The 126,049-nt window shown below is 26.0% G+C and overlaps 2 protein-coding genes across 2 annotated transcripts; both read left to right on the top strand.

Moving 5' to 3' along the window:
* The first annotated feature begins 10,720 nt into the window (after positions 1 to 10,720).
* Positions 10,721 to 74,076, top strand: LOC129618812 (uncharacterized). The gene is made up of 4 exons (XM_055533825.1): positions 10,721 to 10,845; positions 66,080 to 66,211; positions 70,453 to 72,116; positions 72,197 to 74,076. The coding sequence occupies exons 2-4, from the start codon at positions 66,127 to 66,129 to the stop codon at positions 73,184 to 73,186; spliced, it is 2,739 nt and encodes a 912-aa protein (XP_055389800.1). The 5' UTR covers positions 10,721 to 10,845; positions 66,080 to 66,126; the 3' UTR covers positions 73,187 to 74,076.
* A 24,256-nt stretch (positions 74,077 to 98,332) lies between these two features.
* Positions 98,333 to 108,430, top strand: LOC129618961 (uncharacterized). Its single transcript, XM_055534000.1, has 6 exons — positions 98,333 to 98,644; positions 99,763 to 99,860; positions 100,812 to 101,361; positions 105,175 to 105,486; positions 106,942 to 107,045; positions 107,240 to 108,430. The coding sequence occupies exons 1-6, from the start codon at positions 98,401 to 98,403 to the stop codon at positions 107,843 to 107,845; spliced, it is 1,914 nt and encodes a 637-aa protein (XP_055389975.1). The 5' UTR covers positions 98,333 to 98,400; the 3' UTR covers positions 107,846 to 108,430.
* The last annotated feature ends 17,619 nt before the right edge of the window (positions 108,431 to 126,049 follow it).

The following is a 126,049-nucleotide window of genomic DNA, read 5'->3' as shown; positions in this document are numbered from 1 at the left end:
GCCTATTGTAACCAGTTGCTTTTTGAAAATTTCTCATTTCTTTTAAATTTCGTTTATGTGGTTTCGTTTGTGTTTAATTTACAGGAGAAAAAAAAAGGATTTAATTATGCGGCTTTTAAGGTTTTTTTGTTTTGTACTTTTTTTTTTGCTGATAAATAAATAACTTAAAAAATTTCTAATAAACAAACGAAACAGATTTTGGGATTTTGTGTTATGTACAAAATTTTCATATCCTTTTTTTGATTTTTTTTTTTTAATTTTTACAATCACTTAGAGCTTATTAAGTGCTGAGCTTCATAATAGAATGTTATTGTGGTTGTTTAAAATTAGAATATTTATGAAATGGACAAAATATACAAAAAATAGACTAATTTGTATAAATACAATTGAATTAATTTATTTTCAAAATATTAAACTTCACTATGTATAAATCTTTTAATTCCTTTTTCATTTTTATAGTAAATGTGGCTCTTTTTTTCAGAAAATTGGTACTAATTAGAATATTTTGTTGACAAAATTAGAACAATATCATAAGAATATTTTGTTTGTAACATAAAAATATTTTAGTAAATTTTGTGGTTTCACCTGACTTAATAAGGTTTTACTTTACATCTTTTTCAACTGAAGAACAAAGTGTTTAGTTTAGAAAACTCTTATAAGATAACCACTTTTTCTTTCCTGTTTCATGAAGTAATATTGTTTAGAGGTTTCGTATAAGTTAATGTTGCACATTATTTCAAGCGTTAGTCTTATCATCTTTCACATAAAAAAAAAAAAAAAATATTTAATAAATTGCGAAATTGTTAGCACAGCCGATTTTCGGTATGAACTACTAGTTTCAATAAAAATTTAATGAATGATCACGTTGTACCTATGGCAATTATGCTGATAATGTAAGCGATCGCGAAATAAATTGCAATTTTATAAAATTATGAGTCATTAGTATTTTGTATTTAGAAGAGAAAACTAATAAAAATTTGTTAAATAAAATTTTAAATAGTGTTTGGTATTAAAATAAAGAAGAATTTCAATTTCAATTATTAAGATAAAGGATAAAAACCCTGGTGAACGCCGTGGAATATTAATTTATATATAAGCCAAAAGGGAGGCAGTTGGGTTTAAATAAAATTAATATGTATATTATTTTCTATTATATCTATTAAACTATTAAAAATCAATTCTCAACAAGTTGTAATTTTCATAGAATAATTTTCTACTTTCCTATTTCTTTTGCCTATACAGGATACTGCAACATGCAATTGAGAGCCATGATTGAAATTTCACATACGCCGTACGAATATTTAAAATTCCTGTAAATTAAAAAATTAAACAAAATACGCTATATTTACTACAGCAAATTTACTGTATAAAAAATTAGTTCTACGATCCCTCAAAGCAATGTTGGTAGAATATAGAAATCTAGTCAAACAAACTACGCCGAAATCTGTTTACCTAAAATAAATTTTCTAAAAAATATACCAAATTAAAAACTTTTACGATTTTACTCAAAATGTTTTTTATTTGAATTAAATATTAGATTATATGCCAATATGAGATGCAGGATACAACGTAATGATGTAAATTAACAGATATATGTACATATATCAAAATTATTGCATAAAATTTTTTTTTATAGCATCTTACAACACATTTGAATGCATACGTTTAATTTATGCTGGGATTTTATGATCGATAATAGATTAAGATTTATGAAACGTAATTGAAATTTTTCTTTACTCCTTGCCATCCTTTTTTTTAATTTTAAGTTTAATGTTTTTATTCTACTTCCTTCTTCCTTAATTCACATAAAATAAAATGAATTTCATATCCTCAAAAAAAAAAAAAATAATAACAAAATTTATTCATTTAAACACAATGAAACTTTTCATATTCAAAAAGAAAATATCCTTTCTGATTTTTCAATTTTTTTTTTTTTTTCGAAATTTTATATTCCATCTCACGTTTCCATCTAAGTCTAAAAGAATATCTAGACATTCATGATAAATTCATATAATTTTTTTGCACATTTCATTGGATTTTAAAAAATGAATTCCATTTTTCTCTTATAAAGAAAAATGAAAAAAAAAAGGATATTCATTCGTGTACATGTATGTATGTAATATTATTCGTACATTATGTAAAGAAGGATAAGAAAAACTATCAAAATTCAAGACATACAAAATCATTCACAAAATCACGCATATAAATTGAGGAATTTCAAATATATCGAATTACAGGAATGAAAAAAAAAAATGTAATACAATTTCGAAAAAGTCTTAAAAAATTTTTTAAATTATTTAAAATATTTTTGGAGCATTGAAACACTCATTCATATTTTCTTAATTTTCTTTTTATAACTTTTATTGGTTTTTTGGAGTTAAAAAATGAATTTGAGCAGAACAAATATCACAAATGACAAAACTCAAGTTTAAATAATATTGAAAAAGTTTTCTTAAAACGGTAACTTTCTTCCACTACTTTTAGAAAATAATCGTCTAAGTCTAATCAGCTTTCATTTCTATATTAGAAAATTGTAGCTTCTCACAAGAAACACAGTAAAGGAACATAGTATGAGCTTTATCACATGAGTATGTGTATCATAAAGACTATTAATACTCAAATTATCCAATTGTTGTTAAGGAAATAAAAAATAATTTAGTTGAAAATGTATTGAGAAATCATGTCGATAGAACAATGCGCTCCGAAGCGTAAAGGGAATAATAAAGCGAGTTGTTGTTAGTTTTTCAGTTCTGTAGCAGAGTTTACACATGAATTGAATAAAATTTAACTTATAAAAATCGAAAAAAACTTGTGTGAATTAAGATTAGTTAGGTTAGTCAGTCAGATATTTTTATCGACATTAACTCAGAGTTGGAACTTGTCCAAAAATTTTAGTAACGGAATTCTTTGTGACTCCATATCCATCACAAACTCTATTTGAACTTTTCAACAAGTTTCAAACATGATTAAAAATCATATTTTTCAAAAAACAAAAGCAAGAACTTAGAACTGGAACAGCCCCTATGTTATGGCAATAAAAATTTTTATAACTTTCATAGAGAAAAAACTTTAAATAACTACAACAGTCTTTTGTTAATTTAATTCATTTGTTCATTTTTAAAGTTTTTTATTGGAAACTTCATTGTGAAAAGTAAGTATGTATAAAGTTTTCCAAAAGATTAACTAAAACAAATAATATTCAATTACAACACTCCGATTAATATATTTTATGTGCTTACTTAATCAATTAATATTTTCATTATGTTTTATAGAAAGAAAGGGCTAGGTATGTTGATTGCATTGTTAAAAACAAAATATCTAGATAAGTGAAATTAACACACACGGCTTAAATACACATTTCTCTAAGTACAATGCTCGTATGCTAAATGAAGTAAAATGTTCACGTAAATCAAATGAATTTATGAATTTATGGAAAAAATTGTAAAATAAATTTAAAAAAAAAAAAAAAACTTTCTCTTTTTCATTCGTAATTCTGTTTTTTTTTCCTTTCTTTTTGTTTTTAACACAAAGGATATTATATAGGGGGAAAAAAAATCATTTTCATGCTAGAATTATTTCATCAATTTCCTACATTTTTACATGATTTCTTCGCGGTTCAATAAACATTTAAAATTTTTCGATGATTCGACTATCCTACAAAATAAAAATTGTTTTTACTTTTGAAAAGTAGCTTTATTTTGTAGGTACTTAAGTATGTGTAGGTACTTATATTTATAGATTTGATGTAGGTGCATTGTAAATATAAAATTTGTTAAATAATTTTGAAATACAGAGTGTAGTAAGACAAACAGACCATTGATTTTTTATAATATTAATTAATTAAATATAAAATTTGTTGATATTTTTTAAAGTTTTTGAGAGCGAAAGGAAAATAATATGCATAGTTTTGAAAATTCATAGATTGAAAAGGAAATCTGACAATGAAAGAAATCTTCTGAATAGAGAAATTATTTGATGAAGGCATAAATATTTTTCTCTTTTTCCTTAACGTATACACACAAATTCGAACAACTGCGTACACACAACTGAACAACTGAAGCTAAAACTCGATCATTTTGCAACATTCTTGTTTTTGAAATTTTTTTTACTTATTTCTTTAGCACGAGAATTACAGTCACTTAAGCACATTTTGCACAAATTAAATTATTAATATCTTCAAAAGTGCTCTTGTACCGACAAAACAATGCGATTGCGTACGTCTTATAGAACTTAGGGATATTTAACGAAAATGCAAATTTGAACAGCAAATTAAACTTTTAGTATAGACACAAGAATTTTGTTTTGAAAATATTTTCATTTCTCCATTGATTTCTAATGAATGATCCATACTTCAATTGGTTTTGAACTTGCAACTTTAATTAACTAACTTTAGGTAAAATAATATTCACTGACTATGGTTGTGAACAGATCAGCACACCATTCCTCTAAACTAAGCAGAAAATAAGTTTTTAACTTACCTTTACCAAGTTAATTTTCTCTTAATCTTTTGCTTTTTAACGCTCCAAAAAATCCATCAATAATTTTGGAATCCAGATACCAAAATAATCCGAGAAACCTTTGAATAAAACACCCTTTGCAATTTTATTGTGCAAAATTTTTAAAAACTAGAAAATGACTGAATCCATTTTTAATATGAATGAAAAATAAAAATCACAAAAATTGAATGGAATTAAAATTAAAGGATTATAAAGTAGTAGTGATATCAGTTAAAATACCTGAATTTTTATGGGAAAAATTCAATTGAATTCAGAGATTCACATGCAACATCATTCCCATGAAGTTGTCTACATTTCACATATTATCATTACAATATCTGAAAACCTCATGTTTCATTTTCAATAACTCAATTTAAAAGAATATAAAATCAACTTTAGAATTTAAAAAAAAATGCATGAAAATCTTGAGTACATTTTTATTTCATAAATTCCTTCTCCATTTCCAAAAATGAATTTATTACCAAAAGACAAAATAGAAAAAATTGATTTGGCTCCATACCACTTGTCGCAATTGCAGAGAACAAAAAAATTTTCAATTTTTCTTTTTATTTTTTTGTCATTTCTATAAAAATTTTATTGTCTGATGAAGAGTGTGGTACAAAAGGGAGATCGATGGTACTAATATTTTATAACAACAACAAGTTTGTGGAAAATCTAAATTTTTTAAGTAAGAATATTTTTCAGGGTTGGAATTGAGAAGAAAAATCCTGATTTGTATTTCTGACAGTTGCAAAAATTTAAAAAAAAAATTCTGTAACTTCCTACGAATTTTGCTTGCCATGATTTTGAATAATTAAAATCTCCAAGAAATAAAGAAAATGCCATATGAATAAACTGTCGAATATTTAAAATTTAAGATTTCTCGAAAAAACCATATGGAAAATGGAGTAACCAACTTTTCTTATAATTTCCACAGATTAGATCAAATTGATGAGAAGCTAACTTTAAATTTTATTACTTTTCTTCATTTTAGTTAGTTTTGGGAAAATTAACTGCGTACAAAATGTCGCATAGTTCGGATTTCATAAGCATATACATATACACCTAGTCAAATAAGGTAAAAATAAGTTTCACATCCGTGTTACATTCGAATAAAAAATTATATTTCGTCAATACCTTCATTTCATAAAGGTGCAATCAATTTTGTAAAAATTTCCTGCCTTTTATAAGAACATAGAAAACGGATATGTGAATCGAAATTTAAAAAAACTAAATCATAAAATTGCAGTCTATAATTTTAAATTTAAAACAAAACTTTTGAATTGTGTTCACAGAAATTATCCTATAAGCTTTCAAAATTAAATAGATTGCATGAATTAGAAACTATAACGGCGATGCTTCACTAATTATTTTCCAAAGTGAAAAACATGATTACTTAAGCCAGTAAAAGACAGACAGACCCACAGGCGTGTGGCAAACAAACTAACATCTATCTAAAAACAGTCTCTTACCGTGAAGAAGTGATTTCCCACTATATTAAACAAAACTTTTAGCCTATATTAAGCAAAACAGAAATTTAACTCAAACATTCGATCTCTTAGTTATCTTTGTTATTTCAACTCATAAATTTCGACTTTAAAAAAGTAAATTACATTCTTCATTCAACATGACCTTTTTCAACATACTGTCAGGATGATTGTATTTATGCATAATTTATCCTGGCAGCTGTGGTTGCTGGATATTGTTTAATTTCTGTTTTACTACAATAAAATTAAAATACGAGTACATAATTTGTAATTTTAAAATATTGTGAAACTTAATAAAAACTAATTATTCCTTCGTCGTACTACGCTTCTCAATATGTAAGAGTTCCAAAACACGCGTTATGCATTAAAAATTTCTCTACACCAACACAAATTGCAAATCCAGTGACATTGCAAATAGCCGTATTATTGTTAAGTAACCAAACGTATTGAAAATATTTGTAATATAATTACTACATAGGATAATCGAATTTCTTTAAAAATTCAAAATTAAGAACGAATCCTGAAACTGAAAAGAAGTGTTTCAACTATTTTTGAATTCTTTAATACTTGTATACATACATTATACATATGTATAATATTTTTAATGTATAAAACCTTTCTTCACAACGTTATATTGAAAATTCTTGACTTCTCAAATATAAAACAAAAAAAAAAGTCGATATTTTACAGACAAATAAAAAATAAAATTCTTAAATTTACAATTAAAAGTTAAAGCGTTTTATCAAACCTAGATAACGTGTAGTGGATTTTATTATACTAATTAAAATTCCTTAACGTTGTCTGATCACGTATCCTTTTAACTAATGATATTATAAAAATTAATGATATACAAAATAAAACAGTGGTTCTTGTTCTTTTACAGTTAAATAATATTATATTTAATTACGTTCGAGACATCGTTAATATTTATAGCCAAATATGGCCATTTAAAAGCAGATAATAATTAATATTAAGCATGCTTCTGTTCGGAAGGCAAACTTAAGAATTTAATTTTGTTCTAGTAAAAATTTTAGTTTATGTTTAACATTTTTTAAATTGCTAGATAAGAATAATAGCAATATACTTATTTATAATTTTTTCATTGACACCACAATATAACATAGAACGTACCTAATATAACATACATATAACATATAATAATTAGAAATTTTATTAAGCATGAGCAATTTTACTTAGTTTTCTCTCACAAATATAAGGTATTTAAAAATTAGCATTTATTTTGCTCTGAAAATTATTAAGAACCTTTTAACAAGTATTTTGGTTTAAAATTGAAAAACATTCCATTTCGCAAATTTTTTCAACAATAGTAAGTATGTAATTTAGAATTCTAACAATATTATTGAACAGGAATAAAAATAAGGTCCTTAGCATTGTACTTTTTTGTATTACATTCAATTATTTAACAAGGATTATAGAAAAATAATTTGATGTGAGAAAATTATTGCAAAATTTGCAGTCAAACAGAGCAAATACAATATCAAAAAATTTTAGATTATTATTCTTCAGTTCCTACTCTAACTTTACAGGGCAATTTAATTTTATTGGTTTGCTAAACCCCTAAGAATTAAACATGTAAGCAGCGGTCTTCAATTCTCTATTTGTAGGGAAAACACGATCAAATATCAAATTTTATTTATATAATCAATTTTGATTTATTTGACCGTGTTACAAACATGATGTAACAGGTAAAACCATAAAAAAATTGCCTTTGGACCGTATGATTCAGACAGAATGTAAAGACCCAGTAAAGCTTGATGACACATTGTCAGACATCAAAGCTTATAAAGTTTCAGTATTTAACTTTCAGTAAAACTGTCACAATTCAGTATTTTTATTTCAGTATTTGAAAAGCAATCAATCCGTGACATAACTAAAATAAATTAGGATATAACTTTTAATGAAAATCGGTTTAACCGAAGCTGAAATACACGAGTGTACACACAGACGGACCAACAGCTGACATCCCTCTAAAAGTGGTGCATTCAAGCTTCCTACCATGGAGCACATTTCCGCCGAAAACATGCGGTCGGTTATTGAAAATAAAGTATTTTTATTTTTCAATACCAAGGGACTTCCTTTTTTCATTCCAAATACTTAAACTAAAAATTATTTTATTTTCAATAGATAAATTGTTTTTGTAAAAATTGTAGAAATAAAAAAATAAAATTTATTAAGAAAAGTAGAAAGAAATTAGGAGGAACGTTAAAATTATTAAGCAAATTTATAAAAAGAAAAAAATTAAAAAGAACACGTGCCTACTTTTTATCTTCCGCGAATTTAAAGCAAAAGCCTCATATTTATTTATAATTTTTGCCAAACAGAAAATAATAGATAATAGATTTACCATTTTTAGTATTCTATACGCAGTACCGTTTCGTTTAGAGGAGAAATTTTTGATTTACTTCGATTTATTCTTTTTCTATTTAACACTCGCATTGCATATAAGGGAGGATCCGTGATGGCATCAAATTTCACATGTCGAATTTTCTGCAGAAGTTCGTTTTTAGCACTTTTCCAAAAAATTTTTGAAAAAAAAGTGCTTATTAGTTTCACTCTGTCCGTCCGTCCGTCCGTCCGTCCGTCCGTCCGTCCGTGTGTCTGTTTACAAAACTTCTACACCCTTGAAGATAGAAAGCTGAAATTTTGTACGTACATAGATTTTTACTAGAAACTTATTTTCATGGAACAAAATTTTTACCTATCTCCCCCCCTTTAGAAGTTATACCCCCCCAAAACCCTAAAAATGCCATTCTTTAACTATTTAGTGCAATGAAACCATAAGGATTTTTCAAATTTTGCAAACGCAGAAAGGCAGTGGCTTACTTCCCCTAGCGGGGTATACTAAAGGTTAACTTTAGAAAAACAAAATGGCCGCTCAAATTTACCGTTATCTAAAGTCCGTTTTTTCCAAATTTTTGATGTCGTTTATTTTCTAGACCCCAGCCTGTAGAAGCTTGAAATTATGGGCTTTTAGACATTAACAAATAGTTCATTTGGTTGGAAGAAATTTTTTTTCCATCTCCTTCCCCTCTCAAGTTATGGCCTCTTGAAATTTGTAAAATTTGAATTTTTGACACCTTATATTTCCGAAACCGCAAGCTTTTTCAAATTTCTATAAACATAAAAAGCTAACGGTAAATTCCATGAAATTAAAAAATATAATTATTTTTCTTAACTCACATAATTAAACCTTAAAATCGAGCATTATGTTAACCCCTTTTTATATTAATTTTTGCTTTATTTCAAACACTGCATATATGCGTCATCCTAAATATATGCAATTCTAGAAATAGTTTTGTATATGAATGAAAATAATTTTAATAGTTTGATAGGTATACATAGACTGTATTTAAAAGCAGAATTTTCACTTGCTGAAGGGAAAAGTGCTACAATACAAACCATTGGTTTGACCCAACTTTATTCTTACTAAAATTCTACTTAACCGATTTTCACGAAAATTTATACTTGAATTTACTTTGTGGGATGATTCCCCGTTTAGTCAACTTTAAGGGTATGTCAGGTCTCTAAAACTAGATCTTAACCACGGGCCGATTTTACATTTTTGACTATGGATTTCAGATAACATCAGAATTTACTAAAAAATTTATGTTTTCTAAAGAATAAAGGAAACCAAATTATTTTGTAGGAGACTTAGTTAGTATAGTGTTGGTTTGTAGAAACTTGTATCTAATGAAAAAATGGGAAATAATTTCGAGCTGAAATTCTCATTATATCCGTACGAACGTATGTTCGAAGAGTATACTAAATTTGTCTTACCGTTTGTAACGCTCATGACGCAAGTATTGTTTTTGATTAGCGTCGAATTTTGAGTCGATTTAGCTTTGTCTGCCCGTATGTCCGTCCGTCCATCCGTCCTAATGATAACTCAAAAACTAATTCATCAAAATTTCACAAACGATTTATTCTCGTAAATGCCAGAATCCTATTTAAATTTGATATAATCGTTTGATACAAACGAATATATTATTAGGGCCATTGTGTTTAATAGAAGTCATTGAAATTACTTGGCGCTTTTGGTAGCTGCCATACAACTCTAAAAGTTATTTGGCATTATCTCAGAAGTTATTGAAACTATAATATAGAAATCTCGTGTAGAAATTAGGGATGTTATGTGTGATAAAAATCGTTGACATGGTCACCTCTATTTTTTTCGTTTTTATTTAAATTTCTAAGTTTTTTCAGTAGCAACATAATCAAGTATTAATTTGAATCTTTTAAACTACAAGTGTATTCAATTAAAATGAATATTCCAAGCACTGTGTTGTCCAACAAATTTGTTTCAATCCTAGCATAGTTAGATAGTATAAAATTTTTTATATTATAGTTTCGGGACAATAAGTATACTTAATTATAAGTTTTTGATAAAATGCGTATTTAAAAATATTCTGTTTGTTTTGCCTTAATTTTTCCATTTGTTTCATTGAAGGTACTCGTACCCTATTTAAGGATTTAAATCTACAATATTCGTATATCAAGTTCTTTAATTTTTAATTATTAAAAATTTGCCGCTTTAATATTGACAACTCTTTAGCATTATTATGTTGACCTTACATAATTTTATATAACTATTCTAAATAAGTAAGTGTGTTGTGGATTTTAAAATCATTTTTTTTTTCCAGGTAACTTTCAATAGTGTCGACTGTGCAGCTCATCAGTAATTTGCTGAAATTATTTCTAGAAAAGTTTTAAAGTGAACCTGCTTCGACTTCATAAATAATTTTAGCAATTTGTGTATTGTAAAAGAAATTCCGGTCAAATAAATTTGGATCGCATGGGTCAAATTGATTCTAATTTTAAAAAGATCGTACAATAGAATAAAGGTAATTAATCATTATGACTAAATCAATATAGAATCGACTTGTAAACTCTTCAATTTTTCTTCATCAGTAAGTTCTTACTCGGTGTTGTGCTACTTTAGATATGTTTGTATTTCAATCCGTTAGAATATTTGATTATTAAAATGTAAAGTTTTGTTAAGTAATAAATAATAGTCAACTGCATTATATTACGTTTCTCTTTTCACATTTGATTACATTTTGATCTTTGGTTCCCAACTACACGAATTTTCATTTATATTGATTGTGTTTGAAAATAATTTCCGGAAATTCTATAAGATTTTGTAAAGCTCGATATTTCTTAATATTCGAATATAAAAATTTTATTATCCATAAAACTGCTGACGTTAATTTTTTAATTATTCTCACTGAAGTTTTGAGATTTAATTTCCAACTCTACGTCAAATCAATTCGAATACACCCATGGACCAATTTATGTATATACACATTTGTTTTTAATATAATAAATAATTTTATTGATAATTAAATTATAAAGATTGAATCACATTGAAAATCCAAGAGGAAAAGAATTATTGTGTCCCACATATTTATACAATTTTTAGTATTTCTAATTACTATTTTGTTTTTGTCATAGTTGTTATTGCATGTGAAATGTTATTAAACTTTATATAACCCAGTGGAATAATTCATTTGCACTCAAAATGTATTAAAAATATTTTAAATCCTTTAAGGATTATTTTTTTACTATTTCATCACTTTTAATTATGTTTCATCACTTAGGAATAACTAATGAATTAAAAAGTTATAAAAAAACTATTTTTTTATTTTTCAATAAAATATTATATAATTTTATCTGCCACCATAATCCTACTTACATAAATATTTAACGTGTTTACTACAAATATTATAAGGGCATTGAAATATTATGAAATCGTGTACAGAGTTGATACTCTATACAAGAAATTAAAAACAGAAAAAATTTAAAACAAAATTGTTCATTTTCATTATTAAAATGTTCGCAGTAAGAAGAACAGCATATTATGAAGGAGCAACTTAGCACTTCATGAAAAAAAAATAACTTTAACTTTTATAAAATAAAATTTAGAAAAAAAATCTTCTGTTAACCTATATATTATGAGATCCTGTGGAAAATGAATGTGTACTATGTGCAATATGGAATTAAATAAAAAAAAATACGTACATATTATGTATTATGTACATGTACATTAAATTCATCATGGAGCATAAACTTTACAAATGAATTCACATGTATTACATCAACATACATTTTTATACGAGTATAGCGCAACGAATTTTAATGTGATTACTGCGGTTTGGTCCTATAATAATTTTAATTTATTACATATTTTTCAATATAATCTTGTATACAGCGAAATGTTGAAGCATTGCACAAATTAAATTTAAGTTTTTGTTAAAGCGACGCCTTTTTGATATTTCATAATAAATTTCGTGCTGAAAGTAATAAAATTTCTAAATCATGTTATAGATTTCGAAAGATATTTTGACAGGTTTGAATGTTAACCTTTAAAAGCACTCGTAAAACACTCTGCTAGCGCACATTTAAATAAACTTTTTTCCGTTACATGTCATTAACTTTTTATTTCAAACTTCGTACTTTTACAATATTTTTCGTGTTATTAACACTTTTCCAAAAAATTTTTGAAAAATTGTGCTTATTAGTTTCGCATTGTGCGTACGTTCGTCCGCGGACATGTTTATAAAACTTCTACATCCTTCAAGATAGAAAGCTGAAATTTTATGTGCATATAGATCTTTACTAGAAACTTATTTCTGCAGAATGAAATTTTTACCTATCTCCCCCTCTCTAAGAGTTATACCACCACAAAAACCCTAAAAATGCCATTCTTTAACTATTTATTACAGTGAAATTATAAGCATTTTTCAAATTTTGCAAACTAAGAAGAGCAGTAACGTGCTTCTTAAAAATTCTGAAATTACACACAAACAAGTAGTTCATTTCGTTTGAAGGAAATTTTTTTCCACTCCCTCTCAGGTTATCGCCTCTCAAAATTTGTAAAATTTGAATTTTTGACACCTTATATTTCCGAAACTGTAAGCTTTTTCAAATTTCTATAAACGCAGAAAGGTAACGGTAAATTCCATGTCATTAAAAATATAATTATTTCTCTTAACTCACACTATGAACCCTTAAAATCGAGTATTATGTTAACCCCTCGTTAAATTAAATTTTGCTTTATTTCGAAGACTGCAATCCTGAATGTATGCAATCCTCAATGAAATAGTTTCGGATATGAATGTAAATGATTTTAATAGTATAGTAGACTGTTTTTAAAAGCAGTATTTTTACTTGTTGAAGAGAACAGTGCTACAATACAAACCATTCGTTTGACCCAACTTTATTTATCTTTCATGTTAAAAAATTTTTGAATATGTAATTGTTAAGCACTAATTTATCATGTTCTCTAAAAGCTCAAATTTCTATTTACAATATTATGTTCTTGCTGCAAGACTCTCAAAACTTAAAAGTGTTTTTAATTAAAAAGAAAATTCCCTTTGAATATTATTTAAATCAAATCTTTTTATTTTCTAAATTGATGTAAATTGAACGAGAAAATTATTTAAATAGCATAAAATAAAATCAGCACATATAAAATAATGTGAACAATTTCTTAACTCTTATTTGTGTACCTACTACTTCTTAGCAATAATATTGTACAAAGAATATGCTTACATATTATTATTAATACATTAAATAACTAGAAAACCTATTCCAGATGTATATTCTATTTTTCAAATTGTTATTCTTATTATAATGTCATTTAAATTAGCATAATAGAAAATTAGGTTAGCATTACAAAGTTGTGTGCACACATGTCAACGTCCACTTCAATTCAAATAAATAAATAAATAAATAAATCGTGATATCCTTATTTTTGTCATCACAATATTTAGGTTATTACAGTTTACTGAACAAAGATTTTATAATATTGCATAATAAAACATTTAGTACTCGTATAAATCATTAGCATAAATGCATATAGGTGCATTAAAATATTATTTTACATGAAATGTCAATTACAAATCTTCAAGGATTAAAAATTAAATTTAATATGTTTACTGAGGAATATCAAATAAATTTCAATTAAATTTCCTTTGAAGTATTTAACTCTAAATAATATGAGGTTAATTTCTATGTGGTTGATTTTTAGTGCTACGAAGTCTACAACAAAAGAACAATCTATTTTCAATTCTGACTTACATATTGGTTTCCTAATAGCGGAAAGTTTTTAAGGCCATTTATGATTCCGACAAATCTCAAATTTTATTGTGTTATTTAAACATTAAGAATGCAATAGACCCAACTAAATCAAAACTAAGATTTAAAGCAATTTTTGGAAAAAATTTGAAAAACTCTCAGTAGAAGAAAGTTTTTACAAACCAATTCAATATTTTTAATAAAGAATTTCATTTCTTTTGTCAATTTTTCTTTAAATTTGCATAGATTTTCAATATTAAATTATTTTCTTTTCCGCATCTTAATTTACCCCAACCAAAATGATTGGTTTCGACATGACAATCTTTATACCAAAGCTTTTATCGAAATTATTTGAATATTTAAATTTGAAGGAAGACATCCATTTAAACTTGCATGTGTTACTTACAGGCACTTCTTAAATATTTCAATTCTTACAAATCTTACGCTCATTTTGTGAAAAAATTCGATGCTTCTAACAAAATATAAGTTTCTAAAATTGCTACAATAGCTTTTATTAAATTTTAAGATTTAAGGCAAAACAACTTTAAAATTTCAAAAAATTTACATAAAATATAAGTTTTACTTATGAATATCGTTTGAATATTTTGACTGTAACGATATCATGTAACACCTACATACTCGTAAATAGGTACAAACATACCTTCATTTGAGTATATGAATACATACATAATATGGGTATACCTAAATAATTTCGTGAATATTACGCTATGTGCTGTAAGATATTTCTTTAGACAATAAAAAGAATTTATTGAATTCAGATGTACATATACATACATATGCAAATGCATAATATACAATATAAAAATAACATTATGTACTCTACATATATACTCACTTGAATGTGTTAAAAAAATAAACAGGAAGAAAAACAAGGCGTGAGAAAAATAAAGGAGAAAAATTATGATAATCGTCATTATACGCCAAAGGGATATTATTTTCTTTTCCATCTCCAACAATTTATAAGACTAAAGAAAGCCCTATAAGGAAAGCAATTTTGTTTATGGGTATACATACGTATACTTTACTTTCTCATTGATTTTAATATTCTGAAATGAAATGTATTGTAATCCTGTACAAAGCAAATTGAATTATAAAATCTTTATTGAAAACAAAGCTTTATAAAATAAATTTGATATTTGTGAGAGCCACTTGTCAACGTTCGAGTAGCTGATGAGCAAACATGATTCCTTTTCGGAAATTCGCTACTAAAAGATCAGAATTATAGATCAGAGCACTGCAGAAACTGTCAAATGGAGACCAATAAATTTTTGTGCTAATATGACCAGTAACAGCAAATATCAATCTTATCGAACCTTTACGTAGTGGATGAGAATTATTACAAATCACATCATCAAATCAAAGGATACCTGAGTAGGATAGATGTAAAACATAAGGGCATTTGAAAGCTTCAAAGGAGACTGAAGTTTGAATATGTAGAATATTCAAACGAGTGCTTATCACAAGTACTATAATTAATATCCCAGGTGGTTTGTGAGAAAATTTACAAGATTGGTTTCGCAGGGCGAAGTATGTAACCCCAACGATCTACTCAATCTATTATCAACGCACCTTAAAATATGTTCTTATCATTACTGGAATAGCTACAGATTTTTTTACTCCCTCCTTGTTTTTTGTTGTCTATACGAAATATATTACATAAAAACAATTTCCTTATGAAGATATAAAAAAAAATTGAATTTAATGCTAACGCAATTTTATAAATAACGGTAACTTCTTTTCCCTTTTTTTTTTTTGAATTTCAATTTGTTTTTAGTTTGCATAAAATATAATCAAAATCTTTATATTTACATTTAGGTCTGTCCCTGTTTTTTTTCATTTATGAGATGTGAGTGAAAACAATTTAAAATCAGAGCTTTATTTTTCCTTATTAAAAATTAAAATGTAAATTTTAAGACCCAAACGATCATTGACAATCACTCGTCAGATTCAAAAATACCTTAATTGAAATACTCGTAGGTATGAATTTATTGCTAAAAATTTGAAAAATTTCTTTCTACATCATTTAATTTGATTTTGTTCAATCAATTGTGCCCAGTATACAGAGCTCATTTTTTATAGAATTTTCCAAAATAAATGAAATAAAATAATTTGGATGCATTCCTGCATATACTTGGATTTTTCTTTTCTTTCTTTTAAGAAATATTTGGAATACAGAAAATATTACTCTAAGAATATAAGCCCTTTGCCCCCAAATTATTAATCTTAAATTTTATTATTATAACTAAAAGGAAGAATTACCGTTTCTGCTAAAATTTACTTTTCCAAATTTTAGTAAAAATTTGAATAGTGTAATTTCCGCTCAAATACAAATGAGGAATTATCGTGATAGTTCTAAACTATACGAAAACCTTATTAATTAACAATTAACTATGCTTTATTAGTCAACATTGAAATGATTTTAAGGAAGTTCTGCAAAAAATTCTAACTATATTTTAGCTAAAAGCGCTTTACTTTAATAACACCCACTGATATTAACTTGGCGGCGTTTGTTTCGTCTCAAAAAATGTAAAACAAAAAATAATTTTTTTTTATAACAGTGAAACTTTCTACATAAATTTTGGTGTATCAAACATACGCATAAGAAGATTTTATAAGCAATTTAGAATGAGTTGAAATATTTATTATGGATTATGTATAGATTTAGCTGTCGGATGATAATTATTTTCTATGTATGTAAGAAAATTCCTTGTACATAATTTGAAATTTATACAATGATCCTTTTTTTTGTCTCTATATATGAAAGAATGGTTTAATGTGACAAAAGAACTGAAAAAAATTTATGTAACAAAACTCATTTTCATATTTTATAAAAACAAATATTTTAATTTAAAACTTTATGGATAAGGAATTTTTTTTAAGTTAGCCAGATTGTGTAAATTTCTGCTAGCATTGGTCTAAAAGTTTAAAAAATTAACAATACCTGTCAATTTCTGAAAGAAATACTGGAAAATAAATTATCTATTCGCTCTAATTTTCTAAAATTTATAAAGTAGTTCCTAATATATAGAAGAAAATAATGTAGAAGATTTTTAAAGGAGTAATAATGGTACATTTTTTGACGCAGTAATAATGTTGATCACGGCTTTAAAAATCTTATTTATTCGAAAAACATATCCTCAATAATTGGAAAGAATGTTAAATTAAATTCTTTTGAAGGAGGGCTAAATCGGTGTGAAAAGAAAACTTCCTTTTATTCGGAATAAAATACTTTTATTTTTCGCTAATATATTTCGTGCGCTACATACGCACTTTATCAAAGCTGATTTTCTTCACTTTATCAAAGCTGATTTCGTGCGTATGTAGCGCACGAAATATATTAGCGAAAAATAAAAGTATTTTATTCCGAATAAAAGGAAGTTTTCTTTTCACACCAATAAAAAAAAAAAAAAAAAAAAAAAAATTATATTTCGGAAAAATTATCAACCATTGAAAAAAAAAAAAATTTTTGAGGGCTAAATCGCTTTAACATTAATTTTAAATTGAATTTCATCTTGAACAAACTAATAACGTCACCTAATATTTCGAAAAATTTTTGCCATTCCCTATCTTCATCTCATTTTATCGTAATTACGTATAAATTTCAAGATACCGTTATTCACAAACACTATAAGAAAACAAATACAAGCATGAAGGTGTATAAAAATTTACAGATAAATTCTTGTTCCTTTATATCTTCTTCAAATATGAATTACAATTAAAAGCAACAAATATTTTTCAAAAAAGGTGAAAATGTTTAATAATTGCATATATCTAGGGGCATGTGACAAAAATTCAAATAGTTACATTTATTTCGCTTTGTTCTTAGATTTTATGAATCAGTTCATATAAAACAAATTTAAACAAAAAATGTATATATTGAAAAATAATATGCCCTGGTAAATATGTGCAGCACGCATCTGTCAATATGCATAGAATCAATGCAATTAAAGTTTAGTTAAAAACGAGAGGTAGAATTGATCGAATTGTTTTAAGTACTGCCCGTTGATTACCGCATTGCTTTTTGAGTACTTCTGGTATTTTATTCGTTTATGCAAAATTCCAGAATATTATTATAAGAAATATATCAAAAAGCTTTTTGAAATTTTTTAGAGACATAAAACACTTTTTTCATAATCAAAAAATCTCAAGAAATAAAATCAACTACAGAAACATTTTCTCATTTCCCATTACCCCATTTCTATTTAACCTACCATTGCAGTTTTTTCTTCATTTGATTGAGATATAATTGGCATCTCGAATACTAAATGGAAATTTTGTTTGTTGTCTTGGAGACTAACTTGATCACAAATCTTCCCAAAATTTTTAGCTTTTTGAAAATTTATTAGAAACATTTAAAATAAAAAAATAGAACGAATTTATGAAGACGAACTTTAAGTAAAGTAAGACTAAAGCAAGCCCTTAAATCTACATTATAACTTTTAACATATTGTTATACACCATTTACGGAATAAAACAATCTATAACAATGTGCAATATTGTTTGTTGTTCATGTTTTTTTCTAAATTTTTATTTACACAGATTTATAAAAAAAAGTAAATATATGTATGTGCATATGCACATCAAAACCTTAACATGACAGAGGTGATACAATCTAAATAGAATACCTTTGTTAATTCCGAAATTGTGCAAATATTTAATTTTATATGTAGAATTTACATGGAATCTAGCTTTGTAACATAATACAAAATTTAATACACTTGTAAACATTGCGGCTATTTAAATTTCTATATTTTCTTCATATTATGTAAATTTTATTACAAAATTTTTTCTATTCATGTTTTATTTACCCTTATAATCTGACCTTTAAAAGTAAATTTTAATATATTAAATTTTCTGCATGTAGGTAAACACATCCAATTTTCATATTACATAAAATGTAAACCTATATAATTTGTTTGTAGTTAAAAATTTGTTCTTGTACAATTTCTCGGTTTTGCTTTCATAGATGCATCTTTCTTTTAACTAAAGAAGAAATTTAATTACATTTAATTCAATTTTTATAATGTAAATCGAATATAAAAAAATATGAATTGGGAACAGTAGAGAATACAATAACCAAAGGAACACAAAAGATCAAGTTATAGGATATTAAAAAGGATACACAAGGTAGAACAACATTTTGAAATATTTTAAAATATTATAATGAATTTTTGATTTTTCTATACAATCAGTTTCTCTAACCTCTTAAATTGAATAATATCTTTATCTTTGCTAATAGAATTTTTATTCCTTTCAAAAATTTATTTCGACAAATCAGATTGTTTTTTTTTTTTTTAATTTTTTGACCCGAAATAAATTAGGTTTTTTTTATAAGTACACAATTATGCTTGTGTATATGCTTGGAATCTATATAATGTTTGTTGACCTACAAAAACCAGACAATTTATTATCTTACATAATTTAAATGAATTATGAACTAGCAATCTGAAGAAGCACTGTAAAGAATATGTTAAGAATAGGACCGAAAAAGTTTCTCAGTAGCAAATCTAGATTGTTCTTATAATTTACCAGCTTTTTGTTACCGCTTAGTCCCATATTTATTGCAATAATTCATATTACCGCTTAGTCTCATATTTATTGCAATAATGATATTATTAAAATAATCAAAGAAAAATTTTTTAAATAGTATCGAAAAAAATTATAAATACAAAATTTTTAAAACACATTGTGATTAAAAATGGTTGCTAAGAAATGAACATGAAAGAAATGCAAAATGGAGAATTATTTTTGAAATATAAGAAAATTAAGTTGTAATTTTACTACTTTAAATGACAAAAAAGGAAATTTTTTTTGAGGTTTTTATTTACGACAATTTTACTGCCATGGTTTCCTTTTATTTGTTCTCTATGTTTACGATAATTCTGTCCTTAAGCATTACTGTCGTTAATTTCATACTAGCTATGTATATTCAAAATACATAAATTTTCTTCAATACATTCATAATTGTTAAAATTGTAAAAGAAAGCATTACAAGTCTTGTAAATATTTTTAAATAAGTAAAAGTTATCTAAAGGTAAAATTTAAAAATATTGGGCTATTTCTCTATTTTTATTGCAAATTGTAATTAATTGTTAATACAAAAAAGTCAGGATAACACAAGAGCGTACGATTTTTTTAACTTTTTTAGGTCTTCTATCTTCGTCTTCTGTTATTTGTAGTCTCCTTTCAAAATGAACCCAAAATTAATTTATATGTTTAAGTTTGATAAAAGTAAGCGATTAATAGCCACAGATCATGACAAATATAAGCCTACATTTTTTGTGTAAAAAAAAATTAAAGAAAATAATTTTGTTTTTGTTTCGTCAACGCAAATTTTTTGAAGACTTAAAATAACTTACATCGTGTCCTATAGAACATAATTAAACATTTAGGAAATTATGTTTTTCTAATTCATTGATGAAAAGATTGCATTTAAATTTTTGAAAATTTATCAGTAAGAACGCATGTTTCCCAAATCTCAATCTCTTTACCAAAAATTTCTTATAAAACGTTGCCATCTTTGCTAAAGAAAACATTAAAAAATACTTTTGTTCCACGCATCATATTACAACAACAACATGTTATTGAGAATACTAAAGTGATAAAATAAAAGAGAAAGACATAAATAAATTTGCAATATTTTTCTTTGTGCAGAGAAAACCAGTTTAAGGGATAAAAATTCAGTGTTACACAAAAGTTCCTTTCCTAAAAATATTTCAACTGATTGAAGAGAATAATGTACAAAGTAAAAGATCAAATAGAAAATATGGGCAAATTTGATGAACATCTGATGACTCAGCATTGTACGAACATCACTATGCAACTTGTCAGCATAAGCCTTTTACAGAGAAAACAGTAGCTCAGTTAGAATTATTTAATTTTAATGTTATTAATATATAAGTGGTACAAATATTTGGTTTTAATCTTATCAATTAAAAGATCAATATTAACGTATACTAGTAGGTAGAGTCAAACCACAAAATTATTATCATAGTGTTATTTTCATTTAACCCAACATGTTCGAATACTTTATGTTAATAATAAGTAATGGCTCGGACTAATTTTCTACAAGGCCTCTATATTCTGTAGTTTCATGACAAGATGTGTACATAATAATTCCAAATTCACTCTATTAAAAATAATTTGCTCTATTAAAAATAATTTGCTAATAAAACACAGCTGAAAAAATTGATCAATAGCGACATATTAAATATACGCATTTACACAGGCGTCGACCTCTTTCGAAAAGGTCTGGCATATAAATCACCTTTAAATTTCTTTATGCAAATTTTAAAGAAAAATAATACGATATTATTTCTGAATTAGAACTACTTCCAAAAAAATTATTTAAAAAGGTAGTCAAAACTGACTTCGATTAGTTAAAAATTTGTATAACGTCAAATTGACACAAGTAAATAGCACAAGTTTGACGGGTAATCGATTAAACAATGAATAATGTTTAAGAGATCTAATGGATAAAAATTCTACCTAACTCTTTATTCGACAATTTTCGATTTTACATAAATTAAAACAAAATATTGTACATTATGGATACTAGCATTGTTAAATATTTAAAACAGCTTGGTTTTCAACAAGGTTGTGACGACAATGTTTTTGATTTTGACCAAGTACCGAACAAGATATTTGAAGCACAAAACAGTGATGATTGATTCAAATTCTTCAAATCAAACACTTAAAATTGATTAACACCGCACTACAGTTATTGCATATAGCTAGATACTTGGTCATATTTTCCTGAAAATAAAATTTCTTAGAATCAAAGCAAAAGAAATTTGAGCAAAGAAATTGGAAAACAAAATCACGTAAAAATTCTTTATTGAAATGATAAATAGAAAATATTCAAAGTAGAAAGAGAACTAATAACAACGTTAAATTAAGAAAAAGGAAAACGGAACAAAAACGAAATTAAATAAAAAAGGAAATTTTTTTTTATTTTGTTCATTTTTTATCGCTTTAAAATTTCCTCGACTACTTGAAAAATTTTTTATCTATTGCTATAAACAATAATAAACAAATTTCGCTTTTTAATTTGTATGCTATGCATGTAACAGTCTGATATACATCCATACATATATTGCGTATATTAGGAAACACATAAAAAAATAAAATTCAATAAATTTTTATCAAAAATATTACGAAGTTTTATAGTTCGAACGCGCTTTCATCTCTTGAACGAAATAGAATAATAACACTCAATTCCGGGTTCTCTAACGACATGAAAATGAATTTGATAATTTTCTATCAACATCTAATTTATTACACATCCTTGTATATCACACCAAATTATAAAATTATTATTACTAATACAAAAGAAATATAACAGGGCTTTTTTATGACCGGCAACAATATTGGTAATATTGTATGTCCACATACAGAAGGTTCTATACTGTACAGATCATTTGGCTTTGTTTAGTACATAATCTTATTATGAAATTGTTTATAATGTGATGGAATTTCGAAGTACAGTTAACACGTTTTCGAACAATAAAATAACACGCCACAGAACAATCTTTGAATTATAGCATATTTTTACGGTAATATTTAGGCTATTTAACACAATGTTTATAAGTTGATACGCTTACATTTTACAGATATTTTCGTTGGAAACTAAGAAAATAATCAGGGAAGAGGTGGTCGGAATGCTGGAGAAGTCTTCCGGGGCTGCGGTAAGCAGATTATAGGAGTGGGCAAGAATCAGGTGTGAATTCTTACTAGAGTCTTGTCGGGTCACGATAAACTTTAGGGGGAGACTCCAGTACACCTTCTGCGAGAGTATATTCGCAATAGAGCCTTATGTAGTTGCGGTCCGCTGTTACTCCGGCAAATCTACAATCTGCAACCTACAGATATTTTTAATGTACACGATTTGAAAGTTTCAAAATGTTTTGAAATGGATTTCGAAACTTGTTTTAAAGACGATACTATCCAGATAATATAAAAATGAGTTATTGTAATTGTTGCCGATGTATAATTGATTGATCAATGCTATTAGCAGGTCCGAACCAATCATTTGTAAAGCATTACACTTCCTTTGCACAAGTGAAGGGTCTTGTTCAAAAAACAAGTAAAAAAAAACTTTCTATCAACATTAATTACATTATGTGATAACAATTTTATTACATACGTATATGTACATATATGTGTATACTAATTGTAATACTTTGCGGCAGAAAAAATATTTAAAGAAACTAGAAACATTAACTTAACACTCAAAGATAAATGGTATTTTCTGAACTTTGAGGGGCATAACCCTTAGAGGGAATGAGAAAGGTAAAACATTTCCTTTAAAAAAAACATGTTTACTGAAAATAAAATTCAGAATAAAGTAAATTTTACATGGTTAGTTTTGAAATTTAAATAATTAATTATTAGATATTTGGTAGATATTATAATTTAAGAATCCACATTAAAATAACCGCAATTCATATTAATATATTTTTTTAACATCGTAACAACGTAAGTACTTATATTATATTTTCAATTTAAATAGTTTTATTGAAATTCTACTAATACAAGTATTAAGGATTTAATTTCGGCGAATATCTTTTTCATCCATAATAATTATCTCCGCAGGGAATATTCTAATATTTTATGTTCCCTATAATATTTATGTTGCTCTGGAACATTAACATAAGCCATTTACATATTTCATATGTATACCTACATACGAATAATATTCTATATATAAAGGTATATTGTATATACCAGTATAGATAATATTGCGGAATTGAAAATATTATTAAAATAATTCTAATGCAATGTACGCGTGTATACCACTATATTTAATACATTATGTATTATGAATCAGTTAACAAATCATACATATAGGAAATTAGTAATAAATATATTCTTTTACATAAAACATAATATAAATCTGGAATAAGTTAAAAATTAAATTATTATAGCACAAAAGCTTATCCTTGACTTCTAACAAAACTTTATATTATAAATATTTCATGAATTTGATATTTATTTAAGGTGAATTACATAAATAAATTTCATACCAGCTTCATATATTTGTCCGCATTCGAAAAATCAATTAATACGCATATGAACAACACTTGAGTGTATGTCATATCATACATATAAGTACGTACGAAATTTCTACGAACAACATCCATGGTTCTGTTGTTTGAGTTAGAATTCTCAAAATATAATATTACAATATTAAAATAATTATGTTAAGAAACTAATGGCCGAATAATGAAAAATTAAGATTTGTTTGAAATTTTTATTTTGCAATTTTCATAATTTTTTTTTAAGTTTGCATTGACTTCAATTTTGCGAGAATAAGAAAAATACAGTCGTTTTTGGCAGCATACCAAATTATGAAAAGCCATAGCACATAAGTATGTAGTTAAACTAGGTAAATTCAAGTTTCAGACTTCAACCTTTGACCTAGCAAAACCGCATCAAAAATTAAGTTATTGGCATTTATTTTCTTTTGTTTCATTAGTTATGACATGGGTTTTAAATCGCCACATAAAACCATAAAACATTACGTTTTCATGCACTATTTTACCGCTCATTATTAGCTTTCATAAATGTGATTAAAGTGCCTAAGTCATTTGCTTCTAGAGAAATACGTTTCTCGCAAAGACATTTCTGTATAAAATTTTGACTTTCAGTTTAGAAACTGTAAAAGCTTTTCAAACAGACGAATAGGCACTATTTTACTGCCTTTCACAAGTGTACAGATTCATTAAAATAATGAAGATGCTATTGTTGATTAAAAAAATTTTGTATTCGAGAAGTTGCAATTTTTATCGAAAATGTATAGAACTTAGGAAACATGCATTATGAACAAGTTTCAGAAAATATAATTTTAGTTTAATTTGGTTATTATACTTTTTCCTGTAGTCATAATAATAATCTAATTTTGCCGTGTTAAATAAAACTTTCTAGATCTAAAAAGTCGAAAGTAATTTTCATCCGCACACAGTTTTTATAAAAATATTTTATTCCCTTTTATAAACTTTGATTGTTCGAACTGTGTACAGAATAACTTTGTCTGACATTGTAGAATAACTTTGGTGGTAACGCGAATTTTGCACTTTAGTCTGCTTTATTTAGGGGTAATAGAAATACTTTTACAATAACATGTGCTCAATCCAACAAATCAAAGTAGTAAAATAATTCTTCTATGCTACTCAAAATTGCATTAAGACAGAAACTTTATTCATTTCCAGTTACTGCAAGTCTCATACATATTTTCTAATTTGTAAAATTATTGATTCGAAATTGTATTTTTGTTTTTAGTAATATTCTAATTTCAAAATATGTCACTTCTTGATTATCATCGTAAAAACACTAATAAAATTGGAGCTCAAGAATTTCAGAACATATATTTAGGGTGCATGACTATGTGGTATAGGTGCGAAAATAATTGAAGTTATTAAAAATCATAAAAATTTCAACTTTAAATGCCACTCATAAAAAATAAATCAAATAAAAAATATTTATGTATCTTACATTGCTTTAAAAGACTTTTTTTCTTTCGCATACGTAAAAATATTGCTAAAGGGAAAAATATTATGAATTACAACGCTTTCATAAATTTTACTCCCACATTCCCTAGATATGATATTTTTTTTTTACTTCCTTTAAAGTTCCATAAAAAAGTGAAAATAATCACTCATGGATGTGTTATGTAACATGAAAATTTTCGTAGGTGTAAACCATCATAACCATTATTTCCTATTCGATAGGACCATGAAGTAAAAAAAAAAATTATCAAATAAATAAAAAAGAAACGCTGTATTTTATGAGAATGTTAAAAATATTTTCAAAAACAATTTATTTTTTGAATTGATTCAATACCTACGCATTTGACATTATTATGGGCATTTCGTATAGGTAAATGAATTATTTTCATTGTATTCGTATAAGATCCACAAGTTTTAATATGCGGAATCGCTATTTTAAGCGATTTGAAATAAATTAAGTACTTCAATAGAAAACTTATAGTATAATCGGATTTGATACCATTTTCAATAACAACTAATTTTGGCATCTCACAGACATTTGCAACACTGTATTCAATTTTATTTCTGAGAAGGTTAATAATTTTTGTACTCTTAATAAAATTGTTAGAAATAAATATGTATGTATATTTTTAGAAATGTATATATACATATATGGATATATATATTGACATATTATACTGTAGGTATATTTTCTACGTACTTTTTCGAAAATGTGTGCCAAATGATTGCGGCGGTTTAGTTATAATTTCCTTCATAGGCTACTTCTTTATTAATATGGTAATTTAATACGCGCTAGTATTATCCTTGATATCCTTGTGAATATGAATATATACTGAAATTTAAACTACATAACAACAGTCAATCACAGTATACTTCTAAGTTTTCGTTAAACCTTAACTTAATTAAAATGAATACACTTTCTCCAATCCGTTTTAAATAAATTTAAAAAAAATTACCAATTGGAAATTTCTTGCGAGACACTCTCTAAAATTTCATTTTGATCAATTTATTGCCAAGATTTATTAGGCGTGAAAATGGCAACATATTTTAATTAAATAAACATGTCGAAGTATTAAACGTCACAATTATTTTAAATGACACTACATAAAAAATTTACAATATCATATTTCGCTTAATTTAAACTACAGTTAATTAAATTTTCAAAAATTTCTAGATTAATTCTCAATTTCAATAACAGCGAGGGCTCCTCTTATAAAATTAGAAAACGGATACTTGAACTCAAAGTTTTAATGAAATAAAAACTAGACAAATTACTGTCTGATGAGATTATATTCTTGTATTTTTTTTTTTCTTTTTTGGATTAATTTTAAAAACAATCAATCTTTTAAGGATGTTTTTGGATAGTACTCTGAAAATCAAATATATCAATCTCTTTTTCTCTACAATTATAATAATATAGGTTAAATGATAAATATTTCTTTACAGAATAAATACTATATTCGTAGTAAAAAACAAAAACCTACCATGTCATCATTTGAAAATAATTTCGCAAAAGATCTCGGTACTTCTTTTCCTTGCCGAAATTCTAACGAAAAAAAGAAGATAAAATTTTTTTTCAATATACCAAAAAAAAGAATCAACTAAAGAAAAACAGAAAAAAAGAAAAAACAATTTTTCTTATTTTGTTTCCAAAAGATTTGTCAGGTTTTCGTAAATAAATATAAAGAGTAAATTTTGTTGCCTAAACACGTTCCCAGTCCATAATGTCAATAAAAATCACTGTCTTCCTTTATTTTATATTGCAATTTCATGTCTCTCATGGGAGAGAAGAAAATCAAAAAAAAATTTTTTTCTCTTTATTTTTATCAGTCATTTAAATCTGTTTTATTTGACACATCTTGAATTCTGCAGTCTACAAAAAAAAAAACAACAAAAATTTTTTTTATATGATCTCTTTTTCTAAATTAAGAGAATACTTTTTTTTTGCAGATTTCTTTATTTAGATATTTTTTTATTACTATGAAAAAATTTATATTAGGTTATTCAAAAGTGAAATGTTAAAAAGTTGCGGCAACTATAAGGTCATGTAATTATTACACATAATTCAAAAATTATTAAAACAGTAAATTGGATCTGCATTTAAGCTCTTGTAATTGAAATTTATTTCATAGAATAATTATGAAAGATTGAAACACATTTAATTGGCAACGTATTGCAATCCATAATTTGTAGTCATTGAAAACTCTCTCAAATGAATAATATCCCATTCCACGGAAACCCATAAAATGAATTTGTTATATTGGATATGGTTTTTGCCTTTCTTAAAAAAACCCTAAGAAGTTGAGCACAAAATGAGGCTTGAACTGTTTAATTATTGTATTCTTTTCGGTTTTTGATATAATATCCATTGTTACGTACCCCACAATTTTCCCTTTATGCAACACCCTATTATAATAAGAAATGCTCTTTTTTCTTACTAAATATAATTGAAAACATAATTTTATGTGAACAATTTTATAATATTCTCTAAAACCTAGGAAGTGAATTATACAATGTACATATAAAAACGTAAATTTGGTTCCTAATAGACTTTCCTTATTAGCAATCAGATTTACTTGTAAAATTTTTTACATTTCCACAGTACCTATAATAAATAAATACAAATTTAAGAATATTAATATTAATTAATTTGTCTTTCAAAAACTATACAAAACTAAATTAAAAACATATAGATTCTTGCGGTTCTATCAATCACTTACTTAATTATAATTTAAAGTTACATATGTCAATCTAATATGCTATTAATTGCAATTACATATATCAAATTAAAAATAAAATATTGTACAAAAGATATTAAATTTAATATGAAAAACAATCCAACATTGCAGTTTAAGACCTCCTAAGCTCTTACAATTAAATTCAGAAATTATTAAAACAAACTTGTCTGCCTTAAATCTAAATTTTTTTTTTTAATTTTCGACTATATAAATGTATGTATGTGTGTACATTTATGTTTTCATATACATAAATATTTTATGAATTTAATTTTCCACATAAACAAAATTTAAGAATCGTAACCTTCCTTAAATTATGCATGTTTATTAGCAAAAATAAAAATTTTAATATTTTATACAAAAAGGAATATTAGAAAAAAAAATAGACAAAAATAATATTAAACCATTTTTAAGGATATTAAATTATAAATTAATATAAAAAGGTTACTTTTAACCATTACTTACTTTAAAGTAAATATAAAATTTTATTTTAAAAGTATACATGAAGGAGACGAATAAATATCCTAAAATATATTTTAAAGGACTTTAAATTTTAAAACATACATACATTTAAAATACATAATAGAAAAAAAATGAAAAAAAATTCATAAGACATTCAAAGGGTACGATTATTAAATTTTGAAGAAAATTAAAAATTATAAGCATATTATCTACTCTGTTACCCGAAAAATTTATTTAATCTTACAAGAAATTAAAATTTATTATTAAATTAAAATATTTTATATTATTTTTAACAGAAATTGACTTCAAATCTGGAAACGTGCTGCAAAATACAAAATATTTTTTCCAAATTATTAAATTCATAAAAAATAATTCAAAATTCTCATCCAAAAAATTTCCCCCTCTTAACAAAAATTTTTCAAATTCAATAAAAATGTTATTAAATGTCTGATTTCTTAATTTAAAACAAAAATCCTAAATTCATAATTAGAAAAATTTTATTCTTTGAATTTTCAAAATTTTGTGAGTTTTATTCGGGGTTTGAAGGAAATTTTGAATTTAGAACAATTATTTTCAACTTTGCTATTGCATTTCATTTTTTGTAAAACTGTTCATTCCATGCATTTTGTTACAAGAATTATTTTAGTATAGATTAAAATAAAAGCATTGCAGGTTTATATTGTGACATTTCTAAATTTTTTAACTGTTTGAATGCTTTCTGATGTATCAGTAAAGTCCAAACATCACTAAAAGTTAAAAATTGGCATTGAGCTTGGTTCTCTGTTAAAGCACTTCGTTTTAAAATGATTAGGCACACTAAATTTTAACGCGATTTTTTTTATCACAGACAGTTTTTTTATAAAAAGTTAAATGTAAATGATCTCACATGTAAAACATGTGCTAATTGCAAAATTTGAAATCCGGGTTGAAAGAGTTAAATTAATAAAATCTTTAAGATCGAAAATAATTTTGTTGAATAACTATGTTAATATTGTTAATGCATTTGCAATCAAAAATTTGAACCAGATATTTATTTTAGAACAAAAATTAATTTAACAAATTTGTTGGTCTATACTCAAAAAATTTTGCTTTTATTTTACTCTTTTGCATTCTTTTTCAAAAAATTCTACGAAAAATTAATTAATTACTCTACATTTCCCGTACATATAAAAATTATATGATGTTTTCTTTAAGGAAAACATTCATTCAATATTTTGAATGTAAAATTTTATTTAAATAAGTATTTGTTTTTATATCATAAATGGGTAAATATGGGTACCCATATAAAGCCTAAAAGACCTAGTCTAAAACTCTGTTAAATTACGAAATAAATTATATAATACGTAAATACTAAATATATTATAAACTTACCACTATATAAACTATGTACATACTAATAATACAAATACTCTCTATATTATAATAATTCTTATATACACATATAATATTTACTCTAGTGTATAATACATATAAAAATAATGATAACAGATTAGAACCGGAAAGGGTTGAAATGTAATGTATAAATGGTTGGTTTTTTTCCTGTGTTGACTGAAGGAAACCTCATAAAAATTCAAAAAACACATGCATAAATAAAAAAATATATAGAAACAGAACAAAAAAGGAAACAAAAGAAAAGATTTCAAATTTTAGGAAATTCTAAGTTTTAATAGGCTTTATATAATTTTATAAGACAGGAAATTTTTTTTACTATACATAATAAAAATAAAATATGTGAAAAAAAAAAGGTTATAAATGGCTGTAAAAAAATTCTTTTATGGCATTTTTTTCTAAAAACTTATCCGCCTAGGCAATATGGATAATTTTTTGAATCGTAAAAGTATAAAAAAAGAAAAAAGGAATTGTTTCTTTTTCCTAGCTTTCCATCTGAGATTTTGCCTTTTCCAGAAAATGAAGCCAAAACCAAAAATATGCCAACTCTGTCAAAAAATAAAAACAAAAAACAAAATCATAAAGAAAATCAAAATTTTTGCCTTGATGTTTAATTAAAATAATTTTCATATAATTGTACAAATATTTTGAGGATCCATAAGTTCCTTTTAGAATAGCAAACGGTTAATGAACTTAAATCTTTTACATTTTATGAGTTTTTGTTTTTTCTCTATCTTCTATTTTTGTATTCTTTTGCGTTTTTTGCGTATGTTTTATGTTTTTCTTTAAATTTTTTGTTGTTTTTTTTTTGCAAAATAAATTTTTATATAATTTAACTAATTTACTAAACACAAAGCTGTTTTCCTTTTATTTTTTTGAGTATATAAAAGTTAATAACACGTTAAAAAATTCTTAGAAGATTATTACAGAATATTTTATGAAGCGCTATGAAATAAAACAGAATGACTGATATTAGTAATTTTTTTTTAGTATACCGTTAGTATTGCGAATATTATGTAGGTTATAAATATAAAAGAAAAACAAAAATGGGTTTATAAAACTAAATAATAAAATTTATTATTTCCGGTTAATATTTTTAGTATGGTTTATACTCTTCAATTTGTCGTATACGCATAAAATTTATGAGAATTTAAAATTTTAGCATCATAAACAAAAGTATAAATTCTACATCCTAAAAATATGCAAAGCTTTTTGAATTTCAAAATTAGAAAATTGAAAGTAAATTTATGAAATACAAATGAGAAAATACCTATATTAAATTTGAAAATATTAAAAAAAATATTTTGAGAGAAATTGAATTTTCAAACTTTTTGGAGGAGGGTAGTGTTAAAATTTCTCTTTTCATTATATTTCACGTTTTTAAAAATTATTTAATAGTACTTTTATAATAAGCAAAGAATGTGTATGTTAGAAATAATTGATTTTAACAAAAATATTCTTTATCTCTGTTTCTTTAGAAACTTGTCTAATTTAAGACGTAATTATAATTATAAGGCAAAAACTCATAAATAGACACAAAAAATTATCAAATACAAAAAATATTTTTATACTATGGATCAAAGCTCAAAATATGGGTAAGATTTTTAATACTTAATTTAAAATCGCAACCTTTTGTCTTAAAAAACAATGGTTTTAATAATTTATTTAATAAAATAATTTATTAATAATAGTAAATTTAATTTAATAAATATCTTTTATTCTTACTCCTTAAAATTCTGATAAAGCGTTAAGTCTACTTTCAAAAGGCTATGTTGCGTATTTACTGGAAAATTATAATTAAGACTTCATGGCTTTATTCCTTTCTGTGAGAATTACGTAACAGATGATTGTAAATAAATAAAAAAATATTTGGCCAAGACATCAAAAAAAGATAAGAAATCGGAAAGAGGAAAATTTAGATTTGTACAAAATCTGATTGGAATTAGAATTGAAACGCATTTTTTTTTTAGAAAATATAAGACAAAAAAAAATTAATTTTAATGCAGAATAAGCGGAAACTACTGGCTTTTAGCACGATTTTTAATTTATCAGTCTTCCGAACTCTCTGTTTGTGCACTCTTATATCTTAATTTCAAATTTTAAGTTTTCTTAATTTTAATTTTTGCAATTCTCTTTTTAATCGTTTTTGTTGGAGTTAATCGTAGTTTATCGTATTTGATTTGAAAGTTTTACTTTCGGAAGTTGACACTCGAAAAACATACAAATTCTGGACACGTATATAAATATTAAAACTCATTTTTATTTATTTCAAATGTATCAATCTAAAATTATTTTTCACAAAATCATTATTTTGAATAAAATTTCTCTCAATTTTAAACTTTCACAACTTTTAATTTTTAAATCAACTCTGTTCGCCCGTAACTTTTATTGTTGTTCTTTATGTTGCTTTTTCCTAAAAGTTTTCAAAATATTTCAAACTTAAATTAGTTTTTACTTGTGTATTTTCTTTTGCTATTATTTAAGAAAAATACTGTCTAGAGTCATTTAAAAAAAATATATAAAATGAATTTGACATGTAGACGTGTACATACATACACATATACATGTATTATATATGGGTTATGTAAACGTATTATGTACTAATCTGTTTATATATGGGTCAATAGAAAATAATTTATAAAATAAGCAATCAATAACAGGAAATTCTTTGAATTGACACATGTCATAACACATACTTGCAAACATGTACGTTAATAATATAACACTGAATAGTAAACATGATGGTATAAAGAATCAGTAATTTAATAATACAGAAATATAAAAGTGGAAGTTGTTTTTTTCAAGTTTGTTGTGCCATTGGAACTTTTCTTTATTGCATGTGGTACAAATATGTACAGACATAATATGTATTTAATAAAAATTGTTTGTATGAAATTGTATTAAGGAAACTTCAAATTTGAAAAAAGAAAATTATTTCAAAGTTTGTGTTGCACATAATTTCAGTCCCCAGACAAGATTGTTTTGAAAATACAAAATTTTTATTCAATTAAACTTCCGCAAAAAGTGAGAACTTACTTGTACAAACACAATATAAAATGCGTTTACTACTTAACATAAGTGGCGAATTAAGAAAACTAGATAACCTACATGGCAGTCATAAATAAATTAATTACTTTATTAATTTTTCGCACATTAATAATTAGTCATGTTCAATTAACCTTACAATTTTCCAATAATATTCTTAAGTTAATGCGCATATTGCATTATTTTTGTTAATGTTTAAATAATGTTATATAACGAAGAAAACAAGCAAACTAACAATTAAAAAGAAAATTTTTCACGGGGACTATGAATTCTTCGACCACGTCCTTCACATTTCTACCCAGAAGCACTAGCAACATTGCTCTCAGCAAATAATTTAATCCCTAATATTGATTACAAGTTCTTTTGACTTGATATCTTAGACTACGACTGAGCAAATTGAATTTTATTACCCACTGGAACAATATTTTTAATTTTCTCATTTTCTTAATGATTTTTTACATTCAATACCTTTGCCATTTATATGTACATGTATATATATTATTAAAAACAATGTATTACAATGATTTTCACACATCATGCAAGTATTTTGAATTTCCTTTAAGTCCTACATCTTAAACATAGTGGCTTGAATGAAATATTTTGATCCTTCAGTAAAAACAACCAAAAGAACTGAAATAAAAATTTTCGTTAAACTTTATTAGAATTAATATTACCGTATTCAACGATTTTTAACTTACAAGATTTTCATTTCAAATTTCATATTATGTAATTATATTATACTATTGTACTACAGATTTTTTTTTATATCTTAAAACTTAAATGATTATGGGTACTACGACACGTGTATTCAAAGGAATATTAAAATATAATTGTTATATTTCGATATAAATGAATTTATATTAGAAAATTGATTTTTTTTAAAAGTAATTTTGAACTTGAATTTTATTAATGATATTTTAGGAAAAATTGATGAAACAAGGGCCATAGTTGCGTAGGGTTATACAATTATTTTAAAGTCAATAAGTACTCATAATATTATAACTAATATATAATTGCTTTTAAAAGTTAACGCAGTAAAATATTTAAGAGAATTTAGATAATACGAGTTTCGAGTCGTTTTTTACGTCAAATGAAAAAAATTGCAATAGTTTGTTTGATTACACTTGATCTTTTGAAACTGCAATTGTGTATAAACCAGTTATAAAGTTAGTTAAATTATCTACTCTAAAAAAAAACTTTTAAAAGTTTGAGAAATTGCTCCAGGTTTCTAAATTTGAGCTTCATGTGTTTCAATAATATTTGGTATTGTTCTAATTCCTGTATTTGTTGCAATAAAATAAATAAATATAAATAAGGTTGCTATAAATAACCAATTAACTACTTTCTCTATAAGAATATTTTAAAAACTTATATTCTATGCAATCATAAATACTTAAATTACATTCATATTTTATCAAATAAATTAATATTAATAAAACACAATCTTAATATACGTAAAAGAATCAATAATATTAAGTAACAGCCAACCAAAATTTAATTTAATGAAAAATATTTTTAATAATTTAACATTCATATTATTTATACTTACATTTTTAATAACAAATGTAATAAAGCAATAAGAATAGAAGACCCCATTTATACACCAAAAAATGTAAACAAACAAAATAGTTAAATATTTCTATCAAAAATTATTGTAGTGGAAATTAACCCTGAAAACATTTTATTATTCTACTTCAACATTAGTAGTTTTCCTAATATATTCAAAGCCACTGTAATATTGAAAATTTTGTTGGCACAAGAATGTGTTTACAAGTTTTCTTCTACCGCAAATATTATTTTAAGGATATTTAACAACATCTATGTATGTTCACTTGAAAATGATATTTAGGTTATGTATTTACATTGAAAATAATTTTTTATTTGTTAAATTAAAACTTCCATTTTCATTTTCTTCTTGTTGTTTTTAGTGTTATTTTTAGTAGTTCAATAAAAATACCATACATTCATTATGCCATTGTCGTAAATATTGTAATAACGTATATGACTATCCATTTTAAGCATATTTTCGAAAGCTAAATATGAGACAAAAGTGATTTTCAAGTTAACTTTGTTATGCTATTCGTTTTCGCATATGTAAGTGTATACCAACATGTTTCAAGACAAAAAACACGATAACATACGCGAAAAGCACCTTCATAAGGTAAATCTCTCAAAAAATAAAATGCAAAATAATGGTTACTTCTTCATAAATAGTCATAGACATAATAAAACATATTTGATCAACTACAAGTTCAACTGTTTGTGTAAGTTTTCTATATGCCCTTTTAAGCTAAAATGGAAGATTAATAATATAAGCATAAATATTTTTCCAAACTTGAAGATATTTCGAAATTTCCAAATCTGCAACTTAGTAAAAATTCAATCAAAAACATCTTGTTATAATATACGTAGGCATTATTCAGGTATTTCTCAGTTCAATTTATTGATGACCATTATTTTAAAAAAACATCATAGTTAACATTGAAAATTTTAATAATTCCCTATGTCCTATAACATTCATGTATTCTATAACAACCATGTGTCCTATAACAACCCGTTTATTTGAAGCAAACTTATAAGGGCAGTTTGAAATTATAACGCAATATACAAAATTCTAATATTGTTCCATTTCAATTAAATACATATTTGACAGATTATGTATTTGTTGTGATTTTGATCTTCTTATCTCATTCAATAATACTGCACCCTCCCTAATTTTGTTCTATTCTTAAAAAATATAATAGGGCTTTGTCACAGTTTTTGTATACATATTCGGTTATTGCATACAAGCAAAGCATTCAATTCAAAAACAATAAATTTTAAAACACATTACAGAGTAAAGCCCTACTTTGCTAGAATGCAAACATAATATAATTCTCGTTTTCCAATCTCCAATTTTCATTATTTTATAAATTTACGATAATTTTTCATTAATCGTGTATTATACTGTAATTTTTATATATTCATCCTTCAAATACAACATTTGCTTTCAAATCTATAGCAAGTATATTATAAAAAATGTTACAAAATTGGTCTAACTTAGAAAATTATTAAAAACCCATTGAAATTAAATTAAAGAAAAACCTTATGTTCACTAGATATTGCTATAATTCATCTTTTTAATTTTTTTAAGTATATAGAAATATGCTATCGAAAAATTTGTAAAGTGGCTTAATAAATTGATAATAACATGATTAATTTAAAAAATAATTATTTATGAAAACAATTTTTCTCTTGAAAATAATAACGAAAATTACATGACAAAAAAACGTGTAATTACTTCGATCATTAATTCCATTCCCAAAACAGTATAAAAAGATATGCAAAATAATCACAATTTCCATAAGATGAACAAAAAAATTCTTAATTATACTTAAAGAGAAGCGAAAATTTTATTTTTTATTAAAAATATTTTAAAGCGATTATTAATCGAATTAATTGATTAGAAGCCATGAAAATTTCTTTAGAATTTTTTTTTACAATCTCTACTCCAAAAATTATTATGAAAAGTTTTCAATATTTTTTTTTAAGAATTTATTATTTTTATTAAAATAAAAATTAATTTAAATTTTTTCAAAAGGTTTCTTTCGAAAAAGCAAAAACAGAAAACAATGAAGACATAAAAAATGCCAGTCGTAGTACAATAAAATCACAAGATTATTGAAACCGATATCCAAGGTTATTAGCAGACTGTTAAAAAACATTGAACTTTACTAAATAACTGCGAAAATTTGTTTAAAGACTTATTAGTATAACTCCCACACAAACGATTAAAAAGAGAATAAATTTTGTCATTATTATGAATAAATTGCAAAGTTATACAAGACGATTTTATATATGAACAAAGATTTGTAAAGTGCTCTTATTGAAGTTGAATAAGTTTATGGAATTATCCAAAAAAAAAAATTAAAAATAAGGTCGATCCACCTAATATCAAAAATAATATAAACAAGAAGATAAATACTACTGTAAAAACTCCTATAAGAACTCCATAGATTTTTGTAGTAAGAAATAATTTTAAAAAAATTCTCATGAGCATAAAAATCGAATCAGACCACATTTAAACTGGTAAACTGTTTGATAAATCATTTATTTTCTTACTTTTTAAAACCCCAACGAAATGAAACTCAGTCCGAAACTTAATCAAATAAAATATACAAGACCGACTATACATTATCATAGCACGACTATAGATTATCGAGTAAGAAAACTTGAGACCAAAACTTTCCACTGTTTTCCAAAATGTTTATTGAGACGAACATTTTTAAGAGCAATTTTGACACCATTACATTAGCTTATTATTACTTAAGATGGAAGTGAAAATACTTCCCGTTTTTCCTTTTGTTAAATTAAAAAGTTTCCAAAGATTTCAACACAATAAACTATAAGAAACGGTTGAGTTATCAAAGAAGTTCAAATGTGCGTACTTTGATGTGGTCTAACTCGAACAGAAGAAGGAAGAGGTAGAAATTTTTGAAAGAAAAAGAAAATGTTCTAAAGAAACAGACGAAAAAACAAACTTGAACCCACTGCATTTTTCTCTTAATGCACAAATAAAATTTGAAGAGGAATCCTTCTAATCAAAACTGACTTATAATGTCAATAGTTTAAATATGAAAAACAATTTTAGCTTTAATTTTTCTATAAAAATAATTTAGCATTAAAAATTTCAATAAGAATCTTATGATATTAGAAATAAATTTACACCAAAATTAATTATTTCAATATTTTAAAGGTCATTTATTTATCGAACTAAAGCAGAATTTGAAAGAAAGTGGAGGCAATAATCTAAACAAATTCATTTGTAAAGAATGTACAGACTTTCGATTTTACAGTGTGAAAATAATAAGCACTTTATTTCAAAATTTTTTTGGCAAAGTGCTAAAAGGACATTTAACCTTAAACAACTACGTTAACTACATTTGGCATGGGATATATACATATATATATGTATATACATATTTTTAAAAATTAAAAAGAAATAGCCTAAGTGTATGCCATAAGTTACATTTATTATAACAATGATAAAAGGAAAAGAATTCGAAATTTAACAAAATTTCATTCATAATAATTTTTCATAATAATTTAAGAAAAACTTTAAAACTGCAAAAGCCCAACATAGCGCCCCAATGGAAAATAATATTAAATAATATATTTTGTAGAATAATGGACTGCGCTCATGCGAAAAATATGTCGTGTGGCAAGACTTAGCGAATTTTTGTTCTTCTTAAATTTGCCTTCTTCAATTTTAATTACTTAAAGCGATGACATATTATTGACTTTGTAAAAACAAAATTTATTGTGTTTGTATAATAAGAAAAAACTTTAATATTCTAAATAATTCTAGAATGAGAGAATCATAAAATTTTAAATTTCTACAAAGCCCATATTCTAATTTTAAGAATAAAACTATTTTTTCTTTCTTATTCCATTGAGAATTTTGTCCAATTTTCATGTTATTTTTTTTATCATTTTCATTCTGAATAAACTTTTATAAAAAGGTCTCATTTCTTTTCTTATTTGTCGTAATATTAAAAAATAAAAGTTTTGAGTTATTACAAACATACAAGTTGTTGTAGTTAAAATCAAATCAAGATAGAAAAGAAAATCTTTCGTTAAAATTTTTAAATAAAACTTGAATTTCTTTAAATTAAGAGCCTCAAATACGAAAAATAAGAATTTCTTATTCATCATCCACATTCTTTTTATTTTCCATTACGAAATTTATCTCCTTACAAGTCCTCTAGACTACTTAGATATTTTATTTTGGATTTTCTGCGAAGCCCAGTTTCTCTTGGTTAGCCATCACAATCCATTAAACCTCGTTTTTTTTGCCCATTCCAGGGATATTGTCATGTCAGGTAGTACTTTACGACTGTTTTCTTTCATTTTGTACTCTACTTGAAAAAATTTATACGATATAAATACGTTCAATATTTTACTTACCCTGGTGGCTGAAACTGCGTTCAAGACACTTTTCTTATTCGAATATGGGCACGAAAATATCCACCGTCTGGAAAAAAAATTATCTTATTCTATGCCTGCATCTTTTTTACATTCGTCTCAAATTTTAAAGCCGATTATAGCTCCTACGGTACTTCAACATCTCATCGTGAATAGGTTCACCTCACTTGTATATGTTGAATTTGCAATGAATGCTGCTATAATCTATAAATTTAAAATAAAGTCAAGATTAATATTATTGAATCATCTATTAGAAAAATGCTTATGTTTTTTTTAATTATTTTGTTATTCAATATATTAATGCATGGGTTGCTATAAGCCTTAGCAAGAACGCCAGAATCATAAGAAAACACTCATTTTGTTTAACATTCAATGTGTTTAATCATAAATACTCCAGTCAACATTTCATCATAAAATTACATCACGTTGAACAATAAATGCAGACATTTTACTTGAAGCTAGTTAACAGCCTAAGGTTCTTAAGGACTGAATTTACACCTCCGAGCACTTTCTCGTAGTATAAGAATCAAAAAACAGTGTTACAAGTTCATATTTACTTCAAAAACATTTTTCTTAAATAAAATAATTTATAAAGTTTCAGTATTTGTCCAAAATTATTTTGAACTAGAAATTTAAAAAATGGGACAATTGTTATTTTTGGGCTCACACTAATATATTTTAATATATATTTATACATATATATATATATCTTTGCGTATTGGGTAATAATTTTACATTTTAAGATTTGTACACATTTTTTAACAAAGGGAATTTATGTATATAAAAAATTTCTGCTTAGAAATTATAATTCTATATATGTATAATATTCACAAATAAAAGAGAAGAATTACTAGAATACCGAAATTTCTTGTCCTTCTATCTATAAGGGATATATCCTTAAGACATACAATTATATGAATTTATGCATAAAAATAGTATTAACCACATCAACAACAACAACAATATATGTATAATATAATTTTTTTTTGTCATGTAATTATCTTATAAATATATTCTATCTAGTATCTTAGCATAGGAATTATACTATTAAATAGTGAAACTTTTCTATAAACATAGAAAAAAATTGAATACACAAAATTACAAACATAGAAATTCTTTAAATGTCATCACAATATAACACACATATTATAATATTAATATTATATGTGTGTATGTTTATTATAAAATATATACACACTTGTAAAAGCATACTACATATAATAATATATGAAACAAAAATTAAAGTTAATATTTAAAAGGAAACTAGAAAATGGTAAAATGTTAAACTTTACAATACTTAAGGGACGATTTATTATTGCATCCTAAATCTTTATGATTCGATATTAAAAATAAAACCAAAACGAGCATTTTTATTCTTAAATAAATATACTAATATACACATACATATAATATAATATCTGTATATTTATACAACTGTATAAATATACATATGTGTATATTAAATTATCATATTATGTAAATCGGTTAAAATGTTCTGTTTTTATAAAATAAAATAAGAATAGACGCATACTTTTATAATAAACGATGTATTTTATAATTATGCATTATATGAATATAAACATATATTTAAATATATATGTATATAAACGTGAAGGCTTTGTTTATTTTAAACAATTTTGCTTTTGAATATAAATAAAATACGACTATACAGTCCAGTATAGTTTATCGAACTAATATTCTTACTGATCAAAGATATTGTTTAAAAAAAAAATATCCTTTTCTTTTTTCAAGGAAACATTCAAACTTATGAAACACGCAAGTTTGCGATATATTTTCTTGTGAAACTGACCAACATAGACACGACAGTAAAAATTTCCTATTTCGTTCAGTTGTTTTGAATTTCTAACATTAAAATAAATGACGAAAATGCAGTGGACTTTGCCTATAAATGGCAATTCGAAAGTGTTGCCTCTTATATATCGTAGCTTACACGATTTTAGCAGATGAATGAGATGATCCGATATGTATATGTTTATTACCTGGTAAAAAATTTGAATTTTAAACATTTGCTGATTTTTGTAGATACAAACATTTTTTTTTATTGTACTGCAATATTAGGCCTCATCATATGTTATAGGGGAATTTAGGTACGAATGCAAAAATATTCTTCAATATAATATCGTAATAACAACCATTAAACATCAAATATTGCTTCAGCATTTTTCGAATATTTACTTTAATATTTGAATATTATACACTTTGATTTCGGTATATTTACGACAAATACTCGTACGTAAAAAATACAGAAATTAATATTAGCATAAAAAAAACTCGGATTTAGAAAAATTGTTACTGTTTTACGAAATGCTAAACGAACTGCTGAACGCGCTTTTCTACTTAAATAAAAATTGACACGTTTGTTTTGATTGAACTTATTTATTTTTCAGTATTAGTACTTCAAACACACCTCACAATGCTTTCATTTTAAATACCTCCTTATGTAGCATTTATCCAGAGTATGTAAAAAAAATTTATTATGAAAATCAAAGGTTTGTGCTCATAAAAAACCATAAATTTAGCTGAATCTTTTTATATGTATAACAGCTATTAAATTACCTTAAAGCAAATATTTTAGTCACATGCCTAAGAAAGTAAATAGGAACGAAATTTTATTTAACAAAATTTCATTTCAATTATAACACCAATTTTACTATTACATTTAAAAATTTTAAACAAAATTTCTTCAAAAACTTGATTGTGTGTCATATCGAATAAGTTCGACTGTATACTCGTATCATATTAGAATACGTGCATACATACAAAAAAACTAAATAAATAAATTTAAAAAATAATATAAACAAAAAATAATTTTATGTCATATAAAAAAAATTGTGTATTTTTAAATACATATGTACATAGAATTTTAAGCAAAACTATTACTTAATTCCCAATCCTTTTAACATCTCTAGGTTTTTCTTAACCATATTATATGCTGGTTTATTAAACATAATTTTTAATAAAGTTGGGTCAAACCAATGGTTTGTATTGTAGCACTTTTCCCTTCAACAAATGAAAATTTTGCTTTTAAATACAGTCTATGTAGTCTATGTACCTATCACACTATTAAAATTATTTTCATTCATATACAAAACTATTTCTAGGGTTGCATATATTTAGGATGAATGATTAATGCAGTCTTTGAAATAAAGCAAAAATTAATATAAAGTGGGGTTAACATAATGCTCGATTTTAAGGTTTAATTTTGTGAGTTAAGAAAAATAATTATATTTTTTAATTTCATGGAATATACCGTTAACTTTTTGCGTTAATAGAAATTTGAAAAAGCTTGCGGTTTCGGAAATATAAGGTGTCAAAAATTCAAATTTTACAAATTTCAAGAGGCGATAACTTGAGAGGGGGTGGAGATGGAAAAAAATTTTCTTCTAGCGAAATGAACTATTTGATAATGTCTAAAAGCTCCTAAAATTTCAAGCTTCTACAGGCTGTAGTTTGGAAAAAAAACGACATCAAAAATTTGTAAAAAAAGGACTTTAGATAACGGTAAATTTGAACGGCCATTTTGTTTTTCTAAAGTTCAAATATAGTATGCCGCGCTAGGGGAAGCAAGCCACTGCTTTTCTGCGTTTGCAAAATTTCAAAAATGCTTATGGTTTCATTGCAACAAATAGTTAAAAAAGGCCATTTTTAGGGTTTTGGGGGGGTATAACTTCTAGAGGGGAGGAGATAGGTAAAAATTTTGTTCTACAGAAATAAGTTTCTAGTAAAGATCTATGTACATATAAAATTTCAGCTTTCTATTTTCAAGGGTGTAGAAGTTTTGTAAACAGACACACGGAGAGACGGACGGACGGACGGACGGACGGACGGACAGACGGACGGACGGACGGACGGACGGACGGACGGACGGACGGACGGACGGACGGACAGAGTGAAACTAATAAGCACTTTTTTTCAAAAAATTTTTGGAAAAGTGCTAAAAAGAGCCCATAATAGTACAAAATAGCCGTACAAAAATATGTGCAAATGTATGTATGTATGTTTTCATGCTCGTATAGGGTAACTTGGAATTACTTACCCCAAATTTTTTTAAATCAATTTTTTTAAGAAAAATATAAAAAGCGTTCCTGTTATTATTTTTATATGGATATAATTTTACTTAGTTAATTAAAGTTTGACATTTTTTTTATTAGATGTTTCACAACTAAAACTAGTGCAGAAAATTTAAGGATTACATATTTTGAAAAGCTTCATATTTTATGCATTGCAATTGAAATAATTATCTACAGTTTCCCGGGATCGTCTACAGAGTATACATTTTATAGAAAGTTTGCGAAATATAGTTTTAGAATACATAATTTTTTGTTTAAATAATTCTTTTAGACAGACTCACCAACACATTAGAATTAGACAATCGGGAAATATGTGAAGATAGAGTATTTAAAGTGCCAAATTATATTTCGTTTTACAGCTGCCTCTCATGAGTTGCAGTTATTAAAAATACAAAATCTCACAGTATTTGTATATGTAAAGAGCAATCCAAAATTGGTTGAAGACAGGGTTTTTAACAAAAATTCCCAAACTATACCAGAATAAATTTGTGCTTACCCCATGTATAAATTTGTAAATAACTAGACTCATCCCTAAATATTTACAAATAGAAACTCCCAAAAATTTTATAGAATTTTTATAATATTAGTTACAAATAGATCTAATTTTGTAATGTTTTGCGTATCTTAAATATTGTGCTTTTATTTGTATAGTTTTGTTTATATTTTAAAAATAAAATATTTTATGACAAAATTTTTAATGAAAGTTTCTAACGAATTTTCTTGTAATTTAAGAAAATTTATATTTGTTATAGTAATTTAGAAATGCATTATTATAAATTTTAAGAAGAACGTCTTTCAATAATTTAAGATTTCCATAATTTTAATTTGAAACCATCTGGAATTCACCAAAAAAAATCTTTCTGTAAGCTTATTCCTGAAATACTCCAGATATGTATATGTAGCTCTTTTCTTAACTTCAAAATTTTGGCACATTATTGTTTAAATGAAAAATATTTACATATTTATTTTCAATTTACATACATATTTATTTTCAAATATTTGTTGAGTTTAGAATATTTTAGAATAATTTCGAAAAAAGTGCATATTAGTTTCACTTATGATATTTCGCTCTAGAAATTTCATACCTACATAGATCTTTACCAGAAATTTATTTCAATAGAAAAAATGTTTATCTATTTTCTCTCCTCTAAAAGCTGTGGCCTCCCAAAAACTTAAAAAATGCCACTTTTCAACTAATTATTGCAGCGATACCATTAGCATTTTTCAAATTTTGCAAACGCAGAATAGTAGTGCTTGCCTTCACCTACCGCAACAATTATTTTACCTCGAAATTTGCAAAAGACCACATGACATACACGTATGATTTCCTAGGGTGCTGTCCCCTGCCGACTAAGAATCATTGTGCTAAAAAAAAGGACTAAAGTAAAAAAATTAAAAGTGAAAAAAAGGATAACAAATACGAATTTGATAATAAACTACATGTTGTGGCAATGTCCCGAAAATTAAACTGTGAAATTATTGAGAATTAATTTTCAATTGATGTATAGAGTTGTTGTGCTTCAGAAACTGTTTTTCATTTTATCAAAATCCATAATGGTATTTGAAAAATGGTGCAAAAAAACAAAATAGAAATATACGAGAGTAGCGATTGGGAGAATTGGTAAAATTTCCCTTAGTTTTCCAGGGCAAAATTTCACCATGTCATTTAAATTTCTGATCAAAAATAATTGGGTTATTTAAAATTTTTTTTAAATTAAGTATTTTGTTATTTTTGATCGTCCAATAAACAAAAAGGCAATTACCGTACTTTAATCTGCTGTATCTATGGATTTTCAGTATGATAGTTTGGACCCGTTTGAAATATTGCAACTATTTTATTTTAAAAAATTTAATTTCAAATTCAAATGAATTGAACAACCAAAATATTCCTACTCTTGATTTTTTGTATTGCCAAATTCAAAAACCGTAATAAAATTTGTTTTTAAAGTAGTCAAAAATTTTGTATAACACTAAATTATTTATAATGATTTGCCTTCAATGCATATTTTATTTTCTAACCCTTTTTTTAATATCTCCAAAACTTTTTTAGACAATGTTTCATGTTGTAGCTAATCTCAATAAATAGATCCATAGTATTATGTATATGTTCAGTAATAGGCATCGGTTTACAATAAGATGGAACGAAAATCCTTTAATCTTATGTATTTTTACTGCTGGGAACAATAACGAGTTTCTTATACTAAAGTACAAAATTAATTAGACATATTTATGAAAAGAAACAAAGGAACACAATACATAGTGTAATGAGGAATTGAGAAAAAGGACTTTAAAAACAAAACACTCTTAAACCGATACATCTACGCAGTAATTTTTAAAAAACATGCTTTCAAGAACCACTTTTTCCACTATAGTAAAACTTCCCTTAATGAGTAAAGGAAAAATTATGTAACCTTGATATTTTCACGATCATAGTATAAAAAATTAAAATTGTTAATATGAAAAATATAAAAACGCGTACTAAACAAGAACTCTCAAAAAAGAGGAAAAATTCGACTCCCTTTTTGTGGTTCACTTCTCACAATCTTACACCCCCATAAGTCTTTTTATTAAGAATATTATTGATAGTCATTTTTCGTTATTAATTATACTTATTTTTACATAATGAGCAATGACTTAATGATTTTGATTTAAAAGCGAATTAATGAACTTTAAATGTTGCGCAATTAATGCTCTACGGTAGATTAAAAAGAATAAAAGAAAAAAGGTTAACAGATGATTAAATATGATAGCCATTTTATTTTAAGCAAAATTTGCTAAGAATAAATTAATGGCATAGCTATTTAAATTCTAAATTTAAAATTAAGTATACATTGAGATAATCTTAAATTTAGGAAAGAAAAAAAATTAAATCAACGCATTAATAAAAAAGCAAAAGAAATTTAAAATTTGCTGATAAGGCACTAATTAAAAGAGACTCACGATACTTTTGTCATTCGTGTTGTCAACAAAATGATGATTATGAAAATATTGTAACGCAAAATTATTAATTTTAGAAATTATGAATATGAATGAACAGCTTCCAGCAAATTTTCTTAAATAAATAAAAAAACAATGTATAAAATTAAAAATAGAAAAACAAGAAAATTTTATGGGATTTTGAGAGGATTATATTTTTTAGGTTCATCATTACATGGATAAATATGTACATAAGTACATACATAAGTGTACAATATATTGCAATGTGTTTTTGAATTTAATTATTTATAAAATTCTTTAAATGAGTTTCATGATTTTAGGGATTTAAGAGAAGAAAATTTCAAAATTTTAAAAGTTAAAGAAATTTAAAATTAATAAAAAAAATTTGAAAATCGTAGAAAAATCTAAGAAAAATGGCAACCTAGTTAAACTAAATAAAATTACGTTTTCGTTGACTAAAATTCCAAAATAAAAAAAAGAAAGCCAAAATTCTCACTTTGACGAGTTGTTTCTCAAAGTTTGTTCTTAAAACCATAACCTAATTTAATTAGGAGAATAAAGCGGGGGGTCATCAATTACATTTACATGTAAACTAAAATGCTCGTCACACAACAATTAAGCGGAAGCTTAAAATATAGTTCTTTAATAAGCTTATTAATTTTTAATACGAGTAATCATCAAGAATGGTTACAGAATCAAAAAAATACAAAACATTCTTAAAAGCATTAAGGACAACTTCAGAAACTTTACGTTTTCAATTAATTACTGCATTCAATAGAACTCATCAAAAACGTTAGATTATGCCCTCTTTTTATTTTGATTCACTCGCATATCATGATTAAAAACATTCTTAAAGCTTTTTATTAAAAGAAACAATGTAACGACCTATACGTATTCGTATTATATAACAAACACAATAAACCTATACAAGAATGATAAATGGAGAATATAAAAGAAGGTAAATTATATTCCAATATAGAATAATTTATACCACTTATCGCAGAGGTATGGTTACAGTTCCCATATTTGGAAAAATAAATTTCTTTAAAATTAATACGGTTTTACATAAAAAAACCATGACATTTTGCAAACGTATACACAGGAGTACACACGTATAAAATCTTATACCGTAGAAATTTTGTGTACAAATGCCATCAAATTCTGCAATATAAAAACATCCTTGAAAAATGTTCTTTACATACCTTCGGAACTCTGTTCTCTGTGCTCTTACCTCAATGTATGTATAAAATTCTCTATACACAAAGCATACCAAATTCGTTGTTTTTCTTACTCTTTACAATTTTTTTGCTTATTGTGACGATTTTCCTAAGTCGAATAACAAAAACGAAAAAGAAAACTCCAACAAAATGAAAATTCTTAATCCGCTTAGCACTAAAATAAAAAAATTTCACGTTAAGCTTTATTTGACAACTAAAAAATGAAAGAGGCAAAAGTAAATTTTAAAGAAAAAAAAATAATGAAATAAAAACGCTGCAAAAGCAGTTTTCTTCAATACCGTCATTTATTGCAGAAAGAATTTTTAAAATTTTCTAATCATATCGCACCTGAAGAAGAACACTGGCGGCACTCATCATCGAGAAAAATCGAAAAGAAATCTGTGTTATCAATTGCATTATTTTCAGTAAGCCGGGATGATTTTAGAGCAATATTACAGATTTTATTCAAGAACAGTCCAACTGCATGATTCGAAAAGAATTGATTTTAAATTATTGCTGTCTTACCTAATACATTTAATAAATAAACGTTTTCAAAAATGCTTTTTAACAATTTCTAAGGTCGTATAAACATAATAGTAAGTTTTGAACTTACAAAGTTCATAAGGTTTATTTTTAATACGTGTATATTAATATCATAATATTACTCCACATGTGCACAATCAAACATAAATATTCACGCCATTCTCACATACAATTCAAATTATATACTAAAACAAATGTTGCTTTGAAAATTAGGATATTGTCCCACACTGTAAGAAAATGGCAAATTTTAAGTCTAACAATTGACTTAGCTAGAGTATTGGCTTTGCTTCTAACCTGCGTACAATAATTGCAGTATAAAATTTTTATCACAAAAAGAACTTGTCTTTGGTGAAATTCGGAAAATGTTGAATGGTCTGCGCCTACAATGATATTAGAGGCCCACACAATATTCAATACAATGTAAAATAACTAAATTATAGTTGATATTGTAACTCATATAAAGAAAGAATTTCAAATATTTGATTGGACATTAATATGTTAAATTTTCACTACGGTAGTACCTACGGTGCTTGATTCTTTTATTTTAAATATTCGAATCAAGACTGTGAAAAAATAATTTCTTTTAAATGCTTTTGCACATATATACTGATGAGTGCCCATAAGTAACTAGTAGTTGACTCTTCACTAACAATATTCGTTTTCAAACAAACTCCTTGCGAATATTTCCGCAAACATTATACTAAATACTTACTCTATGAATACCAACTAATCAAAACCAGATAAAAGAAAGCCATGCTTGGCTAGTTGATCATGATAAAGAACGTTGGATCTGTAAACCTTATCCATGAAAATTTATTGAAACCTGTTGATTCGAAATCTATACGAACAATCAACAGCAGCCAACTGAACTTTGTAAAAACTAAAATTTATAAAATTTATCATAAACCTACAATACCAAATTAACTGTGGTACTTTTAATGAAGTTTTGTCACGCTAGCCGAATATTACAATACTGAAATTAAGAAATTTATGACTTTTTACTTGACAGTGTTGCAACTTCAGTACCACGATTACTTTGAAGTATAAAAGTATATGGTGCAACCTATTTAAGGAAAATTTTATTGCTTCGTATCAGACCCGAAAATAAACTAATTACATTTTTACAACAAAGTTTTTACCTTGATCTTCCATTCTACTAGTAAGAACTTACAAAGTGGTTTGAGTCGTCAATTTTACAACAAAAAGAAAAGAACAAAATGTGAAAAAAATTCTTCTTACAACCATTTATAAGATTTAAAAAAAATATTTTCAACCAATCGTTCTAGTACTTAATAATTAATAACCTTACAGGAACATACTTTCATAACAACTATTTGACCAACAGCTTTTTAGAATAAAATAAATCTGGTAGCAACAGCGTACTTTTGTGAAAAATAACACTGATAACAAATTTTAAACACTCATTTTCCTACAAATAATCCTTTACTCTGTATAATTCATATGACATTGTGGAACTTTACGTTCCTCCAACTATTACCTTAAGTAGATGGCAAGACAGAGGTATTTTTGTAATTTTTTAGTTATTTATAGCTTCACTTTTTTATCCTTTTTCCTTAAACAAAAAAAAAGCAAACTCAGAATAATTGATTTATATTTTTTAACCGGATTAGATTATAATTTGTCATCATGTATACCAAGTACCCGATTGTAAGTCAAAATAATAATAGTATTGTGGGAGGAAAAAGGAAAATTTAAATGTAAGTCTTTTATTATTTGTAAGGAATAAAAGAGAATAATTAACTTTTGTAGATGTAATCTGTACTGATAACCAACTTATATAATATAAAAATTAAACAAAGTGAATGGAACAACATAAATTTCAGCTAATTGTAAACACTTTTATTTACATTTATTTCAAAATATGCATAATTTATTAACATCCATTGAATATTCTCTTTTATTTACAATTTATTTTATTACCTTGCTTGGCATAATAGTAAAGGTAAATGGATTTTTCTTTAAAGATAAACAAGTTTTCTTTATAGAAATTGAGGTAAAGAGAGAAATAATTTTTGAGCTTTAATTAAAGCGAAAACAGAATACGCGCCTAATATCTAAGTGCTATAAGAGAAAAACTAAATTTTTTAGTAATTTCCTTCATCCATTCTATTAACAAAATGTATAATAATATTTTAGCTTCTGTTTTTTTCATAAGCAATCTTAAATTTTAGTAAAATGTTGATGGTACCGAACAAAATAAAGTAAGCAGACCAGCAATAAAAAAATTCACGTAGTTATAACATTCATTGATATTGAGAAATTTTAAAAGTCTTACCCAGAATACAATTGCTGTAACAATTTAAAAAGTTTTTTATATAATTAAAATTGATTTTATTGAAAAATTTTCTTCACTCTCTGAAAATCTCTGTTTTAACAAAAACAAGAGTTTCATTAGGGTACATCGATTGTAAACTAAACTATGTACATTTAATCAACCAATAAGCGAATTAAAAATTTTTGAACCATTTGCCTGCGTCGAACTGCAATCAGGGCTTATTGTTAAAATTATTCTGTATTTGCGAGAAACTCATGCCTATTACTGTTTTTCTTGCATTTCATTAATTATTATTTTATTTTAAAATAATAATTTATTTCAAATCAATTTGCAAGCACTAACAGAATCACGCACACGCAATTACGCTTTTAAATCTTCACGAAATAAAACACTGAATAAAACTTGCAAATCAAAAGGTCATATAATTTGCTTTTGTACAGATTTTAGATTTCACACATATGCACCAGCCAATTAAGTTATTGGAACCCTCAAATTCTGTATCTTATCTTAAATTCTTCGCCGATTTAAAATATTTTGAACATTTTTAAAAGCTTTTGCAACTTCGAAATTATTTTTATTAGCTTTGTACTCCCGCAATTATGTCTGATATTTTAATTTTCCTCCATAAAGAAGATTCTAATTTATTGAATTTTATTGTCTATATTTGAGGATATGAGCATTCTAGATATAGGGTTGTCATAACTTTGTAACAGTCTTTCAAAAGTTCTAGTAAATCCAATATTAACCATTCTTTCTTAAAGTCTTTTTATTAGACCTAGCATCTTCTTAACGGTCTTTCTATCTTTCATTAACCTAAGTACAAAGGTAATCATCAAAAAAATGAATTGTCACCAGAGAAACGTTTAATATCCTAATTGAAAAAGTGGAACAATATTATTAACTTTACAAAGAGGAAAACATGTACTTCTTTTGAAATTCTTTTTAGCAAGATTCAACTGTCGGATATTAATATTATGTAACTATCAAACCCTATACTTATTAATGTATTATATATATTCATTTCAAAATATATAGGCATCTATCGATATATTATTTTATGTATAATTATGTTTTCGTTTTATCATTAACAATTTCAATTCAATAACCTTCATTTGAAAATAAATAACTATTTCCAAATACAAATTCCAAGAACGTAATTTTTACGATTACCTCGTTCGATATAAAGCATAACAACTCCACTTAAAGTATTTTTCCAACCTCACAGAAAATATTAATCAAAAGAGTCTTAAATATAATTTTAATGTAGAATGCAAATGTTACCCAACTTACCTTAAATAATCGTTCAACTGGTAATAAAAGTTCCCATTAAACCGAAAATTTTTATGAAAATTAAATAAGACAAGAATGATTCCAATTTTTGCTCACAAAAAAGAAAAATAAAACTAAAATAATTGAGAAATTAAATTTGAAAATTTTATTTCAAAATCTTTAATGAATTTGAATTCAAATTGGGAAAATTGTAGCGTAAGAACTAAAATAAAAAAAAACAATTCAATGTGGCCAGTACATAAGCGACCATACGTAGTATATTTCCAGAATAATATTTACTAGTACAAGTACTAATAAATAAAATGTTCGCAAACTTATTTTAAATTTTGAAATTAATAAAATGTTCGTGAAGGTATGCATGAAGCGACCTTTGTTAGAAATATTTATGTAATTTTTCCAAAAAATAAATTGAAATATAAAGCAAATTAATTGTAATAGAAATAATCAAAAATAAATAAAATGAGTCTTTAATGAAGGTGACATTTCTGTGTCTCAGCCAACCCACAACTGAAATTAATGAGTTCACAGAGAGACAAGCATTTTGCTGAAAATAGTTTCTTTACGATTCTCTAAAGCTTTTCTTCTTAAAAATTTGACATGTTACATTTGATTTGGTGACAATACCGCGCTTTTCGCATATAATACGCTAGATAATTATCCTTGAAATCCAAATTAACTACACTTTAAAAAGAAGAAGTAAATTTTTACTTTGATTTACAAATTTTTAATGTAAAACAAAAATTTCAAAAAATTCAGTAAATTTTTTACAGTCGGTAATAAATTTATTTATTTGTTAAGTTTCAAATTTATTTTGAAAACATTTTATTCCATGAAAATTCAATCAATCAATTAAACTGAAACATTTGAGATCTAAAGTTCTAAAGAATGGTGTTTTCCATTTGATTCAAGGATAATCAAAATTAAAGCTTATGTTTCTTCTTATATTTAAACTTATCTCTTTCAGCTTTTCGTGGCGTTTCTGTTTTTTTTTCCTGAAACATATACAAATGTTCTGGCAATTGCTTTACAAGCAAAGTACATACATACATATATACGTACATATATAAATACTTCCAAGAGATTAAATATTAGTGAAATATTCAAAATCATAAAATTGAAAACATATTACACAAATAGCATTCGTGTAACGTGTGTAACATTGAGCCATTCATGATTTGTTTATAACAAAATACTCTACATATGTACATTATATAATACGAGTATGTATATTGAAAACGAATTACATGGGTTTATACCATTTTTATTAAAAAATATCTTTGAGCCAAAAAGTTTTTATCTCAAATATGATATACTCAGTTCAGTGTAACTAAAAATGTTTGATTGTAAATCAAGTTGACCGAATCTTGGAAAACTACGTGCTTACTCCGGCTAAACTGCGGTCTGCGGGCCTGTTACCTCATTTATGCAATCTACAATCTACAGTCTTAAATTGACCGATTGAAGTTTCGCATGCAAGCGCTTTCTTCCACAAAAATTCAAGAATAGCATTTATGAAAAATTTTTTGGAAATTACTAACTCACAATCATCTCGGCGATATAGTTAAAGTACCTAAATTAGCAACCATTCCCAGACATATTGTCAGTATGCTAGATTGCTTTTATATTATTGGTTATAAATTTTATGTTAATTGTGCAAAACCAGACAGACGCTTTTGTTCAGTAAATTATTACTCTAAAACGAACACCTTTTTTTTTTAGTTTTTTATAGGATACTATTTTGCAAGTATAAAATATTTTTCTTCTAATAAAATACAAAAAACATTTATGCAACAAAATTTTCTTAATTTTTCATGCTAAATCAAAAGATTTTGTTCAATTTTAAACAAATGATTTTTTATTCCACGAAATGGTTTGGATACGTGAAATTAATTGTGTTACTTAAAAGCTTGTGTTTCAAAATTTTACAAAAATTTTATTCAAGCTCACTCAAAAATTCATTAAATAGTATAAAGGTCATCAAATACATACAGGGCAAGTGAAGCTAAGTTTTATGTGATTTCAAAAACTTGCTTTTGGTCTCATGAAATTTGTACAATTCTGGTAACTGAGTGAAAGGACAAAATTAATTTTTCAAAAAATATTTTATCTCTACCTTACATTTTATCTTATCCCATGAAATTCTCGCGTACAGCTTTATCTATAAAATATTAAATTGCTTGAGTTTAGTTTACACCAGAGGCAATGTTACACGATACCTTTTAAGTGTAATAAAATCTTTATTTCTCAACTCTTAAATTTCAAACAATAATTAAATTTTAATAGCAACAATTAAACTTAACTATTATTATCATAAAATGAACCCTTTACTTCAATATTAAGATAAATATTTTTAAAAGTGTTTTTTTTTTAAACATTAAGCCATTAAAAAAAGTGCTATTCCGTGATATTTTGTTATTCGAAAGGAATTACGTACTAAAATTTTTATTTTTAATATGGTTCCGTAGTACATGCCATACATATGTTACTATGCTTACTATACACAGTTACTATGCTAATTATTATCGCGAACGTTGGTTTAAATTAGGTTTATGGGGATGCTATATAGCATTTTGCAAGTTCCTACATAATAGAAAAAGTTTTATTATTTGTCAATTTTAATATCTATTTAAAAATTGTTAAACATATGAAACTGCAATTCAAACGAGTTTCAAAAACGTTTTTGGTCGCATACAACCAAATATTTCTAAATGTACATATAAGCTAATGCTTCAAAAGTTAACAATCTGAGCATAATTCAAGGATATATTCTTTTGAACTTTTCTTCTCGTTAAAGCACGGTATTCTTTATAATTCTTTCAATGCACGCTATTTTATTGTTCGCTTTATTATTCTTCTAGAAGACTGCCCTTACATTCCAAGTGAAAAAAGTTTTATTTGAAAACAAACTTGTCAAACTTAGTTAAAGTATCACATTATATCTAAAATTTGGAAACTTACAAAAATAACAAAGCAGCGCTACGTTGAAAATTTAATTGTATCCTGGAGAAGCTTTTATGCAAATTTTAGATAATTTTTTGAGTGCAGATACCGTTAATAATACAAAATTTCCAGTTCTATTTCAAATTTTATGTTGTTAAATAATTTCGAATTTTTTAGTAAGTATTTATTTAACTCAAGCATTATGTACAGGTAAAATAAATTTTTTAAAAGCAGCTTTTCAAAAATGTGTTGTAATTTTTTTTTAGTAATATCTAAGTTTTTATATTTGACCATTTTCGCTCATCGATAAATTGTAGCCTCATCAATGTATTTTTCAAATCCTCTAATACATTTTTCATTATAATTATTCTTTTTGTGAGTTGTAATCCTTTTGAACTGAAACTTTCCACACGGAATTCTAACATTTTATAAAATTGAACTTACAGCTATTCACTTTCCTAGTTTCACGAAAATATTGTCATCTGTACCATATTACTCCAATTTCGAAAAACAATGGGCTGCACTTCAAGTTTTAAAGTCTTTCTTTTGCAATCATATTACAAACTACTGCAAACTTATGTCTCACTTGTATAATTTTGAAAACAAATTATACAAGTGAGGCACAGCGACTCAAGTTTCATGTTATAATTTTTTTAAAACAAATCTTTCCAAACAAAATCTTTAAAACAAAGCTTTCCTTCACAACAAATTTTCACTAACATTGAATTGATTTGAGTTTATTAAAGTCTACAGTTCCTGTAGCCAAATAATCTTTTCGGAAAATCTAGTATCTACTATTTGGGTATACGAAAAATTAATACTTAAATAACTTAAAAAATCATTAAAAGGATTTTATTTATTAAAAAGAATTGCACGTTTTTGAACTTTTTCTGTCAAAAATGTGAAAAACTTACTTATACTTCAATATGTGTAGGTATTTATTTTCCATTTTGTTTTTTGCGATCTGCAACGGAAAATTCACACCAGAAGAAATTATGATACATCGAACAACATAAACCTACACAAGATGATGACAAAAATTTTCCAGCGAGTGTGGGAGTCAATTTTATAGTTCGTCAATAATAACAGTTGTTTTTTGTATTCTCTTATCCCGCCGCTATACAAATAATATTCAAAGAATGTTTGAAATTCTTTGTTAGATTTTTTTTATTTTGATTACAAATTGCAATAATATATCCATGTATTGAAATACTATTAATACACAAACGAATACATATACATATAAAGCATCTTATTTATATAAATTTATGCGATTTTTTGCACAAAATACTTAATGTACATTATTATAACCTTTTTTTTCATTTAAATGTAAACACAAGCACCTAGAGATACTGATGTGAATTCTTAAATTATCAGCCAACAAGAAAATTTTGCCGTAGAAAATTTTTTTGAGCATAAATTACCTTATTTGTTATACTCGAAACTACCCGTGAAATTTTTAAAACGCTTCAGCATTTCAAATTTGTTCATCATTTCAAAAGTCATTTTCATTTATTCGCTTAAAAATAGTATTTGAAATTTTCTATTCAAACTTGTAAATTTTTTCAATTGTTAAAAAATAGTTTTAAAATTGCTTCAAATAATCATTGAAAACCATACCATTTAAACCAATTCGAATACCAAATATTCGATATAGACACTATAGCCCCATTATAAAGGTGTTCATATTAAAAAAAAAAATAAAAACACGGAAATTAGTACCCTCGAAATTTGTAACTAAGTGTAATTGACATAAAATATAACTGAGATTTAGAACTTAAGGATATCATTCAAGAATATTGAAATTTTTTAATTTATTTTAGTGGGCTAAGATTTTTGTCTTTCTTACAGCATTTTGACTACCACACAGTTCAGCAGAAATCTGTATCACACTCTAGTAGCAAGGTGAATTTTTCAATTCAGCAAAGTACCTTGTATTACCTTGTAGTAATGTTTAAAACGTGCAGGCAAATTCTGTATATCACTTAAAAATAAAACTAATTTTCAATGAATTTCTTTGAAATAAAATAAAAATAAAATATTATAGAGCATTTACCTATCCTTTCTTTAATGGCTTCATTCAAATCCAATATATTTTTACATTTTCCTGAAAAATTCATACTCTTATAACTTTCCCAATTCAATTCTGTTTTCTATTTTTTTTTATTTTTTTTAAATTCCAAATAATAGAATTTTAACAATGAAAATGTATGCATTTTAGCAAAATAAAAAAAGAATACGTACGGCTTTGTGATTTCAAAAAAAAAAAACAAAATAAATGTGGGCAAGCGCGAAGAAGAGTGAATGCCTCAAATATAAAGAAAAAAAAAATAAATTATGCAAATTATACACCCTATGAAATAGAAAATATAAGAGTACAACAATGGTATATAAAATAAAAAAAGAGAGAGGTATAAAAATTTACACATTATCAAATATTTATCTGAAAAAATATGCTTCTCATTTTGTTACCAAAAATATAAACTTTATATACAGACACACACATTTTCTCACCTAACTAACTCTACATTGCTCCTGCTCCTATTTTAGTATACATACCTACATTAAATCTACATTTGATTATTATGTATACTTAATATCATATAAGCTTACATGTATATGTTTTTTATATAGGTTCAATATTGATACACAGTATGAGTAAACTGAATCTCTAGATAATAATAATCATGAAATCAACTTGTTGAAAGCGCCCCATAAAATTTCGCATAATAATATGACTTTATTGCGTATATATGAAGCAGCACAGCATAGCACACAGCACCATTCCAAAATCCCCAATATAAACACCCATTCCATTAACACAAAAATATTTTATAAATAAAAATGCGAAACAAAACGAAATTCAAATTGAAATGAACAAATAAACAAAAAAAAATTTATTTTTTGTCTCATTTTCTTGCTCTGTCCAAGTTAATTTCTTTTTTCTTCTATTCATTCTTTATTTGATTTTCTTTTTTTTTAAATATTTTTCTCAGAGCCTAGCCACATTACATTTTGGTTCTCAAATATATCCTTGCACAGAGAAAAGCACTGGGAATTTGTTTAAAAAACAATGAATAAAATGAAAGGGATGAACAACATTTTTTTCTAAGTCTGCAGTTGAAAATATTAAAAATATTTTTACCTTTCTGGGATGTTATACTTTTTTGTTATCATTCATACAGGGGTTGATATTCTTACTTAAAACACTTCTTAAACATCAACTGCAGCAGCAACTATGGTCGTCAAACTACTTTATATATTCGTGGCCTGTGAGGCCAGCTATAAATTTTTATTGATCTAAGGAGCAAATAATTAACTTTGAAAAATAATAAACACATTTTACCTAAAGTAGATATCATAAGTTCTTTCTAAACAGCGATTGGCAAGAACCTGTGGAAATTTTTCAAGCTCATTTATGAAATGCTATTATTAATTTTAATCTATGTATATACGATTAATATTAAAAAGTTTTTAAATTTCAATACTTTTTCTACGAAATATTTTTACCCAATACTCGTATCAACACATTGTGAAAGACCAAAGGACTTCTTTACAAATCATTCCTTTTTCTTAGAATTCAATCGTTTTCTTTTTTGTTATTTTTTTCCTATTCGCAATCTTTCCTTTTCGGCCTTGGGTTTGCAATATTTTTTTCCATTTTTTCTTAACATTTATTTCAGCACACTGCTTTCCCACAAAATTGTGGGCCAATTTTTACAATTTCGTATTTTCATTAAAATGAACTGTTAATAAATTTAATAAAATTTCAATATTCTAGTTATGTTGTATAGTCCCGCTTATATTTGTGATATACTGAAGTTTGTAGGTTTAGAAGAAACATTTACACAACAGTAGAACAAGACAATATAAATTTATACTAAAGATAACGATGCTCTAAACTTGACATAACTGTTAAGAGAAGTCATGAAAATCACCGAATTCAATTTAATATCAAAATCTACTGACACAATCTCAAAATTTATTAAGATATTTTCACTTTTAATTTAAAGACTTTTTGTTAGAGTAAAAAGATCTAACAGAGTTTGATTAGTTTATAGTATTATTTTCCTATTATCAATAATATTTTTGATAGTAACTATAATAAAAGATTATTTCGAATATCGCTTTGCTATTTTACATTTAAGCGCCAAGGTAGACATGCAATTTTTAGTTTTGCAACTGTTTGATTGCTTATTTATATTTCATATAAATCTATATTCAAGCGCGAACATATACAACTGTATGATCCCTTACAATTAGGCAATCAAACAGTTTGTTACAAATATTTTTTACGAGCTGATTGCAACTTTTAGTTAACGCAATCGATTTGAATTGACGAAAAAAATTAGTTGCTTAGATTTGTGTGTAACGATTTTACAATCGAGCTGTAGTATTAAGTATTTACAAAACTAAAAATTGCATGTGTGCCTGCACCCTAAAAGTTGCAAGCCGTCTTGTTTTGGGCTTAAGCTTTTTGAGTAATAATCTTTTGACTTCGCTGACAATACAATTTTTTAATGTTAGAATTTTTGTTAAAGATCAGTTCAAGATTTTCTTCTTTTACGGGCGGGCCGCTAATTACAAAGCAATGGTTTTCTAGAATTTTCTATACAACAATTGAAAAAATAAAAAATAAAATTCACATAAGCATTATACTGGAACAATTTAACAATAAATATTAACTTAATAATACAGGAAGAATAAAAAAAAATTAGGAAAAAATCTAATCTAAAATTAATTTGAATAACAAAAATGATTTTAATATTATAGACCGAAAAATAATCAAATAAAGTATACACTTCGTTTCACCAGAACAAGGTCATTTTCATTTTGCATACTCGTATAACGTTTATGTAGTAGATTTATAATTCTTGGAATTGGAAAAAAAAAATGATGTTCGTATTATTAGTTTGAATTTGTTATCATTGATTTAATATAATAACATTGCAGTTTTTAGAGTGATTAAGTTCAGGGCTATTTTGATAAAATGGACTTGGTATATACAATATGTATTCAACGAATTCGATTGGAACAAATTACTGCACTCAGTACTTTGCGCTCCAAATTTTTTTATATCCGCATCCATTTAATTGGTTAAAATATCAATTTATACACAAATACGGTCGTCAAATAGCTACAGTAAAGATTATGGATTTGCAGGCTTTGCCGATGAATTTATTCTAATAAAACAGAGTGTGCTTTCGTTTGTAACATTGTACACGTATTTTATTAAATTTGTTTGTATATTTTCATTAATATTTATATATATGAATAAAATATAATAATAAAAATTTCTCCTTTTTGGTAAATTTACAAAAAAAATTTAAAAAAATCTGTCTTTTTCACCATATTTGTCCGATTTTTCGTCTGTTTACAGAAATTTTTCACTGTTTAAGATAGAAAAATTAATTTTGTATTTAAACAGACCTTATCATTGATATACATATAAATTGTCTAGAACAAAGCCTTTAGAAATATTCATTTTAAAATTAATTATAAATACAATTTTCTTTATGCCACTAAGATTTTTTTTAAGAATTATTACTCGAAAATCTCCTCCAAAATATTTCAAAATTATTAAAAAAGAACTATTTCAATAAATTCTTTTAACACCTACAAATGCGCCTAAAGCTAATTAATTAATGAAATATATACAAATAAATTTGGAATCTGAATTGTGCTTTTTACAAACCACGAGATCTATGGGTCATGTGCTTGTATATTATGGCTATAGGAACAGTAAAAAGTTAAGAATTTCCTATATCTACTCCTTTCTATAAACCTTTGCACATAATAATAGTAATATTTTACTTTACACTTTACAATCGTAATAAAAGGTGATAAATTTAAAATATATAAATTTACCGTAATTTTAGTTTGTCTCAAATTGGATATATAACACAATACTGTTTCGAATGTGTGTATAGTACAAAAAAATATTGTGAGCTTCAGTTTTTGATTTTATTTTGAAGCTTTTCATTACAACCTTTATCGTATAACAGAGTTCACAATAATTTTCGAGTTTTTTTTTACCAATAGTAATTGCATAAAACTTTAAGAATGTCATGCACATTATTGTTTTTGTTTTATTAAGAATATCTTTATAATGTAATAAGCATAATAAATAAGAATATATACTAATAATAAGAATATATGCTAATAATTTGCATAGACTCATTTTATTGAAATACCAGTAAAACCTGTCAAATCTGGATCCTGTGAAAGGTCAAAATCCGTCATTTCAGGAAAAAACGCCAAGTTAAATTTCTGAGCATTTTTTTATTTTACCAGAAATTGTTTTTTTAAATGAATACTCTCGAGCTTTATGATCTCTATGCAGCGCTCACATAAGTTTTATAACGATGCATTTTATAAAGTAAAGCATTAAAAAGAATAATTAGGTATTTAACATCTTTTTGTTAAAATGTAAGAGAAGATTACTCTTCCCAATTGCATTACACATTACTTTGTATGTGCAACGCGTGTATAAAATTATTGTGTAAAGAGGTGTGACTTAAAGTATAGATATCATAAAGTTTCAATTTGATTCTTGCGATTCCGTTTCCTTTTTATTTTTCTTTTCAATTGTTGCAATCGAATATTTTCAATCTATATGTACGTTCATATAGATTAACATGTTCTTCATAAATTTTTTCCGTAGGAAAACGGCATCATCGATTTTCATTCTTTCATCCTTATTTTGCAACTTTATTACTTTTATTTCCATTTTTAACACATTTTTTTTCTGAATTTTCATTTTTCTGTTTGTGTACGTGGTGGCACATATTAATCAAATTGATGAGTCTCAAAAGGTACAATATAATTTTATACCGTTAAATAAAAAACAATAAAAAAATATATTGATATATAATGTATGTATACATGTGTACCCAAATCATGAATTTATTCTTGTGTATGTAGAAATGTTTATTTTTCTTATCTTCTAAACGGGTTATACAAAAATTATAACAAAACTGTTCTTATGAAAGCTGTGGGTATATAATCACTTACTGTTAGTACTGTCAATAATTTTTATACGAATATTTTTGTACATAATTTCGAATAAAATTCAATTTTCAATTTTATTTCTATGTAATAAAAAATTAGTTATAATATATAGATGAAAATTATAATAAAGGAACCGACATTATCTGGAGCCGTACAATAAATAAAGGAAAATAAAAATAAAGGTGTTATTTGTTATCTTTGTTTTACTTTATACTTCATTTTTAATTTAGCATGAAATTTTATAGGATTCAAGGATAAAATTATTATTTGCAAATCACAGGGATGGGAATTATGCTCCACAGAATAAAAAAAAAATATATTAAAAATGTTGTTATACAAATATTTAATATATTTTTCAAACTACTAAATCTGCTTGCCAATCGAGTAATAAAAACAGCTTTTGTGTTCTTATTACTCCTTTGGCAAGCCCTACTCGAATGCAAAATGTAAACATGGGCTGAAACTTTTGTTGCTCCTATAGTCGTATAAATGAGGGCCAGAATTTTCACAAAATCATAGAAAAAACACGACCACAGTGTAAAAAGGAAGATAAATGTATTTTTTTCGTGTAATATGCCGCCACGATACAGAGCTTCTACTCTATAAATCGGGTTTATTACCTTTTCAATTTATTCAAAATATTAACAATTCTAATAATGAATAAGAAAAAGTAACAAATGAACGAAGAACGAAATAAACGCGAATCAATACGTCGTATTGTGTAAGTCGTAATTACTTTAGTTTACATGAAGGCAAAGTGTTACCGAACAACATGCGAAATTTTTATAAAGAACCTAATTAGAGTTCTTAAAACAACTAAGACTTAAAATCGAAAAGACTGAAAAAAGACCAAACATTTCCTTAATCATTTACCAAAGATTTAGTTTTCAAAGATAAAGCATATACCAATAAAATTCTTGTTGATAACTTAACTTTCACCATCACTATCCTTTAGAAATATAGTTATTATAAATTTTAATAAAAAGAAGTTTCAACTTTCAAAAAATTTCCAGAAAAATATTTAAGAAAATAAGGAGGAAAATCTCTAAAATTTTATTATATACTTGAGATATTATTCAAGGCCATCGGAGCTGCAGAATACAATAGAGAAATTCTTTTTAATAATAATAAGAAAAGTATAAAAAATTAAGGATTCCGTATATTTTTAATAATTTCTCGTCATCATTCCGAGAGAATATGCAAAACTTAAATATGCTCTTTTTAACATAAAATGTTATTGTTTTTCTCAAAGCATAAAGAAAAGGAATTTTTACTTTGGATGTGCTCATTTTAACTTGCTCTTGCATTCATTTCGTACTATAAGTACAGCTATCTTGAAAGTGAATCTCGAAATTCAAAACCTATTGAATTATTAAGTATTGGAGCCAAATACAAATATTTATATTAGTTTTTCTTCGGAATTTTTGTTTTAATTTTATTATTAAATTCTTAGTAGAACACCTACATGGGTATCTCAATGTTTAGATTTTTTTTGTAAAGTATAGATACTTAAAAACAAAACTATTTAGCAAGTAATATTTAAAGAAAACTCTGATTTCTATTAAATATACCTACAAGGAATCCTTTGTACTAAGTGAAGGCAATTAACTTTACAACTTCTGCACGAAACGCTTTATAATCAATTTTAATTTACAATAATTCTCAACAACCCGAGATAGAGAAAGCTATACACATGAAATACTCACATGATATAATGGAATTTCATGACACAAAATATTCCTCAAAGCTGAAGGTTAAATTCTAATCATGTATTACACTTACATACAAACATATTACATGCACGTTTACTAAGAAATTTCAAATTTTTTCTATTATAGTTGTTCTTTTCTTTTGAACAACTTATTAAAAAATATTTTCTCTTTCGTGATTATTTTTAAAAAACAATAATGAATTTTTATTTTAACTAGCTTTTTAGTTTTTTTATGATTTTGACATAAAATATAAAATGAAAGAGCACATATTTTTTACCTTGAAAAATATTCACAGTAAATCTACAGAAATTCGTATTTTAAGTATGTATATATGTATGTAAAGTACTAAATTATACTTATACATACATATATAAATTTATATTTGCATATATAGAATAATTTTAATTAATCACGTATATCCTGTAAAGAATTCAATTTAAAATTTTCAATAAGGATTTTAATATTATTATCCATATAGTTTATAGTTTGTCATAAAGTTTAGAAATCGTTTACTTCCCTTACTTATTTTTAATTTTATCAATTGAGAAAAATATAAAAAATAATCAAAACAATTTAAAATCTTATATTCTAAGTTCAATGAACACTTTTGAAGAGTTTTTACACTTGAGACGTAATTTTTTAAAACAGGATTTAATTACCTTTCAGAAATAAGTGAAATAATCGCATAATTGCATGTCACATAAATTTGTAACCATCTATAAAATATAGCATTTGTACCTACTTTTTTATATCAAAATTATTGTGTTATAACTGGCCCACCTCAAAATTATGTAGAATAAGACATTTTTAAAATAATCTACATTGAAAACAACTTGGAAATCTCAGGAAATTATTCTGAATTCGAAAAGTCATTGAAGATTAGAGTTTAAAGTTAAATCATTAAATTTTCACCGCAGCACTTGTTGTATATTGCAGAACGGGACGATGATGCATTAGTTTATAAAATGATGCATTCCGAAAACTTTTTTAGAGAAATATCTCGCAACGACATACCCACCCCCCAAACTGTCTCTTGTCTTATAGACTAACGCTGCCCACCTATTGAGAAGGTTCAATTGAACTATTCCCCATAAAAAATAAAGTGACTGAATGATGATTTAATTTAGTATAAGTATACTTTTGGAAAAGTATACTATATCTTTTTTTCAATTAGTGATACACAGTACGAAGAAATACTCACATATTTCTAGTTCTGTGAATAAAAAAGGCGAGATACACAAAAAGAATTTTGATGGTTGTATAACGTTAACAAATGAATTTCTTTAAGCAGTAGGTATATGTATAGCACAATAAATTTAAAATTCAAACTCATGGTTATTGCAGTTAAAATAGTATTTTTATACCCGTACGAATGTATGGGCATACTAAATTTGCCTTACGATTTAGCTTTGTCTGTTCGCCTGTCCATCCGTCCCAACGAAAATTCAAAAACTAATTGAGCAATAATAATTTTACCATATCTTAGAAAATATTGAATTGTACAGAAATTTTTTACACAAAAAATACACAAAACTGAAATATTGCATAAATTAATATGGCAATATGGCAACTTAAAGTCATAGTATGTTCCATAGTCAACTATGAAATTTTCATAACTCGCACATATGACAACAAATTTATACAGGTATCACAGAGTTGACACGGCAACTCTATTTTTTTTCGTTTCAATTGAAAATAAAATATTTCAACCAATTATAAATATTTTCTTTTAAAAGAATTCATTACCACCCGCAAAGTTTAAACAAAAAATATGATCATAAAAATTATTACAAAATAATTTACAAAATTTTCTTTACAAAAAGTTCAAAGAAAACATATCAAAAATAAAATATTCCATAGATTACCAATAAAATAATGTGTCTGGGAGAAAAACTGGAAAAGCAAGAAACGATATAATTATTAATCTCAACTGTGTATATAAGTATATTCTTTAATTTAAGCTTCTATTATTCTTATACAGCCATTCACCCACCAATTGTTTTTTTTTTTTCAAAAATCCCCTTGGAGATTTTATTGTTCATTTATTTATACATTCATGAATTTTATAAATTCGAGGACAAAGACTGAATTTCTATAGCAAAAAGGAACAAATATGATAAAAGATTACAATTAATTGTGGAGACCGGTCTTTATTTTGTAAAATCATTTTACGAAATAATAATATCATTTCGTTATACTTTAAAAAAATCATTTGAAATATTATTTAAATTTTTATATGTAAATCGGTACCTACTTTTCTCTATAATTTATTAAGGAAAAAATTGCTAAATATTATAGAATCAGGTTCTTTCATCATGAAATCAAAAACAGCGTTCAATACTACAATATTATTTAATATAATATTGTAAATTTTAAAAATATTGCTTTCAAATTATGCAAATTGACATTATCGTTTAATAATTCTATTATGTATTTGATTTTTAATTGATAAACTCATAATATAAAACCACAGGGACAAGTAAAATATTTTTAACTTGAAATTTTTGTTCTGAATTTTCAATAAGCAACCTGGTATAATAAAGGTAATTTTGATAAATTATAGATTGCATAACTCTAATTAATCCAAAATCCAATCAATGAATTTTAATATCATAATATCAAGATAATTAAGAGTATTTGTAGTTTTTCTCTTACTCCTAAGACAACAATTTGTGCATTTTCTAATTGTAATCTCTAAAGAATTTATTTTTATAAAAATATTTTGTTTAAATATTATTGAAAAATTAGTACTTAAATATTTATGTTAAAAAATTAAAAATATTCTTGTTGGAATATTTGAGGAATTTTTATTAAATTAATTTTATTAATTTATTTTCAGGCAATCATAGGATAATATTGAGGACATGATTGGTGTAATTCAAAAGAATGATATTTTGGCAAAAATATTTTCTATCATTTAAAGTGAATCAACACAATATGAGAGCAGCATTAGTTGCCTTTTACTTGTCAAGTAAGTATTGTGATATTTTATTTATAGTGACAGTACACATAAAAACGATTTCATTAAAAAAATAAAATAAGAGTTTTAATAAAATTTTACAACATGTTTTACAAATTCTTTTGCTTTTAACTCTTTAAGCCAATTGTTTGTAAAGTAGCAATTTTCCCTTCAACAAGTGAAATCACTATTTTCAAAAACGATCTAGCTACTTTCATTTATACACTAAAATATGTATAGCAAATTATTGCATATATTTAGGATCAACAAAAAAAAAATTGAAAGAAACGTAAAGTAATGGTCAAATTCGATGGTTGAACAAGTGAGTTAAGATAAATTGGTAATATTTTTTGATGATTTTACGCATTTTATTTTACCTATTTGGTTTTGAAGATACTTGAAAAAGCTCGCCGTTTCGGAAATATAAGGCGCAGAAAATTTAAATTTTATGAATTTCGAAAGACATTTTAATGTGTTTAATAATAAATTTTAGTTTTCTATCCTAAAATAATTGACAATTTTTTGTAATATAAGCTTCAATAATTTCGAGACTTACACATTAGCGATATAGGGGATTTGCAGCTCCCGTTTAAAATTTTTTAAAATTTATTTAATTAATATTGAAAAAATAAATAACATAATAATTTATATTAATTTTCATTTTTCCATAATAATACCTCGCTTAGAACTTTATCGTAACCTTGTAATAATAATAAAATTGCAATTTCACAACTCTTCAACATCTTTTAGTGAAGTCCAATAAAGTATTTGAAAGTAAATGTTTGACTTTGAGGAAATCCTTTCTTCGATGTGCAACATTATTCTATAGAAAAGTATTCGAATATTATTCGGACTAACCGCTCTTTCATCTAATTGTGTTAACACAAACAATCATACTTGAAGATTCCACATTACAGAACTAAAATATTAAATAAATCGAACAGCTTGAACCTGTTGCAACCAGACCAACTTCATATACAATCTTTAAAAAAGCGATTACCATAACTATCTTGTAAATTAAATATTATTATCCGCTTTCCAAATAATTTAAAAAAAAATTTTTTAATAAATGTTATTTTTTTCAAAATTTTTTTTTTAATATTTTTTGTCTTAAGAATATAAGATTCCAATAAAAAGAATGTTAAGCGTCGGGTTATTATAAAATAAAAGTCTGTTTAAGCAAGTACATTGAAGATAATTTCAAATTGAAGGTATTTTGAAAAGCGAGAAAACCATCTCATTTTCTTAAGACGATTCTCTTAACTTTATTTCAATACTTGCAGACAAAAAAAAAATTACTCAAGTATCTCCAAGGAAGGCAATCATGTAAAATTATAAATTCTTTGTTAAAAGAAAAACTTGCTTGTAGTACAAAAAAAAAAAAAAATGCTCGTATAAAATATTTTCAATTATGCTCTAAGATGATTATTGTGTCGTTTTAAAGTGCACTTACACTTTTTTTAACTAGGTAGTTAATTTTTTCATTGTTGGTACGATGATTTTCTCAGTTGCATTACTTTTCCTTCAGATAAACTCAAGTATTAAACAACTATTACTTTTCTTTTATTATTCACCATGGTTGCATTTAATTTTATAGTTTTGCACTACTACTGGAATACCGAAAAATTATTTTTTATTACAACATTAATTTATTCTTCCTGAGACTATAAGAGTCAAAACAATCCCAAGTAAATAACAGCAAATAACAATTTTGTGGTGAATTTTTTCTAATCTTTCTCTTAATACATGAATTTCGCGAAGTTAAGTATCGTAAAATTCAGTTTTCAAAATTTCGTCAAAATATTATTAAATTGAATGAAAAAATTTAATTTTAAATTGTGAAACGACAATTTTAGAGAAATGAATGCTTGATATTTAGCTCAATCTTATAAAAAAGTTCTAATATTTCTATAAGATTGAAGAATTGATTGAAAATCAAAGTCATTTCTCAATATTATTCACATAAATTCATACATCGTGTAATTTTGGAAGACATTTTGAAATAGATGACCGAGATCTACCTAAAGTTAGAACTAGTTTAACATATAAATAAACCTCCTGATGTTTCCTTTTGTTATATTTTATTTTTTATGAAAAAACCGAGTCAACAACTAAAAACTTTCCATGTCGACTCTCAACAAATATCTCTACTTATTGATGTGGCAGATATCAGCTTTCTACCTAATACGTAATCTTAATTATGCAGCCCTTAAAGGCTGTTTAATAATTTTTTTGGTTGTCATTTAAGTTTTAATGTTTTAGTATCTTTTAATTTGTCATATTTTCTGTAATCATAAAAATATGGTTTCTTAGCAAGCAAAGAAAAGAGGAGCTAAAATTTTTGAAAAAACCCTCCTGCCAATTTTGTATAAACAAACTCATACAAGCTGCACTTGGTTCCAATCAAACATTCTTTTCCAAAAGTAATTTTTTTCAATTTTATAACAATTAATTATAAAAAAAAAAGAAATTTCTTTAATAAAAATTAAACAAAAACTTGGAAAAGTTTAGTGTTATTTCAGTGTAAATTAATTTACAGAATAAATTAATTTGTTAGTTAATCTCACCAACTTTTAAATGGTTATGGTTGCATAATTCTTTACTTTTAAGTAATTTAGTTAAGCAGTTGTAGAAAAGCATAATGTGAGAAGTTCTTATGTAGTTAAGATGGATTTGCTTTCAAGGACGTTTAAAAAAAATATAGAAAATAAAATTTCATGAGTTTTAAAGGACATAAAAAAATTCTCTGTAATGCCTTTAGAGGACATTGTTTTGTCCTTTAATTAATAATTAACTTCATATTATAATAAAAAATAGAGTTCGTATTTGGTCATAAATTTTCAAAGAATTCTTTTGTTGCCTTTTCTTGCTTTTAAAAATTTCAAATACTTCAAGTAGTAGGGAACGAAATTCGTAAAAATTTTATTGTTGAGTGCATTCTTATGGTTAGAATGAATGTTACAATTTTAAGATTTTTCTTTTATTAAATTTTAAATATTTATTCCTTTTTACCTGGAGGATTTATTTTTTTTCTGTGTATTACAAATTTTCTTCAATCAAAAAGTAAATAAATTTCATTTCAAGACTCCTCATCTTTTTGAATAGTTTAATACTTTTCTTTCCATGTTTTACTTTCTTTTCTTGTTTTTTTTTTCCCTCAATTTCTTGAAAGGATAATAATATTAATATTTTCTTTATATTTTATATATTTACTGTTTACGTATACAATTTCAATGATTATTTGAATTGAAAATAAATTTTAAAATAACATTCTTGTTAAAAGAAACGTGTATAAACATAAGGTCATGGTGGATATTTTCTTTTTACATTTTATATTTTGTTTTATATTTGTCCAAAAATTTACATTCATTTATGAATAAATAATTCTTAATATAATACATAAAGTAACTTGAACATATTTGCATTTTAGGATGAAAATTTTAACAAAATTTACTCAAAATTCTATTGTAAATACCTATTCATAGATTTTAAGATTTTTTAAGGACCTATTCAGCATTCCCATAACATTTATGTACCTGGGATATGTTATGTATAAAAGAATTAAAGTATATTTTACCTTAATTTTTAATTTTTGTCATCATTAAATCTAATAAATTCGGTGCAAACTAATGTTTTTGAAAATAGCACATTTTCCTTCAACATATAAGATAAGCTATTTATCATTAGTTTTTCGCTTTTATAGAAATTTGAGTAAGCTTTCAGTCATTTGAGTACACTCAGTAAGGTAACGAATATTAAAAATTTTTCGAAATTCAATTAGATGAAAGTGGAGAGAGGCAAAAGAAAATTCTGTGTATAATAGAATGAATTTGATATCAATGTTCAGAAGCTTCTTAATTTTCAGACTCCTACAGGTTACTGTCTAAAGGGACAACAATGTTACATAAACGATGTTAAAAACGAAATTTAAGAAAAAACGGATACGAGAATTACTCTTTATAATTTCAACGGCTACTTTTCTCTTAACATTTAACTTTGCAGTTTTTCAACAGAAAAGACCATTAAATGCAAAGAAAAATTAATTTTTAACATTTTGAGTATAAAATTTAACTTTTCTACTAGCAACAGTTTATTCTGTTTTTTGTTTAGTTTTTTTATTCGCCTAGGACTTAAAATATCTCCAAGAACCAACCACTTTTAAAAAAATAGAGTTAAAAACTTTTAAGATTTACAAAATACAATGAAATTCAAAAATAATAAAATTTTATTTCTCTTGCTTTTTCATGTTTCAGTTTTTTCAACGTTAATTATTTTACCACCGACAACATTGGCTGATGATTGGTCAGCTAGTTGCCCATCAAATTGTACATGCAAATGGACAAATGGTAAAAAATCAGCAATATGTAGTTCATTGGAGCTAACATCAATACCAACAACACTTAGTACTGAAATACAGGTTCTAGTCCTTAATGATAATCAAATAGCATATTTAAATCGTGAAGAATTCATTAATTTAGGACTTTTAAATTTACAACGAATATACCTCAAAAAATCCAATATACAGTATATTCACAAGGAAGCATTTAAAAATTTAAAAATTTTAGTTGAAATCGATTTAAGTGACAATAAAATCGAAATGTTAGATAAAGATACATTTATGGGTAATGATCGTTTAAGGATATTATATTTAAATGGTAATCCAATCAAGAAATTGGTTGCATATCAATTTCCAATTTTACCACATTTAAGAACATTAGATTTACATGATTGCCTAATTAATTACATTGATCCATTAGCATTTGCAAATTTAAAATTATTAGAATTTCTGTATTTAAAAAATAATTTATTAGAAAATCTATCCGAATATGTATTCAAGCATATGAACAATTTAAAAACATTAGTATTAGATGATAATCCATGGCAATGTAATTGTAAATTACGTAATTTTCGTAGCTGGTATATTAAAAGTAAATTGAATAGTATTAGCTTAACATGTAAGGGACCATTTCATCATAAATCAAAACATTGGGAGAATATTGATGATGCACATTTTGGTTGTCAACCAAAAGTTGAAATATTTAGTAATGAAGATGTACAAAATATTGATATCGGTACAAATACAACATTTAGTTGTTTAATATATGGTGATCCAATGCCTGAAGTAACATGGGAATTAAATGGTAAAAATTTCGATAATGATAATATACTTTTTGATCAGGAAATAATAGCAAGCGATAAATTATGGAGCAATTTAACAGTATTTAATATGACGAGTTTAGATGCTGGTACATACACGTGTTCAGCTCAAAATGTTGTTGGTATTTCAAGTCAAAATATAAGTATATATCTTACGGAAATTGTACAGCATGTTTTAGTTAAAACACCAGAAACCTTTTGGTATTTTGGTTTAATAATGGGTACATTTGGCACTGTATTCTTATTAATATTATTGTCATTTGTTGTTTGTTTATGTAAGAGACAAACAAGACGTCGACGACATCCTAGTAAAAATATTAAAGGTAGTGTTAGTTTTAATGATCAAGAAAAGAAATTATTAGATTTGAGCATAACAACAACAAATGATCGTGGTGATAGCTGCGGAATTGATAATAATACACCATCAATAAATAAAACTGAATCGGTAATTGGTTTTGAACCAATTGAAATTACAGTAGAAAATCGTGGTAATAGCAGTTGTTCTAGTACTGGTGGAAATATTCATCATCCAAGTAGTAGTAATGTTATGGTTGGAAATTTACGTAATAATGACAATGTTAGTGGTCCAAATTCAAATACAAAACTACATGGTCCAACATCATCATTAGTTTTAAATAATCCGAATTCAGTTGGACAAGGAGGCTTAAATATAAATCCCAATGCATGTAATGTAGTTGCAGGTTGTGTAAATATAAACTCATCGAGTGGGAATAATGCAAATAGTAACGTTGTAAGTAGTGTAAGTATACATAAGATTTGCTATATTTTAAAATCTTTAATATAACTGGACATTTTTATATATTTTTCTTTACCTGGCAGTGTGCGATACCAGAAGAGTTTCCATTAAATGTTGGAGTTTTTCCACCGCCACCAGAGTTTTGTTCGAATGTTGTTGCTGCATCAGCTAATCCCGCCTATGGTAATATATTTATATCTGTATCAGTAACTCAAGATATGTTAGATAGCTCAGATATAAATATATATCCAGATTTATTAAATATACCAAAACGTGTTGATAATAGTACAGCTATACAAACAATGCCAATGAATGTATCATCATTTGCCACTTTACCTAGAAATCAAAGACGTGGAATTTTAAAAAAGGATACAAATTTATATCCACATGATGAAATTGTTAGTTATCATAATTTAGATACAAGCTATTGTCAACCATCTACAAATATACAATTACAAGAACATCAACAGCATCAACATCATCAACACCATCACCAACATCAGCAACAGCAATCATCCTGTAGAAATATTGTAACTCATTCAAAAAATGTTACAACTCCATCAACAGCAACAGCGTGCATAAATTGTATGAAAGCTCAACCACATCCTTATGTTAAGGAAGATGTAAATACAGCAACAAATCAAGTAGTTACAACAGCCGCAATATCATCTCCACCACCACCACCTCAATCACAATCATCATCACAAATTTTACCAATTGGCACCGCAGTACCAAATCCAATGACACGACAATGCAATATTCAAACACCGTCACAAATTTTAAATTATGATAATATGGGTAGACGTATAACAGCAAGCGGTAATTCAACTTTATCATTACCTGATGAAGAGGAACGAGAAAACGAACAAATTTTTAATGAAACAAATCAATTAAGAACATTTAAATCAACACAAAAACATCATCAAGCACAACAAACTTCATCAGGATCATCATCATCATCAACTTCGCAACAACAACAGCAACATCAAAAACAACAATCATCAACACAAACATCGAAACAAACTCAAGAATGTATGACAACTTCAACAGGATCTGATTTCGTTTCACTATAGTTTAATTTTTGTAATTAAAATCAAAAACCTCCCGTACTATGCTTGTACTTCATGTTATGTATGTATGTATAAACATAAGTGTGCAATATATAAAAGTGCATTCAAACAATAATTTGTGCACGAAATCCTTCTTTATTATAAAAATTTAATTAATTAATTTTCTGAAATTTTAAATACCTACTTTATTTTTTTTCAAAAAAAAAAAAATTAAAAGAAAATCAACCGAAAGCATGCAAAAAATAATTGTAAATGAAAATATTTAGTATAAGGCCAAAGTGGTTAAGCAAATATAAAATGATATGAAAGTTCGTATAGAAATATGCACATATATATTATATATATACATATTTATATCAATTTGCACATAACTGTGTATGTGTGGCCATATATTTGCTAAATCCTTATTCAGAAATGAAAAGAAAAAACAATTTACGATTAAACTTTAAAATTATTGAATTGATACGTCAACTTCCGCAATACCACTAAAAAAATAAATAAACAAAGAACAGTAAACTTCTGATTGAACATCTGCCTGCCTTTATCCTTCGGTCAGCGTTTCAATAAAACTATACCATTTATCTTGATTAAAGAAAATTATATTTTGTTTTCTTCTTTACATTTTTAATGAATGCAGTGTGATAAAAAATCACAAAACTAAAAAAAATTTAAAAAATTTAAAATATAAAAACCGTAAGCTACAGACTGAAACAAATTTTTTTTCCATTAACACTTTGGGTACATTCTCCTACTATAGGAGAATGAATATGCCGTGACGGCAATTTAGAGCCATAAATTGATTGAAACAAAGAATTTGAATAAAATTGTGAGAAGATTAATAAGTATTTTGTAGTAAGAACAAGAACTCAAGGAAATTTTTTTAAATAAGAGAGTAGGAGACAGTAAAATTTTTGTAAAGGTGTTCCGTGAAATTGTGTGCGAGTAGTAATATATTCGCTCTCATATTTTTAATTTTCACTTTTAGATTTAGTTTTCTCCTATTACAAAAATACTTTTCCATTTCTAATTTTTTTTTATATGTGGAGAGCCTCCCTAATAATTCATTTTTTCTTAATTAACATTTACTTTTCCATATTTGAAGCTTAAAATCAGTATCTTCGACAAGTATAATAACTATTACTAATTTTATTGTTTTCCTTAGATCTGATCTACTAATTCTGGTGATACTTGAAGGTTTATTATTGTTTAAAAGAGGTTTAAAGTTTCGACTTTTTGTACAACTAAAATTTCTTACATTTTTTACAATTAAATTTTAAGAATAGTGTTGAACTTTTTTCAATTATCTTTAATCGTAAACTAAAAAAATTAAAAACCAAGTAAATTTTACTCTCCCTATAAAAATTTATCAACATTGCACTAGTAAAAGCTTCATAGGAAAAATGTTTACGAATTTTTTAAACACACTGTGGAAATATTATATAGTACAATAAATTTTATTTAAAAAAAAAAAAGAAAAAGTAAACTTTTAGCCAAATGCAAATGCCCAATCGTTAATTAGTTAATTTAACAATATACAGAAAAATTAACAAAAATTAAATGCATTGCAAATTTATTCCAAGTTTGACAATATGGTACTTCTGGTATCATTGCATAATTAAAGTTTTGTAAAAAAAATTTTATTTTATTAAAAATGTGGGTAATTAATTTATCATTTTTGATTACAAAAAATATATGCATACGTATATGTAGGTATGTACAAATACAAAAATTAAATTATTATAATAAAAATATGCACGGGTGATTTTTCGACTTATAAATTTTTTAAAAACAAATCAAAACTTTTAGTCACTTTTTATATAATATTAAACATAACATTTAATTTTACATGAGTTTTAACAAATCAATTCAATAATTATTAATTAAAGAGTATGCAAAACCAAAGTAGTGCACCTTACATATGGCAAATAATAAAGATTTCGATAGTGATTAAAATTTAAAAATTATTATTATCGTTTTGGTGATAACATAATTACAGTGATCCAATCCGTCTTCTAGTGTATTTGCTTATACTGTATGATGTTTTTCTCTCTTGTGTCTATATGTATTGTGGTTCCAATTAATTTTTGGTAGGAAAACTACTTAATAAACTTTTAAAACACACTTGATGCAATCCATTTTTCCTCTTTTAAGCACATTATGTATATTATACGTACAGGAAAAAATTAATCTCCTTTATAAAGTCTTAATAGAATTTTGTTGGGTGAAATTACAAATAAAGCTAATGAAATCAACTTGTAATCATCATAATGCAATAATCAATTTGAATTTTTGTAAATTTTCACGTTGGCCAGCAAATTTTTTCAGATGAACACACTAAACTAAGTTTATAGGAAACTTATCTTCAAATTATGATTTTCGGTCTATAATATATTATTTTAAATAATTTTTTCTCTTTTTTACAATATATTTTTTAATAAAATCACATTTTTAAAATTGAAAAGAAAAAGCGCCATAAAAAAAGTTATAAATCCAATAAATCTTCTAAAATATAAAAGCAGGAACGGTACAAGTGAATGAAATTCTATAATATTTTAATCAAAATATCTTACATTTTATTCACCTATTGTTTTTATTTGCTTTGGTATCTTCTTGTACTTTCTCTAAAAATCCCAAACAATGGTTATGTTATAATGCACTTTAAGAGTTTCACTGCCATTTATTCCTTGTCAAGAAGGTAAAACAAGAAGAATCTCAAAATATTTGTTGAGTAATATTTACATTTAATGCTGTACCCTATAAATTTCAATTGACTACAAAAAAAATTTTAGTAACAAAACACCACTGAACAGAGCCGCACATAATTTAGAGCCGCTCCTGCATAAAATGAAGAAATAATATTGTTGTCAAAAAATTTCTCAAAAAATAAAAACTTTATTTTAGAAAGCATCATTATTTATTCACAATTAAATGTACTAATGATTATCGATTTTATTCTTTTATTATTGTAAATTAGTAGATTGTAAGTTTAATTTTTTGTTATCCACTTATACGTAAAAATTTAATTACATGGTACATGCAATGGTACATGCTTACAAGTTTACTTGTTAATTGAAAATAACCATTATACTTTTACATAATATGTATATGTATATATAGTAACCTAATATTATTATTTATAATGTGGGTTTTATTAAAGTAAATAAAGGATACATTATGATTATACTATTATCAAATAATAATATGAAAGTATAGACCACAAAATAAAATTTATATTATTTACAATTTGGTCCAGGATCTTAAAATTCAATTATTAATTCAATCCATTGTGTACAATTTAAATAAGTAGAAAACAGTAGTTTTGTTCTATTGTATACTTGTTTTTTTTTTCTTTGTTCATATTTGGTATTTGATAACTAATATTATTTTGCTTATGTATAATATATAGAATTATATAACTAATATTGTTTATATAATTGTAATTGATTGAGTTCATCAGGGAAATTAGGATAGATAGTATATCTTGTTATAAATGTGCTATTAATTAATATTATCATGTAGCAAAATATTGTAAAACATATTTGAGAAGCTTATTATGAAGTTTAAATTATCTAAGCAAATTATTATTTTTTTCATTAAAAATTAAATATGAAACTTTATTAATATTTATGTAGGTAAAAACTGTTAAAATTTTAACAAAATATTTTATGTATTTTAAAATATTTTATTTGTATGAAATGTTTTCATTTGGTAATTGTAAATTCATATTGTATTCATATATAATAAGTAACTGTATTATTAGAATTATACATACGTATAATTCAGTACACAGTTGTTACGTACAAATAAACGAGTTATTTTGTATGTATAAAATTATGAATTCAGAAAATCATCTTTAGATTTAAATATTAAATGAATGTTCTTCCGAATTGAGCTCTCTTTAATGGAAATACGCAGTTTCTCTTATAGTAAAACAATATTTTCTTAATCTTTGGACAAAACTTTATGCACTTTCCCTGTATAAGTTATTACAATCTTTAAGAAGTGTTTTAAAAATAAATAACAATCTAACAACAGAAACGTTTGATTGAAAAAAAATTTTAAATATTATTCTATTTTTAATATTTTCAATATTTTGGAATAATTTTATAGGTGTTCCGAATTATTCTTACGTTGATTTTTTAATTAATTAAAAAATTTTCAAATTGGATTTAATTCCAGTTTTACTTATGAAAATCCGGAAAATTTACTTATGAAAATCCGGAAAATGTGCAAAACAATTTTTTAAACTTAGCTAAATTTAATTTATTTAAATTCTTTTGAATTTTTATGTAAAAAAAATATAAATCTTTTATTCTAGCGAATCTCAATCGACCATTCGCCTGTTAAATTTAAAAATATTGTTTAGAAAAATCCAATTAGACAGAATTATAAAACAAAAGTCAATAAGAATACTTAGTTTCTCAGAAATATTACAAGAAATAATTTATTTCCACCCATCTTAATTATAAATTCAATTATAAAGAAATTTATTATAAGTTTTTATTATTATAGCGTAGTATATTTGCATATTTTTGGAATTCCTGTAATGTTGATGAATGCTCATACCAAATTTCGCTTTAATTTAATGGAATTTTTTTAATTTGACTTAAGAAATACCTTTTATTAATTAGGTTAATTTAGATTAAAACATCATTAGATTTATATGGTACTCATTCATTAGAGTTTACAGATAAATTTAAAGTGTATTTGTACTATGGTAACTATGATGAAAAAAAGTATAACAATCAAATAAAAACTCGTGTCTGAGTATATCCCCGGCATGATCTATACCATAAATGTAATATGTGCAAAATTGAAATTCAACAACATTTTTACATCTAAAATTATAACCGAAATTTTAAAAAAATTATTACATTTTTTAATGACACGTGATTATTACACTAAAACACATCGTAACTCTTAAATAAAAATAAACTCCATAACACCCTAATCATATCTAATTAAATATCTAATATAATATTTGCATTTATTTGTATATGTGTACGTGTATCTGTATATTTCCTTTAATGGCATAATAAATAATTTTGTTGTATTTTTAATCTTTTAAAATATTTTTTTTTTTCAATAAAATTTAATGATTTTTTTTACCCAAAAAATTTAATCACTTTGGTCTTCTTTACTAAAGTAAAATTTATTTTGAATAATTTCAAAAATCATAGATTATTAATTTAAAATTTTTTTTTTAATTTATGTTTTGTCACCTTAAAGTCATAAACCTTCCATTAGTCAAAATATTTAAAAAAGAGAAGATTATCAAAACTTTTAAATATTATTTACAATATAGATTATGTACATACATATAGTATACTATACATAATTGAAATTCAAACTATTTTATACATACATACATCATGATTAAAATTTCTTTTAAATATATACATACATAGGTAATAAAAATATTATATACAAATTCATGACATTTAGAATTTTACACAAAAAAAATTTTTAATTGACATTGTATAAAATTTCAAAATTCTCAAATTATATAACAGAATATAGTTATATATTAATACTAAATTAAAACTTAAAAAAAAAATAATAAATTTCAATAATTTTAGGTTTTTAGATAGATCAAAAATTTGTATACATTTACATATATATATATATATAGAATTAGCAAATCCTTAATAATATTGTAAATTTTCTGAATATAAAAATAAAATTGTTTTAGTAAATTTAAAAGAAAAATATCTAGAAATATTTTAAATATAAGCAGAGAAAAAAATACTGTACTTATTATTGTATGTATCTATGTACTATAGAAACTATAGAAAATATATTGAAATTTATGAAAATTATGAAAATTTATTGAAAAAATTATAATATATAAAATGGAGTGTGCATCTTTATTGTGCAAAAAAAAAAAATGAATTAATTTGTATTTGTTCAGAAATTTTTCTATTTCAATATTTTTTATAATAAATTGTTATGGAAAAAAATTTTTTTAAAAGAATATTTTTCTCTGTATTCAAAGAATTTATTATTGAATATTTCTTTTATTATTTTAATTAAGTTTTCAATTTTTTGGCAACACTCTTTTAAATTCAATGTTATAATTTTAAACATTTAAATGCCTTAATGGTAAATTTAATATTTTAAAAATTCTAAAACAATTAAAAACTGTTATAAATATAAAATAACTATGTATATGTATATTTTTAAATGTTATGAAATTTATATTTTGTTTTTGAAATTTGAAATTTTTAAGAGACAAATTAATTTAGGATTTATAACAAAATGTTAAGCAATACTATTGAAGGATTTTCTATAATATTTTATATATAAAATAATTTTATTATATTGTTAAAATTTATTTAATTTCATTTAATTACTTGCCAAAAGATTAAGAAAAAAATCAAATTAACTTAAAATATAAAATTTTCACTAGTGAAGACACGAATGGAAGAAGGGTGCTAATTACATAATTTTTGTTAAATTTGGATTTTTTGCATAAATAAGTTGTATTCAGGGTGATTCAGTAAAAAACATAATATTAAATATAATTGTTTAGGGCACTAAATATGGATAAAATTTTTATTTGGAACTAGTTGTCAAAACTCAAAGGTTTCCGAGATACAGAGATGTTAATGAATTTTCATGAAATTTTTTCTTATCCAAGCTTTTTTGCTTATAACTTCTCTTCGTTGAGAAAAGAAACCGTTCGGAAACCGTTGAAATTTAATAACTATTTCTAAACAAGAATTTGAAACATTTTTAATGCCATAAGCAATGATATATAATATTGTACTCTTTACTGATCACTCAGTGTTTGGTTTGTCCTTCGTAAGTAAAAATCCCTTTTATTGAAAAACAATTCTTTTCATACTAAGAAGTTGATGTTAATTATTTAATATTTATTTCTCATTTTTTGAAACAAAATTTTCAAAAATTTAAGCCTTCAGAATTTGTAATTCAGATCTTCATTTTAGCAATGTTTCCTTTTATAAGTTGCAATAATAAAGTTTTCATCTTATTAATAGAAAAAACGAGAAAAAATAAAGTTGACCGTGTCAACTCTGTGATACCCGTACGATGTTGTTGTCCTAAGGTGCTAGTAAATATAACATAGCTGACTATGGGGCAGACTATATACGGTACGGGTATAAAAATATTTCAATAAGTATTGTTTGTTTAATATTCTTACGTATTTCTTGTTAATTTGAATATTAGACACTCTATTGTTAATAATGTCGAAAATAGAGATATAGATACTTCAATACTTCATTTTCTCTTTATAGAGTTGTACGATTAATTTAAACTTCTTCAAATTTAGTGAATATTTAAGCAGCTTTCATAAGGGTTGGGAAAATACCAATTGTGAACTACAATTTTTTGCAGAACATTTGAAATTTTTGCAGAACATATTAAGAAATAAAAATAATCAATCTCAAATAACAAATTTCAAAATGTATAGTTGAAAAAGTATATCTAGATTCTTATAAAAAATTTCTTTTCATATGGTGATTAAAAGAATTTAGATGCTAAAAATGATTATAAAAATTTATTTTCAATAAATTTAAAAATGTTTTCCTTAATAGTTCCAAAATTTTTAAATGATATTATAATAAACTCACTTTCAACTTCAACTAAGTACACAATTTAAGTACTTAATCAATTTATGTAACTTTTAACTCTTATAATATTCAATTTATTTTATATATTTCTAAAATACAAAATAATTTTTTATTGTTGCAAATATGCGAAATGCAACTAAATACATTGTTCTTATTATAACATTAGTTTATATGTATATGTTTTATTTTTAAACATTATAATTTAATTAGTAAAATTTTGCGTGAAAATTTGAACAAATTCAATTAAAATTCAATCAGAATGTAATAAAAAAATATAATATTATAAACAAAATAATAATAATAACAACAATAATAATTAATTAGATAATATTTTATTATTAAATAATTATATTAAAAGAAATTAAATTAAATTCAAATTGTAAATAAATATGTACATTATAAATAGCTTTAAAATATATGCATAATATATCTATACATACATAGTTAAATTGAAAAAGAAGAAACAAATTATATATATTATATTAAATATAAAATCTCATTGCCTATACTAATTTTAAAGAAAAATAATTCAAATAATAAAAAAATAATATTATATACATACACATATACGTATGATGTATATGTATGTAATATGATAAAATAATAATTATAATAGATAATTTAATTTAATTTTTAATTTTCACACAAAATATAACAGATTTTTTATTTAAAAAAAATTCATTTAAATACTATCGTATGGTCATTACAAATAATATGTCTTGTATATATATAAAAGAAATACAATATATTGTAGTAAATAAAAGGAATACAATATATATACATGTACGTATTTATATATGAAGGAGATAACCCCATTATTTTATCATATGAAAAGTATTAATTGTGCCGATATTCCCTCATTTCGACAAATCACATAACATTTTAATACAAAATATTTCTCAACATGACACAGTACGCGATAGTTCTCATAGTATTAGAGTCGTTCGTATCATTGGCATGAATTTAATCTATACTGATTTGATAAATATTACATACATTCTCCCGATTTTTTTTCTCGCAATTTCCTACACAGATACCGCTTAAAATATTTCAAAAGATGATATGTTTGTAAGTGAGATTTTACAAGTGTATTAATTATTCAATTTCAATGACGTTAGGATTTCTTTAAAAGAATTAACTTAAATGCTTTTCTATTACAATATCTTGTAAGCATTTGTCTTTTTATATTAAGTATAGTTATTATAGTTAAATTTTCGGTTTAAGCAATTAGTGAAAAAGCGAGAGTATAAGAGAGAGAATAAACCATGCAATACTATATTCATACGAATTCATTTTATTTTCAAATTATTTAACTATAATACTTAAAATGTTGTAAGATCTACCGCTCAAAAGCCATCTTAAATTTTGCTAAATTTTATTGTACGATTTTTTAAACATAAAATCTATATGCCTTTTAAGAACACTGCTCGTTTAAAAAATACTCACAATATCTTCAAGCAAACACCACTAATCGTTAAATTCTACAAATTTCATCAGAATTCATAGTTCGTGACCACTTGCTAACATCGGTATTATGAGATGTCATGTTGCTAAATGGTTTTATATAAACAGAAAAAAAAACTTCTTAATAATTAGTAGATAAATGCGATCATATGCATAACATTTTAAAATAGAAAATGAAATAAAAAAATATTTGAAATTTTTAAATTGTAATTCATTACTAATAAAACTAATAAAAGATAAAAATATTCATTCACAAAATTAATAAATTACAAAATAAATCATAAATGTACATTCAAACATTTGATTATCATTTAAAATTTTCTTTTTCGCTCTAAGAATTATTTTAGTCTATATAAATTAAAAAAAACTACAAAAAAAAAAAAATTAAAAAATTAATTAAAAAATCCTTTAAAAATAAAAAAATTATATTAAAAATTTTGTACTATAGCCATAAAAAACATGAGAAAAATAAGAACTGTTCATAAAAATAAAGAAAAATTATTAAGTTTTAAATTTTGCTTTCAATTATTTCAAACAAAATTCATAGCTAAGCTAGTTGCCCCCGCTCTTTAAAATCTACCTCAATTTTTAATGTTATAATTTTTTCTTAAAGACAAGTATTTTATGGTAATTTTTTACTTCTGCGATAAGTGTGCCAAAATTAAAGTCTATTTAATCAATTTTAGGTTAGGGAGTCTAGGATTTAGGGAAAAAGAAAAAAAAAATAATTTCATTGCAAAGCGGAAATGGCCTTCACGAAAAAATGTTTCTAAACAACATAGAAGTTTAGCACAGATTTGTAAACAGATTTGGCACGGTTCAAACTAGTAAGTACTTCCATCAAAATGGCGATACAAAAGTTACGTAAAACGTTATTCGTAAAAAATCTAAACTTTAAATTGTGGGAATGTAAGAATTTAAATCCTATAAATTAAAGCAAATATATCAAATATTTTTAAATTGCTTTCCAATTTTTAAACAAAACTTTTAATCCATAACTTTTTCCGAAATTGAATAATGTCTTTCACATTCCAACACCATCCTGTTAAATCATCGTACATTCTTCTTAAATCTTTTAAATGAATTGATAAAGGAATTTTCATGAGAAAAAGTTTAATATCGTTTTGGTATTCTAACACTACATTAATATGAGAAACCTGTACTTATACCCATTTCTGAATTCCTCCGGATTGTGACACTTAATTTTTAGATCTTCAATTATTTTGTTGGTGTAGGAAATAAATTTCTTAATATATTTAAGTTTTATAAATAATTAGAACCTCCATTGCGAAAATGTGCTTCTTGTGAATCTACTTAGGAACTAAAATAAATGTTATTAAATATAATAGAAAACTTTTCAAATAACATTTGATTTTTGATCTTTAATTTTATATTTCAGTCAAAATAAGAAATAAAAAATTTATTCTCTTTTCCCCCAACTCTTTTCTTCCTAAAAGTATAGACTACGTATTGCTTGACACAATAATCAAACAAATTGATTTATTTTACTCTTCTTCTAAATTTCAACCTATACAACTTACCACATCTTTTTTCTTTTTATCTAAAATCAGCACCAAAAGTTCTTAAGATAGATTTTTTAATCAATCAATCATTTTGGAAAAATAAATTTTTTGATAGGTACACCTGATAAACATGATTGAATGAGACCGGCAACACACACAAGTAAAACAAAATTAAGGTAAAATCTCATTACTATTATTACCATTATCATTATCATTATTATCATCATCATCATCATTATCAAAAACGATATTTTTTCTTACAAAAGTTATAACAGTATCAGTAATAACATAAGTAACAGAAAATAGGTATTCAGTATAACAGCAATAGGAAAATCCTGATTATCACAGAAATTTTTGGCAGGTGGTATAAGGTATGTTAAATAAATAAAATATTAAATAAAGGAAATAAAAGCAACCAAAAGAGAATTTTTATATCGCCTCCGCAATTTTTTTTTATTTTAAATTTAATTTATAAGGTCAATGTACCTATTTACTGCTTCAGTCCGTTTTATAAATTTGAAATTATGTACCTGTTGTATGCACCACTGTTAGTAAGTATTAACAGTTAAATTACAACAAATATGTCTAATTCCCTGATATTTTTTTTTTTTTCTTTGTTCACTCCTAGAAGGAGCATAGGGCTAGTGCATGATTTCTCATGCACTAGTTTCATAGCGTCATAGGGTTTAACTAGGTAGGTGACTAGCCTGCCGTAGTTTTTATTTATATATTAATTATTTGAGGTTATTAATATTTACTATTTATTTTTCTTAGTTGTTTTTAATATCGAATATTAGGAATATTTGAAAATTACTTGTATAATATTTTTATTAGTATTGTATATTAAGTTATAATAATATTGAATATAATTTTTATAGTGACCTGACCGGGGTTTGAACCCGAGACCCTTCGGTTAAAGGACCGGTGCCATAACCACTGCACCAATGATCAGATATAGGCATATATTTTTATTAAACCATTATATTTTAGCAGCCTTTAAATTAAAAAAAAACCCACCGTATGATCTGCAATAATTCTATACTTTTATTAATATGAAAAAAGTGAAAAATAACCCCTTGGGTGTTACTTTTATAGGTCAATGACTTATAACTTTCGTAAAAAATACAAAATAAGATTATAAGAAAATCTTAGTTCTTGATACTTTACCTAAGACAAAAATTTATCAAGCTGTTCTATTTACTAGCTTATTAGACCTCAAATACAGAAAGCAACAGACAAGCAAACTAACGGAACAAATTTCCGTGTAAAACAAATCAAATTAAAAATAAATGCAGTTGACGTTATATGTTATATTGTACTGCCACCCTTGGATCAAAATTGTTTTAAGTTTGTTAAAAATGAGCTTAAGTCGATGTCATGATCCCATTCAATTCATTTAATTTTCACAAATAATTCAAATTGTGTGATTCAAACATAAAAGAATTAGACAATAATCCATTCTAGAATGAATCTAAAATTCCATTCGAAGAAGTCTTTCAAGTTTTGAAAGTTCACCTGATGAAATTACTATTATATCAGTCCATTTTGATGTGAAAATTTAATTTGGTTTGTTGCTTTTTACAGTTTTCATATAAATTTTATCATCATACGTTTAATTATAAGACATTTTCAGATATGTTGCCTTCAATTGGTGCAATTACCTTATTACGTAGAACACTATGTTATTATGTAAAGCACTGTTTGGTACTGATAAGTTTCTTATTGAATATTGCAAAGACATCCAATTGTAACACATAAAAAAAGTGAAAAAAGAAAAGTCTGAAAAGGAAAAAAGATATTGAAAAAAAATTCCCTTTTTTATCATCCTTTGAAATGTTTTTGTATTTACTTTCTTTCTCTTAGCAATTTTGTCTCACACAGAATTCATTGCGTAGTTTGAAAATATATTGAAAATGGTGCATTATGTAATTTCAAAAATTTCATTGTTTATGCACATTCAAACGTGTGCAATGTTTTGCAAAAATTATTTTTAACAACATTTTTCCATTTTCAATTTAAAATTTGGAGAAAAACTTTCACTAAATATTTTTTAGACATAGAACGATATCAGAAAACTTTCTTACGTGCAAAAAGTTTCTATTTTCATAAATTTTCAGGCAAATGAAACCGCGGTAAAACATGAGTTTTAAATCAAATAACTCCTTTAACAAATTTTTATTTAAAAACAAGAATAAATCGAATCTCACATATTATTATGCCGGACAAAAAAAATTTTTGTGTTTTTACATTTCGCATTATCTTTGCTAATACCGTACTTGTTTACCTTCTTAATTGTGCTAAATAACACCCCCTAAAATTTTATTACGAATAGAAAATAAAATAAAAATATAACGAAAGTGAAACATTCTGCTTGAGAAAGCTTTAAAAGGACAGAGAAGTTCACATAATTTTTTATTACCGGCAAAATTTCCAAATTTTCATTTAAGTTGCGACAACTTAAGAACATTTCTGCTAAACTGAAGAACATCAAAATTAAAAATTTATCTTCAAAGTTGCTGGTTTCAATTTTGTTTTTTTGAATTTAAACTTACGCATGACGTTTTAAATATACAAAATGGTGATTTATTTATAACATTAAATGGTTAAGTGGTGATTTACTTCAGTTTTTTGAAAACTAAATCAATATTTTAGTTCTTCTACTTTCAGTAACCTGCTAAGATATACGAGTATTTGATTTATTTTGACAAAATTCATGTCTCGTGTATTGGCCTTATCCTACTACATTTTTATTAGATAAGTTATGAGTGAAGTTACTCTAAGATGTTAAAAATGCGACCTACCTGGAGTGGCAACATGTAAACCAAATGAATCCGAATCAAAAAGTAATGAACAAAGTTTTTTGGCGTTCACCCTTCACTTATATTTGTTATCGTATACGATGTTTATATTATTAGATTATTGTATACAAATTATTTTAAAGCGACTAAAAAATACTCGTCACAATATACACGTGCTTACCTGAATCATTTTTTGAAAAAATGTGTTACGTATTGGAAACCCTGATTTCAGCGGAGCTGAAAGTGTAAAATTTTTTGAAATACATTTCTTAAACTATTGAAAATTTCAAGGTCCATATTTGCCTCTAAATAAATTATTAAATTAAATTTTTTCTTCAAATATACAAACACAAGAAATATTTCGTTTGGTCTTTATAGATTAATTAAAATGTTAAACCTAAATCAATATAAAACTTTGAAAATCTGAAATTTCTGTGTTTAATATATTTATATTGTAATATATAAAAGTTATAACTGAAAAATATGCAAAAAAAAAATGGAAAAATAAAATTTCAATTGAAAAAGTTTTCATTCAAATTCGCTTTTGTAATTTTCATTCATTGCAGTTTCTCTATACTCGTATTCCTTTTTCATTAATAATTAATAATTCAAACTTTCTTTTTTAACTCTTGATTTTATTAAACCTCTTCAATTCTATTAAAATTCTCTTATTATAAATTATAAATTACACTTGAAAAATAGAGTGCAGAAAATAGAAAAATAAGAAATCTGATAAAACTGAAGAGTACTCGATTACATTCACCAAGTTATGAAAAATATTTTGAACCAATAAAAATAGAATTGTCAAGGTTATTTTTTGCAATTTTACTTGAACTTGAACCATGACATATAATTATTATACAGTAAAACATATTTATAGGCATAAAAAAAATTTAACAAAACTACAAAGTCTTTAAAACGAACACTCTTTAATTAATGAAAATAGTTATCTCTTCTGGTCTATCATAATAAGACAATAACTTCAATGCTAGTTTTCTAGAATAATATAAACTAATTTTCTAGAATAGAATATAATTTAGTAATATAGTTTTTAATCCACATTTTGCTTTTTCGTTCTCGGAACTTGTAATATCGAGCGGCTTTCCCAAAAGTTTAAAAATTTTGTTATTCAATTTACAAATAAATACGAAATTTAATTTACAATAAAAACTGAAAACGGGCATAAACTAATGCATAAATAAGCATCACATCCTATTGCCTGAGCTTGATATAATGGAAATTTTAATCAAGGTTTTCTATAACATATACAGTATAACATACTTCAAATATAATTTTTTATTCTTTTTATGCAGTTTGCAAACTTTGTGTGACTTTGTTGCATACAACATTACGGGCTTATTTTATGCTTTTGTACTTATGTAGATATACACATTTAATTCAAATTTAAATATTTAAACTCTATTAAATTCAAATGTCACTTGTTATAGTAATTATTAGAATAACTTCAAAAATGAAAAAAAAAAATCCATTTGTGTTTTGTGTCGAGACCATTTAATAAAAACATGAAAAATTGTTACAAAAAATAGAATGCCTTCGGTGAATTTTTAAGAACATTATTATAGATAAGATGAAAAATTTTTCAGTGTTCATCATTGCCTTATTATAAAAGAATGATTTATTTAGTTTCGCAGGAAGAAACACAAGCGAGGTTACTAGAACAGTAGGTATTTATAATTTTCGTCTTGGAATGCATTTAGAAATAAAATCTATAAAAAACAACTCAACAAATTGTTTTTATGTTATCTTTAAGTGTTATTAAATAATCTATGAATACACATTTATCGATTGAATTGATTAACTAAACTGTATCATCTTCAATTTCGAATAAAATTAAATACATATTTATATATGCACCTCCACAGACCTTGAACTAAGGTAACAATTAATATTTATGTACATAACATTATTAAATTAAAAATTTTTACTAAAAATTACGATTTCTTTATTGATGAAATCAATAACTTCGGAGTGAAGCTCATTTCAAATATTTTTGAATATTACAAGTAAAACGAACTGTCATCTAATTCAATTCAATAACAATTATTCACAATTATTTCATACATACATAATTTTGACATTTGGTTCATCCCAGAGGTTCCCAGACTTTTTTCTCTCGTGGACCCCTTAACGAGTTGTTTATTTTTTGATAGATCTCCTGCTACTTCTTCGATAGATTTAAATTTCTAACAGGAGCAAGTTTAATAAAAACCTTATTAAATTAAATCTATTTTTTTCTATTAAATATATTAAATTTAAATAGACGTAAAGTAATTCTTACATGAACGAAACAAAACAAAAATAGATTCAATATTATACATATTACTTGGTTTTTATATTTCTGTGACCCCTATTTTCATTTGATAGGCCCGCAATTTTTTTTTCACTTTTGTAGACCCCTAGCAGATCTTCAAGGACCTCCGGGGGTCTATAAATGCCACTTTGGGAATCACTGGTTTATACGGAAAATGGCAACACACATGTCATGTTGAGCTAAATTTCTTTTACAAAATTTCACAATAATTATTCAGAGATTCAGAAAAATTATTCAGAGATTAACAAAAATTTAAATAAAATAAATCCAAATGTAACAGTATTATTACGATGACTAATAATGCATACGTGCATAAATATTAAAAATACTCCAACATTCTAGCTTGTGTCAAATACCATAAAATCCGTATATGTATTTAACAAGTTCAAAAACTATGTATGCACAGCTATTCACTCAAATACTTTTGAATTCCAAAGAATATTTTTCCAGACGCGTGAAAGGTACGAATAAATTCATAGTCAATCAAACCAATGAAATAAAAATTTGTAAAACGTAACATTCCCCTTCAACAATTTAAGTCTAGAATTTGTGTATCTCTTTGTAGTTGTAGCTCTAAAATTATAGCTAACGTTCTGTAGCTATATATGTGTATATTTAAATAAGACTTTTTATCATGTAATTTTGCATACATTTCCCCTTAGTCTAGTAATGACAAAAAATATACATAATAACAGAAACGCTGCAGTATTATGTATAATTTTTGATTAATTCTGCTATGGAAAAAGGTAGATCTTTTGATAAGCGATTACTGGCTCATTGTCAATCAGTGTTACATTCTTGCATCTTAGAAGCTAGATAAAGCTAAAAGTATTGAAAATATCAAACCTAAAATTGATATTTAAAGAATTTTGAGAAATAATTATTCGAAAGAATAATGTAAGATAAATCTCATCAAAAAATTAACGAAAACTCAGATTGAGAAAAGGCTTAATTTGAAGAGTCAATTTGACAATCTGAGATTTACCTATTGTTGTTCCTGGAAGAAAAAGCGGTATTTCTAAGTTTATAGATTTTATAAATATTCCTTAGTTCAGTAATTTGAAGAAAAATTAAACTTTCTCAAATTGAAAGAACCTTGACTTTAAGAGGAGCGGAATATTGAACAATCTAATTTTGCACAAAATTATAGCTTTCTGTCTCAAAAGCTAACAAGCAGGGAGACTAATAGTAATTGACTTCTACTTCTATATTTTCATGGGAATGCGCAAAAATTGCTTTTGCGGTATTATAAAACCTAATTTTTTATCTTGAATTTAATATAGCTTTTATAATAAGAATACTAGAATATCATTAAAAAGTTTAAGAGTAAATTTTTTGTTTAAACACATTTAATAAGAACTATTATATTAATCGAAATTTTATTTTTAGGTGCAGTAATAAGTATAATTTGACACACAACTAACAAGTTTCATGAATCTAACTCTATTATTTTTTTCAATACTTTAAATTAGCTTTTAGAGTTCAATGGCAGCTCAAACCTGTTAGGTCATTCCATTCCATTAAAACTTCAGGGATATGTGTGGACTGATATAGGACACACGTCTGCCAAGTTTCATGAATCTAACTCTATTATTTTCCCAAATCATTGAAATTTGCTTATGGAGTTGTACAACAGCTACCCGAATCTGTCAATTCATTCCGCAACAAAACTTTAGGATATGTGACCAACAATTGGACATATGACTGCCAAGTTTCATGAATCTAGCTTTATTATTTTTCCGAATATTTAAAATTACTTTTTGGAGTTGTATGGCAGCTACCCGAACCTGTCAAGTTATATAACCAAAATTCCAGGGATATATGTAACCATACGACATACGACTGCCAAGTTTCATTAGTATAACTTTTTTTACTTTTCCAAATATTTGAAATTAGCTTTTGGAGTTGTATGGCAACTACCTGAACCAGTGCAGCCATTCCATCATGAAGCATATGTAGAGTGTAATTGGACACATCTTTGCAAAATTTGATTATGTTATCTTAATTAGTTTTTGAATTATTTAAAAAAACCTATTTGAGTTGTATGGCAACTACCCGAACCCGTTGTCCGAATTGGCTCAATTACAATAGCAGCCGTCGTTTGCGCAAAAGAAACAACTTGTGAAGGTTTGGTGCCGATTGCGGACGGACGAACGGACGAAGTGCAGGGTATAAAAATTAATATGCTCCTATGCATGCATGTGTTTAAATGACTAAAGAGGATATTTATAGCATAATATGTAACCATGAATAGCCACAACCTCATAAAAATTGGAAAACTTACATTCGCAAAATCATCTTGATGATTGATTAATCATCTCATCCACTCTTTTTTTTAACCCTTTCTTTTACATTTTCTTAAAACGACAAATTTTGATATAGACGTCAGGCGGCAAAATCCTTTTGTTTCCTTACCTTCTTTTTATATAGGTACACATTTCCTTTTATACACTTTTTAGATAAAAACGTATATAGAATTAATTTATAGTTATACCAATGTATATTACTTCACATTCTCCTTCAATTAGATAAAACGAATGAGAATCGAAAAAACTTATCATGAAAAAGTCATAAAAAATATTTTCAAGATGAAAATTCCAATGTGATAACAGTTCTTTTATTACAAATTTTCATTTTGCGTCTTCCTCCTTTTTTGTTTGTTAAGAAACTTGTTTTTTCTATTCAGATTATCTAAAGAGGATATTAATCTAATTTTTGCTATTTTTCTTTTTACCGACCACTTTTTATACAATTAAAAAGAAAGTAATAGGAAATTTAACATGTCGAGTTTTTAAAGAATATTAAACTCTCGACAGAAACTCTTTTCAAAAAAACTTTCCGTTCCTATCTGTGCATTTCTGCATTGCAGTTTTTTTTAACCTGTTTGTTTGAATGTTTATATTTAACTTGAACAAAAATTGTTCAAGCTCGCATATTTCAGTCATATATCACATAATTACTCACGGCAGTTTTTGAAAACAAAAAAGTTTGACAGGAAAACTTCGACCCAACAAGTCCCAATTTATAACTTATTTTAGCTGGTGTTCGGCAATTTCTTTTTATTTCAAGTCCGTAGTACTTCTATTCATAAATAGGATGTGGTAAAACGATATAATTTTTTAGAATTTTCACAACGCAAAAATACTATCGATATAATATGTATGTATATGTATGTATATATGTGTGTATATTTTAAAATCGTATAGCTATGCGTATTTAACCTTTCAAAAGTGAAACTAGGTGTACATACCTAGGGTTTTTTGTAAATATCTTCCCGTTAGCTACTCAAAAGTCAAAGAAAGCCAACGAAACTTCAATTTATATTATTCTTAATTGGTTTTGCTTAAAGTTTTGCAAAACTTATCTCATGATGAAGTTCTAGTCGCGTTTTTTATGGGTATCTTGTTAAACATTTCTCGTGAGTTTTTGAAGTATAACAATAAAATACGTCGATGACCTGGAAAAAAGAGCCAAAGAAACTTTACCGACTAACCTGTCATTTTTTTTTTTCTCTTTCGATGGGATTCCACCTTGCCGTGGTGAAGGAGCTTAAGTAGGGTCAATGATCTTGAGAGCGATGTCGGCGGGTACTACAATTCTGTGATATCTGGAAGGTGCAACCATGCCGATAAGGTCGAAAGTGAGACCAGAAAAACCAAGAGAATCTCACGGGCTTGAAGTAACGGCGCAAGCCAATCTTCAGCAAGTCCCACGGGCATGAAGTAACAGCGTAAGCTAATCTTCAACAAGTCCCACCCCCCCCCCCCCAATCCAATGGTGTTATACGACCCGTGCCTAGTGGACTAGTTGGTAGCCGGGGGGTATACTGGCTACCGCGAACGGAGTCTCTCTGATACCGGGTCGCCTCAGAGAGTAACGATGACCTTATCCTGGTAAGTCGGCTCTGGCAGGATGGACTGTTTTTCCGGACACACTCGTGGGATCAAAATGGAAGATTCGATTAAAAAAATTTTAAAAAAACAAGAGCCAATTGGCACCTCGTCAGAAGACGAGATACTAGCTTCCAGTCAGGAAGCAGGTGTATCGATTGGTGGTGATGAAACCAGTAAGGTAGCAAAACCACCAAAACAATCTACACAAAAAGCTAAAGGAACCAGCCATAGTTCCAAAAGCAGAAAATCAAAAGGACCCGCCTTCGTACTCAAGAAGAGATATTCGAAGGCCATCTTCATTTTAGGCAAGATTGCCCAGAATGAAGCAGAAGGTAAAACTTCTGAAAAAGACGCGGAGGACAAAGTCAAATATCAACGAACGAGGTGAGTCTTTATTTAATTTTGTCTTAGATAGTAATCTAGAGATAGCAAATAGAGGCAACACCCCTACCTTCACTTTTCCTAGCACAGACAGGTTTGCTGGCTGGGAAGATGTGATAGATATAACACTCAAAACTAACAACTGTATAATCGAGGACTGGAGGGTATCTAGCAAAAGGTCGTATTCTGACCATGCCTGGATAGTCTTCACGGTGGGATTCGAAGTTGGGAATCCCAAACCTTTTAGGAACCCTAAAAGAACAGATTGGGTTAAATTCAGAGCCATCGTGCGGGCCAAGCTCATGGTCATGCCCGATATTAACAACTATATTAAGGAAGTCGAAGAACTTGATGCGCAAATCAGTAGATTTGAGAAAGTCATGGGCGTGGCTTTCAGAGCATCCTGTCCTTTGAAATATTCAAAAAAAAAGTATCCCCCGTGGTGGAACGAAGATTTGAGTAATCTCCGGAAGATTACCAGGGATGTCTTCAATATCTGCTACAAGAATGGGTTCTGGCAACCTTATAGGGAGTGCCTGAGAGAGTATAAAAGGGCTATCCGTTCCGCAAAAAGCCAGGGTTGGAGGGATTTTTGCGGAACTGTAGAATGTACCAGGGATTCTGCCAGATACCAGTCCTTCTTTTCTGAAGGATGAGGGTGGGACATGGACAAAAACATCTATGGAAACTCTCAATTTACTAGTGGACACGCATTTCCCGGGTAATACCGGGTCGGCTCGGGAGGCTATCCAGTTGGATTCCCTTCCGGGGCAGCCTGTGTCGAGTGAAATGGTTGAAGCTATTATAACGGTGGAGAAGGTTAGCTGGGCGATAGATAACTTCTCTCCATACAAAACGGCGGGGATAGATGAGATATTTCCAGCTATGTTACAGAAGACGAAGGAACTAATAGTTCCGTGGCTTCTAAAAGTTTTTAGAAGTTGTCTTATCCTTGGATACGTGCCCAAGTCGTGGAGACGTGTAAAAGTTGTTTTCATTCCCAAACCGGGAAGAAGGGGCCATGAGGGCGCCAAAGATTTTCGACCAATTAGTTTGACTTCCTTCGTTCTAAAAGCGCTGGAGCGCGTTCTGGAGCTAGGGCTCAGGAACAGAATGAAGGAAGTTCGACTTTCGCCTTCCCAGCATGCATATTGCGGGGGAAGGTCCACAGACACCGCACTACACGAGGTAGTGAGGACTATCGAACAATCTATCCATTATAAGCAATACACGTTGGCGGCCTTTCTAGACGTGGAAGGGGCTTTCAACAATATTGGTTCGTGGGCCATAGAAAATTCTCTGACTCAGTTGGGGTTGGAAGATGCTTTGGTACGCTGGATATTATCCATGCTGCGGACCAGGATCCTGTATTCGGATCTTGGTGATAGTAGTGTCGCAAGGTACATTAGTAGGGGAACGCCCCAAGGTGGGGTGATTTCGCCACTTTTGTGGCTTGTTGTTATGAACGAGGTTCTACTGCAACTTGAAGAAAGGCGAGTGAAGGCAGTGGCATACGCTGACGACCTAGTAATCCTGGTTTCCGGCTTTGACCTTCCAACAATCAGTGGGGTTTTGGAAGGATCTCTAAATGTGGTGAGCTCTTGGGCTAAAAGATGTGGCCTTGGAGTGAACCCAGCCAAGACGGAACTTGTACTTTTTACGACTAAGACAAAAATCCCGAGCTTTGGACTGCCCCGATTGGGTGGTTTGCGGCTCAGTTTGAGTCCGGCAGTTAAGTATTTGGGAGTCATACTCGACTCTAAACTTAACTGGAAGCTTAACGTGCAAGAGAGGGTGAACAGGGCCTGTACGGCACTTTACACCTGCAAAAAGATGGTCGGCAGGAGGTGGGGGCTGAAACCTAGAATGGTTTTATGGTTATACACGGCCATTGTACGACCTATATTAACTTACGGTTCACTCGTGTGGTGGCCGGCGTTGGGGAAAGCTTACAACTGTACCAAGATCGGTAGGGTACAGAGGGCTGCATGCATAAGCATTACGGGGGCATTGAGATCGACGCCCACGGACGCTATGGATGTACTCCTCCATTTGCTTCCACCAGACATCCATATTAAGAATCTAGCCGCGGCAGGCGCCATTAGACTCAGAGAAGCTGAGTGCTGGCACGAAAGGCCGTATGGCCACGGCAATGTCCTTCAGTCACTACCGGACGGAGTGGTTGCGGATGCTACAGACTATTGCATCCCTAGACTTGAGCTTGACAAGAAGTTTCGGGTTGAGCTTCCGTCTCGCGGGCAGTGGAAAAGAAATCTTCCACTGCAAGGCTTTGATGTTGCTCTCTTCACTGACGGTTCCAAGGATAGGAATGGGGTCGGTGCTGGAGTATTTTCAGAGACTCAGAACATATCGGAGTCATATCGCCTTTCCAACGGATCAAGCGTGTTCCAGGCGGAAGTATTCGCCATATGGAAGGCATGCGAAATCCTGGGAAGGGATTTGGTTGTGGCCCGGGAGGTCGCAATTGTGACGGATAGTCAGGCTGCGATTCTGGCTCTAAATTCGCCAAAGATATTCTCAAAGTTGGTAGTTCGATGAGCTGACGAGATTGTGCAGTCATCATAGTATCACCTTACTCTGGGTTCCGGGACATAGGAACATACCAGGAAACGAGCGGGCTGACGAGCTGGCCAGATGTGGGTCGGCATTGGACGGCTCCAGGGCCGAGCGAGTTCTTGTCCCTATAAACACCATCAAAACTGATATATACCGCTTCCAAGTGGCATGTGCGGACCGCAGGTGGAGGGGCCTGAGCACGTGTGCAACGGCTAGGAAGACGTGGCCGAAATACGACCATAAGAAATCAATGAGCCTCCTGGCGATGCCTCGACCGGACATAGCTAAGTTAGTGGCTGTGTACACGGGGCATTGGCCTGTGGGGGATCATGCAGCTAGGCTGGGAATTCCCTTTAATACGTCATGCCGCAGTTGTCGGGAGATAGACAAAAAAGGCCAGGTTGTTGTCATTTGGGGAAACGGACATAATGGAACTGGGGAGCATTTCTAGTAAAAGTATCGGGGACGTAAATAAGTTCCTTAAAAGAACGGGGTGGCTCTGATCGCTAGCCCTGGACCAACGTACTTTGACAACCGGGTTTCACGAGGCGGTGGTAGCAAAACGGCACGTCAGTGCTAATTGGGGTGTTGGCCAGTCGGGTCGCACCGGCCACTCTAACCAACCAACCAACCAACCTGTCATTTCATCCATCGGACGGAAAGGCCATAAGATTAAGATATCAAAATAAAATCTTATGTAAAAAGTCCAAATTTTACAACCTAGACTAAGCCTTGAATTCTTATTAATTTGAATGAGGTTTTATTTTTTTCATAAACTCCTTAAAAAAAATTAAATTAAAAGTGATTTGTGTATTATTTTGTTGAGCTTTACTCTTTTATATTGAACTAATATATTTTCTTAAAGATCAAAAGAAAATATCTTGTGGAAAAAGAACCAAAATCAAAAAACATTTGAAAAAACATAAAATGTATTACATTTTTTACTTATACCCGGTTATATCAATTACGTGAAAAAATATTGTAAATTAAATCGGAATTATACTTATTATATCACATAACCCAACTTTTAATTACATTTAATTTGTTTACATATACAATGTACAAGTAAATCATTAAATTATATTATACGTAAGTATGCATGTGTCTAAAAACAAATGTAAACATAGTTTTTCTACAGTCCACATCTACCTAAAATAATTATTTACGTTTATTTTTTCTCAGTTATTCACTTTTATATGAATTGATATAACGTATAACAGTTAGAATATTTAAAATTAAGCGATACTACAGTGTTATACTACTTATTGTAATGCAGAAATAAAATTTATGTTTATGTTGTGTTGTGTATGTATTCGTATCTTATTGTACAAATTGAAAAGAGAATATCTACGAAATTGTTATTATGTATTATTTTTGCCTCTCTTTTTCATTCTAACTCTCGCAATCAAAAAAACAGACGTTATCACACAACATACAATAGCTTTTCTCTTGTTTTTTATGTTTGTGCTCTTGCTTTTGTTGGGCAATAGCCCGATAAAGCTTAATGTAAATGGAAAAAATTCAAAATAAAGCTACTAAAAAAAACCAATGCTTTTTAAAATAAAGGGTTGTAAAAAATATTAGTAAATAAAATATAAAAATTATATAGTTTAAATAGTTTAAATTATACTTTCTCCACGTAACGCATGTTTTTTTATTTTCAAAAAAAAAATTCTGAAATTTTATTTTCTGAAAAAAATCTGAATATTTGTTTTTTATAATTTTATTTTATTTATTTAAATTCGTTTAACAGTCTATACAAATGTATTTGTTCACACATGCCGTGCTATAATTATTTCGTTAAATATTTTAAATAATACTGTAATCACCTTGATCATATTAAAATATTGAAGACCTACCATACCTACAGCACATTTGAACGGCTAAAATTGTTTATGAGAACGTAAGAAAAATACAACATACGAGTAAGTAAATATGGATGTATAACTATACATATGAATTTAGCTAATTTTAGCGTGACTGCGAAAAAGTATATTTACGCAAAAAACTTTATAGCATCCGTGCTAACACACACACATGTACATGCATAAATGTGTTTGAAAAGCAACATTTCAAAATGCATGTGACATTTTCTCTTGTGCTCTCATTTTTCACCAAAGTATGTAGGTTAGGTGGGTACACACATAATATTATGTACACATTGCTTTTGTGTCTAATTTTCCTCTTTTATAAAAAAAAATGAATAAAGGCATATACACAACACATACGATGTATCTAAAAAGTTTTCAAATATTTTTGTCTTATGCAAAATATTGTAGAAAATCTTATTACATAACTTAATTAACAATAAAACCGGTTTCGTAAACCTTATTCTAATTTAAATTTATCCATATTCTGCATTTAATATAAAAGCAGATTAATGTAATATCGTAGTAGGTTTTGGATTCTCTCTTTATCTCAGCATCCGGGTTAGGCATTTACTATAATAAATTTTAAAGGTTTAATAAGAGAAAATATTATTGTGTTAGTACATAATGTCATAATGTACTAAGAGAAATATATTTTGCTCTCACATGATTTTTTAGTTCAGTCGACAATTTTGCTTTGCGCCATAAGGAAGAAAACATTAGTTTTTTCATTTTTTTTTTCTTTTTAACTTAATAAAATAAAAAGACGCAAAAATTAAAGAAAGAATGGAGGATCCATGGAGCAATGAAAAATGCTTAGAATTAATTGATTTATATGAAAAGCATACAGAGTTGTGGGATTCAAAACACCCACTGTACTATCATAAGAAAAATAGAAACGAAAGTTGGCAAAAAGTTGCGTCACATTTTGGCACTGATATTACCAGTATAAAAAGAAAAATGTTCAGTTTATTGGGTTCTTTCCGAATACAAAAATCTAAAGGAAAAGAAATTGTTGGTGAAGGTCCAAGTGAGTATAAAAATATTGACTCCTTTTTTTTTCAAAACTTACGCGTTGTTTATATTAGTACTTAAAAATGAAGAACTAACATATTTATTGTATAAAATATCTTAACAAGAGTTTTGTTATTGAAGCATGCGTAGTATAGATACGTAAGTACATATGTATGTATTCATATCAGCACCATGCACGTATGTTTTTAAAAGCAAAAATTTATACAACACAATATAATGCTATACGTAATATGGCATCGACAATTATTCAGCAATACAATTTCAATTGCTGAATTTGTCTATGTGACGTTAGAGCTGTTCGATGTTGCACCGTTCTCTTGTTACTGCAGTCATAGAGGCAAAGTCAAAAAACTAAAATTACCATATTTGATGAAAATATTCCATTTTATCCTCCAAAAAAATACACAGGTACACACGTTTGTATATACATATGAGACGAAAATCCCCTTGAAATGTGTGTGAAGAAAATAAATACATTTATTTTTTTGTAGTAACACAATCCAAAATCAAAGAATTTTGACTAATGTCAAATTAGTTAAATGTTATAATAATAAACATATTCTACACAGTTATAGAAATTAAATGGTCGCATAATATGGTAAATAGACGAAACAACACTGTTTTTGCTTTTTGAAAAAGTATTATAAATTATGAGTACAATTTTGTAACACTTTGTACCACTTGATCTAATGAAAATATACTGCAATTTTCTTTATTTACGATCAATGCAGTTTCACCGTCGAATGGCATGAGTTCTAAACTCTTGATATCTGAATTTGCGCTCATTTCCCATAATAACCTTCCACCTTGCATCAATGGCTGCATTCAAAAAATAGTTATTTGATTTATTTTTAAAATATGGGCATTTAATACTGTTACGTCGCAAAAACCACACTTTAATGTAGACTGTCAAATCTTCTTGTTTTACACGATACAATATTTTTATAGAAAAATATGATAACCATATAGTAAAATAACCAATTCGTTACTTGTTCTATAAGAACGTTGTAATATTTAAAAAAATCTACATATTGAAAAAAATCTTTAAAAAAAATTATTGGAAATAAGGTCAACAAAATTTTTTTTTCTTTTTAAATTTTACAAAAATTTCAGACAAGAAGGAAATCTATGTTTCAAAATGGTTTGCTTTTGAAAGAATGGCGTTTTTACTTGATCAAAAGGAGTCTCAACACGAAAACGACTCTTGTGATGTAAGTAAAATTATAAATTTAACTAAATTAATAAATTTTAAGGAGCCGTAAATAATACAAGTCTAATTAAAAAACAATTACGATTTTCAAACCGCGACAAGCTACCATTATCGCTGAACAAATTATTTCTAAGAAAATTCGTATAGCATATTAATCATTGAACCTATTGCATACCTTCAAGTTTTGCAAACTTTCAATTTTAAATTTTAAATGATTTAAGCAAAGACAATAATAAATATTTTTCAGTAATTAATTCGAATTTTACCTTACATTAAGATGTGTGCAATAATGGTATCTTAAATCACTTGAGGAATAAGGCATTACTTTTAAAAAAGTTATTTTCTATTTAAAAAATAAATTCGTCCGTATGAGAACCAAAACTCAAAATAAAATTTTTTTCAATAATGTTTTCGCTTGTAATGTTTACTTTTTATACTTAATTTTGAAATATTATCAATCTCGATACTCTTTAAACTTTAATATCCGATTTTCCCCCTTGTATTTGGTATGAATAATGATTGAGTAAAGTAGTCGCATTTGACTTCTGTAAGCGCAGAATGCCAGTCTTTGCAAGAACATAAATACAAAATTTTGCTTGTGCTTTGTTTTAACGATAAAGCTTTTTTTCCATGTGATTCCCATTTGTACATATTTATGTTAGTACAACTGGTTTAAAAACAAACTATAATAAATTAAATTAGTTGCATTCTATAACAATTTAAAGCACATGTGACATTTATTGTTTACACTGGTCTTCCTAAAAGTTTTGATATTTCATCAAGAATGACACTTCTTCAAACATTTGTATGTCTACTCTGTATTTTTTTTTGGTTTCAATTGAAAGTTAGATACGACGTAATAAAGGTCTTAAAGTAGAGTTTTTAAATTTTTAAATTTAAATTATGAAAAATGTAATTTTTTTTATACGTATGTGTTAATAATTTTATATAGGTAATGTACGAAACATTTGAGATAAAGGAAGAAAGTGACTCGGATGTTGAATTTTATGAAAGTGAACCAGTTCAAAATATGATTATTAGTGACGCTAGAACAACAACTTCACCAAATTTTATCAACAAAGAACCAGTCGAACCAACATCTTCTGAAATAGATTTCAATAAATCTCTTTCTACAGAACCGAAACGGTGCACAAACGTAGAAATTCCTTTTGTTGATTTAAAGAATCAAAATTCAATTAAATCAAAACTTCAAGATAAACAAAATAGTATAACAGTTAGAGAAGAAAACTTATATAAAAGGAAAGCCCCCGAAGTATCATGTAATGATCAGCACAACAAAATAGTACGATTAGACAGTGCGCAACAAAAAAATGTAAACAACTGTATATCTTCCGAAACAATCGGAGTGAAAATGAATAGCATTCAAATTTTTAGTCAATATATAGCAAGTAAATTACAAGGTTATAGCGCCAAAACAAGAGCGGTTGCAGAACACGCTATCAATAATGTTTTATTTGAAGCCGATCTAGGACGATATGAAAACTCTTAACGAAAATCATAAGGGAAACTTTACTTCAGGGTTACTATAAATATGCTATTCACTTTTAATTACTTTTTATAATAAATATAATTTTTGTTTTAAATTTTTGTTATATAAAGTTTAACTTTGAATATTTAAGATAATGAATTATAATATAATGGGTAACAAAATTATAACTTAATATTATTCAATAAAAAATTTCTATAAAAATAACTTTCTTTATCAAAAAGAGGGTTAAGTACACCAGGGTTGTCGCAATTTCACCTTGCAAGCGCTAATTTTTGGCAGATTTTCAAAACTAAAAGAGAAAAATAAAATTTTATACACAAAACAATTCTAGCAGAGACATTATTTCAATTAAACAAAATTTAAAAAGACAAGCTTTTAAGCAACTATTGTGTTTAGACCCAAACTATTTTTTAAATTCTGTACACCTTGATCACTCTGAAAAATTGAATGTTGCATTCGGAGTAGCTGTATTTTTTACTAAAACAAAATTTTCTTTTGTCTCCTCTCCACTAAGATTTACTAGAAGTAATTTTGCAAACTAATCGAAATTTCCAAAAGTTATTTTTCGGTTCCATGTTTCATCTACGCTACATATAAATTCCATCTATGAAAACAAAATTGATAGCCTAATTTTCTTCTTACCCAAAAGTAAACTTGTTTACCCTATCCAAATTAATTAACAATACATTTTAATATTAAAGAGTATTATGTATTCATAAATTCTCCAGAAATTATTTCTCCAAGTTTCTCCTAAATTTATGCAAAACTATATGGTAATAAGAAAATTATTTCAAAACACTTACAATTTATGAGTTTGCAATATTTCTACTACATATTTTTATTATTTACAATACCTTTACACATTAAATGCCATTCGTACAGTATGAAATCTTTTGCCGTTTTTGTTATTTATATAATATGGGTAATTTTGCTACAAATAACTAAAGCGATTACACATTTACATATTCGATAAAGTATTTTGAAACGTTTTGTCTCTCCGTTTAAGCATCCGGCATTTAATTTTATTATGCCGCAATACCATAAAAACACAATATTTATTTTACACTTTTATTTTGATTTTTTCAATTAGTAGGTCTGGTCTTTTATGTTAGTTTCCTTGGTCATAAAAAATTTTTGTAAAAATTAAACTTGAAATTAGAGAGAATATAAAAATCCTATCTTATCTTAACTGATTCTCTGATTTTGCAAAAGCAAGGCGACCCTATTATTTTTGTTTTCAAAAAATTATATATACTAGGTACATATGAATGTAATTTTCTGATTTGCCGTCAAAAATTAATTTCTGATGTGTCGTCATAAATTAAATTTTAAAGTTCCAAACATGTTTGTTTGCATATATACATATGTAAAGAATTTAGTAAACTTTTAAGAGAAAATTAGTTATAATGCAGGTGCATACACATATTTAAACGTAAGCGGGTTATGTATACATATGTATTCACCTGAACATCTTCAGTATTGAACGTATGTATTATACAGTTTACATATACATATGTACCTAAATTCATATGAATTTGGACGATTTTGTAAACAAAATTTTGTAAAAAAATTGGGTTCATATGTACATATGCACATATTAACATATGGTCTTTATCTTTATATCACTAATAAATTTACTTAAAAACTACATCATATGATCTCCACGTATTATCAGTAATAGAACTAAATTAAAGCTAGAGTTGTTAATCTATTTATAATATTCCATCAACTCAGTACAACATACATAAATATAAGCTAATGTTTTCTGTTTTGTCTGTTGGTATGCAGGTTACAGGTATACAGAATATTTGATTAACAGAAAATCAAAGAGAAATTATTTGTTATAATAATTATAACACATTCCAAACTATACGCGACAGGTTTGTGCACGAAAATACAAAAATTTTACAAATAAAACCTTCTTTAAATTTTAAATACTCATTTTTTGGTAATTCTTTCTTCTTCTCTTTCGCTGTATTCATTTTTGCATTTTTATTTTGTTGATTTATCTTTAAGTAGTACATTATTATAGCTACATTACCTACACAAAAATATACAACCATAAAGAGAATTTTTTAGCCTCTGCCGTTATAAAAATTAAAAATATAAAAATTTCTCTTAAATGTAATTCCGGAATTAGCCATGGACTACATTTTAAATTTATTAAAATATTACTAAATTTATTTTGCACTTTTACAAAATTTGAAAAATTCTATAAATGTTGTAAAAGTGCCAGATATGCATTCAAACTTGATATATTGTGTCAGTAATACCTTTAAGTATATTCCGATATATGTAAATATTAAATAATTTACTCAATGACGTTACTGAAATGCTTACTTCACAAATGCTCTTTCTTTCTATTTTTATAAAAATTTCACAATATGCAATGCATTACATTATAACGGCAACCTTGTTATTTAAAAAAATAACTTGATAAAAAATAAATTTGATGCGGTTGAATTCACAGCGTTGATAAATTTCTCTTAAAAAAAATCCCCATAATACTATTTAGTGTTAAATCTGAATAAAAATTTAAAATTTTATTTTATTGTATGTCAAAAACTTTTTGCAAGGCAGTCATGGCTCTGCTAATCAAAACCACTTGCAATCGAATTGTATACATAAATATGTACATACATATGTACGTAGGTATGGCTGTGTAGAAAAAATTGAGACAGTAACAAATAAAATAGTTGGAAAATGGAAGAATTACATTAATACATCGAACAGAAATATTTATAACTGCTAGACTTAAATAGATGCGGTATGCAGCAATCATAATTACAACATACCGAAATTGTATCGCGATCCTTTATACATTTGTTGCTATAAAAATATAATTTGAACATTACATGCTTAGAATAGAAAATTCGAATACATGTGTTATGCTACGATGTACTTTTAAACACTACTGACTACTTCATTCCCCGACCGTTTAGGTTTAGCACTTAAACAAACAAAGCAAGTTTAACAATTTTAAAATAAATTAAAACAAAAAGTATAAAAATTTCAACAGCAATAGCTGGGGCATTTGCATTTTACTTTATAAAGCGAGTTTTGTATTTAATCATTCGAAGCAAATTTATATGTGTGCATGAGTACAGATTAGATATCAGACGATATAATAGCCATCATGTATATGTGTGCATCTACTTAAGTAATTATGCTCATACACGTATGTATATCGCAAAAGGTAAATATGTACATATATATATTTAATTTAGAGAATCGCATAATCTGTAAAATTAATTCATATATTTTTTAGTGAAGTAAATAAGTAATAAAGAATATCGTTTGTCGAAGTATAAGCAAGCATATTTATTGAGATTCAACATATTAACGAACGAAAATATGTGTATGTTTCATATTATGCTATTATGTTTTGTACGGTAAACATATGTCGTAAATTTTTTGTGTATTTTGTATACTAGAAGAGAACTACACTTTTTAGGTAAAAAAACATACTTACATGTGCTTGGTTTTGTGTATGCATGTGTTGATATTATATATTCATACACAATTATGTATGTATTTCTATATACTTACATATATCTACAAAAATAATTTAGTCAATTTTTAAACAATATATTGCTATCGCATGCCGCATATTCGTTTATATCATTGTATTGTTAAATTTTATGCGTCATATATGTATGAAAATCTCAAGCATAGTATTTTTATTCTCATTACTTCAGTTAGTATTTTAATATTGCCACATAAAGAAGGCTTTTGTATAGTTTAAATCGTTTGCGCATTGTTAATTCAGCAATTTAATTTTTAAGTTAATACTTACATCATATAGCTAAATGGAGCGAGCTTAAACTCCATATTTCACCCAGAAACAAAACTTATTTTAAAATGGCAATAATTATAGAAGAAACGTGGAGTAATGAAAAATGTTTAGAATTATTAGACAAATATGAAAAATATCCAGTATTATGGGACACTAAGCACCCAAATTATTACTCGAAAACCATAAGAACCGAAAATTGGCAAAAAGTGGCTGACTACTTTGACACCGATGTTGCAAATATAAAAAGAAAAATATGCAGTTTAATGGGTTCATTTAGAGCTCAAAAGGCTAAAGGCAAAGAAATCATAGGAGAAGGTTCAAGTAAGTAAAAAGTTAATAATATATTTACATTCGTATATGCATACATATATAAGTTGGTACAACATGCATATGTATATGTATGTAATTATATAAATAAAGCAGAAATAGTTTATAGTAAAAATTTAACCATGACTTTACATAAAGAACGAACGAAGCTTTTGTATAATACCAAATGTCAAAATACTTTCGAATTTTCCTTAATTTTTTATCAAAAAAATTCGAAACTCAATATTTTTATACATATGTATATGTAGATGACGGCATAAAATTAGTTTTTTTTATAATTACATAAGTCATACCGACTTAAGTACATACATACATACTAGTTTTTAGGTATCTTCTCTTATTTTTAGAATTTGAAGTAGGTATATCTGCTTCTGAACAAAATTATAATTTTTATATTATTATACAATGTATAATACATACATGTAATTAATATGTATATATGTATGTTTTTATAGCTAATAATAATTGTTTTGAGATGATTCAAATTACATACCTGATACCATATCGCACACACATTATATTTTTGCCATAAATATATACATATGTATGTACATATTTTGCACATGTACATTTATTTAATTTTTTTAAGTTTTCTCTTCACTCTCTCTCATTATTCAGTTTTATTATTTTTTTTTCTTTTTGTTTATTTAGCAGTTATTTCTTTTCTCGCTCTTATATAAACACTGTATGTTTATTTTGTTTAGTTGTTGCTTGAATAATTTAAATGTTTTCATTTTTAACAATACGAGCGTAATGGTTTTCATTCTCTTATTTTCTCCCAGTGTCACTGCTTTTGGTGCTTTAGCAAATAACATAAAAACACAAAGTATGTATGTTGAACGTATTTCAAAACAAACTTGAACGTATATCTGTTATATTCGAATGGGATAATTTTTTCTTAAAAAATATTTTAAAAATTAAGATTTGTTGAATATTATCTTGAATGTTCATTGTTTATACATACATAATGTTTACTTACATATGTACTTCTATGAAATGTGAATTCGTATATTATTTGCTTTACGGCTCCTACATTAAAAAAAGCATTCATCTTATTAGTTTTAATAGCTGAATTGATTTTTAGTACCACATTACTTTGTATATAGAACAGATATTACTTGCTCTATTTGAAATCTCTGTAACTTGAGTGTTCTACTTTTTAAAGAGAATATTTTAGTTACTTTAATATTAATGCAGTTAAAGTTCTCAAGAAATGCTTTCTGATTAATCAAAACCTATATAAAAGCTATCTATACATGCATATATGCATACATACATACATATATACATATATTATACATATGACGTATTAATAATTGTACTTAAATTCTAGATTTCTACATAATTATTTCAGAATTCTGAACACAATTAATTATCAATTCTTGTATGTATGTTCTGGATTTGTGACTTTATTCCAACCTATGATGATATTTTAATTTTTACTTTTAGATGCAAAAGAAGTTTACGTTTCCAAATGGTTTGCTTTTGAACGAATGTTGTTTTTGTTAGGGCAAACAGAAAACCCACGAAATTTTGGCGATAGTGAATGTGATGTGAGTAATGTTTCATTTATTATTTACGTTATTTAAGTTTAAAATAAATATCCTGAATTGAATTTAAGACTATAAAATTCGTAATAATATCCTGTGTTCAGTACCATAAAATTATGGAAAAGATGAATATGAAGTATAACTAAAAGATATTTTTTTCGAGCTCTAATTTAAGAAATATTTTTATATATTTTTAGGAAGGAACTTTTGATACGTATGAAATTAAATATGAAGTTGATTCTGATGTAGAATATAACGATAATCCAATACAAAGTCCCCAAAGTGAAAAATGTGATTTTAAGAACAGAAATAGTTCTTTAAATTCACGTTACAACGTAGCCCAACATTCCGAATTTACTTCTGTTCAAAATAGTTTACAAAAAACTGAGGAAACTAATACAAATGTAAAATCAAATTTGAGTTTCAATAAATATACGTTCCATTGTGATCAACCAAATGGATACTTGGGTTTAAAAAAAAATCTTTCAGATGATGAATCTTCAAGTTTTCGGAAACGGAATACTAATGACAATAACGCTAATATAATACCGCAAAAAAAAGTACGAGTTGATTCAAATAAAAATAACAAAGGAAGTCAGTGTGAAATATTTGAAGCACATAAAACCCCAACACTAAATCAAAACATTTTTGGGCAATACGTTAACTATAAAATACAAGGTTACAGTTCGAAAACAAAAGCTATTGTAGAACATGCAATTAATAATATTTTCTTCGAAGCTGATATGGGTTGGTATGAAAATGTATCACCACAGCCACAAAGTAAAATATTACGTTTTACCTAACAATTGTCATTAATTCAATAGATTTAGTTAAATAGCGGATAATATGATATATAAAATTATGATTTTATATTAATATTTGGAATATGCTACTGTATTATTAGAAATTCTTACATATTGTAAGCTTGTAGCTATAAAATAGTCATGTATATTTTTATTGTTAATTTAATAATCTAATGATCCAAACAAGTAAACAACAATTGTGTAAACTGTGTGATTTATTCATATTTTACTGTTAAATGATTCGTCCTTTTTCACTAGATTAAATTCAATTCTGTTATATACTAAGCCACACATACAGCTTAGTATACAACGGATACAAATACATACTTGTGGAGAAAAATAGCTAACTCAGGGATAAAATTTTATACAGCTTTCTAAAGTCTCTTACTTTACTACCTGTTATGAGTTATTGAGGCCATTCAAAAGTCAAACAAAAGCCTGAGAAAACAAATTTTTATTAACTCAAGAATTTTTGAAGTCCAATAACTTTTACGTATCGATTGAATGACTATTGATTATACAAATTTAATAAAATATAATTTAAATCATTAAATTTTTCATTTGCATTCCAGTTTTTCAATTTAAATCTGAATCTAAACAGGTTTATTAAATTTTATGTTTAAATTTAATAATTTTATTGAGAAAATAAGAGAAAAACATAAAAACAAATCCAAAATTAATATAATATTTTTTGCAACATTTTAGTAAAATCAAATTTATATTTTAATTTTGAAATTCAATTAGAAAATATTCAATATGAATTAAATAAATTATAAAGATTAAAATTATTTTATCTCAAATTTTATGTGAAAATATTTTATCAAAATGAATTTAAAATTATTTACCTTTAGAATTTTTTTTAATAAACAATTTTTTTTTTTTCTATCTGCATATTTTTATGTAATCTGAAGAGTTACAATGAAAATTGCAATTTTGTTTTAATACATGGTATTGTAGGTTTGTATAAAATATAATATGTATACAGGTATATATTAAGATGCCATATAGGTGTATGTATATAAATAAAGATTGTTATTATTAGGAAAACATTGTTAAAAGAATGTTTTGAAATATAGAGAATTATTATGAAGCTGCAATGCGACAAGAAAGTAATAAAATTACCATGTAAATATTTGCATACACATCTTATATAATATAGGTGTACCTGTGTACCTATACAATACTTTATTTATTTATGAATATCTAATTTATATTTTCACATACATATTCACATAATGTGTATTATACTATATAGACATATAATATCTTGGAACTTAATCCTAGCTGTAAAAATTATAAATTGTAAGAATAACCATTTTTATCGTGCTATGTACCTATAGACATAAATTTGTGTATATATATATATGTATATATATACGTAATATGAAATCAAAAGGTATTGCTCATGAAAATGAAAATTATATTTTTCCTTTAACAATAATGAGTTTTGCATGCATATCCCTTTGCTAATTTCGTACAATCTCTTCGTACTGATCCTTTTATAGTATAAAAGTTGCATGTGTAAAAAAATTTCATACTTTTTTAATTATATTTCATAAAAATGACAAATTATGAATATTTTTAACCAGCAATGAAGATTAATTGATTAAAACACTATTACAAGTGAGCTCATTTGAAATTACTGAAAATAATTTCATTTTCAGAACCTATTGAAATAGGTTCGATCCTTTCACAGATTACAATTAAGACTGTCATGCTAACTAAAATTATTTAATCAAAAAATGCAAATATTTAAGTATTTTCAGCAAAACTTACATGATTTGAATGAACAGGAAATCAATCTTCCTCCTAAAGTTTGTTCGAGCTTAAAAATTAAGGCTAAATATAGAATGAATTTTATCCTTAATTTTTAAACTTACTGAGTAAGAAGAAAAGGAGCAAATATCATTACAACCTTAGTATTTTGAAATCCTCACATTTTACATTATGTTAAAAGAAAAGTGCGAGGTAACCGTTTTAGAATTCAAATTTCATAAAAAATTTCTAGGATATTATGGCATATAGGGAGTTGAGAAGATTATGTTTTCATTATGTTTTTTTGAAAAAGAAGATTTTTTTTCAAACAACTGCAAATATGCGAAAAGACTCAATTGAAACGAGAAAAAATAGAGTTTACCGTGTCAACTATGTGACACCCGTACGAATTTGCTATCCTATGTGCGAGTAAATATGCCATATATAGCAGACTATGGGACAGACTATGACTTTAAGTTGCTGTATTAACCACATTAATTTATGCAAAGTTTAATACTGTGCAATTAGCTTTTGAGTTATCACTTGGACGGACGGATGGACGGAAAAAGCTAAGATGACTCAGAATTCGACGCTGATCAAAAATATGTACTTTAGTCTATATCTCACATTGTTATTTTTTAGCGTTACAAACGGTAAGGGTAGGAAATACTTGAAATAACTTTGAATACCGCAATTTTTCAGTTGATTCTTCCTCAAATTCTCTCAAAAAATGAATTGAATTCTTTTTTTCAGTCTTAGAATTATTATATCTTATGGAATCAGGTAAAATGACATTTTGTTTACCATAATTTTATTAAAAAGGGAAATGCAATTTTAATATTTTTATAAAAATGTAAATTTTTATATACAACTTTGTAGCGTAGGAACGCAAATTATGACTTTTACTGAATTAAATAATTGTATAGTGAAATCTTTAACGATGTGTTTTATAAAATAAAATGAAATTGTGCAAGTTTTTAAAAAAAAAACAAAAATTTCATTAATTTATGCCCTTCATTTTCGCCTTCCGAAAACTCTACAAAGACCAACAAAATGAACTGTAATAATATATGGTGTGTAGATGTAAAAACAATGTGAAAATATTAAAAGTATAACATTTGAACTGAAAATTGTCATTTTCAAAACCAATTTAATAAAGTTTTTCGTCTGTAAAAATTGTTTTTACGATTCAGTTGATTTTTCTCTGCATTAAGATAACGATAAAAACAATACTTTGAAAATATGTAAGAAAAAAAACCATGAAAGCCTATTTCTAAATTCTTTGTATAGAAAAAGATTGTAATCTTATACAAAAGCATAAGAAAGTAAAAGCAATAGGTCGTATATGTGTACATGTTACACGGTAATGTATAGGGTTTAACAGCATAAGCGCTATAGATTTAGAAAAAAGTTTTTAAATATTAGCCCATGCTGCTCAGTTTGGTAAGATTTTATTTTATAATAGTCTATATGAGGGCCTCAAAAGCAGAGTGGCGTAAGCCACAAATGAAAAATTTTTATTTTTTGTTGCAATCGGTTATGTACATCTTCTAAAATCAGTGATATTAGTTTCCAGTTCCGCAATATTTTTTTTCCTATTAATTTTTCACAAAAGTACTTTTGCTTTTGTAAAAATTTTCTGATTTTTCAAAAGCAAAGTGGCATAACCCAAATTGTGGCTTACGCCCCTCTGCTTCTGAGCCCCTCATATTATATATATATATATATATATATATATATATAATATTATTAAATTCAACAAATTCACTTACATAATAGGTATGTATAAATTGTCAGCGAGAAGGATGTCCGCAAATTTCATAAGATTCAATATGTATATTCTTAACTGCCACTTATCCAAATACCTACTGAAATGATATTGCAGAATCTAATCAAATGTTAGGAATATAAGTATTAAATATAAATGTTTTGATCAACAATGCTCACATATACATTATCTTTAAATGTATAGACAATGTTTTCGGTCATATATGCACTAACGGAACACAAAAAAGTATTGCATAGGTAATGTCCTTATACAATGATCACGCCAATTATGCAACATTATACAAGATGTTGTATTTCAGTTTTGGAAAACCCTGCATTTTTTTAAATTTAAAACAGATAGTAAAAAGTATTGACAGCCAAAAAGACAAGTTATGATGATAAATTCTGTATTTAGATGAAGATACCAAAAAAATAGCTGAGCAAGCTCTCTTCACTTATATGAATTTTCTCAATGCCATTGTCGTTTTTAATTTGTATTTTTCTTTTTCTCACTTTCCCTTAGTCGCTTAAATCCATTACAAACATTTCCTCATTTCTTTATAAGTTACACATATCATTGTACATTCACATTTTCCTCATATTCATACTTATGAACTTACATGTAGACATACACATATTATTCAGTCAATGATGATTCGACAAAATAAATTTTTTGAAAATTTTTCAAATCATGTTTTGTTAAGATCAATGATGGATGCCTGAGTTTCCTCCTTATTTCTGTGATTATTTTTTCTATATGAGTTTCGTATATTTGAATAATCATAAAATTACATATTATGTGTATGTACATTATGGTCTTGTATATGTAAATATGCATGGAAGTTATAACCCTATTTAAAATAATGTTGTCTATAAAGTGAACAAATGACATATTCTTCGTTAATCTGAAGGTCAGATACAAAATTTTTTCTTCATTTTATTACTTTTGAGTACTTAGATTTTTTATTTGAAATAAATTTTGTGGTAAAATGAATAACTAAATTTTTCGTTTAAGGTTTGAGTATTGCGTGGAATAGAGTGAAGAGAAGCAAGTAAACATTTATTGAAATTTAATGTTTTGGTTACATTCAATGAAATCATATTGAAAAAAAAATTCAGGATTATTTTTTTTCATATAAACAAATCGTTATAAAATAAAATAGATCGACCCCAACAAACCTTTAATTTTCCAAGATTTTATCAATTATTATCAATTTAGAAGCCTTATTGTTTGTCAATATTTCGGAGGAACATTTGCTAAAAATTAGGTACAAATCAATTTTTTATTGAAATAGAAAAATTCACCCAAATTGAAAAGTGCATTCATGAGCAGAACCTCAAATACGAAAAATTTGCTTGTAAATATCATTACCAGTATTAGATCAGTTAAAATTACTCATTGAAAGAATTTTTATTAATGTATTGCAGATTTGACTTCAATTGGCCGCGAAAATATACAGCCAAAATTCTCTTGCTATCGTTTCTCAATTTGCAGCTTCATTAATTGTACGAAGTACATGCTCTCTAATTACATATTTATTGGAATCTGCAAATCTTTTTTGAACGAAGTAGAATTTGTATTCATGCAAGATTTTTCCAAAAGATTTCCACATTCCAGATTTTTCGAGATAGAATTTGTATTCATGGATGAAAAAATTATATGTAAACTACTTATTTCGCTGCGTAATAGCCACTGACTTTTGACCAGCAGCTATTATGTCATATCATAACAAAGGCTTTATTAGAGCACTAAACTACACAATATGTCGATTTTCCATTTTTAACTTTTAACGCTTTTATGCATGTTAATTTATGCAAAATATTCTTAGTGAAATTAGAAGAACTTTGTCGTTGATAAGATCAACTTGGGGTTCTTGAGATTGTTACAACGGAACGATTTTATAATTTTATTAATTTCTAAGAAATTAGAAATTCTTTTTTATCGATTAATAACGTTCTTATGTTTCGCAAAGCGAATGTTTTCCAGAGTTTGCCTAAATGATATATTTACTTGAAAAGTAAGTTATTCGCTTCAAGTATTCATTCACTTTGTGAATCATAATAACCCTAAAAATTAGTTTGTCGAGAAGTTGAGAATCATTTTTTTCCATTTCTTAATATAGTGCTGATATTGCAACATTTGCTAGCAATTTCATATATAATCCTTATGTGATGATATGGCGAACGAATGAGTTTTTAAGAGATATGAGGTATCAACAACTTCAACGTTGCTAAGAATCAATATTTTACTAAGGTTTACGACTGTTATTAGGGATTAGATTTTTATCAACATATTAAGAATTACCCAACAGGCTTTCTCAAAATTTGATATTTTAACTTTATTTAGTTGTTGAAATTATGAACTAGCAAGTTTTTCACGGACATTAAGTCTAGAAACCTGACCTTTACTTAGATTCGATTCTAGATTTTCAGAAAAAATTAACATGTTTTATGGGAACTGCTATTATAAAGTCAATTTTTTAAAATATTTTAAATTATTAATATTCTTAAAATTTAAATAAAAGCTTTTAAATTTTTAGAGATTATTCAAAAAACAAATAACCGTATCATATGCTGACCCCGTCAGTGTTTTGCATTAAAAAAATTTTGAAATCAAGTGTAAAATAAATTTTACTATTAAATAAACATTACACGGAAACAACCCCCGATTAAGCTATTAACTATCTGATATATATTGTGACCCAAAAGCGAGTAATGGTAACATTTTAAATATTTTTCAATTCTACTTTTTGTAAATTTCTATCATTATTTTGTATTTTCCAGAAGATGTCAATCTATTTGAATGAGTTGACAGTAACTGCTTGTTTAGAAAAAGAAATGAAAATATTAATACAATAAAAAAACCAGGATTATCAAATTTTTATAAAAATGGAGTACAGAAAAAAAAATTTAAAAAACTTTAACAGATTCATAAAAGAATTTTTGCTCTTAAATTGAAAATTATTTTGGACAACATTCAAATAATTCAACGGAGCCATATAACAAATACCATTTCCCGTTCAAAATGATGGCAAAAATAATAACGAATTAACCCTTTTCAATGTTCGTTAATTTAATAATTCTCTAGAGAAAGTTTTAAGATTTCAAAAATTTTATCTTAATTAAAAAACTAAAAAGGCATCGTTTGATTTAGATTTTAAAACTCAACGCAATTCTTAGAAAAATTCCAGGAATCGCACCAATAGAAATTTAAATGAAGAATTTACTTTCTTCTCCATTAAAATGTATTATAACTCAAACTCAAAGTCAGCTAAAGCAATCTATCGTAACTTTTAGTAATTTTTATGTCAAAGAAAATAACGCCATTACTCTTGAGATTTCATCGACAGTTAAGCTCCTCAGGAATTGTGATCCATTGATTCACAAGAGGAGCAACTCCTTGAGCGACAATGTGACAAGAAGTACCACAAACTGATAAATTAACTTCCAAAGTTAGTCAGAACAACGATTATAATTTAAAACTTTTTGCTACATACAATCTATGGTTTATAAAATTAAAAAAAAAATTAAAAGCTAAAAATTTGTTCCAGTTTTTGGTTTCTTTTTTTCTATTTTTTAAACGATCGTCAACTCATGTAAAGGGGTTAAAATGTTTAGAATTTTGTTTCTCTTTTAATTTTTTTCTTTTTAAGATATAAAAATTTTGGTAGGAAAAGCCATATATCAAAATAGGCTGACTATAAACAAGTCAAGAAGAACTTTTTTTCCGACTCTCTTTTGGCATCTTTATTCCGTGCTATTTTAACTGTCTGTTACAAACTATATTTGATTTGGGAATATGTCAGTGACATTATTTAAAGAAAAACATACATACACATGTGAAGAAAATAAAAAAGAGGTATAAAAAGAGAGTAAATTTATATATTTGTGCGTTTATGTGTAAGTATATAATAAAAAAAAAAGAATTAAATATATCATCTACAGATTTATGGGATTTATATTATATACTCGCTTTTTTCCTATTTCTTTTATTTTCTTTGGCAATATTAAAATATAAAAGATTTGTATCCGATAAAAACCCAAAAATCCGAAAGAGCACATTTCAATAATTTCAAAAGGAAGACATTTTATTGTAACGAATTTAGTTAAAATTTTCAGAAATAATAAAGTGACAAAGATAATTTTGTTGCATATTTTTGGAAGCATTAACTAAAATAATTTTCAAAATTTCATATTTTACCGTCTGATGATACCAGTATTGTTAAGCCCGTTCACACATGATTTTGCCATTTTATTAGAAGTTCAATAAAAGTTTTCAATTTCGAAAAACCATTTTGTTCAATTTTGAAAGACTTTTATTCTAAAGAGAAGAGAAAAGGAAAACTATATTGGTTTCCTTATGGCTTAAAATAATTGATTCTATGCTATTGACTCTCCAATTTTACGAGTATACTCAGTATGCGCATATACTTATTTATACATCTCCGAAATGTTTTTGAAAGGCTCTTAAAAAAATGTAGTTATTCTAGCTTTAGTGAAATTGTGGCTTTTAGATTGCAAGCTGTGGGAAGGAGAACAGAAGCTGACAAATGAATGGATAAATGAATTCGAGTAACATATTTTTTATATTTTTTTTTCATATGTAATAAATTGGAGAAATCGAAAAAAATGCGCCTAAAAGTATGTTATATATTATAGATATTATAAAAATTTTCTTTCAGTTAAAATCAACTTCATCGTTACATAGTCATTATACTCCACTCGTTTTTACTCATATACATATTATAAGATGTATTCGAATATAATGGCAGTTAAGCTTAAATCTTGATGTGTATTTGCTTCAAAGGAATATACTTAAATTTTTTACAAGGATAATATTATTTAGAAAAGACATTGAAACATTAAAACTTTCATATTATTTTGTAATTTTGGCGACCCTTTTCAAAGGAAAAAAAAATTATTATATTTTTTTTATTCTTTCCCTCTTTTCTTCTTTAATTTTAGTTTTACTTTTTCATATTATGTTAGGGTCTAAAACATATATTTGGGACAAAACACAATGACAAATGTATTTCGAACGCAAATTAGTTTTTTTTTTATTCATATTTTATTTTTATTTATTTTCCTTATTTTATTATTTTTTTTTTTTGGCTCCTCTTCACGTTGTGAAAATATATAACAAAATATACTAGCAATAATTTAAAATTTTTATTTATTTTATTTACGAGGTCTATTCGTCTGTATGTTATGGAAAATTTTTAACATAATATTGAAATCAACTTGTACCTCAACCAAATAAATATGGTAAATTCGAGTGACAATGTGTTATAATTTCCGAAATTTTTTTTTCTTAATCCTTATGTGCTAAAATGCGCGTTTAAGGGGAAATGTGTTGATATTCGCGAAGACAGGTGTTATTAATTATTAATAATTATAAATATTTAATTGTGATTCTTTAACTAAGGCTTAGTATAAAATCTTATGACCCTTTTGTTACTGAAAACAAAACTCAAACAATTTATTAAGATCAATCAAATCTCATTTCTGTAATAAATATTAAACCCAGATGGGAACAATCTATTGGAATTTGTACTATTGCTACTTATACTGCTACTAATACTTATATATATGTATATACATCGCACATACAGTATTTTGAAACAGATAATTGTGTTATGGAACAGAGCAAAGTTTAGTGATTGAGTTTGAAATTTATTTTATTTATCTGCAACAAAATTTATCAGTAGAAAACAAAATCTGTTTAATAAAGCGCGTGTATGCAGTACATGAAATGTATAATAAACATCACGAAAGTGCATTTTTCGAGAGGAATTTCGATTTTTTTAAGAAATTTGACGAAAACTGCTTTTCATTTCTTTAATCATGAATGTTACTAATGAAACTTTTAGACTCAAATGAATAAAATACGTGAAAAATATTTCTATTTGCCTTAAAATCTACAAATAATTTTCATTCTACTAGGGGTATTTTCCCATATAATGGCTGCCGTTCAAACGATGTCAGAATTATAATTTTTATTTTAAAAGAAATATTTTTCTGTATTTGTGCTTTGTTCTTTTCCTCTTTTCCATTTTAGACGGCCCCTGAAAAAGAATTGTAAGATTAAAACGTCAAATATTTGTTTCGTTCATATGTGAATATAATATGCAACTTACAAATGAAACAACTTCATCTAGCATCACACATTCCGATATCTACGCAAATATGTACATAAATATGCATATAATATTTTACTAGGCACCTCTACTCTTAAGGTATAAGCAGATATAGGAATGTGCATAAGTATAACTTTTATTGTCAAATTCTAATGTGTATTATATGTCATGCTACTATGTAAAAGATGAAATTTCATTTCCTTGATCATACAAACTGTTGATATTTTCTTTCACAATTTTTTTTATCTCGTTTATAATTTTTTTTTTGTAGCTTTTTTCCGTTCATTTTTTTAATCTTGTAAAAGTTTTAAATATTTGTGTGTAATTTTTATTTATAAAAGCCTGTCAAACAAAAGGATATTACCTTTCTTTTCTTTAGATGAGGTTAAAGGAAAACATGGGGAAACAGAGGCAAACAAGAAAAAAAAGGTAAAGTTCACTTTGATGTGTCATTTATTTTATTTTTTTGAATACAATTTTTAAATGTAATTTACGAAAATGTAACCTTTTACCCTCCAACTATGTCAAATCTATAAATGTGTGCCTTTTGCCAAATGTTTAATCGGCCTTCAATAACGGAATAAATTGTTTGATTTAATTTATATTCTGTGTATCGACGATTTTATTATATTCTTACCAAATATGTATACAATAATTTCTTGGGTTCGACATATAAAATTTAATCTTTTGAAATTAAGAAAAAACTTTGGTCTTCATTTTCAAATAATAATTAATGGAAGCAAACAAAAAATGTATATTTTATTTTATAGATAATTTTAGTAACAACAATGACAGTTAAAATGACGTAACAGCTTCTCGCCAGTGTCTACGAGTTTTTTAACTTTAAAATTGAAATAAAATTTTTTTTATGAAATTTGTATTTAAATCTGTTGGGAAATTGTTATTTTATAATAGTAGCAAAGGTTATTGCAGGAAAGTAGCATGAGAAGGCCTAAAACAAAAATCAAAACAATTAATTTTATAACTTGATAATTTTATTGTATTTTCATTCACAAATTTTATATGATTCTTAAGAGGTTTTATGTCAACTCTTAAAATTAATTCTTAATTCTAAGCTGCTCTTCCGCTTTCAAAAATTTGCTTTTAAAAAAATTTTGTTTAACTGCGACTTCCTATTGTGGTACGTGTAGCGATCTGCTTATTAATCGTACGTGACCCGTAAAATATATATGTAACTATGTTACACTGAAAATAAAACAACTTTTTTTGAATATATTTATGTGATTATGTGCGATGTTAAGCATGACGAGCTCGTAAAACAATTATGCTTCTATTCTGATTCCAAATATTGCAAACATGCACAAACAATGCAAACATGCACAAACTGTTTCGTCTCTCTCAAGCACCAATTTTATTGTAATTGGATCAATTCCGTCAACGGATGGCTGCCGTACAACTCAAGAGGTTTTTTTAAATAAGAAATTTAATATTGCATTCTTCTTATTATGTACATTATATGTGTATGTGTAGGTCGAGGTAAAATATAATTAAGCTATTTAGTAAATTACGCTTATTCTCACTAACATCAAAATTTAAATATCTCACACAAATTATTTAATTACAATATGTGTGTATGTAACTATTTTAATCATCTTAAAAACCCAAATATATAAAGAATTCTTCATTTCACACAAAATTAAAGCAAAATATTTAGACACGTAATTTAAATCCTTCTCCAGATTATTGTACTATTGATATTTAGAAAATATAGGTACATCATGTGTATGTGTTGTAAAATATATAAAATATATAATATTATAATACCTAACTATTTTAACACAAAGGTGAAAGGTGTTTTTCTTAAATAGCGATTATCGGATGCACTAAAATTACTTTATTATTAATTTCGCTATATATGTAACGACTACATTTTAAACGCCATATAATTTAATTATTTACATACATACATACATATATAGTATATAATAATATTAAATTTTGTATATATATAATATGTATATATTATTTTAATCCTATAAACATATTTGTTATATACATACACAGAGATAGGTGTACAAGTTTACAAATATTAAATAAATATGTGCTTATGTAATAATATTTATAATATTGTAGGTGTTTAAAATGTACGTATATGTACGAGTACATATATACATATATAAAACTTTGAATCACATTTAAATTATTTTCCCTTAATTAAATCAAATCTTTATTTTATCTGTCCATGTGAAAAAGGTATCTAACCAGAAAATGTCAAATAAAATATCGTAGAACTAATTAAAGGTATAGCATAAGAAAATAATTACAGCAGGAAAGATAGATACTTTTATATTTTTAAGATTACAGGTGTATATAAAACACAAATATTTATACAAACAAATACATAAATATATAAAATTACATGTAATTAAGCAAACATTGACATTTTGAAAAATAGTACAAGGTAAAAATAGACAAGATAACAAACAGTGCTTTAGAAAACTATTTGTCTATATGTAAAATTTCCGCCAACTTGTTAGTGAATAAAAAAATGTTAAATATGTGAATAAGTTAAATAAAAACTTTTGTGTAATTTTTATTAAAGTAATTTTTATTTAGAGTTGAATTCAAAAAGTTTCATAGTACCATTTTGAAAACCAGGCTTGAAAACGGGTTGGTTTTATACGCAATATTAACCTCTAAATTTTTAACTTCTAAAATCAAATATTATAATACTTAAATTGTGAGTATACTTTTTCCATAAACAAATAGTTGAAAGCCTAGCTCTAGCATTCTTGACTTGAATTCGTGAAAAAAATCCCGTAAATATTAGTTTTTTTATGAATGAGCAAAAGACATGTTGTGTATCGAAGGAGCTTTCGAAACAATTATTTGAAACACAAACTATCGGTACTTTATATGACCTTCAATTGACTTTGGCAGGTCTGACTTTCTTAGGTCTTTTATTACAGATTTTTGTATAGAAAATTTCAAATTACTGATTGAATGCATTTAATTTTGGTGTTCCTAACAAAAATTTCTATATTATTTTGTTAATATGCATAATTAAAGCCTTGTTAAACGTTCCAAATATTTTTCTTTCAAAATTTAAAATTTTCAAAGTAATGCTATAATGACTTTTAGAAGTTATTACATATAAGTCAAAAAATATTCCGATTAATCTTACATGATTGCAAATAAAAAAAAACTATAATAAAAATTTCAATTTCCAAAATCTAAGAGAATTTGCAACATTGTACAGGGGTAAACAAATTTTTAATACTCTTCTTTTAAATGACGTAAATCCTTATGGTGAATTTTTCATATATTTTCAAAGGAATCGAGCATAAGATTAATGGATTTACTTAAATCTTTTACTCAATATCAACTACATTTTATATATATACTTTTTTTCTACTGTCAATGTCAAATGAATTAAACGAATATAAAAAATATCGATGCTCTAAAATATTTTCTTTCTTTTGATTAAATGGAATTTTCTTTTGTTTTGATGCTTTTTATAAAGTACTGTCCAGGTAACGGCTTTAATGGTGAATTAATGTAAAAGCAAAATAGAAATCTTAGTAACACAAATGTTATAAAAAACTATGTTCATATATGTACACAAATATGTACGACTGTATTATACCAGAGATAAAGAAAAAGAAAAACGATGACAAAAAGGAAACCAGGTGAAAATTTTCTCAACAAATAAAAAGCAAAATAAAAGCAAATAAAATGTGTGTTGAAGTAAAGAAAAACTTGTAAGATGAAAAAAAAAAACAGAAAACAAAATATACCAGATTTAAAAAAAAAAAACTTCAAAGGCTTCTTTTTTTTTGGCCAGCTCTTTCTTATACACGTTTTTTTTTCTTGAAAACAAGTTGAATATAGAAGGATAATACTAGCAATCTCTTAACTTTCCTTTTGAATCAAAATAATAATGGTATACTTGAAAAAGGTTCATAGCTACGTACATACACTTTACAGTTATATTGTTCATTTTTCTGTAATTTGTTGATGATGGTAAATTTAATTTAATTGAGGTAAATTAATTACATAATGATCTATGAGAATGGGCTTTTGCCAAAGAAATGAAAAGAAAATGTAAAAAGAAAAACAATTTGCATAAAAGTTTCGATCGCACCGTTGTTTTTCAAATTAAATTTTCTTATTTTTTCTTATTTTGTGGAACTGATAATGTAATTAATTTTTTCTTCGTAAGGTTTTTAACCAAATTTAAAAATGCAGTACATCAAGCCCCTTCTTTATAATATTGCGCATTTCTTTTAAAAATTTCAATTTGCCACGTAATCTTGCATAAATTTAGAAAAAATCTTAAACCTTCACTTTTAACAAAGTTTTAATTAATTTAATTTATGCATTAAAGTTCTTTTATATCAAACATGACAATTGTTACATTCTTCCATTAATAGAATTTCTGTAAAGCATAGAATATCAAACAAATAAGCGACCGAATATTGACATTTTGCAAAATTTGACTATGGAAATAGTTTGAGAGAAATAGCATACATTTTTTAATATCTATCGCAAAAAGAAATGAGTTCAATAATTAAAGAAAAGCAACTATTACTTTAAATAGCTCAACAAAATGCCCTTGGTTTCCCAACACAGCATGCGTAATTCACGACTTTGAAAAACAATTTAATTTGAAATTGAGTACGGATTGATTATTTCCTTGATTAGGGAATGAGCTTGATATAAAAGAAGTTTTAAATTTTGTTAAATAATATACATCATTAATAGCTATATGCTATACTGCAGAATCGGGTTCTCTTTTTTCCTTGCGATTATTAAAAACATAATGCATTAATGACTTTTCTTATAAAAAATCGTATTAAATGCACACACATTTCATAAGTGATGTTCCCATTTCACAGCCATTTTATGTTTGCTAAAGAAAATGTAAAGAACTAGTACCTCTCTTCAAAAAGATCTTATCGGGAGAAAAGCCCTATATCATTCTATAAATTTTCTTCGCTTTTTCTTTGGTTACGTATGCCTATTAATTTTTCCGCGGTATATGAAAGGTCAAACATTATTTTTATATACAGGGTGATTCTGAAAGGTATACAACAACATATTCCATTGTTTAGGGGATCGAAAATGGGTAAAACATTTGTTTCGTACTGAGTGCCAAATCTCAAGGGTTTCCGAATTCCAGGGATTTTAAAGAATTTTCATAAAATTTTTACTTATTCAAGTTTTTTTGATTATTACTTCTATTCTGAAAAAGATGGGGACTTCAAACAAACAGTTTCTGAAAGGTCTAATGAAGGGCTTAAAATAGACACACTGCTCGTTTCTGTATTTTATCTATCTTCGGAATGCAAAGCATTCGAACTGTAGGAAAAATTTAATTTTTCCCTTGTTTTTTGTTTCGGTTTTTTCTAACTAGATAATTTCGTAAGAAATGTTTTAAAACCTTGAAAAATTTCTTTATAGAATTTTGCCCAGTCGTTTAAGCTTTAATTTAAGTCGTCAAGCATTAAAAAATTTTTTATGGTACAAAAAATTTAGCACGAAAACCCCAAATATTTTGATCTAAAAATTAATTAAAATTAAAGCGGATGTTGCTAAAATTATAATTATTTTACAAATTGATTTACAAACTCCATTTTGTACGAAAAAAATTATGAAAAAAAATTTTTTTCAATTAAAATAAATGTCAAAATTTGTATGGTATGTCTTTAAAAATTCGCTCTAGCTGGTTAATTTTAATAACTTCAGATGCCAAGTGGTGTCTAGATTCCCAAAATATTTTTCTCAAATTTTTAAATTGCACCCAATCTGAAAAAAATGCATTTAAAAATTTCGAACCATATAGGTACCATTTCTTATGAAAATTGGCAAAAATAAAAAACCTATCAATTTTCTTTACCAAGAAAAGTTTCGAAAAATTTTTTGATTACTAGATTTTTTTTGATTTTTTTTCGTTTTTCCTAATAGAAAATTGTAGTTTTTTTTTTCAAAAATTTCAAATTTTTCAAAATCAATTTTTGTTTTTCAAATTAAAAGTTTGTATAAAATTTCGTTTCAATTTTATTATTATTTGTTAACTGCTCTTAAAAATGTCAACTGTTTTTTTGAGTGACTCCTGTCATAAAAAATTAATGATAGTTGATAATTAAATTGCTTAAAATCAATAAAAATCAAAAATAGTGAAAAATAAGTCCTTTAAGATCTTCACTTAGAAATAGTTTTTGTGCTATATCTTCTGTATCATAAACAAAATTTTAATGCTTTAGCACTTAAATTAAAGCTTAAACAGCTGCGCAAAACTCTATAAAAAAATTTCAAGGCTGTAAAAAATTTCTTACGAAATTATCAAGTTAGGAAAAAACTGAAAAAATAAAACAATTGAAAAATTTGATTTTCCCTAAAGTTCGAAAGCTTAGTATTCCGAAGATACATAAAATCAGAATCAAGCATCATTTTTATTTTAAGCCCTTTACTAGGCCTCTCAGAAACTGCTTGTTTGAAGTTCTTATCTTTTTCAGAACGGAAGTTATAATCAAAAAAACTTGGATAAGTAAAAATTTCGTGAAAATTCGTTAAAATCCCTGAAGTTCGAAAACTCTTGAGATTTGGCACCAAGTCCAATTTTCGATCCTCTAACGAATGGTTTATGTTGTTGTATACCTTTGAGAAACACCCTGTATATACGTGAATAAATAGTAATCCCGCAATTTACGTTTCATTTCATGGTTTTGATTTCACGGGTGATGTTTATGCCATAACCTCTATTTAAATTTACTCGATGTTAACCTATTTTTGTCACACATATTATTTATAAATATTTTGCGAAATCCGTAAAGATTTCATGACTTCAAAAAAAATTCGAGTAATTGCTGCACAATTCAGTTATTAGAACTCATAAGATGTATGTATTTACAACAAATTACTATACAATTTCGGAGCGACAAACCGTAGAGCGTATACTTTTGTTGTATGAAATTGTTATTCCATAATATATAGAAATAGAATATAAAATTAAAGAGCCGTACCTCTTAGTTACAAAATGTGTACACTAATATTTTCTCTTTTTAATTTATTTTTTCTGACAATTCAAAAAAAATATTCACGTAACTTTAATTAAATAATTAGATGTTCCCATTTACAATTATTGTATGTCATCTTAAATACAAATACAAATACCCATTACATCTCTAATTTCTATATACAGTCTTATAATTCGTACATAATGCGCGCCTTAAGAACTTTCTTAGCTTTATACTTTTTTATATTTTTTATATCAAAAAAATTTATTTAAGTATAAAGTTTTTTTTTCAAATAAAAAACACGCAGAAAATTATTGCGAAAAAAAAACATGAAAATACAAATAAAACTTATAATTAATTTATACAATGTATAAATGTACCCTTAGGTATACTTATAAGCTCACATTTTATATACATAATGTTTTGTATTTGTAGTGAGAAGATATTGACCATAGTATAAAGTTTAAAAACAGGATATTATACTTAAAGATCATTTTAAATTTTATTTTATTTTATTTTTTTTGTTATAGGGAACCCATTTCTTCTAAAATAGAAAATCTAATATACATTTTTAATAGCTTAAATATAGAATAAACAAAAAGAAAAACAACAGAAACGAGAAACATTAAAATTCTAACTAGAGCATCATTAATTGGATTCTGTTTCACTTCTTTTAATCTTTAAATATTTGTTTATAAACATTTTAATATAAAATTACATTATATACCCAATCGTTATATACAATATTGTATATACATAGACGAATGTACATTGTATCATATACGTATATAAGGTACAAATTTAGTTGCTGTTTTATGAAAGTTTTAAAAGGATTTTTAATTTAGGCAAAAAAAAATCAACAAATATAAAATAACGAAACAGAAAATATCCTTTAAAATTTTTTTAATAAATAATGAAACATTATTAAAAAAGGGTTAAAATTTATGAGTTTGTACATGCTACGTACGTACGTATACATTATGTATATGAAACATTTTATATTTAGCGTTTATTTTTTGATTTTGTTCTATGAAAAAAATAAAATGGTTAGGCGCTCATTGCCCACCAACCATTCTTTCGAAAATGTCTAAGAGCATGAAATTTAATTTTAAATTATTTTTTTTCGTTTCTTATTTTTGCTATCAATTTACTAAATTATCATTAATTGAATGTTTTCTTTTCTGCTTTTTTTTTCTTATTAAAAAATAAAAAGGACACAAAACAACATGAGAAATTTTGCAATTTGTGAAATTATTAAATTATTTTTGTATTCACGTTTATTTTTTGTCAATTTTATTCTTTTTCTTTTTATACTTATTTGTGCATATTTTATTATTTCAAATTGATATTATTATAAATGATTATTGAACATATTTTGAAAATAAATAAAATTTATTATTGTTAAACTGCCATAAAGTACACAACGTATCTGCTTTTCATCTATGTATGTTTGCACTTATGTGAATAATAATTTCCATTGTGATACACAATTCAAATGTGTGAATTTATGGATTTTTATTAAGCGATTATTAAAAACATAATGCATATGCATAAATGAATATAAT

This window comes from Condylostylus longicornis, unplaced genomic scaffold (genome assembly GCF_029603195.1).
Source record: "Condylostylus longicornis isolate FDR11 unplaced genomic scaffold, ASM2960319v2 ptg000010l, whole genome shotgun sequence".
Taxonomy (NCBI): Eukaryota; Metazoa; Arthropoda; class Insecta; order Diptera; family Dolichopodidae; genus Condylostylus; species Condylostylus longicornis.
The sequence above is the reverse complement of the archived record's forward strand: the minus strand, read 5'-3'. Positions and strand labels throughout refer to the sequence as shown.

Bases quoted from the DNA above. Each gene is read 5' to 3' on its own strand.
- LOC129618812 (XM_055533825.1), top strand. From the start codon at position 66,127: ATGATATTTTGGCAAAAATATTTTCTATCATTTAAAGTGAATCAACAC. The intron at 66,212-70,452 runs GTAAGTATTGTG...TTCATGTTTCAG, and splicing joins AGTTGCCTTTTACTTGTCAA to TTTTTTCAACGTTAATTATT. The intron at 72,117-72,196 runs GTAAGTATACAT...TTTACCTGGCAG, and splicing joins ATAGTAACGTTGTAAGTAGT to TGTGCGATACCAGAAGAGTT.
- LOC129618961 (XM_055534000.1), top strand. From the start codon at position 98,401: ATGGAGGATCCATGGAGCAATGAAAAATGCTTAGAATTAATTGATTTA. The intron at 99,861-100,811 runs GTAAGTAAAATT...AATTTTATATAG, and splicing joins ACGAAAACGACTCTTGTGAT to GTAATGTACGAAACATTTGA. The intron at 105,487-106,941 runs GTAAGTAAAAAG...TTTTACTTTTAG, and splicing joins AATCATAGGAGAAGGTTCAA to ATGCAAAAGAAGTTTACGTT.